This window comes from Sander vitreus, chromosome 1 (assembly GCF_031162955.1).
Source record: "Sander vitreus isolate 19-12246 chromosome 1, sanVit1, whole genome shotgun sequence".
Classification (NCBI taxonomy): domain Eukaryota; kingdom Metazoa; phylum Chordata; class Actinopteri; order Perciformes; family Percidae; genus Sander; species Sander vitreus.
This window is the reverse complement of record NC_135855.1, coordinates 16,817,469-16,961,647: the sequence shown is the minus strand read 5'-3', so window position 1 is coordinate 16,961,647 and position 144,179 is coordinate 16,817,469. Positions and strand designations below refer to the sequence as shown.

General features: G+C 39.4%; 2 protein-coding genes and 1 pseudogene across 3 annotated transcripts; 1 reads left to right on the top strand and 2 right to left on the bottom strand.

Moving 5' to 3' along the window:
• The first annotated feature begins 68,796 nt into the window (after positions 1-68,796).
• Positions 68,797-105,228, top strand: LOC144523113 (uncharacterized; annotated as a pseudogene).
• A 14,472-nt stretch (positions 105,229-119,700) lies between these two features.
• Positions 119,701-121,669, bottom strand: pou4f1 (POU class 4 homeobox 1). The gene is made up of 2 exons (XM_078257134.1): positions 121,436-121,669; positions 119,701-120,997 (listed from the first exon to the last, which is right to left on the bottom strand). The coding sequence occupies exons 1-2, from the start codon at positions 121,556-121,558 to the stop codon at positions 120,011-120,013; spliced, it is 1,110 nt and encodes a 369-aa protein (XP_078113260.1). The 5' UTR covers positions 121,559-121,669; the 3' UTR covers positions 119,701-120,010.
• A 761-nt stretch (positions 121,670-122,430) lies between these two features.
• On the bottom strand, positions 122,431-131,053 carry obi1 (ORC ubiquitin ligase 1). Of its 2 annotated transcripts, none has more exons than XM_078246378.1 (6): positions 130,850-131,053; positions 130,465-130,600; positions 129,206-129,324; positions 128,802-129,023; positions 128,454-128,542; positions 122,431-124,795 (listed from the first exon to the last, which is right to left on the bottom strand). In XM_078246378.1, the coding sequence occupies exons 1-6, from the start codon at positions 130,919-130,921 to the stop codon at positions 123,418-123,420; spliced, it is 2,016 nt and encodes a 671-aa protein (XP_078102504.1). In that variant the 5' UTR covers positions 130,922-131,053; the 3' UTR covers positions 122,431-123,417. The 2 variants fall into 2 exon arrangements, with proteins under 2 accessions (XP_078102504.1, XP_078102513.1); XM_078246387.1 differs by lacking the exon at positions 129,206-129,324 and adding an exon at positions 129,357-129,442 and having other exon boundaries at positions 122,432-124,795; positions 130,850-131,047.
• Positions 131,054-144,179: the final 13,126 nt, after the last annotated feature.

Below are 144,179 nucleotides of genomic sequence, written 5' to 3'. Positions count from 1 at the left end.
TCTTTCAAAATATGTTTTCCTGTGTTCATGTCCAAGCATTTACGTGCCATTTTTCAGACAAGGATTCTTGTCTAAAAAGAAATGATTAAAACTGGTTTGTGAGTGGATCTATAATGAAACACATACTGCTTCTACAATTTGACAAAAAGCAACTAAAAACTACCCCAGATGACTTCAGAAAAGCATTTAAAACCTTTATTAAATTGGCCATTGAATCTTGCCAGGTTATTGCAGCAGGGTGTTGGAGCATGGCAGCCTTCATCAGGATGCACTGTACCACACACACTTCTACATATTTAAGAAAAAGCTGCCTTCCTTTTTTTTTTTTTTTGACGATTTTATTTTTTGCACTTGATGCCAAATTTGGCAGCATGGTGGTGGCTCAGTTTTTTCCACCTCTAGCTGAGTCGCCTCACAACACAGGTTTAGATTTCAGCGCTCGTTTCTTACTGTGCGGCGCTTGCATCTTCTCCCCATGTTTGTGCAGGGTTCCTCCAGGTGTTCTGGTTTTCACACCGTACAAACATGCCGCCCTAGTTAAGAGGGAGAGTGAATGTGTATATCTGTGTTGACTAACACGAACATTGTTGGTAGTGACAATTCAGACTGTGTGCTCCTTAGAACTTTGTTAGTGAAATAATAAAATTTGCCTTCTCATAAATCACAAGAACTGACATTTTTGACATTGACCTTAAATTTATAGCTCAAAACCCATCCAATTTTATCCCTGATAGGAAATGAAAATATCACCTTATCTCAGAATTAGATTCACTCCCCAATCACCACCGCCATCATCCTCCTTACCCCACAACGGTGGAGTGCCTGAAGATGTTTTAATATTACATGCCATCCTTTTGGTTTTAATAATTAAAGACTGAACCATTGGTGTTGATTAGAAGCTTTCAGTTGGTTTATAAGGGAAAACAGCTGCATGAAAAAAGCACCACTTTTTCATTACTTTAAATGTGATTCCATCTAAAACACATTATTGATGCACTTTAGCACTAAGAATCCTTTTGAGTTATCGCAGTGTACTAAGGCAAGCTATTCTTGTACACTTTCACAGACGCTGAAACAAACTGAAACAAACTTGCCTTGGTCTTAGGGCTGCAGACCCACAGCTCAAAACTTATAATTAATACTCGCAATAATGTTCTTTATGATAGCCATGGTATCTGTGTCAAAAAAAAAAGAAAAAAAAGAAGTTGTCCAGTCAGAGCCGTAATTAAAGCAATTTTGATTATATTAATATCCAGGGCTAAAATTGCACTTAATGGGTTTTTACCTCTGCAGGAAACCACACAAGGCCAAGGGATGCAGCTGAACTTGAGAAGTGTTTTTGTGGTTTGTAAACTATGGGAAAGTGTTTTTATCGGGAACAGCGACTACCCAGATGGACTGTGCATTAACACAACATGAAAAAAATGTTCCCAGCTTGAACATTGTAACTTGTAAAGGATGTATAAAGGGGGCGATAATTGCAAACAAAAAATATTAGGGGAAAAGAGGATTTTCTCTGGTTAAATTAGCTGAGAATAATTTTAGGCAGTTAGAGCAGCAGGGTCTAGTAAATCTGTGTGAGCACAACGGGAAGGGAGACTGTTTTAAATTAGGAGGATGCTAAATGAAGGATAAGGTCAGAAATGGGAAACCAAAGTGTTGGGAACAGATAAAGGGGCTTGGGGAGGAGAGAGAGCAAGGAGAGGTGGGGAAGCCAAGCCTTTGCAGGTGGCCCCATCACTACCCAAACGTGCTGGTAATAGCTGCCATTCATTATCGAATGTGCGACTGCCTGGTGCAGGACCAAGTACCCCATCCATCCCTGTCAGCTAGTGGCATGTCAATGACAAAACCTTAATTACACCATTAATTAATAGAACGGTTTTTTCCAGCATGCGCTCTCTGCCTGATGTTCGGTAAGCTTCCTCGTGAGCGATTGCTCATGCCACAATACCATTTAGCTGACAGAAGTACACAGAGAAAAAGCAAGTCAATGAAATGGCATCCTGAGGAAGGAAGGCCCTGAAAAGCACCACAGAGTTCTATTGATTGGCAGGATAAGGAGAGAAAGAGGTTGATCTTGTTAGATACATCATCAATTGAAGTAATTCACATCATTTCAAATCCCCCATTGTTTATTTGACATGCAAAGAGAATGTCAAACAGTGCTGGAGGACAAAGTGTTTCTGAAAGAGGAGAAATGCGTCCATCTACAGTATCCATTCATGGACACTGATGGCTATTTAGTGCAGGAGTACCTGTGGTTTAAGTGGATAGTAGGCCTTGGTACCGAATTCAATACTTTTTAGGCACCGACCGAATTGCCTCGAAGTATCGAGTATCGAAAAATGCCTCGTCATTCAATACAGAATTTCAATACCTGAAGAGTAAATCTCCTCAGCGTCAGTGAGCCAGTAAGCACACAGCATGCTTCTTCCTAGATCGGATAATGTCTGTGATTGGCTGTCTAATGTTACACGTAGAGACACACAGGAAAAACTGTACGTTACACAGAAACAGGGCTCACGTAGTAGGGGCTGAAAAATAAATAAAAGATTTGTGCCATAATGTGTAATGTTGGAATGTAGGAATCGGTATCGAAGTCACGGTATTGGTATTGGTACCGGTATCAAATATTTTTGAACGATACCCAGCCATAGTGGATAGTTTTGAGGAAAAACACTGATGTTTTGAAGCTTTTCCTTTTTAATCTATCTTTAGCCGTTTTTCTGTCATTCTTGAATAGAAAGTGTTAATGTATGTAGAATGAGTCACATTTAAACCCATCTCAACAAATCTTTTAGTTTTTTTGTGCCGTGACGAAAACTGACTGAACAGTTAATCACACACTATTAATCACTGCGCACGTAACACACCACACAATCAAAGAGATATTATTGAGGTCACAATAACAATGATGATAAATGTGAGGCAACCCAGTGTGACTGCACGGCACTTAGTCTGTCTCACACTATCACTGCAAAAAACAATGAAAAACATTGTTGATGCTTAATCTTTTTAAAATGTTCATGAAGACATCTCACCATTAGTAAAAATAGGAAGGACCATCAAATTAGCTCTGCCACAGAAGAAGGCAAACAAAAAATGAAAAGGTCTAAATGCTTAAAATTGACAGTGAAGTGCAGAGAGGCTGGGTACAGAGCTGTGACCAATGTCAAGGTCTCATCAGTCGCAAAAGAAATGGCGAATAAAGCATCAAACCACCTGCCTGCGGCAGAGAGAAACAGAAAATGGCCATAGCTGTGGATGAGTACAGTGAAATAAAGACGAGTTTTATAAAAGCCGTTTCACCACAAGGGAACGCTGGGTCAGGAAGAAAAGAAGAAAGTACACGATGACCCAAAAGAGAGCCATTTTTAACATATTAGCCAGGATAACAATCCAAGTTTAGGCAACTCAAATGACTCTGCTATGGATAAGGAAAAATCATGGTTTGGGTTAACAGGAAAACTACATGGTTGATGTTAGGGAGAGCATGTGGTCAGGATTATGAGAAAGCACCATTGACTGTTGGTAGGAAATGGGATCTCCCACATTAAAGTCAGACATTGTGTACGCCCCCAATCTATCCAGACTTCCTGCCTAAGAGGCTTTGTGGTACAATAACGTATTATTCCACTGTGATGAACAACCGCAAGTTGTTGCTTGTCAGAAAAATGTAAGCATATGTTGTCTTAAGCATTTGAACTAACTACTGAATCTGAAATGTTCATTCAACAGCTCATGTTACAGTACTGTGGCCTACTTAAGTACAATTCTTTACAGTACTTTACTTGAGTAGTTCCATTATCTGCTACTTTATACTTCTACTCCACCACATTTCAGAGGGAATATTGTAGTTTTTTCTCATCTACATTTATCTGACTATAGTTGAAGGCTACTTTTCAGATTTTATATTTGAAAAACAAGTTTATCAAATGAAATACCAGTAAATTGTTAGATTATCAAGACAGTATTCTTGCATTGCCAGTCTGGCTGCACAAGTAAACATTCTGGGATAGGGGGATTAAAACATTCTGGCTTTTCTTTAAATCAATCACAACTGTCTTGGGCAGGGCCAAGCCCCGAATGCAGCAACCACGCCCTTGCAAAAAAAGATAAGGGAGATAGTGGAAGGGAAGGAGCGTCCGGTGAGTCAGAGGTTCCCAACGTTGTTGGCTTGTAATTTCTTATAAAAAAAACTGTGTAGTTGTTATCAGTTCCACCAAAGACTGATTTCCTCTCGAAACTTCTCAGATGCTTTCATTTAAGGCACAAAAAGGTAAAAAAAAAAAAAAAAATCCAAAAAGAAAAGATACAAATGTGTGTAGCAGAAGTTTGTTTTTGTTCTTCTTTCTAAGCCCATTAATCATCTCAGGACCCCTCCGATTTATCTTGTGACTCTTTGGAGGGGGCCCAAACCCTAGGTTGGGAACCAGGAGACTAAACTAGCAGACTGTATATATCAAGGTTAAAGGTGCAGTAGGTAAGACTTATAAAACTAACTTTCTGTCATATTTTCTGAAACTGACCCTCTGTTCCAGTAGAACTACATGAAGCAGGTCATTAAAAAAAAAAAAATCTAGCTCCTCTGGCACCACCTACAGCCTGTAGTGTGATTTGCTAAAATCCATAGCTCCCTGTTCTGATTCACCAATCAGGGCCAACTGCGTGTCAATCACTGCTCATGCACACGCATTCATTCTCCCTTGTGGGGGGAGGGGCTTAGGAGACCGTTTTGGGCTTTAGCAGAACGAGGGGAGGGACTGAGATGTTGTTGATGTTCACATTTTTTGGCTAAGTCCTGGATCTTCACAATCCTACCTACAACACCTTTAAAACTGGCTCCACCTCTAAAATAAAATAAAAACAACAATCTTTTATTAGCTACAACGATACAATATTATACTGCATGAGTAACAATGTAATGTAATATTTTGTTTCTGGAACAGGTACAACATTGATGTATTGGTAGTATTTGGTATAATTACTAAAGTAAAAGATCTTAACACATCTTCTACCACCGCTTATAATAATCCTGCAGGGATTCTACCGTAACCCTGTAGTAATCCTATAATTATTATAGAAACACCAAAGCCAAGCAGAATTAGACCCACGTTGAAACCAGAGCAGTGGGGCAAAGCCAGATCATATAACACATGGTGACCCATTCACACTAAATGTGGGCCCTGGCTATGATCTGAAGAAAGGAGAATGAATCTACCAGTAAATACATGGTGACTGGCAGATATAGAGAAAAACAGAAAGGGAAAAGAAAAATAAATAATATGTACATGCATGTGAAGAGGTGCGGTCTAAATGATCAGACATTAATTGCATTCACATGCAGCCTTTTGTACTGTATTCTGTCATGTTTATGTTAGGTGGATAGATAAGTCTCGTCATTATTATAAAGCATTGTCAAGTCTGTGCTGCACTTTCTCCAGTGGGAGCTATTTTATTGTTAGATTATCCTCTGCGCTACAGTTGATTTACTGCTTCATGGAAGTAACAAATGCTCGAAGGGATTGAAATTTACTCAAAGCTAAGAATGCCACTATAGCCGAAAAGCCAAGCCAAGCCTTCCTTGCTTAGAGGCTCTTTATTATTGTGTGATGTGCATCATTATCACAATAAGCACACAGGATAATCACACCTCATTAGTTATGTTTGATATTAATGGGGGCAATATAAATACATTCCCCCTGTGTTTCAAATGGCTAAGCGAGAAAACACATAGACCTTTATCTCGCTGCTAATGCAGTCTGGGTAAATGATGGGGCTTTGTGCTGCTAGAGCCTGGGAGAGTGAATATGCAAACATTACTTATTGATCCCCTGAGTGGTTCTGGGGCAAGCGTCTGCATACATGACCGTATGACAGAAATGATCCAAGTTCAACCCTGAAAGACCCGATGTATGTTCAGGCTTTCTCAGGAGCCGTTTCTCAAATACAACAGAAATGTTCTATTGATAAAAACAAGCTTTGATTTGTGTGTGTGTGTGTGTGTGTGTGTGTGTGTGTGTGTGTGTGTGTGTGTGTGTGTGTGTGTATTTGTCCACATATTTGGACTTTGGGTGAGGAGAATAGGGGAGGATAGCTGAAGAAAAGAAGGCCATAGCATTACATATCCATATTCAGTAATAGAATATGGCAGACTGTGTGTGATGCTGGAATCTGTCAGATCTTCCTGACCTGACTCACTCTCTGTGTGTCCTGCTTGAAATTTCTGTTTGATTCTTCGCTGGGGAGAAGAGGCAGTCATTAATACACTGCAATATCTTCCCGTGTCCTTAGGTGCTGAGGGAATCCTTTACCACATCCCTCCTCCGAAGTTATGTAAATCAAAATGTGCATCAAAAGCCATTTGCCACATTAAGCACAGCCTGCAAATATATGTGTACATGCAAGCAACCTTGACAAGCCTAAGACTCCCTGTTGTATTTTAAATTCCCTTAACTCATTTAAAAATCAACCATGCTTAAAAAATGAAGACATAATCAAGCATCTTGCTTTGAAAATCAATGGATTTGACTTGTTTACTTATGAATAAGAGAGATGTGCTATTTGCGTCCATCAGAAATTCTCTTTTTGATATTTTCCATCTGAGATATACAGGAGAAAAGAATCATACATTATTTAAACTACATTTCAAACCATGTTGCTATACTGTATTTTCTCAATATTAATCCTCTGATTGTGTCAAATAAAAGAACAAGATGCTTTTTGAATTTATACTATAATCTCCGTGTGATCTCTGGGGGTAATAATTCCCCACGACACAGACCTTCTGCAAAATCAAGAAAGTCCTCCAAATAAAATGACAAAATACGTTGTTTGTCCATGCCCTCCAGAACGACACATAGAAGCGTTTCTGATCCGACATCCCTCTCAGCAGGACAACGTCATTTGTCTGGGGCTTCCAAAACCGTAACAAATCTGTTAAAATATAAATCTGTTTTCTGATGTGACAGCACTGTGGTTAAGTTTTGTTTGGGTTTAGGCCACACAATTACTTGGTTAGGTTTGGGGAAGATGGTGCTTTAAAAACATGCTGACTCTTTGTTGGAAATGGGAAACAAACAGCGGTCTCACATAGTAAACGTGCAATATATAATTTTCTGTCGCTAGGGATCTCTCAATCGAAACAATAAACGTAAACATGAAGTTGTGAAGTTGCACGGGATCATGGGAGTTCAGTTCAGTCTTCATTGTTAACCACCATTGCTGATTAAAATGTATCTGTTCACGGACGAGTTATTGTATTAATGTTTTATTCAGGTTTTGTCCATTTAGGTTATGTCATTCTAATGAAATAACTACAGATAATTAATTAGATTCTATTTGTAGTGGTAGCTGACCAGTTAGCACGCAAGCAAGCTAACATTAGCCAGCAGCTAAAACCACAAAATCACACTCTCTCTAACATCCTCTCGGATGTTTTCAGCACCGGGGGAAAGAGGTTTGTTGAAACGTTACTTCCCGTCGCTGGGAGACTTACTTTGCTGGTGGGGATGGCGGGGCGGCATCTCCGGGGCGGACGGCCTTTGTTGTGGCTCGATTTTGGCCGTGACGTGGGTGCCAGCCTTGAACATATTTTCTGGTGTTTTCCCGTATTTTGACGGAAGTTAGAGTAACTAGATGGGTCAAAGGTTATGCGATGCCACTGACAGGCGACCACCAAATGACACGGTCCCTGTCATTGAATTAAAATGACAGATGGGTTTGAACATTGTTGGAAACATTTGGTATAATGTACGTATCTAACGTGTTTGTTTTTTTTGACATTTTAATGCAGAAATAGTACATCTTATCTTTAAAGTCTGCTGTTTTGTCGACCCATCCATCCACCCCGCAGTTGCAGCTTTTATCCAATTAAAGCTTTAAACTGTATATGTTTTTTTTTTGGAAGGTAATGACAAACAATGTGTTTTGTTTTTTTTGTTTGGAGGATGTGTTGGACAATGTACATTATATTTTTCTGTAGAGCATTTAGTGATGACAGCCTGTCTGTTCTATGTAAAGTTAAGTTATGAACAGAAACAGAAGGTAGGCCTAATCAAAAGGCATTTTCATAAAAGGACATCTGCCAGAGGCAGATATCAACCATCAACTAAAGGTCAACTAGATTCCTGTGGTGGAGCAGATTGAAGGGGAGGTGGTTTGACCACAAGAATAAATATATACAAAACAGGCTAAACAGGAGAATAGATTGCTGTCACAGTTAGTAATTTCATGGCTTGATTGATTGCTGGCATATTGTCTTGCTGAGACTGGAGGTGATTAATCCGTCTTTGCACAGTTCAAACCTCTGTGTCTCTGACTTGTTTGCCTTGCCAGCAACGTGGCTGAACGCAATTCTATGTCACTTTCCTTTTGATTCCATTCTTTTCTTAATTCCTCTTTAAATACCGTCATCTTCACTGATGTGTGCGGGGCACATCTGTGAGCGAGCAACTGAGTGAGTGAGGGAGGGAAAGGTCTGAGTGAATGTTATTAACCTTGCATTGTTTACTCAGACTTACATATATGCATGAGCTGGCAGTCCTTAATTCCACACTGATAAAAACCATTTAAAATTTCAGACAGAAAATGAAACCTGTCAAAAATGTACACAATTGAAATTTGTTAAATTAATGAGATGAAAAGAATATGAAAGGGCGGCAGCAGGTAGACCAGATGACGGGGTCAATGGGAGACACTATAAAACTCATTATGATTGATGACGACAGATCGGAACATTTGTGCACGCTGGGGGAGAATTAATTGGAAAATTAGTAACCATGGTAAAATAATGTGTAGTCAACAAACAATATGCATATCTATTTTAGAAGAACTTTAATATTTTGAGTGGAATACTGTTTAATACCAAAACAGCAGACCTCTTGTTTGAATATTTAATGCAAATGTTTTTCTCAAATTTTTGTATAAAAATGGTAATACTATCATATAAATGAAAAAACAGCCCAGTCAAATTGGAAAGCATGCATTATACACTCTGTAATTACATCCACTCATATCCTGGAAGGCATGTTTAAAGATGCAGATTGAGTGTTTAACAGATGACTTCCATGGCTGTCGATTTTATTTTCTCACAGGATGCCAAGCAATAATCTGCAGGTCAGAGCACATTTTCATAAATAACCCAGTTCAAGATATTGTAACAGCACTAGGCATGATATTGCAAATTCCTCCATAAGATTGCAGAGTTCAAAAAATAATTGGACATCCAGGCAGTCATTTAGCTTAATCGGTTTCCCATGGAGATTCTGACACACTGCATGTAGCCGTTTCTCTACACTGCTGGCACTACTGGGAACATCAACAAAAATGGAAAAATGGGTTTTTGAATTGCACCCTTGAGAAATGGTGTTTCTCTAAATAATAACAATAACGTTGATCGTAATTCATACTGTACAGATTGTTAAAATCTTAAAATGAATAGTAAAAAAATTACAGTAAACAAATTACAGTAAACAAAACTAAACTGATATAAAATATTTAGTATGAAAAAAAACAGACTAGTCTGAATAGAATTCAAGGGATTAAACTGATCATTTCAATTTATTATAAAAATGTCGTATGGACAAAGGACCTGAAGACAGGAGTCTAAAAATAGACTTGAGTGAATTAATTTCTCTCTTCAGCCATGCAGCCACAGGGTCATTAACATAGACTTGGCTTAATTTCTAGATAATTTGCTATTCCCAAATTGCAACACATGGTTTAGTGTCTTGGTGGGACTTTGATGCCCAGAGCATGTCCTCCCCGTGTCTGGCAGAATGTCATGATCAGAGCCATGGACAGCAACAGGAGACAGTATGCAAATATAAATTCAAAAGGACTTTAAAACCCCAAAAAGAAGAGGCCATCCTGAAATGAGCGAATAAATCACACAAAACATACATACACACTTGCCCAAAAGCTATAGATCAAATTGTGATCAAACATGTTATAGAAGATTTTTCAATCTGCAATTTTGTGAGTCCTCACATATAACACAGGCACATACTCTTTTTAGTTGTTAAAGCCAACATGTACATGTAACATGTTTTGACAAAGGACTGGTGTCATACACTTCGCTATAATGAAAGTCTAAACTCTGACTCAAACTTATCCTGCAAGACCTATGACCAGCCACTCACTGTGTAAGCACAGTTGTTCACTGAAGAAGACAAAAAGAAGTCAAAGAGAATGATCTCGATGTACAGGTAGCCATTGTTATAAAAGGAGCTCAGTCAGTGTGGGTTATTATGCAGAACACAAACTATGCATCATGCAGTTTACAAGCCTGAAAGGTTGTATGTAATATGAAGACGAACTACGTTTTACAGTAACCCTCTATTTGGAATGTTATCAGCAGGCACTGTGCAGCATAAATAATCATTAGGTAAATCATTGTCTAATTCAAATTAGCAACTCATTGAATTTAACCGTTTGCCAGTTTCAATCTGTGACTTCAACAGACTACAGAGTGTTACGAGAATGACAGGTAGTTGGATCTTTATTAGGGTCTGGTGTGGTTGGTCCAAAAGAAAACAATCTGGAGGTTGTCGGCTCAGCAGTTCTCAACAAAAGACAAGTAGGCAAAAAGATGCAGGCTCTCTCTCAGTCCAACAGAGCTCAACAAACCGCGTCTCACCACACTGCTATACTTAATACACCGGGGTCTCTAAGTGAATTCACAATGCCTGCCAACAGACACCCATCCAAAAGAAAGAAGGAAATTGATAAGAAGAACCTGATAATATTAGCCTACTATACAACCTAACAAGGACACATGCAGATTATATCAAACATGTTTGACACAAATCAGCTAGCCTAGTTGTCCGAGAGCCCCCGAGTGCTTCAGGCATGTCAAGTTTGAATAATACAAACCTTCCAATTAAAAAAAAACCAGAAACTGTTATCTGGGTAAGCCTCCTCTGATGGCCACAGAGGGAAAACAGCCACAATTCTCCCCAAGTGAGTGGTCAGCTTAAGCAACTGGAGCATTAGCTGGAATTAAATTTACTGCAACGTTAATACACTGCCCCAACTGATGCTTAAAACACAAGTACAAGCACATACCAGCAAGAGCTCAAATATTAATGATAATATCCACAATGTAACAGTTTTGCCTCCCTGTCTCCAAGAAATTACATTCTAACTATTTTGCATAAGATAGTTTAGAGAAACAGTATTCAGCTTTTATCGTATGATTACGATTTCTATGTATAGACAACTCAATATACTTGGTTAATGATAGGTCATATATCAGTATGGTTAAGTTAGTCAGGTAAACCATTTGGTTAAAGGAATGGTTTGACATTTTGGAAAATGTATTTATTCACGTTGTCAGTGTTTCCTCTAGAATTTCTTTTCAGCAGCAACAGCTTAACAATAAAACAAAATGCTGAGTGAACATTACTAGCTACATTTTTCATGTTGGTTTTGAGCGGTATGCACCCCCACTAACCTGGAAAACGGTTTTAAAACAGTAACGTTAATACAGCGTGTCGGCGGAATACAGCATCTCCTGCAGCGGGGAGTCAGAGGCAGAGGGACCGTCACCACAGCGTTCGCTAACGTTAGCTTCTTCTGGGGTCTGATAAACAGTAAATTCATCAAATTCAGTGTCCACAATGCTATTTTCCAATAAACTGTAGCTGTCATATTTCACGGGACGGCTTTCCTCGCTGTTTGTCACTTTGCCTAAGATTGAGTGACAAGTAGTACTTGCCCTGATGTTTATTTGGTTGCCATGACTTCGCGAGTGATGACGTCCTGTCACTGTTCCAGTTGCTCACCCTAAGGGGAGAGAGAGCGGATGACAGTTCGCTTGAGTTCAGTAGAGCACACGGCTCTGCAGAGTTGTGTAATAACGACTTTATGACTTTCATAAATAGCTGAAGGAGCAACGGTGCGTGGTGTACATAGCGGAAACCCTGTTGTGCATCTGCCCTATTTCTGATACTGTGGCGGCAGAAATTTTACCGTGGCGGGAAAACAACAACAACAACTAAAGACAGGTAGTGACCCCCACGTACAGCCAGCCAATCACAGCAGTGGCTCACGTAGCTTTTCTAATGAGCCCCAAAAACAAAATTTGTGTGGAAGCCAGTGCACTGTAATGTAAACCAATTATTGGGAATTTAAATAATTGTTTCGCAAATCATGCAATACTGCAGTTGTTAACCATCATCAGTGTGTTGTGGTGTGCTGTGATGTTTTTAGAAACGTTCCCTTCTCTCCTCTGAAGTGATGATACTGCTTTGAAGGCATTTTTCTGTAAAAATGCAGCAGTGTCAAAGTAGACATGATGTGATGCCGCAAAACTTGACCACATGCATAGGAAGAAATCTGCCACTCCTGCACTTTTCTCCTTGTTACTTACCCATGACCTGCTCTTAAAAAAAAATATAGTCAGCAGCATTGCACCGCCTCTAATGATGTGTAATCGCAGTGGTTCCTGCATAATGCCTTCAATGTTGGGAGAGACCATCAAGCACCACTGATATCCAGGGACATTTTAGGCAGATGGTGATACTCTACTTCACTTAACAGAGAAAGCGAGAGAAGACATATTTTCACACCTCAATAAATAGACCATTGAATATATTCAGATTTGGAACAGAAGGTCATGAATTGGCCTAATTTCTTTATGATTTTATGCTATACTGTATATTGAAAATCATGAATGGCTTTGATTGATGTTTCTCCTTATGGGCTGTGTGTATTCCATCATTATCCTGAGAGCAGTGAGAGAAAACCATCAAAGTTACTCATGTCAATCTTTAAGCTCTTTAGAAAAAAAAATGGTGAGCAAGGCTGTTTGAAAACTCATATCCATGTTTGCTTATGCTGATTCCTTTCTGCCTTGTACCCCATTCTATTTCAAAGCAACTGAAAGCAAAGTTGTGCCACATTTGAATTCAAATTGAGATGCAATTAAATGCCAAAAGACCAAGGGGGGATATGACTATGGGGATGTTTATGCATTAGACTTCCCCATGTCATTGCAAAAAATGTTGACTACACTCTAGAAGTGACTGTTATATCAAATGTGATCTGGAACTTGCTAAATACACAGGATCATCTTAAAATGGGGTGAAATGGCCAAATAAAATAGATCCTGATCTGATGTGGGATATTATTTACATTTCAAAGTAATATAATTTCTGTATGACAGATCGCCATACCATAACCACAGGGTTTTTATTATTAGTGCAGTGGCTCTGTCAGTTGGTTCACCACTTTAGTCCATACCCAAATAACCCAACAACTATTGAATGTAAATATTGAATTGGCATGAATGTTGGTACATAACTTGGTGTTTTTTTAGCAAAATGTATCAACATCTATTGGATGGATTACCATGAAATTTGTTTTGGATATTCATGGTCCCCACAGGATGAAAAGCAATCATTTTGGTGTTCATTTGACTTTTTACCTCCAGGTCAAAATTTAAAAGCATCACTGTGCCTTGTTACAGACTCACAGAGCCACTAGTGTGGCTGTAGACTGTTAGTCTGAATAGAAGAGCAGATATCAAAACTTTGGCCCACAAGTTGACCATTATGTTACCAAACGAACAAGATATTTACATGAAAATATAATGGTTTTTTTTATTTTTTTATTGAAGAGTCCTTAATGCATTTGTTACTTCACTATGTCTACAAACTAGATCTAATTATGTGGTTGGGTGCAGAAATGAGCAGTGTAAAGTGTGGATGCTGTTCCAGGTTAGCAGTGCATTAATATGAATTAAGCAGCCAGTGTGTGCTGGCTAGCAGCTGTTTGGGGGCCCAAGTGCAATCTAAGGAGCACCTTGGTCCCCAACAAGTGCTAGCCGCAATGAGGTGCATCACAGTGACTTTTAATTTCCCTCTTCACCGTATCATATTTGCAGCCGGCCTGGGAGGGGAGGAGAGGAAATAGATCCCCAGATTATTTCCATCTATAATTTCTTATCTGGTGGTGTGGGTTCCTTCTGCCTCTCCTCTAATGCTACCCCCCCTCCTTCCCTACAGGCACTGCCTTTGACTCCCTGGGTGTGCCACCAATCTAGAAATTGAATTTGAGGGGAGGAAATTAGAAATGAGGGCATTTTCATTTCAATTTATCTTTCCAATGAGACAATTTTGATGACAGGCCTTTCAAGGCTACAATGGATCAAGGGTATTGATACCCTTCACTTTATGACCTTTGGAACCATTTTAACCCCTACCAGCCGCTCACTGTCTGCTCTCCCATCCGATTAAAGAGCTCTACATCTTAAAAACAGACAATTTCCAAGCCAAGGTGTGCCACCTGCTTTTGGCAGCTGGAAGCCCTGGCAAATGTAGATAAATGAACAGACCCACCTGAGGGATTTTATGAATCTGCTGCTGCTTGGCAGATTTATTTGCTCCCCGCCACAGAGAGCTGCACTGGTAAGCACAGATTACAGTCTACAGCACAACTGCCCCTGCCCATTCTCCTGTTCTACCCTCTGTGTGTCCACCCATACAAGCACTGATAGGTTGTTGACCTGTAATTCATCAGTATTTTAAATTGTAAACTGCAGCCTTGTGTTTTTCTGTGTCTTCCCCCACCTCATCATTCCTGCACAGCTCTGGAACAGTTCATGTAGTGCCCTTGAGACGCTGTGAATATGTTTGTTTAGTGCCTGATCTAATCTTACATCATTATGCAGAAGGATATTTGAATATGTCTTGTAGAATTGTAATTAGATCTTTATCAAATGCACTGTTGTTCTGTACTACAGTATGTCTAGCTATACAGTATATTGCCTCAGTCAAACTCCATTCTGTATTTGATTTGAATTCACTTTGATATTAACTTAATTAAAATGTGGAATAATGTATGGTTACAGATCTTTTGTTGTGTTGTCTAATATTCCAAATATTAACCTTGTGTTTTTTCAGATGCCTTTGTGGTTAAAATCATTTTCCAGTTATATTTTGATGGAAACATAACTGCTGCCAAGATTATGTTCAGCGTAGTCTGGCTCAGTGGATGCATATTGCTGGGATAAAGCCTGATGCCCCGGATGTTCCTACCCTCTCACTATCTCCTCCATAGGTGATTAGCGCCAACTAGGACGGCTGTGATTGGTTTAAAAAAATACAAACAAGCCAGCGTGTTGAGACTATGTTCAGTGGGACTTTTTTTGTACAATACAGAAGATGTTGCAAATTAGTAGTATATGATCTAGGAGACAGGGTTGCAACCTGCATCCTCGTCGCGCCTGCTTTACAGGTTTCCAAAGGCAACATGATAATATGGCTGAAAGCTTAACTCAAACAGATATTACAAAAAAAAATAAAAAATAAAATAAAAACCCTTGAAAACCTCAAAGTCCAACTGACCAACCAACATGTGATCACTGACATGTAATGATTAATAAAGTTAAACTTATCTGTAATGAACTTGACCGCACACAGAAATGTCCTGAGAGCTGGGCCCATGTGCCTGTTAGCTATAAATGCATGGCATTATTTAGCTCAACACACACACACACACACACACACACACACACACACACACACAGTGATGTATTATATCATGATGGCAAACAATCTACAAATCAATGTACAATACCCAATAACAATAATTATATCCTTTCACAAATGACTTGTGTCATTCATGTTATTTTGTGTAATCCTCTCAATGGCTCAAATTTATTTTGCACCTGAATGTAATGCCTTTTCCCTTTTGTAGATCCTTTTTGAAATTGAAGGTCAAATTTCAGACAAAACAAATAGCCGTCTGTGACCTGTCTGATTTAAAGGGGAGTTCAATCTGATGGCTTCACTTCTGAAAAGTATTACTTTTTTTAAAGATAATTTCTTTGGGGGCTTTTCCCTTTATTATATAGTGACAGTGGATAGACAGGAAAGGGGGAGAGAGATGGGGGATGACACGCAGAAAAGGGCAGCAAGTTGGATTCAAACCCACGCCGCTGCAAAGGACTCAGCATATGTGGGGCGAATGGTCTTACTGGGTGAGCTAGAGGCCATCCCGAAAAGTATTACTTTTAAACCAAGACATATTAAGCCGTTTCACAAATATGTCATTGTGAACAGTTTATCAGTGTTAGTATTAGTATAGTTTGCAGCGTTGGTTTTTCTGTAGTCTCAATACATAAACCATATAGTCTCACTATGCTGTTTGTGCATTAAAAAAAAAAATTCAGGTAATGTTAGGCTTCACTACTAATGTCAGACATGTTGTGTGACATGTATGATGCCAATCAAAAATGAACTAAAGAAATATCTTTTGAAGTTGGGGTTAGAGCAGGGCTCAACTTTTTTTTTTACTAGGAGCACTGCAGCCCCTAACTGAAAATTTTAGGGGCACGGGCAGAAAATGTAGGGGCGCACACTTTAAAGTCAACCTGCAACACAATTTTTCACATTTTCTTCATTGTAACTCTGCATATTTTAGGTTTTAAGTTGCCATGTTTAAACTGTGCAGTGCCAGATGCCTCGGCAAACTTGGTTTTCCCCGCATGTTGTGGACCACATCTAGTGCAGTAGATACAGTTCATGGTGTTGGTGTTTTTGCTAAATCTAAGTCATGTAAACTCCCTCAGCCATCCCTGTCAGAAACAGTGTGTTCTTGTTCTTGTTCTTCTTTTTCGCCACGGCCTCTTCTGACTGTATCTCGTCGACCTCAATGGTTCCTTTCGACATGATTGCCTTTTACGGACGCTTGAAAGCGAGGCACAGAAGTGTAGATGGCGTTACCAACGCACTTGACTAAAAACTCACGGACCCTCCCCCTCTCACACACATTGGCCAACTCTGGCACACTACCTCCCTCCTTGTTTTTCAACATAAAATAAAAAAAAGTAAAATTTGCAGGTCACGCAGGTGCCAGTAGTTAAAAAAAAAAAGAATACTCACACTGTCTCAACAATTTTTTGTTTTCCATTAAGCCTTCAAGCACCTGTAATTTTCCACATCATATCATTCATAGTCATCTCAGTGCTAGGCAACACCAGTGAGTATGCAGGCAAAACAATTAAATGACGAGGCTGCTGGGAATGACAGGAAAGAAAAGAGAAAATGGAGGGGAACGAGTCTTCCTGGACTGAAGACATTTTTCCACAAAAAAAAAAAAAAAATCTGCAGCACTGTCAAAACAAATACTCAATGTAGGCGATCATGTCTGGATGCTGAGGGAAAAAGACAACACAATGGATCATCTATCTATAAATTGCAGGAACGTCTGTCTGTCTGTCTGTCTGTCTGTATGTGTGTTATGCGCATATCTCTCAAACCGTTAGTCCGATGGATTTCACACTTGACAGGTGTCTTGCTACTGGCACGAATAAGTGCAGTGTCAAGTTTGACGTTGTTTGTATTAGAAATGCAAAAGATATCGTTAAATATATAGGTAAAAGAAGCACACATTGGCGTTTGCCGCTCTAGCTGCTGGCCACTCCCCCTCTCACCCTGAGGACCAGAGACAGAGAGCAGCGGAGCTTTGGCAGCTAAAATGTGACATAAACCTCAGACCCACAAAAATGTGCAAAGTTGCACTACTTTGGACTGTCTTTGACTTTGAATAAACAAACAACAATTTTCCTGCTATTGTATTAAACTAGTGCAGTGCCCGTTGAAAATGTGCCTGTTTGGAACGGGCCGATTGCTTGGTCTGTGGTATTGCTGCTTGTGGAATTCTTCAAAACCAAATTGTATCCCAAACCACTTCATATGCAACTCCCCTGTATACCCTATTACTAACTTACTGATTTACCTGACAGAGAACGTTGCAGATTCAGAATGTAATCACAAAATATCACAATGACAATGTGGAGTTATGTGGCCGGGTTGGGTCAGTGGGTGCAGGCGCACATATAATTAGAGGTTTATGCCTAGACGCAGTGGTCCAGGGTTAGAATCCGACCTGTGACAATTTCCTGCATGTCTTTCCACTCTTTCTCCCCTTTCTCACCTAGCTGTCCTGTCGAAGAAAAGGCGGAAAAGCCCAAAAAATAATCTTTAAAAAAAGAAAATGTGGAGTAATCAGACATTAGCCTCATGGACTCATGGCAGTGCGCTACCCACCCGGCCCGTTACGAGAGCTAAACAGCACATATCTGCATTAATCAACCACCAGAACCGGACTCTGTGTGTGTGTGTGTGTGTGTGTGTGTGTGTGTGTGTGTGTGTGTGTGTGTGTGTGTGTGGGTGTTGTCTCACGTCGTTTGATTGTTAACGAATTTAACATTTCAGCAGAGGTGTTAATTTCCATACAGGTTTAGTGGCTTGACAGTTAACGGTGAAGTATTCACGAGGGTGTTTTGGTGACGGTAATGTTAGCAGTAGACTTAATTAACCCAGGATGAGTCTGATGAAAAGTGCTGTTGCCGGTTCAGCTCTGAGATTTTCTCGCATTGCACAGCACTGTGAAGAAATAATTTGAAGCGCCTTTTTTCCGCCAACCTTATTCCACACAACAGTCGCGATGAGGTGTATTTCACATTTTAGCTGCCAATGCTCCGCTGCTCTCTTCGACCCTCTCTGTCTCTGGTCCTGCGCTCTGCTCAGTCAGTGTGCAGTGCGAGAGGGGGAGTGGCCAGCGGCTAGGGCAAAAGCCAATGTGTGCCTCTTTTACCAATATATATTTAACGATATATTTTGCATTTCTAATCCAAACAACGTCAAACTTGGCACTGCATTTACTCGTGCCCGTAGCAAAACACTTGTCAAGTTTGAAATCCATCGGACTAACGGTTCGAGAGATATGTGCATAACACACACAAAGACAGACAGACAGACGTTCCTGCAATTTATATATAACTACTATCTACTAACTAGATAGATTGCTGTGAGCTGGCAGAACATAACGTCATCTCAGAGATTATTCCTTCAGAGCACTGTGGAACGCAAGAAAATCTCAGAGTTGAACCGGGCAGATACAGCAGTTTTCATCAGACTCACCCTGGGTCGGGTTAATTAAGTCGCCAAAATACCCCCTCGAATCAAATCCCCTACTTCACCGTCAAGCCACTAAACCTGTATGGAAATGAATCTCTCTCTCTCTCTCTCTCTCTCTCTCCCTGTAATTCAGTAGTAGGTTATACAGTGGAGTTGCATATTAAGTGGTTTTGGGTCCTTCTGTAAGTAATTTTGGGGTACAATTTGGTTTAGAAGAATTCTACAAGCAGCAATACCAAGCAAGGCCAAGCAATCGGCCCGTTCCAAACTGGCACATTTTCAACGGGCACTGCACTAGTTTACTATAAAGCAGTGTCCACATATGCACACTGAAGCCACCATTTCACATAGTCTTGTTGAAAATTACAATGTTATATAGTTCTTTAAAAATATATAGATTACGTTTTTAGATTAACATTGTGTAGCTTAGATTAATTACTTGTTTGTGGACCATGAGCTGTAGACATAAATAATGTAAAGATGATATGTTTCTATATATCTAGAAATATGTATCAAGTGTTTTCACTAGAGAAAATTGGTGCCGGTCATGTTACCGGTAAGGTTTCATTTTACCGGTCAAATGGGAAAAGTTGCGGTCAAATATTTTCCGTTTATTGCGTTTAAAAACAATTGATAGGCAGGATATATAAAGAATAATATCATCAAGGGATGTAGATTTATACTATTCTTTATTGAAATGTAGGCTACTTGCTACAGGCAGAGAGGCCAAAATAATAAAAAATGAAAAAACATGATTGTTCATTGTTTAATAGAACAAAAGATATGAAAATTACTGTAGCCTATTTTAACAATTCAAATTGTGCAGAGGGAATTATTTTATTCTGACCGGAGACAATTAGAATTTTCGTTCCTCATAAATCTTTTCCGTAAATGACCAGTAACTTCCGGACAACAGAAACTCAGTTATGTACAAAGTATATGTTTGAACCATTGGACTTGATGCTGTTTTAGTCATGCTTTCTGCATTTTGTCATTTTGCTATCCTGTTGTGTGGAAAATATCTTACGTGTTGTGTATAAAACACCCAAATTGCTCTTCCAGACATCAGGCTAAATTCACAAACTTTTGTGAAATGGCCTGGCTTCAAATTCATGTAGTAACCCAGTAAGAAACTCAGCAGTCTGGAGATTGATGCTTTCTCATTGCACACATTGTAAAAAGAGACACTTGGCAATCCATTGACATTTGTATGTAAGTGCGTTTGTTTTTGTATGTAATTTAGTAGAATTCATGTTTTTTGTCCACCGCCTACCCAGTTTGTTTGATAAAGGAACTGTAACATATTGTCAGTGTCACAACACAACTTTATTCTGTGCAAATGCATTAGTGCACCACAGTTATACTCACAGTATACTGTATCACTGATGTTCTTAACTCTAGGGTGTAAATGTTATGTTGGCTACACATAAACCGACATCCTTTCTCCTAAATCCAAATAAGAAAAGCAAGTTGAGCCCATTCCCATATTGACTGAGCGCACCGATGGGTGCATTTACACCCTGGGTGTGCCACCAATCTAGAAATTGAATTTGAGGGGAGAAAATTAGAAATTAGGACATTTTCATTTCAATATACCTTTCCAATGAGACAATTTTGATGACGGGCCTTTCAAGGCTACAAAGGATCAAGGGTATAGCCAAATGATAGCCGTCAGTGACCTGTCTGACTTAAAGGGGAGTTCAATCTGATTACCTGATGGCTTCACTTATGAAAAGTATTACTTTTAAACCAAGACATATTAAGCTGTTTCACAAATATGTCATTGTGAACAGTTTATCAGTGTTAGTATTAGTATAGTTTGTAGCGTTGGTTTTTCTGTAGTCTCAATACATAAACTATATACAGTGGTGTGAAAAAGTGTTTGCCCCCTTCCTCATTTCCTGTTCCTTTGCATGTTTGTCACACTTAAGTGTTTCGGAACATCAAACCAATTTAAACAATAGTCAAGGACAACACAAGTAAACACAAAATGCAATTTGTAAATGAAGGTGTTAATTATTAAAGGTGAAAAAAAATCCAAACCATCATGGCCCTGTGTGAAAAAGTGATTGCCCCCTAAACCTAATAACTGGTTGGGCCACCCTTAGCAGCAACAACTGCAACCAAGCGTTTGCGATAACGTGCAATGAGGCTTTTACAGCGTCCTGGAGGAATTTTGGCCCACTCATCTTTGCAGAATTGTCCTAATTCAGTTACATTAGAGGGTTTTCGAGCATGAACGGCCTTTTTAAGGTCATACCACAACATCTCAATAGGATTCAGGTCAGGACTTTGGCTAGGCCACTCCAAAGTCTTCATTTAGTTTTTCTTCAGCCATTCGGTGGTGGACTTGCTGGTGTGTTTAGGATCATTGTCCTGCTGCAGAACCCAAGTTCGCTTTCAGCTTGAGTACACGAACAGATGGTCGGACATTCTCCTTCAGGATCTCTTGGTAGACAGCAGAATTCATAGTTCCTTTTATCACGGCAAGTCTTCCAGGTCCTGAAGCAGCAAAACAGCCCCAGACCATCACACTACCACCACCATATTTTACAGTTGGTATAATGTTCTTTTATGAAATGCAGTGTTCCTTCTACGCCAGATATACTTGGACACACACCTTCCAAAGAGTTCCACTTTTGTCTCATCGGTCCACAGAATGTTGTCCCAAAAGTCTTGGGGATCATCAAGATGTGTTCTGGAGAAATTGAGACAAGCTTTGATGTTCTTTTTGCTCAGCAGTGGTTTTCTCCTTGGAACTCTGCCATGCAGGCCATTTTTGCCCAGTCTTTTCCCTGATGGTGGAGGCATGAACGCTGACCTTAACTGAGGCAAGTGAGGCCTGCAGTTCTTGGACGTTGTTGTGGGGTCTTTTGTGACCTCTTGATGAGTCGCCGCTGCGCTCTTGGGGTAATTTTGGGCGGCCGGCCACTCCTGGGAAGGTTCACCACTGTTCCATGTCTTCGCCATTTGTGGATAATGGCTCTCACTGTGGTTCGCTGGATTCCCAAAGCTTTGGAAATGGCTTTATAACCCTTTCCAGACTGATAGATCTCAATTACTTTCTTTCTCAATTGTTCCTGAATTTCTTTGGGTCTCGGCATGATGTGTAGCTTTTAAGGATCTTCTGGTGGACCTTACTGTGTCAAGCAGCTCCTATTTAAGTGATGCCTTGATTGTGAACAGGTGTGGCAATAATCAGGCCTGGGTGTGGCTAGAGAAATTGAACTCAGGTGTGGACAACCACAGTTATAGTATGTTTTAACAAGGGGGGCAATCACTTTTTCACACAGGGCCATGATGGTTTGGATTTTTTTTCTCCTTTAATAATAAACACCTTCATTTACAAATTGCATTTTGTGTTTACTTGTGTTGTCCTTGACTTTTGTTTAAATTGGTTTGATGTTCCGAAACACTTAAGTGTGACAAACATGCAAAGGAACAGGAAATGAGGAAGGGGGCAAACACTTTTTCACACCACTGTAGTCTCACTATACTGTTTGTGCATTAAAATAAAAAATTCAGGTCATGTTAGGCTTTGCTACTGATGTCAGAAATGTTCATATTTGCCTGTCTAATTATAATGGCAATCAAAAATGAACTAAAGAAATATCTTTTGAAGTTGGGGTTAGAGCAGGCCTCAAGACTAACTTTTTTTTTTGTCCACCACCTACCCAGTTTGTTTGATAAAGTTGAGCCCAATTCCATATTGACTGAGTGCACCGATGGATGCATTTAATACTTGTATTAATTAATTGTATGTGGGAAGCAGTTAAACTAATATTGAAGCAGACACTGGCTGATGGCATGCCAGACACGGTGTGTGCAGTAAACGTCCTATTTGCCCACTGCTATTGTTCTCAGGTTCATGCAGAGAGTGAGGATACATATTCATTATGTCATAAAACATAATCGTGCCTCTGTACCTTCAAACCGTGTTAACATTTACTGGGGATTGGCTTTTCAATATTCCATTTAGCAAAAGAGCTAAATTGAAAGCCACTCTAATGCTGCAAATGAATGAAAGGTAATTATGGTGTCGCATCTCAGTCATTAATAATTTAGCTCAGATTCGTTATAATAAATGACTGAGAGATACATGTCTTTTCACAACACTACACCCATTTCAAATTGTGTTTATTCAAAAAAAGTGATGAGAGATCTCTTGAATGCGTTGTTTGTAGTTCAGAAGAACAACTTGTTTGCTTTTGTTCCAGTAAAAACCTTTAACAATAACATTAATGTAGTTTAATTTCTCATCAGTTTCAATAAAACAAACAATACGTTACACACAAAGGATGTTTATTACATTTAGCTGCATCTACAACTAAAGTTAACTCTGTCTGAGAAGGTAATAAATAGCATTTCTGGGTACTGGCAAGGACCTCATGATTTAATATTGATACCATAGGTCGCGATACAATATCGATACAATACTTCACATCAAATCAATAATCATACATGACTGAAATACAAAGGGAATTCATAATGGTACCTTGTGATATAATATGTGCATAGTTGACCCCAAAACTTTTTACCATTTCATTATTCTTTATTTAGCAAAGAATAAACCATTCATTGTACTGTATACTGTAATACATTGAAAAAACATGTAAAGTGCATACACACTTAAATGCCCATTTGTGTCACAGCTCAACTTGCAGCATAATGTAGACAATGCAGAAATTTCTGGGGCCGGACCTGATTATTCGACTATTTGGATATCCGTTTGTTTGGTAAATATTTGATTTTCAATTTTAGGATTCAAATATTAGTTATGTTTTTTCTCAGAACAGAATCTCTAGTACCTTCCACTCCAAGTACTCATGTTATTTAACTCCATGCCTTCTCTTTTCTGTGATTTCGTATTTTGTTTTTCAACCACTAAGATGAATCTCTAGTTGTCTGGGGTGATGTAAAGGAGACATAAACAATAGTGGGGGGTGTCTTTTGGTAAATTGACTGGATAGTCTCGCTGTTTCGCTTCCTACCTCCACTTCCAACTGCCTTCTGCTAACCACAACGTCAGCGGACCCAAACAGTAACTTAGTGGACTTTTGGAAACGAATATTCTAATATTTGAATATATATATATATATATATATATATATTCAAATTGTACAAAAACAAGACATATGGAAAAATAATATTCGATTGTGAAAAAAAAGCAACACTGTCGTGGCTGTCTGCCTCGTGCGTTCTACTAATGTTCAGCTTCCTGTCTGTGTAACGTCCATTTGAGCCAAGCCACAGAATTCACAGCAAGGGAGATGGCGTGTTGATGACATTACTATCCGCCAGCTGACACTACCCAAAGTAAACAAACGAGGGTGAAGAACAACACGCAACAAAGACGCCGACGAATCTGAAGAGAAGACAAGCATCTGAATGTAAGAGCCGACGCCAAAATCGCCGGAGAAGTTCAAAGAACTTGGTGTTTTATGACCAAATTAAAACCGGATATGTGATTGTGGTGTAACCCACGTCAAGTGCAGTACATCACTCCGGCACCCTCTAGAGAGAGGGAGTTGTATTGGTTTGCCCTCTTATGTAGCCTGACAAGCCAGACCCTGATGTTCACCATTGACAGGGCTCAATCCGAGGGGCGGGATAAACGATTGTCTTTCAAATTCCCTCTGCACGCAATAGGATTACGCTACAACCAAGCAGAGCAACGAAGAAGGTAGCAGAGCCTGTTGACAGATTAAACTTTTGCCGTACCCGGTCAGCAAAACTCCGAACACATCTTCCTTTTTAAGAATGACTTAAGTGCCGTTCTTTGTTCGTTCTTCTAGAGCCAAAGCCGATTCGAAAGAGCGCTGTTCCCAGCAGCAGCAGCAGCCATGAGCCCACCCACCGACTTTATACACAATGTGATTGGCCCGGCCAGAGTTTGGTTTTTCCAGCTTGCAAGCCATGGAGAGTTGCTAGACCCCCTGGCTGCAAATTACATTTGCTGCCCCTAGGGTGCGTCTACATTTCTAGGCTACCTCTTATGGACATATTGCACAAGAAACAGATTTTGAATATATTTAAACCTATGCGTTTGAATAGAAGTTTTTAGAAGGAAAATTGCCAATTTTGACAGCCCTAGTGGACTACTGACAGAATTGTGCTCTGCACTATGCCTCCCTGCTCATCAGAATCGATGAAGTGGACAGACTGTCATAAATTGTTACAGAAGATTGGATATTCACGCTGGAGAAGTCTTCTGAACTTCACGACACTCTGTCAATGTCTTTTGCCGGTGAGCTAGTTCATCAGAATTCACCTCAACAAGATTTAAATGGACAGCTAGCTATAAATGACACAATAACTTTCCCAAGACCCACTGAAATGAAACCAGTCAAGAAATGTGCTGAGGGATATCTACCCTCAGAGATAATCTGGGGGGGGGGGGGCGCATCTAAAGAGATGATTCAAATTGTAACGTATTTCTTCCTAGATGCTTTTGTCTGTGACATAAAAGAGAAAATTAAGTGATTAACAAACATCTTAAAATGAATCAAATTATTTGGTTAACAAAGGTATCATCGGGTTTAGCAGAGTCTTAGTACTCAACACATGGCTCAGCAAAACCTGCAGTAGTCTGAAAGGGATCAACCCTATTGAAAACTTCAAACTCTTCTTCATCTTTTCAGGGCAGACGGCCTACACCCAAACAGATCCCAAGTTCAAAGTACTGACAAACTTTTATTGGTTCTGTCTGCGACATCCATTGGCCAGGCCTAAGGTGATGCACCCTGACACACAGCAGCCTTTGCGCCACAAAGGCAAAACATCACAGTCTCAATGTCAGCATGTTGACAACCAGCTCATGGATCAGTCTCCTAATTCCTCCTGCCTTCACCCCTCTCCCCTGCCTCACCCCTTTTTGGATTCGCTGATAAAATGGCAGCACTGGTTAACGCTGGCATTAAATTCACCCCCCGGTCACGGTTACCTCAACCAAGCACATTCTGCAACACCAACCTTGCTGATAACGAGGACGACAAAAGAGAGAACAGCTTCCTCCTGCCCAGGCTGACGAGACTGATAAGGCCAGCAAGGTCCCCAAAAGTTTGACTCATCAGTCCGCCTCCCCTCTTGGGGGTAACTCTAACAAACTAAGATCAGAGATTAAGGAACTGGATGTGATGTTAATTGATTCCACTAAGCCGCACTGACACATCTTGAATCATCTGCATTTAAATCAACACCAAGCAAATCTGCCTGGCATCAGTGCAGACAAGAGAGGCGATGTCTAGGACAGACAGGGTCACTGCCCCACTTCTACTAACCACAATATGCCTCTTCTTCTGCAAATATGATATCAATGTCTTGTAATATAATTTGATATCCTTGTCACCCAGTCTTTCTTCAGTCCTGTCACAAAACTTTAACTTGTCTTAAATTGTTTTACCACACTTAACTTTGCCTAATTATACACCATGTATTTGGCAGGCAAATCATTTTTAGTTAATTATTTAATTATCAAGCACTATCTTCATTTTATATGTTTAAGCTTAAACTTGGCTAGACCGAGATAACCAGAGATAACCAGACCACCTAAACCGAGACCAAGTCATCACCAAGAGTGTATCGGGACCGCGTCAAGACTGACGCACACTGCACGACACGATCAAATGTGGAAAATGCTAACCATAGGCACTCCTCAAATTGATCTGAATGAGCCACACTGCCGTAACAAAACACACACAGAAAACAAATTAGGATTCTTCTTCATTCCCATCTTTTATTGCCGTAAGTGTATCACGAGAAAGGCCTTGACAAAATAATCAAAAGGCAGTCGTGGTCTTGACCGGTCTTATAATAAAATCCAGAGTCTGAGACAGAGACAAGAAAGACAAAAATGCAGTTGATTCCGAGACGAAACCTTCAAAAAGTGGTCTCGAGACCAAGACCGATCTTGAGTACTATAACACTGTCAACCCCTCTCAACTTTAATTTTGTGAACGAAGCTTGGGTGAATAAGCAAGACGGTGGAGTTGCCAATTGGTTTAATAATTCTGCCGAGTGCAGGCAGATGTGTTATCGAAAATGTGCTTCTTTTGAATATGTTTCTCTTCAGTTGAATTCCTCATGTCAAGCCATTTTCTTAAACATCTGCTGCTAGCCACATAAATACAGTGCACACTTTTTAATTGCTGTATCACCTGCATTGACTTTGACTATGTAGTTATTGGTGGTGATTTTAACATTCATATTACTATATATACTATAAATATATACGGTTGTATTCTGGATAACTATGGACTGACTCAGCATGTGACGGAGCCCACACACAATAAAGGGCACACTCTGGCACATCTGCAAGGATCTTAACATTTCTTATGTTGTGGTGACTAATGTTGCTCTTTTCTTATCATTCCTCTGTTTCCTATGCAATGACTCTTTGCACACAAATATTCAATCAGAGTAAATCAGAAAATGGTGTATCATTGAAACACCAGTGAATTATTTATTCATACTCTCTTCTACACCCTACCTTGCGGGGGTCTCATTCAATGATGCTGTGGATAATTTCAGTTCTAAAATTATAAATGTTATTGATGTCATTGCCCCCACTACAGCAAAAATAGTCTCTGGTAAAAAAATAAAAAAATAAATAAAAAAATCGCCATGGAAAAATATTAGCTCTCTTTAAGAAATGCTCTTAATGTCCTATTTCAATGATTACTTTGAACAGTTTAACTCCACCACACACACACCTTTGCTTTTTGACTCCACTGCCAGCTTCCTGAACTTATGCATCTTTTCAAATGGCACATCTCATGGGGCTTGCCCTAGAACTGCGAGCTCCACAAAATATACAGTACACAGGCCAAAGACTGGAATTATCATAGTGTTAACTGGTACAGTCTAGTATTGTATTATTTTCAGGGAAGACATTTGGCTTCTGTTCAGCAGGAAAACATCACCACGAGTAATGGGGACAAGAGCCAATAACAACGGTAGATATTGTGTTTCTTGATCTAACTGTAGTTAGCAATATACACTCCAGCCTCAGGCCATGTCCGCACAAGGCCATTATTTTACTCACACTGTTGCTTTTCGAAAAAGGATCCCCAGAGTGGAGGAATCTGAAAATGCTGGTGTTGTCAGTTTTATTATTACATATCATTTAGCTGACGCTTTTATACAAAGCGACATACTTATTGGCACCGACTACTGAATTTTTGGTATTGTGACACCCCTAATACAGACATTACATAACAGAGTCATACTTTACATGTCTTTTCTAAATACGTCCATTTGTAACCAGTTTTGACAATTAATCTTGTACTGACCCACTTAGACAATTTTCTTTTTCTATACTGGTCCAAAAAAAGCCCCAGTTTGTGCCTCTCATGTACTGGCATTACAATTGCGCCACAGAGCTAAGGTGTGGTAAAACATGTGAGGCACAAACTGCAGCTTGTCCAAAACTAACCATGAAGAGAAACAACTTAAAGTTCAGCTTGTCTGTCAGTGTCATACACTGTATATGTCTGTGTGTCTGTGGATCTTGGTCTCTAATAGAATATGCTGATAGAGAAAATAAGTACTCCACTAACACTCTTATTCCCTCAGTCTTCCACACAATATTTTCGTCCTTATCATCAGCTGATGGATTTGTATCATAACTCCTCTCTGCTCTCAGGGGCTGCTGTGAAACATAAACTTCCTGGTTGTCCTTGAGAAAAAGTAATTTTATATAACTTACTGACCAAATGTGTAAGAGTAGCGACACCTGTTAATCCCGTAAGGGAAAGGCAGGATATAAATCTAAATCTTTGGTGTTAGGTCACACTGATGAAGGTGTGTGGTCTGATTTTTCACAGATACTTATGGGTTTCATCCATCTATTCTAACACCAAATCATTCTACAAAGTTCCCCACCAAATTACAACTGCAGTGCTGTAATTAAAAGTTGTGTGATAATAGCTTTTGACTAAGGACCTAACTCCTTATTAACAAATCTAGTCTATTTAACAAAGTTGGTAAAAAAAAAAAAAGTGTCCTTGAAATAACTTCAATGCGAAAAATGGTTTTCAAAAAGCTGTCATATTAATACATTTTTTTCTTTTGCAATTTTCATTTATTTATTTATTTTTTTGTTTACACCAACCACTATGAAATTCCGGTTGTCAGCGATTACGTAGCCAATGTGGTCTTATTATAACCCGATCATTAACTAAACCCATATTATTAGTAGAAAGACTAATAAAGCTCCAGCTTATGATTTTAACAATGTGTGTGTGTGTGTGTGTGTGTGTGTGTGTCAGTCAATCGTAGTGGTCTGCGTCTGCATAATCTGTGCAGCCAGCATTACAATGTATATTTGTAAACATTGTTGCAATGCCCCTTATCTGTGTCGTTTTAACCATAGACAGTGAAAGGGTTTTAACTGGGCACAAATGCTCCCGTTGAGCGAATCTTTTCACTCATGAACAGCGCTTTCCCATTCAAGTGAATGAGAAAGCATGTCCAAACTTTTGACTGGTATTGTACATGATTAGGCCTATATATTTAATATAGTATAAGACAATAAAACAAATGAAAGTTTCCAAAAGTTGATTAAAACGTGTTGGGAACCGAGCAGTGTGGTTAAACACTATCTTTTAAGTGCCCATTTATGAAAAAAAACACTTTTTCTGGGATTTGGGGTGTTCTTTTGTGTCTCTGGTGCTTCCACACGCATCCATCCATGCTGTTTTGAGTGAGATACAGTTTCTGAATGTGTCCGGCCCTCAGTCTCTGGGTGAGCTGGTCAAAATCGGCACGAAACGAGCTGGCTAACCGCAACCGTTAGCTCGTAGCGTTAGCATGCTAACGCTAATACTAACGCTAGCATGCTACCTCGTTCTCAATAGCAAAGCACTGCTACAACACACACAAGTTCACCATAATCTCCAAAAGAACTACTTACATGTGCGCCCTCATTTAGAAGTCTCCCAGCTAATCCTGCCTTGTAACTGACCAAAGTTGGAGAAACAGCCTTTCTTTTACTGTCTATGGAGCTAGCTAGCTGACATGATCTACATCTGAGCTACTGCACATGTGCAATCAAAGATAGTACAGAAGAAGAAGAAGAAAAGAGGTTTCACTCTGTAGCTAAAACAGAGACCAGGTGAAAAGAGGATCTGCAGCAGTGAGAGAGAGAGCTGTGCAGTACAACAAAAATATGGTGTTTTTTGAAAATTAAACCATTTAAACCTATTCTGGTACAACCTTAAAATACAATTATGAACCTGAAAGTGAGTATAATATGGGTGCTTTAAACAAAAAGAGCTCAAAGCATGTGACCTCTGAGACAAAGGATGCCACATGTCCTACATGCGGCCTGAGCGCCCTTTTCAAACAAAGAGAACGCGGCCTCCATGCAACTGTAAAAGCCTACAAAGTCACACTTCCATGAGAAAAGATGGCTGGAGGTCTAAAAAAACTACAGGAGTTGAAGTTCACAACTACATGTCACCTGAAAGAACTCTGATTCCCAATTGGCCGGGGTCCCTGAACGCAGCAGGAAAGTGTCGCAATAAGTATGCAATATTTTGTTTCTATTGTGGAGCGCTGCGTCCGGTCCGTTGGCTGTGTGGCTTAGTTGTGTTTGATTTAGAGCCCACTTGAAACGCTATAATGATCATCATTTCATTGGCCAGTTACCGTGCCACTTGCAGACGTTAGTGCTCGTCAGTGCACAGGTCCACTACGTGACAAACCCTATGTAGCGCACCACGTGTGTGCATATTTCGACAGAGTGACAGCGTAAGTGAAGAAATCGAGAGACAACAAGACGGAACGAATCAGAGAAGCGAAAGAAAAGTTTTGTCCTGTTCTCTTTATTTATATATTTTAAACTGTACAACCAGTAAAACATGTCCTGTTCTGTAGAAATGGTCCTTATATATATATATATATATATATAAAATATGACAGTCAGTTGAAATAAACCTTGTGTTGTATTTGTGTGTGTGATCTATTTTGATGCGTTTTCCCGTAACTTTTGTAATTTTACATATGTTTAAAAATATCAAAATTAATATCGATATCGCAGTATCCATAATCGATATCGCAATATCACATTTTGTCAATATCGTGCAACCCTAGTTTGTACTCTATTATATAATTAAATAGTTTCATTTTCTGGACGAGTGGACTATTTTTGGCGTTCTGAGAACACCTTGGATCCTGTGGAAACAAGCATCAGCGTTTCATCTCTGCAGAAGAGAAAACAACGTTTCCTCTAAAAGAAAATCGGACTTGGACACCGCTTTTCTTCTCAAGTCGACTGAATTGGTTCTTCACTGCCTTTGGAGAGAAACCAGATTTTTCCGTGAATCACTGATGAGTGAGATGGATCCGTTTTGTTTACTGTCGAACATCTATTGGACCAAACAAACGGGAACACACACAGTAAGGAGGCTGAAGTTTCTGGGCAGAGAAATATAGGGGTGTGTTATTAATGTCAGTAACTGCTATTGCTGCAACGTGTTACTACATTGAATGTGGTATTAATTAGTAAGTGCTACTGTTGCAAATGTCTTCTGATTAATATGATTTTTGATTGAGTCCAATGTATTGCTGTGAATGTACTGGATCACGGTACTTGTTGATTTTGTGTTTGATACTGTAGCTTATTGAAACTGTAATGCTACATTGCGATCTCCCACCGCGGGGAAGTTAGTTACTGTACCAGTGAGATAATAAACCCTCCTTTCGTCACTCGAACCATGGCACCGCGACGTAACGAGACCGTTACCTCGTGGCCCTGTGTAGACAAAAGGATCGGTTATTATTGTATAAAGTCAGCTGTTGGCCCACAAGATGCTGAGTAATAAACATTCCCCTCATTAGACAACTTCTCAGACCCCTGCCATAGTGTCAAGTTAGAGTCCTGAGTGAACGAGAAGATTGGTTATTAACTATTCCTCGAAAATCAAGATTCCAAGTGTCTTTCTTTCTCTAAAGTGTGCTTTTCTGTCCTCTCTACACACTAACCTAACACGCATACACAGATCAGCTGACGGCCACCCGTAGTCACGCGGTATTGCAACCAAGTTTCACTACCCGCCATCTTGGGGTTAAATAGCCTGTTTGTGTAGTCATTTTGTGCCTTGCGCTAAAAACTACAAAGAGCCTCAAATCTCCGCCATCTTTATCTCGTGTCACACACACACACACACACACACACACACACACACACACACACACACACACACACACACTTTTGCCTTTGTTGTAGTTGTAACAAGTAAATAGGTTTATTGATTGAAGAACTATTGATTGAAAATTAATAATTTGGAAGTTAAATAAATTTTATTATAATTTAAAGAGCAGTTGTTTGTGATTATTTGTGTATATGTTGTAATAACAGCTGGTTCAACAGGTCAGCGCTCGAATTTTCACCCTTCCCGTTCACTTTATAAATATGAGATAAATTAATTGAATTAATTAAGATCTGTATTTTCAAAAAGAACACCACCTTTGAGACTGTTTTCACAGTTCAGTTTTTGGTCCCCGATTCCAGGGTGGTGCCCCGTTTTCATTGTTTGTCAATTTGGTAAAATTATTTAAGTGCTCATATTATGCTTTTTGGCTTTTTCCTTTCCTTTATTGTGTTATATACCTTTTTTTGTGCATGTAATAGGTTTACAAAGTGAAAAGCCCAAAGTCCACCCCAAAGGGACTTACCTTCTCCAACAGAAAACACTGTTCACAAACTGCTCCAAACAGTTCTATTGTAGTCCAGCCTTTACTTCCGTAAAAAACGTGCGTCACTTTGTAACACGTTATTAGGGTTGGGTACCGAAACCCGGTTCCACTATGGATCCAGTTCCTACGCAAACGGTAGTATTCAGACCGGATTATAACGCAAATTTCAGTTCCTCATTTCGGTTCCGACTGAAATATTTTCCCTCTGTCGCTCCGGACAGCGGCAGACTCTTTTTTCTTTCTCCCTTTTCTGCCGAGTGGCGCACGTTCCCGCTCGGGGTGTGAAGCGCGTGTCCGCGTTATTCTCAGACATGAACTCTACTATCACTGCTGATAGACGGCTTTTTGTACACACTCTGAAACAGACGTAAAAATATCATATTTTCTCTGTAGTCCACTGTTATCTAGCTATCGTAAATGTAGGCTACTTTTAAAATGCCATATTTTCCCTCTGGTCTTCCCAAAACGGATGTAAAGGCATATTAACCATTCACTGCACGTGATCGCTAGTAAACATATTACACTTGCTCTGCTAGTCTATCGTTCAGGACAAGACCCTGTAGCCTGGTGGTGGGGGAGGCGAGACAGCCTCCCCAAATTGTCTGCCCTTTCAAACTCATACCTGTGTGTACAGGCCTCTTGGACACCATCTGAAAGTTTTCTCCTTTTCAGGACATGCCATAAGTCAGTTGAGGTGTAGTATCTTGCCAGAGAAGGCAAATATGGTCATTTTTCTGCAAAAGAACTGCTAAAGTTTGAAGCTGGTTGGCATACCAACTCAACAACATTTATTTTGTTGTTACTTGTTAATAGTGTAACTGTTATTTGTTAAATTATTGAAGTTATGTGTTAGGTGACTTAGGTTTACTTGTTATATATTTAAGTACTTTAAAACGTTAATATATTGTTAAATTTAAATCATTTTCAATTTAAAAAAAAGCTCCATAAAAGAGCCTTTCTTTGATGTCATTTTTCAGTTTTTCAAGAATCGGTTTAGGAATCGGTTAGGAATCGGAATAGTTTTAAAAGTACCGGTTCGGCATCAGAATCGTAAAAATTCAAACGGTACCAAACCCTACACGTTATAATGCTCGCCTAGCTGCTAGCATGGCACGCCCTCATACTCTGCTTCTGACTGGGTAGTAGTGCTTACCTACGTACTGCGCATCAAAGATGGAATAGAAGTGTGATGCCTCACTCTGTAGCTAAAACAGAGAGCTCAACACACAGGGTGAAAAGAGGAGCTGCAGCAATGTGTAGTACAACAAAAAATGTTAAAATTAAACCATGTAAACCTATTCTGATATAACCTCTAAATACAATTATGAACCTGAAAATGAACACTTCAATACATATATTCATAACTATTAATATTGATAAAACATCTCATAAATTGCTAATAATTGAGTCTGTACCTTCCTAATCCCCAACAAATGAGAGTAAGTTAATACGACGAGAAAAAGAAACAAAGGGTCAAAACTAATTTAAAGAAATCATAGTATTTCTTACAAAAGGGGGAATTTATCAGGGATAGAAAGTACTGGAATATTTTACTAATAAAAGTAAAAGCACTTTAAGAAATGTTACTCCAGTACATGTCATTTAAATATGCAATTAGATAAAAGTAAATAGTAGGTCAGTTAAAATGTACTCAGAGTAAACATTACTGGCATTAAAGAACACATTTAGAGTACAAAATTGATTAAACTATTGATGGACATTTGCAGTCTGTACATACACAACATGATCAATTACATCAATTACACAACCGCCTTCCTGAGCCTTACTACTAGATTTAACCAGAAAAGAGACAAAACTCAGATCATTAAACTAAATGACCGACCATGAATAAAAAAGACCTATGGACATAGGACAGGCTATTATTAAAGCTACAGAAATTAAACAGCCAGACATTTTACAGCACAATAAAGCATCACCAAGGCAGACCACACAGACGATGAATAAACAATAAAAAAAACTCCACCGTGGCCACACACACACACACACACACACACACACACACACACACACACACACACACACACACACAGTCCATCACAGTGAGGTTTCTGTTTCTGCAAAGTCCTCCACAATCTGTTCCATGTTCAACTTCTTTGCTCGTCAATTTCTCAAAGCGTATCCAGTCCACACTGTCTCTCTGTCCCACTATAACCAGTACCAAAACAGTCCCAGTCCCAGCCTGTGTCACTGGAACCACTGCGCTCCTCAAATTGAGTTGAAAGAGGCTCTGCAGTCCAAACTGTGACAGAAGTTTACAATCAAAAACAGCAGAAAGACCTAACACACCTTTCTGAAGGTAAAGGTTCCTCATAGAGGGTTTTCACCGACTTTCTGGGTGGTAACCTGGATGCACGGCCATATTGGAGGCACTCGGTGTAAACAACTGAATGGAGTAATGGAGTATTGTGCACTTTGGATACTTTAATACTTTATGTCTAAACAACAGAAAAGCTCATCAAAACGCGTCCAAGATGCAAAGGCATGGAAGGACTTGGACCACAAAAAAGGCACGATATTTTGAGAAATTACAGTTTACTGGCGGTGCAGATCCCTACAAGTTGGCTCCCTCTTCTTGGATCCATGGCGACCTGGTGATTCTTCTTTCAGTTGCATATCCTGATATAGTCAACTACATGGTTTTCTCGCCGAGCCCATACACAGCGGAAGACCTTAAATCCTACAAAAGTTTGGAGGCTTATAACCAGATGGTGTGTGGATGGGTGAGGGAGACGCAGTACCAAGTCATTAACAACCGTTGTGTTGTGAAGGCCAAAGTAAGTAATGCAATAACGTCTTTAATCAACCTAACCTTAACTGTATGATATCATTGTGATACTCAAGGTGTAGCCAAGTGACTCTCAATAGTTTTTTTTTTCAATTCAAAGACCGAAAGAGACAGAGTTTTCCCTCGTAGATCCTAGTTGAGCTTTGCCAACCACAAGCAGCTCCTTTCCTCTGAAAACTTCTGACATTCCTCTCCCAGGTTTTAATAACTTTTGGAAGTCGATAATATTCCAAATGTTTTTCTCGGTCTGACCTATTGGTACAACCTAAAACACGGCAATAATTAACCATTTTCCTTAACGCCGTTCGGGATCTACTTCAGTGCCTGTGCTTTGTTGTGATGCGGAGTACCTCCAACATGGCGACTTCGGGTTTGATGACGCGCCGTGAAAACCCTCTATTGAACGCTTAAATCACGTAGGACGATAAAGACATACACCATGAGTCATTTAGCATGTTAGCCACACCCAGCATGCACCTGTTGGGTGTGTTTGATTTGGGTCAGTTAGCATGTTGGCCGGGTGGTGCAATAAATCAGTGATTAATAAAAGGTATGCAAACATTTCTTTCGTTGTTCTTTATACCTAATTTACTCTATAACACATGGGACTTGAAATGTAGTAAAGTAGGACGCAATAGCATAATTAAGATTTAAAAATAAAAACTGAGGCCAATTAAAAAATCTGATTTTTTTAAATACTCAAAAAAGTACACCAAAATGATCTTCTTAGGCTACAGTAAGAAGAGTAAATGCAATTAGTTATTTCCATCCCTGGCACAGTTGCAGTGAGGGCTAAAAATATAGTACATGTTAGAAATGTAATGGTCAAATATAGGAATGTATCAGAATGGTAGGCTTATGTATGGTAGGTATAGTGTAACATTGTGTGTGATGTTTGTATAAACCATAATATATAATACCGATTTGTTTTTTCATTTTCCGTTCTATTTAATTTATTAGCACCTATATCTTCATCAAAGCAGAGGCTATTATTGCTGGGGTCCAATCATATATCACATTAAAGGTGCTCTAAGTGATGTTGGGTGACGTCACTTCTTGTTGATGTTCAATGTATTGTCAAAACGGAGGCTAGCTCGCCCCTCCCTCAATTAAATCAAAGTCCAACATAGAGCACACCATAACACTAATTCACAGCACACAAACCAATAGATAAAGCACTTCTTTTCTGGAAACTGCTCAGAAACCCCCTTATGGTCAACATACTTACTATAGTAGAATGTACTATTTAGACAGCCACACATCCCCTGAATGCCCTAGGTTTCTAATTTGTGATTGCAAAGTTTCAGGAGGCTGTGAATATATAGAGGTAATTGCAGCTCACAGGTTATACAGCGGGGTCACGTTTAAAAAATATTGAAAAATGAAATGGCTACTATAGTATGGGAACTAACCATACATAAATCACACATCACACACACAATACAACTAGGCTCATTGAATCCACAAGAGAGTCTCAGTGTTCCAGTCTTACCCAATTTATGCAATTCCAAGATGGTTTAGGGAGCCAAGTATGCAGACGAAAATAACACAGGCGAAAATAACACAACTATACTGCATGTGAAGAACTGCATGGTTTTTGCCCCAAACTCCATGGGATTTGCATACATGTCTGTAAAGGGGCGACTCGTGGGTACCCATAAAACCCATTTTCATTCAGATGTCTTGAGAATAGAGGTCTAGGGACCCCTTTAAAAAATACTTTGCCAGTTTTCCCTTACCAAAATCTTGTCCAACTTTCCGACAAGCTAGCATGACATGACCATGTACCAATGAATTTCTTAGATCGTCTAGTTTCATATTCTACATCCTCGTAAAGACAGTAATGTCGGCCGAAATCGCCAGCGGCCCCGCGGCTCTCTAAGGATTAACACTGGTCTGACACTCTGGGTCAATCAGCTGGCTAGGCCACTGAATTTCCCCGGTGCTCCCGATGGCCAGTCCAGGCCTGTGTTCCAGGGAAATGCTGGTATGACTGTGTTGTGAATGCAAGCAGTAACACTGCAGGGATAGGCACTGTTGGCAAAGATACTTACACAGGCAAATAGTTCTGTAAAACCATGGCTCTGCATAACTGTATTTTTTAATAATATTGTTTCCTGTAATATACCTCCACACTAAACTCGACTAGTAGGCCTATGGTAATCATCAATCCGAACTAAAAGTATTCGTAAGATTTCCATCAATTTAGCAACCAAACCAGCGAACAATAGGCAAGATGGGATAAGACTAAGGCAAGGGTAGACTAAAGTTTTTCTGCAGAACGTCTTTATGCTATGTAGCAATGCTTTTAACCACACAGTGTAGATGGAAGAAATTGCCAATTTTGTTATTATTTTTCCAAATTGTTTGTGTAAGCCAAAATCTATTTTAATGTCATTATGCATGAACATGTACTGTAACATTGCTTCAGTATATTATCTGACCACACTGTAACTAAGTCAGCTATAAAACTATCTAAGCTCTCAGCCATTTCAAGTCTCAGTGGACGTGTGGTCGCTGTGGACAGCCACAACTCAATGACCATACATCACTTTTGACATGCTCACACATGTTTATAGATTAAATAAAAGAAAAAGAAAAAACAGTCTTCCTGTTACCCCAATGCTGCTGTAGGTGTATTTAGGTCTTGCTTCCAAGTCATGGCCATTATTGTATTTTACTTTTATTTATACCTATTACAATACACAGTTATTCATATGGTTCATTGAAATGTGAGCAACTACAGTATATAGCCTTGAGAGCGAGAAAAGTTATCAAAAGGCAAAACATGACCCTGAAAATACAGAAGCATAAAAACTAGCTTGGTAATTAGATGCCAAATTAGTCCACATGGACCAATTAGGCAAGACAAGACATGGGAGCTCTGTAATGCTTTGTCAACAGAAATGAAACCAGTACAAGGAGACAGACGGGTTGAGGAAGAACAAGTCTGAATGAGAGACAGAAAAGGGAGGGGACATGAGAGCATGTTACCCTGATTAAAGGGGAGAAGAGGATCAAAGAGATTTTTTATGGCAAGTGTGTGAAGATTAAACAAACCTTTAGAAGAAAAAAGGGTCCCATCATTTCCTGTATTAAGTTTGAATTAAATTTTAATGCAGAAACATTGCTTGATCTCTTTTACAAATGATGATGCTTTGATTTGGATGCTTAAAATGTAAGTGGAGTCCCTTAGCCCAGTGCCGGCTCGCTATAAGTTCTTTACACTCTTTCAAAAATGTACCTGTCCTTTTTTGTCAATTAGACTGATATTTGGAAAAACTACAAATAACACAAGTGAAAATGTTGGTTCATCCAAATTACAAAAAAACAATTTATGCAGACAGTTTGGGTTTATTTTCCCAGGTTGAACCATTCATCTCTGAAATGGACGTGAATGAAATTTGTTTGTGGTGCTAACAGCATTGAAAAATTGCAGTTTAAAAAATTCATCAGCAGTGATTTTTCTCTCCAGAAACAATGTTTTTATAGTGACGACTTTGTAACAAAAAAAAATTATTCCTGTAAAAACTGTCCACAGTGAATGCATTAGAATATCGAGGGTCACAGACAAAAAAAAACGATGAATCCTTATGACTTTGATGATCCCCTGAATTCTCCTCTTCCGCTACCAGCAGGGCAGTTTCCACTTATTTTGTGAACAATTCCAATCTCTACTGAAATTATGTTGAGACATTCATGTTTTCCAGGCGATATATCCTAAAAATCTAATATCCAAAAATAAACATATAGCTGCACAATGTCATAAGTAAATAACAAGTAGGCCTACTAAAAACACTGCACATGTCACCACAATTTTCACCAATTCTATACCACTTCCGTGTCCCCTTTGTTTAAAAACATAAAAGGGTTTTATTATTTTTTATTTAGCTTGGAATATGCTAAATGTTGCTCTTTTATGAGTGTGGAGTTGATCACCTGATAGAATTACATGTTTGCTGCAGTAGGCCATAAAACTGTGACTGGCGGGATGTGCAGGCTGTTTTTTTCTGTGCTGGTGCACCTGCAAGGGGAAGATAAGGGCACTGATGATAACAACCTGTCGGCATTCTGACATTTCTCTGGACATTTAGCAATGAGCTGTTGGCCACAGCCCTGCGGAAAAAGGGGGAATCACAATTTGAATGGAAAAAAGGGCTTTGTCACCTATGTTTTTACAAAAAGGCAAAGCAGTACTAAATTGTAATGATTATTTTCTGTCTTTAGCCCCATTGTTAATTTCCCAAACAATACAATAATACACAGCATGCAAATTATACTATTTAATCATGAGATATGAATAACACATATTCTGTATGCACAATATACATACCTCACATACAAGTTGAATAACAAAACATTATGCAATGGTACATTCACTCACCTCATTTAAATTTGATTTGGTGTTAAACAAGACCCATAATGAATACAATTGCTCAATTAAATGTAAATGGAAGTTTAAAAGATATTGCCATTACATTTTAATCTATTAAAAGGTTTGCACCTTATTACACATTTGGATGCATGATGCAATTCTGCAAAGCCAGTTTAATTTGGAATGAGGGAAAGAATCCAACACTTTGTTTGTTATTATTTTATTTAACCTTTCTTTAACCAAGAAGTTCCTTGGCATTAAAAGATTGTTCGAGAGAGACCTGGCTACTGGATACAGTATTAAACCATTACAAGGTTACACAAATTATAAGATAAAGATAAAAACAGACAAGGCATAATTAAAAATAGAGCATGTTACTGTAATAACAGACAAGGGATAACAGATATATGGTACGAAATCCAGCTAATGAATAGCAATTGCACTCTTTTTTTATCAGAGCTTTGAACTCTCCCAGGGAGAAACATTTATTAAGGCTTAATGAATTTGTCTCAGAACACACTACAGCTTAATGATTAAGCTGTATTGTGTTTGAAGATTATTCCATGACCAGGGTGCAAAAATAGGAGAAAGCTGCCAAGTGACAAATGATGAAGTACTGTATGTGACAGGTGTCATGGCCGATATCCTGAATTTTGCAATAATGTTTCCTGACTGTTTAGTCAAAAAAGTCGACATGAGAGATGGCATGGCCAAACCAAAGTCACGCTATGAGACAGATTCAGGTCTGTGGTCATTTGTCTGTAACATACTGCATTAATACAATGTGCCTTTGAACTATGCCAGATAAGGCCTTCTGGGGAAATTAGCAGCCAGTATTCTGTTGGCTCTTTGGTGTGGACAGATATCACTTAGACTGATTTTTTAGTGTTCATCACTCCTGAATTGAAATACACAGTCTTAGTGACTATAAACCTGTAGCTGATCTTGTGTCTCAAGGGTGCAGAAGTGTAGCTCAAACTCATAAATCACAAATAAATACAGTTGCATTTCATTGCTACAGTCGATTTTGTGATACAGTTTTGTTATTTATTCCCACCTGTGACACCAACCTGCAGTGTGCCAGCCCTGTTGAAATATGTGAGCTGGAGGTGTTTGCATTAGTTTAAGGTTCATACTGTAGGTCTTGACATTTACGAGGTGAGAAATTCTCAGAAGAATTTTTAGTAGCATTGTGGAGCATTTGCGATCAAATACAGATTTATTATTGCCTCTTGGGGAGTTGGATATGACACCTTAGATTACAGAGAAATCTAATAAATGTACTCAGTTGTAGATTCCCATCACACACAAAAAGGAAGAAAAACAAAGAAAGAAAAAAAGAAAGAAACTTGAACTGTTTTTTCCATAGTTATGTACTTTTGTTTTTCAGTGATCTCATTGTTCAAGATTTGAAGACTATAATAAATTAATTAGATTCTACTTCATTTATTATAGAAAATGTTATACGTCTTTTTTCTCTTTTTATACTTAGTAGAAGAATAATAAAAGACGTATAACATTTTCTCTTTCTTTAAAAATGTTATTTTTTTGCTAAATGGGAGTTTAATGTGTTATGAAGTATCTTAAAGTACTTGCCTTAAAAACTAAAAGCTTAGAATCCTCAGCTCTAACATTTAGCCTATTCTACTCAATGGATCAGAGACATGGAGGACAACAAACAACACAATGACAAAAGTACAAACATTTATCAACAGCTGCCTAAGGCGGATCTTGAGCATCCACTGGCCAGATTCTATCAGCAACTATGATCCCTGGCAGAGAATGGGCCAACAACCAGTGGAAGAAGAGATCAAGAGAAGATGATGTATTGGCCACACACTCTGGAACCAAAATACAAGCACTGCCAGGCAGGCCCTTAGTTGGAACCCCTAAGGCTCAAGAAAAAGAGGCCGGCCCAAGAACACCTGGCGAAGGGACCTCAAGACAGACGTCAGGCAGAGCGGGGGACATGGAAACAGCTGGACGGAAAAAGCCCAGGACAGAAGACTCTGGTGAGCTGTGGTCAGCAGCCTTTTCTCCATGAAAATAGAGCAATAGGCGTACGTGTACATTTTTTGAAATGAACTTCCCCAATTGATCAGCACAAACTAAATTCAAGTGACCCAGAGTGACTGAGCCAGGAGTGGCTGAAATACTGATCAGTACAGTTGTTTCTTTCAAGAAGCCAAGGGAAGCCAGCCTACCTCTTTTATTCAGGCTACTGCTGTCATTTTAGTAAAACAACAACAAATTAAACCCTTTACTGTGTCATATAACATTTACTGCATTTGCACAGTGATGTTGATCCACATTTTTCATCATTCACAAATTGTTAACACCATAGACTGTATGAAAGGGTTAGTAACTTGGCCAAATTTAACAACTGGGAGAGTTAGCAAGTTTTACAGTGTTGCTAATCATATTATCAGAGACAGTTTAGATATTAGCAACGGTGCTTTCGTCAGACTTCTAAGCTAGCAGCAATGGAAGGAAGAACTCTGGTTGGCCTGAAAAATAAAACTTGATTGATTGGTGATTGTGATGAAACTGGACCTGCACCCGGTAGAAAAAGAGGTTGGAGGAACAGACAGGAGAGAGTTGTTAGACTAACTAAAATATCAACGGCCTCCTCTGTTGTGGAAGACATCAAGTCCAGTGGGAAATTATATGTCATGGTTGTTGAACACTTTGCCACCATGAAGTCTTCTTTAAACACACCCCTCTCTGCTCTGTCAGCTCCTCTGTGGCTTTCCTGATGGCTAAATGGCCTGCCGTGACTGTATAGACATTTCAACCCATCTTAATGTGGTTATTTTGCTTTAACTGGGTAAAATAATGTATATTTGTTATTGTGTGGCCCTCAGCACCATGGACAGGGCCTGCCATGCTTCCCGAATTTCACATGTATTGTAGGGCTGCTACTAATGCATTTTCATTATTATTATTTTCTTATTATTTTCTAGTTGTTTGTCTTGTTTTGTCCGCAAACTCAAAGATATTCAGTTTACTGTCATAGAAGAGAAACTAAAGTAGAAAATATTCACATTTAAGAAGCTGGAATCAGAGAAGGTTTCCTTTTTTTTCATACAAAATGACTCAAACCGATTAATCGATTACCAAAACAGTTGGTGATTAATGTAATAGTTGACAACGTCTGTGATTGTTTGTAGCCTGTACAGAGGACTGGCTGTTTGTTGGATTTCTTCTTCCTTGCTTTGTTTTTAATTTGTGAGTATGTCTAACTATTAAAAACACTGATAAAGAAAAATCATTTTATAGAATATTTTCTCAGCAAAGTTGCAAAGTGCTTTGCAAGGAAAAAGAGCATAAGGACAAAGTATTTCATTGCAATTAGTAACTTGATAATCAATACAGTGTGTAATGTATTTGATACATGCATTTAGTCAGAATGACTTCAGTGAGTGCTCATTATGCTGCTTCTAATCTGTGTGTTGTAGTGGTGGGCAGTCTAAATATCGATAATATTCAACACCAACATTGGTATTGATATTGATTAATACCAGTGTAATGAGATCAATACTTTACTTTTAGTTTCTCTATAGTATGCACTGCTGCGGTTTCATCAAAGAGGCGACCTGGCTGTCTGTGTCTGCTATCACAGGCACACTTTGCTCCTCCTCCTCCCTCCCCCCACACAAGCAGGACAGAGATGGAGTAGAAGAATGGCAGAGAAGAAGACGAGCGCTGTGTGGCTATATTTTCAGGCCAAAAATGAAACAACAGCAAGCTGTGTAATTTGTAAAAAGGCTGTAAGATACAGTGGTAACAACAAATGTATACAAGCATATGTGAATTCTGTCCTTCGTTTTAACTTATTAATTATTAAAAAGTATCGGTATCGGCGATACTGGCCCTGTATTTACTTGGTATCGGATCGATACCAAATATTGCACACACCACTAGTGTGTTGTATTCTGGTAAGCTCAAACATGTCAGTTAGGATGGTCAAAATATTAGAAACACCTATCAATATGAATAATCTCAGACTGCAATTTGCAGCCTCCTAAATGACACTGAAATCTTCATGCATCAGTGTTAGCCTACCTCTTAAACTGGCAACTTAATGTAACATTTGATCTATTTGTACAAATATGTAATGAAGACTATATTGATTTCATTTAAGTATGATTGACTGATTCATTTATAATTATCCAGTCAATGTCAGTCAGTGCAGTTTCAGAGCGGAAAGAACCAAAATACAAGCATTATCCTTTGTTCTGGATTGTAACAATGATGTAGAATAACACGTTTCAGAGACAATATTTTAGAACCAGAGGAGAATGCTGTTGATGATTTGAGTTGCAAATTTTCCTCTGAGGAGCCTTCAGATGAATAGTGTTTCACAGTCTCCTTCACATCTGATAGAAATTGCAGCAGCCATTCAAAAGAGACACAGGATGAGACACTGAAGATGCAATGGTTACCATTATCCTAGAAAGCTGTCAGCTTCCAGTGTGTGTAGTCAAAGATAGACCCTCAGCCTAGACGCTTAACTACTTTAGTTCTCAAATCTGTGACATAAAATCCGCAATTGACTTCTTCACTTTCACATTGATATACTCACCATATCTAACGAGGATAGAGGGCACAATCAAATGTGAGCAACCTGTAACAATGTCAGAGTTAAAAGAACCCTGCTGTCATACAACAAAACAGGACAGTAAAGAAAGGATTGTTTTTTGATCGGCAATGCCGATCCCTTGAATTATGTGCCCGGATTGGCCCCCCAAACCAATCCTTAGGAACTGCTTGGGACATCTCTACTGTCTTCTCTCAGATCTAGCTCTCTAGTAATTATTTTTTGAATGTTGGAAGAGTTTCCAGACTCCACCTGGGTCTTTGCTCTGGCTGGCATTTTGCATGGTACAAGGGACTGTTGCAATATTTCATTATGATTGATCAGCATATATAGAGAGCAGCTGTCCTTTTGTGTTTCTGCAACTACCTTGGGGGCTGTATGCATGTGTAAGAAATAAAAGACATTTATTGCATCATCTTAAAGCACTATTTCACAGGGGCATACCTAGTCAAACTGCAAAGCCATATAATTGCTATGGTTCTGTGGAGCTTTTTTATTTTGCAGGATTTGTGAGGGATGTGCACTTTATTCTTGCAAGTTTCAAGGCACCAAATCTCTGGGGACACTGTTTTATTCTTATTGGCAAGCAATTAAATGTGCATTTAAATGAATTTTCTTTCTGAACATCTATCTATCTATCTATCTATCTATCTATCTATCTATCTATCTATCTATCTATCTATCTATCTATCTATCTATCTATCTGTCTATCTGTCTATCTATCTATCTATCTATCTATCTATCTATCTATCTATCTATCTAGCTAGCTAGCTATCTATCTATCTAGATGAGAAAGAAATGTTGGATATGACATCCATCACTCTCTCTCCTGTGTAGTTAACACCTAAAGGCATGAAGAGTCATATGGAGAAATTTGCATACACACTGGCTATGTGAAATGTAGAGTAAAATTTTATAATCATGTACCATGATTTCAAACTAAATGCAAATAGAGTAGCATGCTGTTCCATAGCACTGGATTTTGTATGGATGAAATTAGCCCAGTAGCAGTCCATTATTTTACGCAGCATGATATACACATTTTTATTTATCTATTTTACCACCAGTCAAGGTGACCTTCCTATTTCAGTGGTGTGGCCTCCAGCCTATATGCTATCAGTGCAGTAATCTCATGGGTGCTGGGTGTCAAACTAAAATGAACATCTGGGATGATAATCAGGTGTTTTATCCCATGCAGTGTGGCATGATGACAGACAATAGATGTGGAGTCTGGGACGTCTCAAAGTCAGTGTGGCAGCGGTGGACACAGGTTTTACTGCGCCCACACAGATTTCAGTGACACTGACCAATCAGAGGACAGTCTGCTTCATAGACAGGAATATTTAATGTGTTTTTTACTTTCACATTTATACTTGAGAAGAGAAGCGTACATTTTTGACATTTGGAAACCGTAATAAACAATAAGCTACTGACTTTCAGCTTGAAATGGTTGTGAATCGGAGCAGAGGTGTAAAAGACCAGCCTGATTTAGTGGTCATCTTGTCTGTCCTTATAAACAATTGACAAACATCTATTTTTATTTGTTTATTGTTTATTTTTATGTATTTATCACATATTCATTTAATCGATTAATTCCATTATAAGTTGCATAGCTGTCAGTTTTTTCATGTCATGTTATTGTTCATTTACAGTAATGAATTCTACAGAACAACAAGCAAACAAGTCAAACCTCCAACTACATAGCCTATATACTTACCCCATGTGTTTAATCCTGTTATATTCAGAAGCAGAACACGTTCCTATTCACAAGCTTCTAGAATATCTCAATAAAATAATATTTTTTACTGATGCAGAATTGCCACTGGTGAATTCTCTAAATGTAAAAAAAGTTTAGCTTTGACCAAAGGGTGCACTTCACTCTGAGTGCATCCCCTACTGTGTGTACAATACATTTCATTAATAGATAGAAATCCATGCCAGGTCAGGGGTTCTATTAATGTTTCCACTTCCCTGAAGACTAACAACCACATATGGCTTCCTTGGAAAATGCAGTTTAGTGCCCACCCACGCTGAAAGAAAGAGGGACCTATTATATGTAATAAACAATAGCCCAGCATGATACAACTTTGCTTCCCTTCACTCTACCCTTTTTCCTCTCATTCTGGCTTCATGTGTAAACATCATCAGGGAGAGTTCAAGGTCATGCAATTAACATGTACATATGTGCTTATTACCAGCATGGTGGAATACATGGGCCTACATTGCAGTAAATCTCCACGGGAACAATTTCACCACGTCACAGGTCTGTATGTTACTATAAGTTTGAAATGCAGAGCCAGCATGAGACGTAAGCAACCTGTAATCTATATCCACAACGTTCCACTTCTGGGATTGCTCGGTTGTTGGCATTTTAAACTCCGGTGGATTTATGAGGACTATGGTTAACTGCTCCTCAGATCTCTGCAGGGTAAATCCAGACAGCTAGCTAGAATATCTGTCCAATAGGAGTTTTATGTTGCACGACTAAAACAACCTTTGAACGTACACACGTTCTACCCAAACAAGTTCCTTCCCAAGGCTATTTTGTAGCGGCACCGTGGCTCTGTCCGGCGCTTAGCGCCACTGTTACACCCCTAATAACCAAAACAAAACACAGCACGTAACAGCCCCCCATGACGATTGTGATTGGTTTAAAGAAATGCCATTAAACCAGAGCATGTTTTTCTCCAATCCCGGAATGCTGTATGGACTAGCCAGACCCTCCTTAGCAGCGCTGTGGAGGAAGGACTGGCAATGCGAGACTAACCATATATCATCAAAGGTTGTGTCAGTATTGTGTTCACTAATTTAGCTTTCTCCAAGCTGGGGACCTTACCCCAAAGACAGCACAGAACAGAGCAGATAGTGCTCTAAACCTTTACAAAAAGATTATTTCAGTTGTTGAATGTAGTTTTTTCACTGTAGAGATCTATCTTCCTAACCCCATCTGACCTGGAGCAACATACACCAATATCTTCCAGACTTGACTATTGAATGTCCTTATATTTTGAATTTGCCAGACAAATGTTTTCTGATTGCAATTTTTGCTGCTGGTAGATTATTGTCCAGCCATAAAGACAGAACATAAAAACCCCAATATTTGCCTCCTTGCATTGGCTCCCTTTAGAATATTGAATTAGATTAAAAGTGCTGTTAGTTGGTTTTAAAGACCGGCACGGTCTTGCATCTATTTACAATACATATCTGCTTGCACCCTATAGTACCATTAGGCCCCTTAGATCTTCCAGCCAAGATATGTTTACTACCCCACAGTCTCATCTAAAAAGGATAACACAGAGAAGGAAATCAGATTATTAATATTTTTATGTTTTTTAGGAGTTGTCTAAAAATATAGTTTTATTCTCTTGCATACTAGTGCAATGTTTTTAATGTACTTTTTAAATTGGACTCTCCATAACAATAACACTGTACAAAGTAGATTTAGGGCTTTTAAAATATATTGGGGTGCATTGTATGTCTTTATCAGAGAGTTGACAGTAGAGAGGACATGAGGAGAGAGAGAGAGATGGGGAAGGACCTGCAACAAGTTCCTGGTAGGACTCGAACCAGAGACTTTTGCATTTATAGTCAGAATGGTGGTTTAGGTTTTAGTAGTACTTTTTTGTGATTTGTCATGAAATGTAGCTGCAGTGATCATTTGCTCATTTAGGGTGTCACATCCTGCAAATTCAACAAAATGATATATATTTTTTCTCTGTAAGCAGAAACTTAACAGATCACAGACATTTATATATCTAATCAAGTGAATACTCATTATTGCAACGTAGTCTACCTGATTACCCCACCTACTTATGACTGTAGTATACAAGTCTTTGTTAAATAATGATAACAAAAGTCTTAATTGTCCACAAATGTGGAATTTTGCCTTAAGCTTCACAGGTGGGTTAAAAACACATTGTAATAAAACACACAATAAATAGCACAACATGCACAGCAAAGTACAGACAACAGAAACGGTTCCAGTGTGAATAGTGATTGAGAATTAAGCAAAGTTTTAGCATTTGGTATGTTTTAGTTCATAGTATTTTCTTGCAGACATTCAAAGGTTCAAAATGCATATTACAAACATTTGAAAGTTGTAATATGTGGTCTCAAATGAACGAGATAGGACAGGACATAAACTCTTTCTGTGCAACTGAAATGACCTTTATTGATATTAATAAAAGGGAACCTACAGTATATTTCCAAAGCACACAGTCCATCCTAATCGAGTAACTTACCTTGTGTTACAACATGAAGGAACAAGAAATGTAGTAAAGACACATCCTGAAGTACAAATTGAAAAAAGCAGTGGCATGGCATCTGTTCTATCTGTTCTCTATTGACAAGAATACATAAGTTAAATAGTAAAAATAAAATAAAAAATAAATAAAAACATTTCTGCCTTGAAGCTTGGGAAGCAAGCTGTCAAGCACCACTAGGCCTCTATTTCTCTCTTCAAAGCATAACAGCATGACATGGAGAGGACTAATTGAATATATTTTTGAAATTCAGAGTAACATTTGTCCCTTATTGCCACATATTTTGCTATTCAAATAAGAACAAATACACCAGCAATTATAATAAGTCTGTCTCTGATCCAGGTGGTTTACAGTTTTGACACATCTTCTTACCTGTCTAAGAATTCAAGATGTTTTACTTTATGTCTCCTTGTAAATTTTATGGTGTCATTACTGAGTCGTGATATTAAATTGTGCTTGGATTTGGATTATTTTACTTTTTGTGAGTATGTCTTTTGCTGTGCAGAGCATTTTTCTCATGTAAACTATAATTTTGTAACTGCAGTGTTTGATGTAATTACTGTATTGATGGGGGATGATTCACACTTTCCATTATTGTTGCAGAATGCAGAGTTCTTTAAGTGGGTCTATATCAAGGTTCATGGCACTACTCAATAGAGCTTTGCATTTAATAGACTCGGGTCTGCTTGGTTGAGATGTTGCCAGTGCTTCATAGATTTTATTTATTTTCTGTACACAAGAGAGAAAAGTCACAATTCAGCTTGTTGGAAGTATTTTATTGTACACCCAATAAAAATTTAAAGTAGAGGATGCTCAATGAAAGATTTGTTTGGCCTGTTTAGTAAATTGTATCTTCCTCTGAATCACACACAAAGTATGAATGTTTTGAGTGAATGAGACAAATTCAGACCTCATATAGGTAACTCAACATGGCCTTGTAAGCTACATATGCATGTCATCATGTTCCTTTCCCAAACATGAGCATATACTACAGTAGGAGCTCCGGCAAAGAGACCAGCAGCCTTCAAGAATTATGGATTAGGTCATGTTTACATTCACAATGATTTAAATGGGATCTGACATCATGGAAATGGATGTGTTGTTAAAAATGAAGTTATTTTAGAGACACGGATACAATAACACTATTTCAGCCTCTCAATTACGTCTCATGCAGCTCAGGACTTCATCACTACGACCTTAAATGCCGCCCCTAATGTATCTCTAAAGCAATTACAGTGTGCTCCGAGGACTAATGAATATAACTTGCTTTTTTTGGTTCAGTTTTTTTCTTCCTCATTAGATAAAACCAGCTATTAGTCATAATGCTTCAGATTGATCTTGCACTCTGACATGTAAGAGAGTATTAAATAGTTTTTAAAGGATGAAAATAACAATAAGAAACAAGCACCCAAGGCCATAACGTACAGTACAAGCCACTGCATTTGAAGGATATCATTTGGTTTTCATTGGGACAGTGATCACTCCATCAGACAGTTTCATGATATGACAAATACTGACACTGAGATTTGACAATCACACATTTACACCAACAGAATCCAGAATAAAAGCTGGCTTTGAGTGATTTTGCAGTACCAGAAATATGCATTTATTTCAATTAGCTTGATGTCATTCACTGCCACTGTTTAAATGCCCCAAATAACTGTGCTTTAAATGCACACTGTGTGACCCTGTGATAAATAAAATGAAATTTGATTTATCTATTTGGTTGAATTTATCAATAGTCCCACTTAGTGCCAGACTACATTCTTTCAGTTTGCCTCATATCAAACTCTCTTTTATATTGTTTATGTCAATTTATGCCATATCTTAAGCATACGACAATGCAGATACAGTATGTGCTATATTTGATGACAAATCTTTTTTTTTTAAATGAATCGAAGGAAGTTAATTTATCTCACACCATGGGAGTTAACAACAAAGCCGATTCCTGGATTCCAGTGGCGTCTCTGTCTAAAGCTCCAGCAGCTTCATCTAACAATGTTTGCTTCTGGGATATCTAGGATCCAAGATCAATCATTTTCTCTACATTATGTACACCATTACTTGACTCAAACTTGATTCAACTGCATTTCAACTAGCCCAGTAACGAGGACGCAGACTCTCAGTAGCGTGGCCAAGTTTTTTATTATCAAGTGACTTGATTGAATAATCACTCTGGTAAAGAAAAGAAAGTAAAGAAATGGGTTTATGGCTGGATTTTCACAGTCCAGTTTGGCATGCTTGAGCGCTCAGATTATAAACAAAAAATGATATTTACAAACTTTCCTATAAATACTCTGCTGTATCAGTAATCTGTTATCTTGTGGGTTTTATTTATTATTATGTATTTGAACACATCTTCACTTTAAACACTACATTCACTCAGGGAAATGTGAAACTGACAGGAATAAAGAATTGTTGATTGATTATCATGACTGCAGTTCTTGTGTCTCTTTCTGGTGTGCTTTCAGCAGAGACAATAGCAGAGATGTGGGGATAAGACAGCAAAAGGGAGGAAGGAACATTGTCAGAGAAACTTTAGAGGCAGAGAGAGAAAGACAGTCAGACAGAGACTGATGGAAAAAAGGTGAATTTACGATAAGTGCCTCTCTGAACTGAGGATGTAAGTTGTGATTCTGCAATGATACTTCCTTGGTGTTCCACTGTTTGTAAACCACAGGGCCAAACTAAACAAAGTCAAAAGAATGGACATCACTTAGGCATTGAGACAACATTTGTTTCAATAACCCATAAATCCAGAAAAGAAGACTTGCAAATGCCTGTCATGTCTTATTAACAAGAAGTGGTAACTGTAAAATTCCTCCAGATGCAAACTATCTCTCAACTTGTGTTAGGTCAGCCAGCATAATGGTCGGCAATTTGTTTTTTAAAGAGAAGAGTCCAACCATTTCATGGCACCAATTTGTGATAGTCAGTGTATTTCTCTTTATGGTGTAAACACTCTTGTAACTAGGGTCTATGAACACACTAATAACTTATAAAGACATGTCAGCATCCTAACAATTTAAACCGAGGGATTGTTTTTTTCTACAGAGTTAGGATGTTTGGTGCTAAGCAGAAGCCGCATTGATCAAAATAATTAGACTTTATCTTTTGAGACAGTGCTGCTTTCTCAGATAAATGCTTAACCCTCACATGGGACAGTATATGATACAGTATACAGTACAGGCATGCATGCATGACTCTCATTACTTTTCTAGTTTCCTACATAAAAACAATAATTTGTCTTCCTGAGCTCTTCTCAGTTTCTGTCATGCTTGCTAGCAACCCTGTTATGTTAATATTGTACAAACTTTTATTTAGTCACAAGTCAGTTCTTTTTTTCTCAGGACCATAAAGGTACAGATTTAAAATGTATGAAAAATAGTAGGGGTGTGCAAAAAAATTGATTCATATTCGTATTGCGATTCAAGCTCTACCGATTCAAAATCGATTCGAAAATCGGGACATTTTCTGAATCGTGCACCCCTAAAAAATAGTCACTGCAGGGTAAAGAGCTTCATCAAAAAAAGCACAATGAAGTCTGTACTGCAGTCTATATTTTGTGGATGCAAATTATAAAATAGTTCCCTTCTGTCTGGATTGGATAATGAAACAACAGCATGAAATGACCAAATCACCTGAAATGTTATTATTGAAGTGTATGCTTCTAAAACAACTTGGTTATAGAAGTTCACTAAACTCAAATAAACTGCTCCCACCCAAGAAATAGTCGGACACATAACGTGGTTGATTAGAATACTCCATCATTGTATAAAGCCCGCCCTGATAATCTGATTGGTCCGAACAGCTTTGGTTCGAGCATAGTTGCTACACAATGTTAGGGATGGTGGTGGCGCAGTGGATATGACACATGCCTTTGGTGTGGGAGATCTGGGTTCGGTTCCTGCTGTGATACATCAACCAATGTGTCCCTGAGCAAGACACTTTACTCCTACTTGACCAGAGGTGTGTGTGACCTCTGACACATATATATAGCAATTGTAAGTCGCTTTGGATAAAAGCATCAGCTAAATGACATGCAATGTAACTATGGATCGAGTCTGTGGGTGGGGTTCAGTTCAACTGGCCTCCAGGCTACAACTATGTACTATTTCTTCCCCAAAAATTGGCCCAATAATTTAGACAGTAAAAGCTGCCCCCAAAATTTTCTACACTGCAAATGAGATATACCATGTTAATTAGTGAGCTTTAGAGAGTATGGCAGATTATTTTACCTTTGGACAGAACCAAGCTAGTTTCCCCATTTCGAGTCGTTATGCTAAGCCAAGCTAAGCAGCTGGTGGTGGTAGCTTCATAATTGAACTTACAGACATGAGAGTGGTATCAATCTTCTCATCTAACTCTCAGCAGGAAAGCAAAATGACCCAAGTATTCCTTTACAGTAAGAAGATTGTCAGAGCTGAATGCAAATGCACACATCTACACACAGCACCCTTACTCTCTGTGTGTGAGAATAGTAGCTGTTTCTAGCCATGCCCTCAAATAATGATTTTGTGGGAATTTAATTCTCTCACTCACTTTAGTACATCAGTTACATATTTTTGCATTGTATTACCCTGCTCATTTCACAGAATTAGACAGTTCCATGTCCACTGTATCCAGTTTGCTGTAGGTAAACTGTTATATCTTCAAGCTAAAATAGAGAGAAAGATGGAGTAACTGGCATTGCTGTCTGAATTCATATTATCATTACATACAGTGGTGTGAAAAAGTGTTTGCCCCCTTCCTCATTTCCTGTTCCTTTGCATGTTTGTCACACTTAAGTGTTTCGGAACATCAAACCAATTTAAACAATAGTCAAGGACAACACAAGTAAACACAAAATGCAATTTGTAAATGAAGGTGTTAATTATTAAAGGTGAAAAAAAATCCAAACCATCATGGCCCTGTGTGAAAAAGTGATTGCCCCCTAAACCTAATAACTGGTTGGGCCACCCTTAGCAGCAACAACTGCAACCAAGCGTTTGCGATAACGTGCAATGAGGCTTTTACAGCGTCCTGGAGGAATTTTGGCCCACTCATCTTTGCAGAATTGTCCTAATTCAGTTACATTAGAGGGTTTTCGAGCATGAACGGCCTTTTTAAGGTCATACCACAACATCTCAATAGGATTCAGGTCAGGACTTTGGCTAGGCCACTCCAAAGTCTTCATTTAGTTTTTTCTTCAGCCATTCGGTGGTGGACTTGCTGGTGTGTTTAGGATCATTGTCCTGCTGCAGAACCCAAGTTCGTTTCAGCTTGAGTACACGAACAGATGGTCGGACATTCTCCTTCAGGATCTCTTGGTAGACAGCAGAATTCATAGTTCCTTTTATCACGGCAAGTCTTCCAGGTCCTGAAGCAGCAAAACAGCCCCAGACCATCACACTACCACCACCATATTTTACTGTTGGTATAATGTTCTTTTTATGAAATGCAGTGTTCCTTCTACGCCAGATATACTTGGACACACACCTTCCAAAGAGTTCCACTTTTGTCTCATCGGTCCACAGAATGTTGTCCCAAAAGTCTTGGGGATCATCAAGATGTGTTCTGGAGAAATTGAGACAAGCTTTGATGTTCTTTTTGCTCAGCAGTGGTTTTCTCCTTGGAACTCTGCCATGCAGGCCATTTTTGCCCAGTCTTTTCCTGATGGTGGAGGCATGAACGCTGACCTTAACTGAGGCAAGTGAGGCCTGCAGTTCTTTGGACGTTGTTGTGGGGTCTTTTGTGACCTCTTGATGAGTCGGCGCTGCGCTCTTGGGGGTAATTTTGGGCGGCCGGCCACTCCTGGGAAGGTTCACCACTGTTCCATGTCTTCGCCATTTGTGGATAATGGCTCTCACTGTGGTTCGCTGGATTCCCAAAGCTTTGGAAATGGCTTTATAACCCTTTCCAGACTGATAGATCTCAATTACTTTCTTTCTCAATTGTTCCTGAATTTCTTTGGGTCTCGGCATGATGTGTAGCTTTTAAGGATCTTCTGGTGGACCTTACTGTGTCAAGCAGCTCCTATTTAAGTGATGCCTTGATTGTGAACAGGTGTGGCAATAATCAGGCCTGGGTGTGGCTAGAGAAATTGAACTCAGGTGTGGACAACCACAGTTATAGTATGTTTTAACAAGGGGGGCAATCACTTTTTCACACAGGGCCATGATGGTTTGGATTTTTTTTCTCCTTTAATAATAAACACCTTCATTTACAAATTGCATTTTGTGTTTACTTGTGTTGTCCTTGACTTTTGTTTAAATTGGTTTGATGTTCCGAAACACTTAAGTGTGACAAACATGCAAAGGAACAGGAAATGAGGAAGGGGGCAAACACTTTTTCACACCACTGTATATTCATTATCTTAAACTTTTTGCCATGGCACCTGGCCATTACGCGGCGAACTGTGGCCATTTTACTTTCTTAAAATCTGATAATGGCCATAGCACACTAAATCCCCTTAGCTGTTGCAAATGGAAGGGAGAATTTCAACAAATGCTCCGTTTTATCTTTTAGTGAAAAAGTAGACCACGGGTGTTTAGTTTTTTTCCAGGGAAAACAGTTGATTAAAAGAGTTAAGTAGATCAATTTGGCTCGCTGACAAACCCAGTTATACAGGATAGTTAAGTCCATAGTGTGTGCACTGCAGGTTCAACATTGCAGCCATATGGTGAATAGACGGTTATCAGGCCTGACACCAGAGTGAAGGGATAGGAAGGTGGACAGGTGATATTGCCTGCTGTACACTAAAGTGGATGGATGGTTGTTTTATGGTTGTGTTAACTTGTCAAATCAGGTATTACTCAGCTGTTAGATTGATAGAAAGAACTAATGAGGGAGATACTTGTAGGTGGAAAAGTTACTGCTAACCACCTCCCAAGTAATATGAGGCGCATGCACCAAATGTCTTACATTGCACTTTTTCTGCAGTTTGTGGTTTTGAAGCCATTAATTCCTCTATTCTCTGCCCATATCAGACACTTTGAAATGCTAAAATTAAGAGGGCTGCAACTAACGATAATTTTTATCATTGATTAATCTGCAAATAATTTTTGATTGTGTCTGTTAGACGTTAAAAAAATTGCCTTCAAAACTTTACATGGGACATCTTCAAATGTCTTGTTTTGTTCTACCAAAAGTCCAAATACCACAAACTATTTATTTTAAAATGATATATGACAAAGAAAACCAGGAAATCCTCTTATATGAGATGCTGGAATCAGAGAATCTGCCACTGAATAAGAGGACCTCATTTCTAGGCTCTAATTTTACTCTATATACTGTGGAAAGTGGACAAAAATCTGAAATAAATGGTCTGATTTTGAATACATATTAAAACTCTTCCCTTTGGCATATGTTTCCATGATGTGACTCCGTCAAGGCAGGCTACTACACTCCCTGAGCCATAGCATTATTTGACAGAATACATTTAAAAGTAAAAGCTAAGGAAATGTACTAGTTGATGTGTACTGAGGGAGTCATTCAAGTGCGTCTGCAGGCAATATCTTGGTTCAATAGGTACCGTGTCTGTATAAGTATGCCCTGCTTTTGACAACCTGGATATGGTTATTTTATGCGTAACATCACTGTAAATGTTTTTGTATTTATTTATTTATGTAGTATTATTGTGTCTACTAAGCTCTGAGGGCCTGGTCTTGCTGTGGCTTTCCAAATGAAGAGACCAAATTCCTCTTTATAGTTGCATCTCCAGACCTCTGTTGCTTTACTGCTTTGGAAGCAGTGGCAGTTCAGACTTTCACTATAAACATGGATGTGTCTGTGAGCAACACTATGTCCCTGTTTCTGTTTCTCATATCATTTGTTAGGTGGTTTTAAATGTTATATGCTGGGATACTTAAAGTTTTCATGGGTATGCCGTCATCTGTTTCTCATACGTCATTGTACACGCATCTTCCTTGGAGAGTTGTCACAATGATTGTTAATCTCTCTTATAGCAACTACAATACCTGTTGTGAGCATGAGAAGGTTAGGTTATTAGCCTATTATAGGTGTAGTATACCATTTCTAAATGAATTCTCATTTAACATATGTGCTGTAACCGTGTACTATTTCTTCCCCAAAAATTGGCCCAATAATTTAGACAGTAAAAGCTGCCCCCAAAATATTATATACATTTTCTACACTGCAAATGAGATATACCATGTTAATTAGTGAGCTTTAGAGAGTATGGCAGATTATTTTACCTTTGGACAGAACCAAGCTAGTTTCCCCATTTCGAGTCGTTATGCTAAGCCAAGCTAAGCAGCTGGTGGTGGTAGCTTCATAATTGAACTTACAGACATTATCATATATTATTATAGGTGTAGTATACCATTTCTAAATGAATTCTCATTTAACATATGTGCTGTAACCGTGATGAAACCATAGGATACATTTAATCTGATGTGTAGCTATAAAGCCTAGGTTTTATAGTCCTTAAAGAAAAGACAAAAACTAAGGAAGTATCAGTTGTATTCTCACTATGAATTACAAGTATAATGAATGGACATATTTTTGGCACCTGCTTGTGCTCAATGTATCGTACATTTTAAATTAAAATGATCAAAAGAGTCAAAGAATTTCCAACAATGTTGAACGGATCTGGCCATCAGTCTAATCGAAAAACCCTCTGGTCTAAGGAGCACAAAAGCTTTTAACCTTGCAGAAATGGTAATATAAGATGTAAGCTGTGGAAAGCAGAGCAACCAGACAGGCAGCTCCTAAACTTAGGGCCAATATTCTTGTCCCTGAGTTGAAAGTAAACTGCCTAAAATCCTTTTCAGTACCCTTCCCAGTGATGTGCTGACTTTGAGCTGAAAAAGTGATGTCTAAACAGAAAAATATCTTCCCAGATTCAAAAGGTAGAACTACCTAGGAAGTGTAGAAAGAACATCTTCTTTGACCTTGTGTGGCATCAAAAAGCCCATAAATATTAAAAGAGTCTGTGTCGGATCCTTTGCCCTCAACAGTGCTGTGAAAAGGTCACAACCACAACCCAATCCAGTCTAAATCTGTTTTCTAACACCACAAATGACACGTGTGTAGTGTGTAAGGTCTCTGCTTAAGCAACGTTATTATCATCATCCTTCTGTGCAAAATAACTCCGTATCGCAACGACCCAGGCCGCTCAATAAATACTGAGTACTATTTATTTGAAAAGTTTTCCTATAAAATCCCATCCATGTTTGGCATTGTGCATAATGTCTTATTATGTATGGTAGGAAGATGGAGGGTTGTATGGTCATGGAAATGTTTATTGCAAGGCTGGCCCATAAATCACAAATGTATGTCATCCATTGTCATGACATGTAGGCTATACACAAATCCTCCTCTTTTATATGACATTAAAGTGTTAAACCCTATCCCTATTTTTCTGTAAAGAAATGTGTGTATTCTAATCTAACACTAGCGTGAGGCACTCTGGCAAATGCAGCGTTAGAGAGAAGAGAGAAAACAAATATTACAAACTCCAGGAGCATCTAAGTACATTGTCAAAACCAGTAAGAGCTAATCAGAATTGATCTCCATGTAGCAGCAACACTCAGGAAATCCATCCATTGATAAACACTTTCTTGAGAAAGTCACGCTGTGACTCCAGCAGTGGTTTTTAGTTTCCATTTGTGAAAATGAGCCAGCAATTTATTTCTAATCCAAAAATGGTAGCAATGGGCTAAACACAATAGCGTCTGCATTGCTCTCTCACTATGATTTATGGGACAGAATCTCTGTATATTTCTTTGCCGATAATAAGAAAATACAGCAATAAATCTGGAAATGTCAGGCAATTTTGTTATCACCTTGTTGGAATATCTGAATACATTATCTGCGGAGAGGAGAGGAGAGGAGAGGAGAGGAGAGGAGGAAACATATTAGACGTTGGGCTGTTGGTGTTCAGTGAGCAATGCAACAATTGGTTATGGCACTACTGCTGTACTGTAGCTCTACACTGGAAGAGTCTCAATGTTATACCTTTGCTAATTCTAGCCTTTCAAATGACAGTTTTGCGGCTTTAACCTGTTTTATGTCAATTTTGCATATTGAATATGTTTGGATTTTGGACTGTTGAATGGACAAAACAAGCTATTTGAAGACTTCACCTTGAGCTATGAGAAATTGTGATTTGCATTTTTCACTATTTTCTGACATTTAATGACTAATCAATTAATCAGAAAAAATCACCAGTAATGAAAATAATAGTTTCAGCCCTAATAGATAAAATACCTTTTGATGTTGATTTGCCAGATTTCAAACAGCAGAGGCACAATGTTTGTGTCACAACAACATCATATGTTCTAGTATGCAGTATACCATGATATAATTATGTATAATCATTGTGTAATTATATAATTATGGTTCTTGCTGCAGTAACACAGGATAGATGCAGTAATTCTTGAAGAAGTGCAACTACCGTATTTATGAGCTTGCCTTCGTATACGGCAGAGATCAGTAATCACTTAGGATAAATAAAGTCCACATGCACACTCCTGTTCCTGGACATGCTTGTTATCATTGCAAAGGTCATTGAAGCCCCCACCCTGCCATCCCCGCACTGCCCCTCTGTCATTTGCTCGCTCACACACACACACACACACACACACACACACACACACACACACACACACACACACACACACACACACACACACACATATAAGGAGAACAGAGTGCACAAGGAAAGAGGCTGGTATGGAGCTCACTAGCTCATTTGTCTCTTTATCAGACTGTGTCTCCCTCTCTCCAGAGGAGGTGTCTGTTTGAAGAATGTGCCACGGTTGGGAGGATGAATTTGCATGATGAACTTGGAATTTATTTATTTATTTTCCATCAGGCAGCACCCCACCATCATTCCTATTCCTAAAGCTGATTTCTATTATACGCAGAGCAGCTACATATTCTTTGTCAGTTAAAGCCAATGTCTTGGATAATGATTGTGCCCTTTAAGCTGTCACACATGGAAAAGCAAAGATTTGTTACACTTCTACAGAACATTCAAACATAAATTATCAGTGTAGCATTGTAAAGCACCATAGCTTTAGATGCAGTGCACATTAGGTTCGCTAGGTAGGCAGAAGAACATATGAAAAATATAATATGATGTAGGTGCACTAAGTGACACACAATCTGATTACAGCGATCACACATTGTTTCACGTTGTAATATGTCGAACATTGACTTCCAAGCTAAGCATCTCTTACTTGTTTTGTGAAAATGGATACTGCAGATGGAGGAGCACTACTCACAGACAATTCATTTTCACAGATGTTGCACCGTTTTAAAAATACTTAAGCCCCCTTCAAACCTAGGATGATAGCTATAGAGCTATAAGATAATCTCAAGGCATGCAAGCAAGGAATACTTTATCATCACAACCACAACTATAAATCCAGTCAGAAGGATAACTACAGCTGCATCTAGAGGCATTATCAGACTGACATTTCTAGCGGTAAATATTACAACCACTCAAACTGTGTTTAGTTGACAGCATGTCCATGCGTGTGTCCTACAGAGTGATAAAAGAGGGAGACGCAATAAGACTTTTATAAGACTGTGGCGCCCATTTGATGAGAACATTGATCTGTGCCTTGTTATCGTTACACAGATGTGCTTGAAGAAGTGACAACTGCCTGCCTCTTTTTACTGTTGTTGTTTTATGGCAGTAGAAGACATGGTGGCAGCAGGAAGAAATAAAAGGTGAATGTCACCTTTTTTTTTGCTTCTTTAATACCCGATAAATTATTACCAATTCCTGCGTGTCAAAGATGAATACTTGTGATAAATCAGAAGGCCGGCATCAACAGTTATGCGATCATACTACTTGTTGTTCCTGCAGGCTAACCTCACTTCTGTCTAGTATGCATGCAGGCTGTTAAAGAGTGACATGGTTTAAACCACTGGGGCACACTAGTTTGAGGATTATAGGCTAAAGTCATTTGGTTTCCTTGACAACAATGTGGAAGTTTAGCAAATGTGGTGACTGCTGGAAGCAGAATCTCTTCTGCTGGAACAAGTGACTGTTTTGCTTTTTCTTTTGTTTCGCTTTTGTTTGAAGTATGTGAAATTTGATGTTGTGTTCCAGAGCACTGTTTAATTCAGCTCATTGACTTGTTTACTTCTGCAAACTTTAAATCCTCAAACTAAAGATGCAATTCCATGCAAAGCATATGAGAAAATGTGACACATCGTCAAGCAGAAAGTGTCAACATTAAGGTTCATTTATTCATTTAAGCATTTATTTTTCCTGTAAGCAGCAATATGGTTAGGAGATCTATACAAACGTGAAAGAAAATACACTCTGAAATTGCATCATTAATGATTTATCATCTTACATGTGCGATTCATCTGCGTGTGATATATTTGCATGTGCATGTATGTCTTTCCTCATCTATGTTTGTGTCAGTGTTGGTGTCTCTTGAGACCTAATTTATAAAGCTTGTGTTTGCAAAAAAATAAAGAAATAAAAATAGAGATGGCTATTGCCATGCATAAATAAGATTTGATGTTGTAATGTAACGATACAAGCAAGTGAACATTAGAACATTTTATACGTATGGAAGTGTATACATGTGTGTATTACTGTAAGTCAGTGTTATTTCAGGCCTGTGATACAGTAAGAAAGGAATAACATGAAGAGGACACAGGCACAGTGGTCAAAACCATTAGAATGGGCAATAAACCTAATTGAAGTTGAAATTAATTGAGTCCATCTCTCTCGCCTTAATCGCAGGATAGTCACATGCATTTTTTATGAGATATGACTTTCAGTATCTATTTATAATATGTCTAGTCATTTGCAGCTCAAGAAATGGAGATTTTTGTTCATTGCCATTGTTTAGAGCTCCACTGGACACCAATATCATATAGGTAATTTCATTTTCTTTTTTTAAATTGATGAAAACTACAGTTTCTTACAACTCATGATAACACTGTGCTCACCAAAGTAATTGCTAAAATCTTGGAAGGCAGCAGCATTACTAAGAACAGGGGAAAACAAACCTGTGCAGTCAAACCATCATACAGGTTGTAAAATGAAATCAAAGGCAAACTGTTACATTACAACCCAGACTGTATGTTGTAAACATCCACCACAGTTTACAGCCCACTGGTTTCAATTTGACCTACCATACTTGCTGCAGTTGTGGGCACAGTTTTTCTATGCAATGAGGGATACTTAGCAACATTACATGTGCGCTCATTTTCAGTTTTACCTACACAAAGAGATGCTAATCTAGTAGGACTGTTGTGTTGTTTACAACATGTGTGATCATGTGACCACTCGTGTTTGTTGCGTTGATGGATGTATTTCTAGTAATTAAGCCACATTCTTAGATCTCAGCTACAAACTTGGTGAAGACAATGTTACAACTGATAGAATCAATGGCCAGAGCTATGATAATATGTGTTGTTGTTTTCCTTTAATATTTAAAATCTTCATTATAACATCATAAAACTTGTAAATGTTAGGCTGTTCTATTCCATGGCAGAAATACCATATATTTTGTTAGTAAGGGTGCCACGAATATGGAGTAAGGGAAAATTGGTGTCAAAATGAGTGGGCCAAGTGTTAAGAGAGTTAAAAGAGTGCACTCAGAGATTTGGATGTGACTGTTAAATGTGAAGGAACATGAGCTGAAAACAACAGTTTTTTTCTACTCTCCCTACTGTAATTCTTGTTTTATGAGTATGATGGATCTCTAAAGTAGCTCAACTGCTAAGTTTATGCAACTGTTCCTTATTGCTGTCCGTGTTTACAGCTGTGATTGTAATGACATGTAGTGCCCTGTGTTCTGTCTTCTACAGTGGACTAGAGTAAAAGATAATCTAGTTACAGCACATGTTTACAGATAACCTGATGACCCAGTTCATATATTATATTGAAACATACACTGAAAATAATATCTATACTTTATTGCTTGAATTTTCGGTACAAAGACTAATAAATGCCCATTCATAGAAATCATTGTATTGATTGTTGATGGCCCATGGCCATACACTGAAGCAGATCTATATAGAACTATTGCCTATTGTTACTGTGACTGCTTCCCTCTGTGCGACTCAGCTATCCCCTTTTTACCTTGTTACCGTGATTGTGTGAACCTGCCCCTAGCTGAAGTCAGCTAAAACATTAATTGGACACAGGGAAAGGTTCACATTCTTTCCAGCCATTCATTGCACACCTTTCCATTATTTATGTTCCCTGATGTGAGGAATTCCCTTTGATACAACCAATCAATGAACACTTTGAACATTTTCTACCCAAAGAAAGAGGGCAAAGACAGTATTGAAAGAGAAAGAGAATTGGCAATCTTGAATTCTTTTGTGGCGATGGTACCTGTGCAGGAAAATGTAGGAAAATCCCACTGTATTCAGTGGAAATCGCTACGTGTTGTTGACTTTGATCACAGCTGAGGTACCTGCAACCTGGACGTTTCAGTGTGAGGTAACTTTGCAGGACTGCACTTAATGTACAGCAGGCCTATCCTGCAATTTTTTCTCCCAGTAATACTACGAATCAGTATCAACATTGAGCTAAGGAGATGTTTTAATATATATATATATATATATATATATATATATATATATATATATATATATATATATATATATATATATATATATAATGTATATAAGTTGTGAATACAGTGGGTTATACACTTGAAATCTATGGAGAAATACAGTATAAATTCCTTAGCAGGATGTTTCCTTAGCAGAAGAGTGCACGGGTAGCTCAAACTACTACAGTTCGCACCACATAACCACAACATCCTGGTTTAAAATCTATCCGTGGTGAAATTGCATGTTCCTTCTCTGTCCTGTCTCTTCGGCAAAATGCAACAGAAATAAATCAAAAAATAATAATAAAAAATAAATAAATAAAAACAAGACAATTCTCAATCCACAGTCAGCATCATTATTTAGAAATAGTTCTCTGTTTTGATGAAATCTTGGGCCTGAAAAGCTTTATTTACTTGAAAGCAATTCTCAGCCCTCGATGTGGACTGTTGTAACTGAGGATTCAGACTCTCAGTAGCCTGTTGTGTGAGTGCAGTCATCAAAAAATCTCTTTTAATATCCTTTGCAAATAAAACATTGTGTTCGGTTAGTTTTTGAAGATCTCAAAGTCTCTGCCTCTCTCTCTCTTTCTAGTGCTCTCCAGCTGATTCAGCCTACACTTATTGATCATCTCACTAAAACATTCCCTCTCGTAGCACAGCAAGGACAAGAGCTCGTGATTTAAGAATGAGAACTTGGGTTTAGTCACGACACATGTTTCTGTTCACTGCTTTTTATTTTCCCAGTGTTCAGCAAAGTACTGCAACTGATTGAGATTCAGTGAGATTTCTGGGTGATGGCTGCCTATTAACACATCAACAGGTAACTGATCTGCAGGGCAGCTGATCTGCAGGGCAGCTGAATCATGAATAGAAGAGTAGGGAAAGGCAAAAAAAACAAAAAGCAGGTCAACTCCTGTGCCTTCGAGAAACAGTGTAGTACTCTAGAGGCACAGACGCTGAGGAACACAGAATACTGGTCTGCAGTGGTGAAATACCTGGACACTTCTCTAACACAGCAACAGATGTATAAACCTACATTTGTGTGTCCTTACTTTCACATACACAGTTGAAATGCTTACCAAGAAATAATCTGGGAAAATCTTCAAATGGACGTAAGCATTAGACTATATTTGGAGCACCTTTCATTAAGAAAATCCACCAAAATCTTAATGAAATACTAGAGCAAATTGTAATAACTTATTTAATTAGATGCAGACAGTTATTGTCTACAGTCTATTATACTGCGTTTGCATTACATCACAGAAAGATGTTTACTTTGAATGTTTGTTCACATTTTATTTCATTATATAAAGTTATAGCATTAGGAGCAGTTGTTATAGTACAAGAAAATATGGAAACAAACAGGAAACAAATGGTATCTCTCCAATAGATAAAAGTGCTGTAAATGTTGTTTTCCTCACGTCTCTCACCACCACATTCTCTGTCTCATGTTTAGAAGCCGATCCGGTAGGACTTCAGGTGGCTTTGCTGTTGTAATCCTCATATTAGTGACACTTCATTTGAGCCCTTCTCACTAATCTCAGGTAGCGGTTACACTTAATGATTCTCCGGTGCCCTCATTCTGCGTAAGTAAATGTGAAAAGGGGAACGATACAGACAAAGAGGCAGAGAGGGAAAAGAGAGAGAGAGCGAGAGAGAGAGAGAGAGAGAGAGAGAGAGAGAGAGAGAGAGAGAGAGAGAGAGAGTGTAGTGTTTCCCTTTGCAGGGAAACAGTGCCATCTGTTGATACTGGTGAGGAACGATACAATGCAGCAAAGACACAAATTTGAGAACAACTTTTATGATTGTGTAAACTTGGCACACACTTATAGTTTTTGGTACAAAATCACAACTGGAGCTCATTTATTCTCAGGCCCTCTTTTCTGAAAACAAATGTGAGAAAAATACATAGAAATCACATACGTCAGCTACAATGGGGCAAAGAAAAAGAGCCGCATATGGCAGAATGAAAATGAGTCACCAGTGAATCTTTTTTAATTGATCAGTCTCTTAGCAAAGCAAAGGCAGAGGGGGAAGGAAAACAAACACTCCAGAAATGTTGATTTGGAACAGACACTTCAGAGAACAGATTAGACTATCTAATTATCATCTTTGCCTTCGGATGACGCCTTTGATGTGAATGTGACTGCACAGTCTTTCCCTTCACTCTGTAAATAATGAGAATTCTAATTAAGGGATGGAATAATCGCGGGGGCTCATGGCCTTGGTGTTTGCTTGTTATTAGGGCCCCTTAAATCCTGGGGGATGGACGGCGGGCATTTAGAAGGGCAATGTGGAGGGATGTTTGTTGTGTTTTTTTCAAGGAATTAGGAGTGTTGGCTGATTTACTGGCAGGCTGGCTTTTATGTTGTCAGTAGCTATGTAAAGGGATGTCAATCATCATAGTTATTGAATAAAAGGGAGGTTGCTGTAGATTTCCAAGTAGATTATGGCTGTATACTATAGGAGTTGTGTTTGCACTGTGACTGGGTTCGAAACCAGAACGATGGGAGCTTTGTAGTAGAGTTTAATATTCTCCCTAACCTTACCTCTATTCCACATAATGAGTACATCACATTAAGATGTGCTTAAGGATTATGAATGCAGAGAAATGCAAAGACTGAAATGTCATAGTTAAAAACTACTTTCACGGAAAAAAAGTCATTTGTTGTACATTTAGCAGGAGATTAGTCTTTATTTAATCCAAAAAGAGTTATATGCATTGTTAGCGTTCTTCCAAACAAGCAATTTTGAAATGATGGATTGGAATACTGTCAAATTGAAGATAAACTATCCACTGGTCTGTTGTAAAATTAAATATATTTCACCACTTATCCAAGAAGCTTCACAACAGACTCTGTTGTATTGGCTGATGGGGAGTCTCATGTATTTAAACCTCTGTGGGTGATTGAGTATTTCCATTTTATGTTCCATTTTTCACTACATTTCAGAGACAAATATTGTACTTTTTGCTCCTCAACATTTCTTAGACAGCTGTAGTTACTGGTTACTTTGTTGATAGGGATTTTGCATTTAAATCACATGCTCAGTATGTAAACTATGATTATTCTATGATATGAGTATTCATTATTTTCACAGATTCAATAATCCAAAAGTATATAACATATTTACAATTAGCCTCACCTTGACTAGCTACAACATTTAATTGCTTCTTATACATTTATGCACCAATAGGGGAGGATACGAATAACATCTTTCAATTTCAAGGTACTTCATTACATCAGTGCAAATAAATAATGACGTAAATGCAGTGTTGTATTGCCATGAAGCAGTCTTACTGAATAATTTGCAGTATTGATCAATGCTTCAATGGTCTAATACAATGAATTAGTAATAATACAAAGTAATAATTCATCATCATTTCGTTTTAACTGACTTGGGTCATCATAACATTGCATCCAGCCTTAAAAAAAGGAGTAATATGTTTTGATCAAAGCTATTAGAAAACACCTCAAAAATATAATTTATATATAATAGATAAGAATTCATTATGTAAGAAAAACTCTGTCATAACATTTTTATTCAAAACAAAACTGTGTTGTGGTTGCCCTGTCATTTTGATTTCAGCATGTAAAATGAAATAAACAAATTAGGATTTCTCCGCAAGAAATAAGTAGGTTACTCTTATGAACACAGACAATTAATGGACCAGCCAAAATTCATGTCAGCTCCGCCAAATGGAAACAAAATCTGTATGCGAGTAGTAGCATACACCATGCGCTGCACTGTTTGATAGTTTGTTATAACTTCCACACACACACACACACCACTGTGTGTTATTCATGAACTTTCGTTGGTCATCGCTCATTACACAAGCGATTCATGCTCCCTGTTGGTTCTTGTACTGCTGTACTTAACAAGTTGTCTTTTTATGCTTCTCCATAGCTAACCACAATGCGTGTTGTATTAAGATACCATGTCTGAATGCAGAGGGACTCTACTCTCATGCTAGTAATGTAGAATGTTTAACATATGGATTTAATTTAACAGCATTTTGGAATCATTCCTGCCACCAATAAACAGCTGAGGGAATCAATAGAAACTATGGAAACAAATACTTCTGTCCTGATCATGACCGATCCTGCTGCTAAAATGAATATTAATGTACACATTATGTTTGTATAACAGTATTTGTAGTTTGACTTTTACACATAACAACTCCAAAAATGTTTCCATCTAAGAACACTTTCTGGATTTAATTCTTAGTCATACATAAATAAAAGGTTGGTAATTAAAAGATAGCTAAAGATATTTTAGAATGTACCATTTATCATCTAAATGGCTGCAATAGGAAAATGCACTATTAAAAATAAAGTAAATTATGTTGTTTGTGGTAACTAGCAGCATGTTAAATGTGCTGAATGACCTCACTGCTCTCATCTGCATCATTTCCAGCTCCAGTAGGCAGCTGTTTTCTTTAAAATGTCTAATAAACTCACTGTACACTATAATAAAGTTGGTGACTTTTTGTTGGTGGAGACCAAAGCAGAGCTAAAAAGAGAGAGAATATTGGATTTACGCCCTGAAGCATGACCCCACATGAATGCTAATCTTGCCATATCAATTTTATTAAATGGGTAATAATAAAATGTTTAAAGCGTATTGCACTGCCATCAAGTTGCCAAAAACTCTTGCAGGTTCAAGTTGAAAAGCAAAATGAGGTCTGCTTCAGAGGGTTACTTTCTGTTAAATCCTAAACAGAATCCTAATCTGTTTAGATTCACTCTGCTTTAACTGAATCCCGAGAGTCATTTTGCATCATCACAGTTCAACTTCACTTTTCAAACAAACCACACAATTTTAACGTTCACACCAGAGTTTGTTTTATTCCATCCAAAAGACCAAGTATGAACACACACCCAGAAGTCACCTGGCACCTGATTTAACCAAACTGCACCCAAATAGTGTGGACTAAACTGACCAACCATCTGAGAAACACCAGCACCCTTCAACAACCTTCCACTTGATGGCAAAGCTAAAACCGTCTAGCTTTAAAGGGTTCATTTTGTTTAATCTGATTTTGTCCTTGCTGCCGCCAGTGTAAAATATATATAAATGAACAATTTAGAGTTGCTTTTAATGATTTTTTTGTATATTTTATGAGATTAAATATAGAAGCAATATTATTATTAAAAACACCAATTCAGCCAAGCTTTTACCAACATCCGGGGCAGTTTTGATGCAGCTTGCTTTAAACAAATCCGTCTGGATCTCAGCCTGGAAGATGTAACACCAGTGTTCCAAAAGTTATTATTATCTAGTGTTTTGCTATGTGGTGGTGGAAAATAATTAAGGAATCCACAGCCAAGTGTGTGCTGCAAGTGTTCTTTGGGCTGAGATGGCAACTGAAACAGCCGCCACATACATAGGCTGTCACTCTTATGTTTCTCAAACAATCAAGTGACAAGTCATTCTCTCGGGCAGTTGTCACCTTTGAAGTGGCCCCTCATCAACAGAGCATGTGTCCTCATGGAATAAAGGTTGTCAGTTACAATGGCTTTACTGCTTATTACTGAGCGAGAAATCGATGACACCTGTCAAAATACTGGGTGGGTGGACATGGTGCAATTCTACATGTACCTGGGGGTGCACATCAACAACCAGCTGGACAGGACTACTAACACATATTGTACAAGAGGTGGCAGGATACTGTTCAAAACTGTCCTTTTCTTTGCAGTGGTGTGCAAGGGAGAAAACAGCAGAGTGAAGGATGCAGGCAGGATGTCCACCATCCTCGATAACATTTCCCTCCGCCTCTATGCTGATATTCAGCATCTGCTGAAACACTCCAAAGTGGCCACATCAAGGTCTCTTGATTCTCATTTGTTCCACCCACCAACAGACTCCTTCATTTCTAAATGGCCCTTAGTCTCTGCAAACTGGGAAGGTGTTGAAGCAGGCCGTCTGTACTGACCTGAGATTACCAAATATCCGGAATTGTTCTCTGCATCAACAGTCTCTGGACTCTATATTTATAATCATGCACTGCTGCATTTTTTCCTCTGGACATATTTCTGCATAAAATACTGAATAAATTATGTTATTATGCATGTTCTGATAATAATGTTACAATGAACAGTTCATTCAGATTTTGCATAATACCAGTATTTACATGTATGATACCTTTATCCTAGTGTTTTTGTGAAGGCGGCAGTTGGCATTACTCAAATCCAAACAGCACAACCTTCAAAGTATATTCTATCAGCATTTGTGGTAGTGAATAGGAGTTTAGTTTGAAGCTATTATACATGCTTTGAGACTTTTTGTTCATTTATATAATGTGGTGTTTTGCAGACTTGGTGATGTTTTGTTTCTCTAGTCAGAATACACGATGCAAGTTTATGCACTAATTATGCTGTGTTGTAGTCGCCACTGCAGGAGTGAATGCAAAGCACTATTACAGCAAAAGAGAAAGAGAGAGAGAGAGCACATTCATTGTATTCCAGTTATATGCAATTGTGAATCTCGTAAAATTTTTATGCAAAATTGAAAAACATTTAATCAAATGTAATGTAATGTACATGGTAATAATCATACTCTTCCTCATATTGTTATATTATTAAGGGACATTATTACATTTGTCTGTCTCAATTTAAACCATTCTAACTAGCAGTGGATGCCTGAAAGGTAATATATTAAAGGGATATTTCACCATTGGAAAGATGAATATATCTTTAAATTGGGTCACTTATATAGTAGAAATGTGAATTTCTTTTAGAAATTGGTGGCTTCTAGGCCGAGAAAAGCCAGAAAATGTGTTTTTGGCTCATGTGGATGAAAGACACCAAATCCCAGAATGCACTTGCTTCGCTGCTTTAGCGTCTACCCCCAAGCCACGCCTACCGTTACAGACAGACAGTGAGACAGTCAACTCAAGACTCAGAGGCTTCGATCAGCACTGCTGGTCTCCATAGCAGGCGGGCGAAGCTGTGTTGAGTATTCCGTCTGTAATAAAGTGTCCTGCATATCTCCGATCTGTACCAATGTATCCCGTTGGTACACGTTTGCGGTAGTTTGAATGCACATAATTGTTTTTCTAAAATTTCCTTCAGGATAAATAAATCTATCTATCTAAAGTTTTGATGCTGAGAAGCCACTAAAGCTACGCAAGGATTCAAGATGGCTGACACTCGTTTTGTTTCATGGAATTTCGTAGAATGCCGGAGTCCAACCCCCTATGGGCGGGTTTGAATTACGCGGAAGTTGGACTGTAGTCCATAGCCTCTGGGCAAAAAAAGCCTCCTATGACGCAAAATGACAATTTTTGCGTCATAAGAGGCTTTTCTCCAGACCCACAATACAGAGATCTCCCCTCACAGGGGGACATGAGGGAGAGAAGCACGGTCATTCAAAAGTACTACCGGGTTTCTACTGATACAAAGCTAAATGCTAAATCGGTGAAGTATCCCTTTAAGTATTTCAACACCAATTAAATATAACCACATTCATTTGGAGACAATAGTAATTTTGAAACAAACACTTTTGTGGAGGGTGGCAGCCGCGACATTTTTTGCCCCATGTCAGATCTTTTTTCTTGGAGTGGCAGATTGGGAAAAGAACTAAACAGCAGTTGAGAGAGCTCAACAACAACAACAACAACAACAACAACAACAACAACAACTGTGCTGCTCCTGTGAGGAGCATCGGCACTGTGTTTTTATTTAAAAGCTGTTGAATGTCTTTGTTAAGTCAATGTCACTACAAACGGAAAGATGGAATCCAAACCCGAGTCAAGAGTCATATGATAAATGTGTGTATTTTTCTGTTGGCTCTGAAGTTTAATTCCTGTTTCAGAGTTAGTTTAAAATATCAATGGTAAACATATGGACACTGGAGTCTGGCAGTTTCAGGAGAGCTGAATTTAACCCACACACAACTCTAAATGTGGCTCACCACCGTGAAATGAGGTTAATCACAAATTGATTTGGAGACACCAATTTACTAAAAGTGCAATATACCTGATATATGTTTCTTAGTATTTAAACTAAGAAGTAAATACATTAGCTGAAAATGTGTAACAAATGGTTATATAAAATGATTTCCAGATATTTCTCAGAAACCTTTCTGGGATGGGAGTGCCATGGTTTTTAATTTTGTTGGAATTTGTCACTTCTCTTACAGTAATTAACGATTCAACCCATTTTGTTTAATCTGAGAGATTGAGCACAGCCTTATAAACATTTTGGGAATATGTATATATGTAATATGTAAAAATATTGTTTCAGTCGTAATAGAGTATTTAATGATAATGCTACAACATAGAAAACCTAAAACTGGAGTACATTGCCAATATCCTTTATACAAATAGTAATTTCCAAAACAAGAATTGAGGTCTAAATGATAAGCATGGTGGGTCTGAAAATACTGTAATGGTGCTGCAGACTGGTATGAGATCACTAAGGGACCAGAACATTTTTAAAGACAGTAAGTAATTTTAGCTGGAATTTTAATTGCATTTTGAAGACGGTGACTACATCCTTGATAGAATTAGCCATCAAACCCTCCAAAGATTCATCCATCTTTCTGTCAGCCATCCTCCAGGACATCAGGAGCATGATTGGATAAAAGTGGAGAAAATGTTACCCGCCAAGGTGTCATTACCGATCCAACACTGGTAGATCTATTTTTACTTCAAGTAATCAGGAAGGAAGTTGGTTAATTCTGCCTTGATCCTTCTTGAAAGCCTAGTGGGGGTCTCAGTCTGTGCAAAGAGGAAGAGGGACTTCTAATGGTCTCTTTAATGTGTAGTTTAAATATATCTGTCAGTGAGACCTTTAATGAAAAACTTTACAGATGAACAGGTGTGAATATCATCCTGTCAAAGCCTCAACTCTTATACTTTTATGTGATTAGAGTGTGTGTGTGTGTGTGTGTGTGTGTGTGTGTGTGTGTGTGTGTGTGTGTGTGTGTGTGTGTGTGTGTGTGTGTGTGTGTGTGTGCTACTACTATAGTTGTAGTACCCTTAAAGACAACCACCTTCTCTATCCCCACCAGACTGTCTTCAAGGCAGGCCACTCAACAGAAACTGCCCTCCTTGCTGCCGCTGAGCAGCTTCACATCGCTAGAGCAACCTCTCTCTCTTCCGTCGTCATCCTTCTGGACCTTTCTGCTGCCTTTGACACAGTGAACCACCAGATCCTCATTTTGACACTCCAGGATCTGGGTGTCTCAGGCTCTATGCTCTCCTTGCTCACATTACCTGCTTACCTGGCAGACCGCACCTACCGGGTAACTTGGAGAGGATCTATCTCAGATCCTTGCCCACTCAAAACTGGGGTTCCTCAGGGATTAGTCCTGGGTCCCCTCCTCTTTTCTCTGTACACCAACTCTCTCGGGTCATTCACTCACACAGCAGCACGTATCTCGGCCTGTCTGACTGACATTTCTTCTTGGATGTCCACACACCATCTGAAACTCAACCTTGACAAGACTGAGCTCCTTTTCCTTCCAGGGAAGGGCTCTCCTAACCAGGACCTTACTATAACAATTGACAACTCTGTGGTAGTCCCCACCCAGACTGCTAAAAAACCTGGGTGTGACACTTGACGACCAACTCTCCTTCACTGCCAACATTGCTGCAACTACTCGATCGTATAGATACATGCTGCATAACATCAGAATGATACATCCCCTTCTTACGCAGAAGGTGGCTCAGGTTCTGGTTCAGGCTGTAGTCATCTTACATCTAGACTACTGCAATTCCCTCCTGGCTGGCCTGCCTGCATGTGCCATCCGGCCCCTGCAGCTCATTCAGAGCACAGCAGCTTGACTTGTCTTGAACCTCACCAAGTTCTCTCACACTACACCACTTCTCCACTCTCTTCACTGGCTACCAATTGCTTCCCACATCTGCTTCAAGACACTACTAGTTGCATACATGGCCACGAACGGATCAGCCCCAGCTTACATCCAGGACATGGTCAAACCCTATACTCCAACCCGCCCACTCCGCTCTGCATCAGCCAACCTGCTTGCTGCCCCCTCACAGTGAGGGACAACTAATCACTCAACGAAATCCTGACTGTTTGCTGTCCTGGCTCCTAAATGGTGGAATGAGCTCCCCATTGACATCAGGACGGCCAAAAGCCTACGCATCTTCCGCCGAAGGCTAAAAACGCAAACCCATTTTAACGGCGTACATTTTTTTATCGCGAGTTTAACGTTCTTTTTGGCCTAGCAAAAGTTTTTTTAACATGCTGTTGCAACACCTAGTAAAAAATTACAACACCACGCCGGATCTAGCTAGACCGGAAACAAAACAACAGGCATGCTGCACACACTTGTTTGGGCTTGCGAGCCGGCCAAAGAGTAGTACATACCTGCAAACTAGTCGCTTTTCAGCGAAAATCGCTGTTTTGAATGGGAAAATGTCATCCACGTGAATCGTGTAGCTCCGAAGAGTTTTTATTTGGGGGGGGTCCGAGACCCGGAGCTAATACGGCACCGGTGCCTTAACAACCGTTATCTACCGGACTGAATAGCAACGCGGATTTCGGTGCCACTAAAATGCCTGCGCTTCTCTCTGATGCCCGGAAAACGGATATTAGAGGGAACTGAAACATCGCCGCACGGGACACTAGTCAACACTACACTTAGCAGCAGGTAACGTTAGCCTACCATTAGCTAGCAGCTGGAGTAAACACGGTTAAAATGCTGACAGCTAAACGGTGTAAAAGTGTGTCTGTATTTCACTGGAGAGGCTTCTAACACCAAACTGTAGCTGTCATTGTCTGAAAAACACAGACTCATAGCATAATGCGTACATTTCTTTTAATCATATTAATCGCATTTATTAATTTATTTTCACTTCACTCGGCTTTGCGTCGTGCCTAACAGGCTACTATTTTGCCGTACTTCCTCGTAACACATCCTGCTGTTGCAGGAATAGCAACGCAGATTTCGGTGCCTCATTCTGGTGCCACTGATATGCCTGCACTTCTCTCTGATGCTCTGAAACAGACGTTACAGGCAACAGAACGATTGCTGCATGTGACGCTAGTTAACACTATACTCGACAGCAGCTAACGTTAGCCTACCGCTAGCTAGTAGCTGGATTAAACACAGTTACAATGCTGACAACTAACGCTAAAAGGTGTAAAGTGTGACTGTATTTCACTGTAGAGGATTCAACACCAGGATGTAACAATCTGCAGCTGCTGTTGTTGGAAAAACACAGACGGTGCGTTCAATGAAACTGGTAATTTATCAGTTCAGGCACCGTTAAGGCACCGGCACCGTTTTAAAAGTACCGCTTTAGCACCAGTATCCAAACCAAACAATACCCAACCCTAATATTGACTCTAGATTCAAATGTGTGACTAGATTAAATAAATAATAAACAATTCCAAATCTTAAAATCAAGTTCATAAAGTAACTTTCTTTGCATTCATTTGATTCCCAATCAAGATACACTGGTAATAATGGCTTTCCATTATTAATATGTAATTAAAAACAGTTCTGAAATGCAAAATAATAGAATTTTAATCATGTGATAAAACATGTGATTAATCGCGATTAACTATAGAAATTCAACGATTAATCGCGATTAAGAAAATGTAATCGTTTGACAGCCCTAATATATATATATATATATATATATATCTTTAATTTAAATTAAAATGAGAAAAAAATAATGGGACAAAAAGAAATCAAGGGACATTTAGAATAGATAAAAATGTGTGATTAATTGCGAGTTAACTATGACATTAATGCGATTAATCATGATTAAATATTTTAATCGTTTGACAGCACTAATTATATATATATATATATATATATATATATACATATACATACTGTAAATATTCTTAAAGCTGCACTTTCATATGGCTCTTTGTAGTTTTGCTTATTTAAAGCTAATGTACTTGCACTTACTACTTGTTGTCTTGAGTTTGCACCTTCAAGGTTGAAAGCATTTAATTGGAAGTCACTTTGGATAAAAGCGTCAGCTAAATGACATGTAATGTACTCTAGTTGTCTACTACTAGAGTCTACTGCTATGCTAGCAACTCTGAGGCTGTACTTGTACTACGATGACAATGCTAGCATGTATAGAAGGTGTTTACCATGTTCATCATCTTAGGGCAGCACTAATCCGTAGGGACTTGGCTTGGGAACCGGAGGGTCGCCGGTTGAAACCAAGTACGGAGTGTGGACTGGTAGCTGGAGAGGTGCCACTTCCAATAGTTGCCAAGATTATTTCAGTCTAGCCCAAAGTGGTGGACTGTCTAACCGACATTGGCATACCTACAGATGTGCTGCTAGTGTGGCTTGAAAAACATACGCATACATTTCCCTGTGATAACTATTCACTTGGCCCTCCACGCGCTCCGAATGACATACCTCAGTTGTTTTATGTTTTTTTATGATGTGTGGGAAAAGGGACTGAGCAGACTGAACAGAGTGAGGCAGAGATTATGCATGGTGTCTCCAGCCTGCAGGCTGGTAAAGCATATCGAAGGTTGGCTAGACTGCACCGGGCAGCTGCTATGGCGTAAAGATGTGCCACCCTGCCAGACACACAGATGTAGAGTAATGAGTCATTGTGTACTGGAATTTTGTCAAAAGCGTGCATTTCTCTTTTGCTCCCTTGTTTTCAGCCTCATTTTCTCTCACCTTCTCACCTTCTCCGTCTTTCTGTATCTCTGTCTTGCTCTTTCTCTTTGTACTGTGTCTCACTCCGTGTTTATACTTTAATTAGACTGGAGTTTCACTTAGATGAGTGTCTCCCATGCCTGTGCTCGTTTCCATTAAAAGAATGGCAGCAACATTCTGTTCAGATGAGTACTTCACTTTCACTTGTGACCACATGGTATAAAGGAAAGTTTAATAAAGTCAGATTATACAAAGCAGCAGCAAAGGGCAAAATGTGTAAAGGTCACAGGCAGGGGTAGAAAGGTCTCAGCATGCAGCTCAGTAGGGAAACAATGCTAAATAATATGACAGTGGGAAACAAGAAAACGAAGTCACTGAAAATGCTGAATTCATTTTAAATTATTTCCTTCCTTTATGCACCCAATAATTAATTGAGTCAGAAAGCCTGTCTTTGACTAAAATATGTTCAGCTTTGTTAATGCACCTTTAATCCTCATCTTCATTTAAAAGCTATTACATTTTTATGGTTATTTTATTAGTTTTTACTGGCAGCAAACAAGAGGCTTTTATTGCTTTTCATACATTACATCAAGAGCTCCACTAAGGCCAACAAGTTCACAGAGCAACTAGCTGCCATTTATACCTTCATACTGCAGGTAATTAGTTTGAACATACCATGTGGGTGTAACGTAGACCATACGATGTATAATAATTATTTACATAAAACTCTGTTGTGACAGAGGAAAGTAAGATTAAACTGACCTCTGAGAGAAATAAACACATGTAGCCACAGACAAAGGATTTGCGGCCTACACGTAATCCTGACAGCATGTGCACCAATCTCCTACAGGTTACCACGAGGAGTTTAGTTTGCAAAATGGCCGGGGAAGCAGGAATTTCTGAATTCCCATTGGTTAAGCAGAACCTAAACACCTCAGGGGGCGCATCCGTTGCTGCAAGACTATAAACTTTCTGAACACTCTCCCCTCCCCATCTTCCATTGCAACACCTGTTGCTGCAGGGAGCACCAAGCGCTTGTGCTTTAAATAGCTTCATTTTCCGGAAAAGTGGATTTATTTCGGTGTTCTGGCGAACATCTTGGATTCTGTGAAACACGCGCCCCATGTTTTCAAATCTGCAGAAGAGGAAAATACTGTTTCTCTGGAAGGAAATCGGACAACACGGACCGTTTTTTACTTCAAAGTCGACTAAACTGTTTCCCTCCCCTGCCCCGGGAAGGAACTGTTCGTTAGTCACTGACAAGTGATTAACTTGTTTCAGTTCATCGCGGAAAGAATCCGCCGGACGAACTAACGGACTGCACACTAAGTAAGAAGGCTTATTGTTCTCGGCAGATGGAGAAGATGTAGTGTGTTTTTATTAGGGCTGTCAAACGATACAAAAATTTTAATCGCGATTAATCGCTGAATTTCTATAGTTAATCGCATATTTTATCACATGATTAAAATTCTATTATTTTGCATTTCAAAACCGTTTTTAAGTACATATTAACAATCGAAAGCAATTGTTACCAGTGTATCTTGATTGGGAATTAAATGAATGCAAAGAAAGTTACTTTATTAACTTGATTTTAAGATTTGTGATTATTTATTTACTGTGTAAACAAAAGAAAAATGTGTGAATCTGTCATTATTGCACAATTCCTCCAAGTACCTAACTAAACAACTAAAAATCCCTATCCTTACCAGAGTCAATATAGTGTTTAGTAACTCCTAAATAATGTTGATGACTCACTGACGTCCAGTGATCACCGGTTAACGAGACAGCGTTTGCAGCACCTTGCAGCAGTTCCAGTGTGGCTGCTTTCTCCGTGTCGTACAGGTGAAACTACTGTCTCCCTCGACGGCAACGAGACAGGTCAGACAGCCCAGTCTCATGGCAGTTGGTGAAAAACACAGGACTTTCACCCGGGTGAGTGGGGATTGCGCCCCGCGTGTGGCGTTTTGTTTCCCGTAGTCTTCCTAATCACAACCGTCCCGTTATTGTGGCACGTCCCCCGTGGCCGTCTCCCAGCGTGTGAGGCGTCCTTTCGCTGTAGTGTTTTTCCTAAACTCAACCTCCGCCGTCCCGTTATTGTCGCGCGTCCCCCGCGGCCGTCTCCCGGCGTGTGAGGCGTCCTTTCCCCGTAGTCGCGTCCCCCGCGGCCGCCTCCCGGGATATGAGGCGTCCTTTTCGGCTGTCTCCCGTAGGTGGTAGCTCAAGCTTGACGTGCTTCGGTGATATTTTAATTCGGCTTTACACAATGTGCATATGGCTTTCGACTTGTCTACGAGCTGTCCGGGTGTTTTGGAAAATAAAAAGCGGCATTCAGGATTTCATTGCTGCTGTCTTTCACCATCATGCCTCCAGCCTGCAGCAGCAGGATGTGTTACGAGGAAGTGGCAGCTTGATGATAAGTAACGGTACTGCAAAGGGTCAAAATAGTAGCCTGTTAGGCACGACGCAAAGCCGAGTGAAGTGTAAAATAAATTAATAAATGGCGGCATGTGATTAATGCGATTAAAAAAAATTAATCGCATCGCGTCGGCCCTTAATCGCATCGCGATTAACACGTTAACGCTGACAGCCCTAGTTTTTATTATTGAGTGGAGGCTATTGTTGCTATTTGTTTTGCTATTAATCTGTGATCGGGACCGCCGTGTCCCAGTTTTGCTATGAATGTATCCTTTGATCACAATATATTGTTGAGATGTGTTGAATAATGTAGCTTAGTTAAACTGTAAATGCTACAATTGCTATCTGCCGCCGTGGAGAAGTTAGTTACTGTACTGAGCGAGAGAATAAACCTTCTGTTTGTCATTCGGACCATAGCACCGCAGGCAACGAGACCACTGCCTCGTGGTCCTGTGTCGACAAAGGGACCGGTGTTATCTCTGCGGAAAATCAGCTGTTTAGCTCACCAGAGTTTGGATAATAAACATCCCCTCGTTCAGTCAAAATTCTCAGAGCCTCCCCTAACACGTTAGTCCAGACCTGAGTGAACGAGAGGACTGGTTATTATCGATAATCAAGATCCAAAGTGTCTTTTCTTTCTCTACAATGTGCTTTCCTTTCCTCTTTTACACACAAACCTAACACACGCACACACACACACACACACACACACACACACACACACACAATGTATCACTTTTGTCTGCAACATGTAGCAACGGTATCACACCACTTACTGCGCCACTGGACCAGTTCTAGGTTCTAAGGAGTGGGGAGCAAAAAATAATTACACCAGAGACCGTTGCTTTAAATACAAAGGGCCGGCAATTTACTGAATGCAAAACACACATAAAATACAGTACGCAAAACAAAAAATCCCTGCAGGTTCTTAATATTGAGGTAAGTATAATTAATGAAAAGGTATTTCACTCTTTTTGTTCTAAGTTCTAAGTTATTTTAGTCAAACTAATCTAAGTTAAGTTAGACCAGTCTCTTTTTCCTAGGTTGCACCTATTTTAGAATTTAAATTAAAGAATGTAAACTTTCATTTACACAGCATACATTCACTTTTATAACATTCACAGTCTTCATAAACACAAAATATTAACTGGTAAACAGTTTATGACAAAGCATTTCCTTGTAAACAGCTACGTTTTTAGCGTTAGCTCTCCGCCAGAGAAAAACAAGGTACAACACGGCAAGAATGCGAGAAAACAACACAAAACCGGTGTGGCTTAGTTCTCATAAAATCCCCGTCAGTTCCCGACCAGGTAAGTTGTTTTTCAACTGCAAAATCAACTTTTCCACTCTTTTCTCTGCTTATTAACCACCGCTCATTCTCTCCGAATTCTCCTCTGCTCTCTCCCTCAGGTCTCTGCTGCAGCGTCATGAATTTTCTGTCAGCATACTTTTAATCCTAAACATTATATTATTGTTGTATTAACATTTTTAATTAACTCTGATGAATTAACTTATGTTAAATGAATCACTTTTAACTTCCAAACTTATTTATGCAGCTTTTAAACTATTTATTCTTACTTCTGTCATACTTTAACATGGGTTACAAACACGTTAGCTTGAACCAGCTAACTCAGCTAACTCATAGCCACGCGAGCAGCCATTTTTGATGTTTTTGTATTGAACTACAAAGGGTCTCACATCCAGCAGTGCTTCATCCGCCATCTTGATCACGTGGCTTAGCTACCCACTAGGTGTCGTCTCCCCCCCCATGTCAATTTGGTAAAGTTATTAATACACATATTCATAACTTTATTAATATTGATTAAACATCTTTGGTAAATTGCCAATAATTTAATCTGTACCCTTACCAATTCCCAACAACTCCATAAACACAAAACTGAAAATAGATAGAATACAAAGAGTAAATATTTACACTACCACAAAATCTAGGAATAATTCAATAAAACACAGCAATCAATCTAATTAAAAAAATCAGCCTCATCTCTGCAACTTTGTCATTGTTTAGAGAAAAAAACTTGTACTAACTATAAGATTGAGTTTGGGCTGAAAATCTGTTTAATTGAGGCTTTGATGTGCGACAACAACAACAACAACATTTACAATTATCAGGTCTCTTCAAAGTTGGAAGAGGTCAGGTTGACATTGATGTCAGAATTTATGCAGAAGACATTGATAGGGAGAAGTGATGCAGAAAGAAATATAATTCATAAAATAGCTTTAAAACAAAATAATACAAACTACATCTAAATGACAAATGTTATTCTTAGCTCCACAGTTGTTCCTTTCTCTCTAAACTCCACACACCTTCACACCCAACAGCAGCTTTAGTTGGAGTTGCAGCACAAGACTGTGGCCAAACATGTTCCAAACTCAGACAATGCAATGTGTTATCACCAGCTACAGTGCCATCCGCTGGCTGGCTGGGCTGATGTGTGGACCCAGCGTGGTTGGATGTGGAGGAGAGATAGGGTGCTGTGATAGAGCCCAGGGCTAAAAAAGAGCATTGTGTGTTGCTAAACCACAGACCCTCGGTGTTGTCTTAGTTATGCATCAGAGAACTGGATGCGTCTTCTTGAGTTGCCCAATTTCAGCTCCCCAATTCCCTCACTGTCTCTCACATCCTGCCAGTTCTCGTATTTAGTCAAACAAGCAAAGCTATGTGTAGAGGCCGAAATAGTGGAGACTGCTGGTTGCTGTCCTATATCCTAATGACTCGTCCTGCTTTCTTTCAGGTGTCCTGATGTGAAAAGGTGGACCTAATGGATTGGAGGAATGTGGAAAATCTGATTGCCGGTAAGGTTCAAGAGAAAAGTTTGAAAATGAGTAACACAAAAGATTTTCAGGGGTTGTAATAAGTCAGGGATGAAATGGGGGAAAGACGAAAATGGTTGCATTGATTGGATTACTCGGCAAACCATAGAAAGGGAGTGAGAGAGGAAATGGCTCAGAGATCTTAGTTTAATAGTATTCTTTCATACAGGCCCAAGCTAATCATCGGAAAGTGTGACTGACTTTGAGTTATCGCCCACTTTTATTGTATCAGAATTGATCACATTATCTCCCATCCATCTCCGTACATTCATCTCTGGTGAAAGTGGTTGTCCGAAGCACATAATGGACAGATTAGAAGAAAACCTCTGTTCTGGCAACACTCAATATTTCCCCATTAGTGCGGTGGCCTCTGGGATCAGACCTTTGCCACACATTAAAGATGTCAATACTGCTAATATTGTTTTTGGAGGTCCTCCACCTTCTTAGAGCTACAGCTTGTGTAACCAGATCTGTTTGATAAGATCTACTGAACAGCTCTAGACTGGCAGTAGGAGACCTATGGGCTGATCTTCTATTTGAGAAGGGAAGACTGTGGGCTAAAATGGCCACAAAGTATTTTTCTCTCTCTATCTACACAGGTCATTTGAGACCACAGAATTTTGATTCACAAAGCATGTCAGTATCTGATTTAGTACACAGTGGAATGAGATTGAATTTCACCTTTGTGGAACAGTTGTGTATGGATTATTTATGTAAAAGTATTTATGTTAACCAATGTTATCCATTTTCACAATGCACACTAGCTGTCTCCCATTTCAGTATTACAGAATACATCTAAGCAGTTTTTGAGTATTTAGTATGTAAACATGTGACAAGTGACAAAGTAAAGTATACTAAATACGGTTGATTTTCAGTGAATTAATTGAACACAATTGTCTCACAAAAGTAAATTGAGGAGCTGCTCACAGCTGGAAATGTTTTTTTGTATTTTTTAATTGTGCGGAGTGGTGAGAGAGCTCTAAAAATTATATTGGAAAACTGCAAATAAGTTGTAGGAAAAAAATGTTTTTGTCAAATTTGGCAGTAGTAGTGTATATAATTTGTATTTACTGTGGTAGATACAGATTGTCATAGAAATTACAAAAAGCTTACGATTTTGTATTACCCTATATCTGACCTACCAATTTGGCATATAGTAGCCGACTTGTCCATATACTGTAGGTTAACTCGTACGTTTAACCAACATGTTAAAATGAGGGTATAGAGTAACTCACAATATGTTCATTTCTGTATCTCCTGTATCAATATTTAAGAGTGGGGGGATGAATACAAAAAGACAGAGGAAATAATTACTTATAAAGTGGAACTAGAATAGTCTAGCTACAACAAATAAGAACTACAGTCGCTGGGGTGGGAGGTGGTCAAATAGACAGATGGGAGGGTAAAGGTAAAGAGTGGGTAAAGTTATAAGAGGTTTAAATTGAGGTTGGAAAATCACCAATGTGTTTATCTTGGGTTCTCCTCGGTGTACATTACTGTATTCACACTATTTGTTTTTGTATTTGATTCCATGTCACTATGTGAATATAGGTTAATGTACATTTGAAATATGATTACCTTGGTATGTAGATGTAGCTGTATTATGCAAGGTCGGCACAGTGTTTCAGGAGCTTGACTCATGTGTAATGTTTCCTCCATAATAAATGCAAAAGAGAAAAAAAGGTATACCAATAAAAATGTGGTCACAAAAAATACAAAAGCAGCCATGATGCATTTTCACCACAAGAGAGCCCCATTGCACTTCCTCAGAATATGAGCGCACAAATCCAGCAATTATGTACCCACATTGTACTTGTATTGTGGACAATATGATAAACAACCTAAGATACAATAAGCATAACATTACCTAAAATGGGTTTAACAATTACTGTGTGTACAAATGAATGTGTGAAATAAGGTATGAATGAATCTTAAATCGCTTATCAACAAGGAAAGAGTTGAGATGTCAAACCAAATTAAAAAAAATGCTCTTCATTTTAATATTTCAGTTGTGATTACCCTTGCAAATTACAAGTTAAGGACAGTGTTGTTGTTTTTGTGATGATTTTCCAACATTATGGCCCACTTAATGACCATTTCCTCACATTGCTGGCTCATGAATAACTGTAGACTGACACAGCTCTCAGCAAACGTATACTCCTGCATGTGTGATAACGTCCTCATGGTGCGGCAGTGCTGAGGTCATATCCATTGGGATGGCCTGGCGGTGTGTGGACAGGATGAGCAATAGAGCCCTACTTTCTGAGTTAGATAAATACCTCCATCCGCCCTACTAGAGCATTCACCGGGGACAACACAAAGACCAAAATCAGCAATACATAAGCATCAATAATTAAGCAGCCACACACAGTGAGAGGGTGAAGGGAGGGTGGGGTCCTGGACTGTGCACAAGGTTGGCTCTGAAGTGATACTAAATGCTGCTAATGTCTCTGAGGCTCAGCACAGAGGACAAAATGGAGCAGGATGCATTTTCTTTTCACTAAATGACACTTAGTTTTATTTGTTGCCTTCTGTCCCCCAATCACTCTTTCCTTCACTTGTCTCCGTGTCTCCTGTTTCGGTTTGCTGCTAGTGTTCATAGATTTCTCTGACGACTAGACGTATTGGGTCAAACCTATCCTATGAACAAGTACAGCATATGACCCAACCTGGCTCAGCCTGTGCCTTATCATTTATTTATGAGAGCCACTATCATTGCAGTGCTGAACAAAACAACAGTGATGTCATTGCTTTCATTTCTTTCGGTGTGTGGACTGAATGACACAATCCCTTTGGTCACAAGCAACAGTAGCTCGGAAAGTTGAAACTAAAATAACAACTGAAACCTTGAAGTTTTAAAACCTGTCTCAAGAATGCAATAACAAATAAATCTAGCTGCGCTTTGTGGCTCTACACACAATCAATATAATAACTAGCTACAAGGTTGAAAAGTTTATTTGTTAAGTCCTCCTTTTCAACACACGTGGTGGTGTTATTGTCCTCCATGAGGATTCAGTCTGCAGGCAGTTTTATTTTGGAAGGAAAAGGGGCTTTGGTGTTATGTTCCTTTTGGGGCTCGGGGACAAGTGGAGGTCTAGGATTTCTTCCAGTGTCACTTTGTCCTTGTGGTGTTCCTATCCCTAGCTCATTTTTTTTCTCTCTCCCCTATCTTTTGTACATCTCAGTCTCCCACCAACACGAACAGCAATTACATCTGTGGGCTGCATGGAAGACGAGTTTGTGCTGTGTTAGTGTCCTGAGTTTCCACTGTGTAATGTATGAATAGGCCACTAGGGGGAGAGGGAGAGCTGACACAAGAGATTTGAAAGAAAGTGGAGGGTGAAAAAGGGAAATGTAAGCACCTGAAAGAGAGGGGGAGACAGCTTAACTGAGAACATGTCTGAGATGGAGACCTAATATAGCAGGTAAGGAGTGAAGAAGAGAAATTTAAGAATTGTAGTGGAAAATGGAGAAAGACAAGACGGTCTCAACAAGAGACAGAGTAAGAAAAAGTCTTTCTGTTTGTGGGTTTTGTGTATGCGGGTGTGAAAGAGTAACCTGTGTTCCCTCCCAGTCGTCTTTGGCATCTCGCTCAGCAGTGTATTTCCATTCGTGGGGCATGGAGAGAGCAGTGACCTAAGGGAGACCCTGTAATTATCCTCTGTGTCTGTGACAGGCCCGGATAATCAGTCTCACTGGGAATACTGGTAGAGATCTGTGGACGAGTGATTCTGAAAGACCTAATCCTCAATGAAGCACACTCATAGCTCTCACACTGGTAACTGAGTGCTCTCACAAGATGCCTTTTATTGACACACTCACAGGTTACACTGTGTGTAATCCCTCTTATTCCTTTCTGTTTATATTGTATTTCTTATGTCTTAATTTCCCACTAACAGATGTTTGAATATATTTTGTAGTTTCAAATTCTATTTAGTATCAGAATCCTCAAATTAAAAGAATTCATTTAAATGTTATGTTAAATGTTTAACACTTCTGTTATTTATCAAAACTTTCCCAAACTAACTTTTCTTTCCAGCTGTGGCATACAGCTGTGTTTGAGGTTGCCGTCATCTAATCCAATTAGATTTTTACAGAACAAAAGCTAACTGATATCAATGTTCAGATAATGCAAATTACTTGTCATGACATGTCCCATCCTAACAACATAATACTACATCAATATTTTTTCATGTGTGACTTTATAGGAGAACGTTTGCATGTGTTAGGTCTACAAAATAGGCAGTTTGATGGGCAGCCAATATCATGAGCAAATAATAAGCTACAAGTCACATCAGTGAGTGTATGGGGCTCAGGTAGGAAGCAAGTAAAGGTTAACATGCACACTTACGCTTTGAAGTATGAAAACACACACAATGGTTCATCCATCCATCCATCCATCTTCATCCGGCTTATCCGGGGTCGGGTCGCGCGGGTAGCAGCTCCAGCAGGGACCCCAAACTTCCCTTTCCCGGGCCACATTAACAACAATGGTTCAACATCTCATAAATGTTTCAAAGAGGCTTCAGAAAGAAGTCAGGGATTTGACACAAGCCACAAATACAAACGGGCAGAAAACACAACGCATGAAAACATTTCCGTATCCATTAAGGTGTGCATGCACACATTTGTTTATGTATATTTATACTTCTCCCATATTCCACTCTCACTGTGCAACAGGAGATGAAATCCTTCCATTTCAAGCGCCAAAGTGTTTTCGGTCAAAGTTCATAGAGAAATAACGACGTGGATGTAGACACCCGTTGGCATTTCTGATGTCTGGGATACTTGTGCAAGTGTACCATGCAATATGAGGGGAGCAGCATTCCCACAGGGGGTCTGGGAATCAATTACCATTCTCCCAAGGCAGTGGATTGGCTACAAGAGAATGACAACATGCCAGACAGCCACACGGTCAGGCTGTCATCATTTGATTTACACATAATCAACTCCTAATTGTATCACATTGGGCTGCAGGTACATGTAATTTAGAACAGAATGTGAATTCGCAGGGGTTTTGGCAGGCTGCGCTATTGTGTCCCTCTGGTAATGAAGGAGAAGCAAGTGCTTTAATGTGCTTGGCCTCTGCTAGACCTGTGCAGCATGGAGGCTTGGGAACCAGACTTTTGTGTTTTGACAGTTTGATGGACAGCTGACATGACTGGCTCCGGAGTTGCCATAACTGAAAGTAGCCCCAATGCAAGTGTCTTCCGATCAAGAAAAAACTTCAAAGGATTTTGTTTCCCCCCTTCCTGTATATTTTTTTGTCTTCTCTCTCTCTGAGTGAGCAGCTCCATGATGCTACAGTATCCTCTGAACACTGTGAAGTTTGCAATGTGGAAATTTCTTTTGCAAAGTTTAAAACAAGTGAATAATGTTTCTGCTTCATTACAATGCTGCTATAGGTTATTCGGCAACTTGAATTATTGATTTAATTATGTGACACTCAGAGTGCTCTTATATCACGTGAGACGCAATAAATCATCCAAGCCTTATGAGTTAACAGAGGGTATAATACGTCGTCTTTCTTTAGCGTTGTCTAAACTTACTCCTTTACTGCATCCATGACATCAGAGAGAAGGCAGCAGACTCCCTTGAGCATCAAAATGCAGACGGACTGAAAAAAATAATCACAAGACTGCTCTATTAATCTACTGTATTATGGCTCTTGATCGATATATATTTTGCTCTTGTTCAACAATAACCATTTATCAAGTCAACCTAGCTCTGCAAAGGACAACCTTTTAAGACGTCAAGAAAAAAAGGGAATTGTGGTTAATATGCAGCTTTAAAACAGTTATTATATATCATTGAAACACACTTTAAGACATACTTATATAGTGATTCTTAGTAAGTGTTAAACAAATTGGAAGCATTATAAATGTTACGCTATTAAGGTATATTGTGTTTTTGGGTCCCGATGTAACAAAGCTGAAGGTGAATATTTATATATTTTCACTTCTACCTATTAGTTAGCGAGAAAAAGTAGATCCCAGAATTATTAATGCTGTGACAAACATGTCAGGAGCAAAACCCCTGCCTGCACCCATTCTTGACTTTGGACAAAGACTGTTTAAATGCATGAAGGTGTGTCCATTAACTGAAAGATCTGTTCTCCTGTCAGGTGCAAGTTGCATGCCATTAGACAAGGACAAAGACAAAATAAAACCCTGAGGCTTGTCTGTTGAGAGTGAAGAGGAAACACAGTTTTTCTGTTTAAGATATCTAAATGACTAATCTTCTATGTGGTCATATGAAATAAGGGTGACAGATTCCAAAAACTTGTTTTCAGATGACCAGAAAACACTGATCTTCTTAAATTTGCAATTCAGTTAGTTGAGTCCTTGTTCTTCAGAAAAGTGAGGTTATTGTTGTATTACATTTGTGTGTTCTGTGTAACACCTTCCCCACTTTCTATCTGCCATTATACATTTGATTTGTTTTTAAATTATGTACATTGTTTGAAACTTTGATGACTGAAAATGTGAATGTGGCTCAGTCTCACTCGCATATCTTGCCCATATTCGTGTTAAAATATTACCAGTACCATGAGCTTGTGTAATTCACAGAGCTCTAAATTGCCAACCATTTCATAGGAAAATAAAATCCATAAAGTAAGTCTCACATTCTAACAGACTTCCTAGCATTTAGGCTATGGCTTACAGTATATAAACTCAATGCATTCTTCAGTCTTTTACAGCCCCCTGTAGGTGCTCACAAAGTCCTTTTGTCACAAATGTGGCAGCATTTCACACATTTGCAGACTGAGCAGACTATTCGCATTTCTTTTGGAAATACAATATATGCAGTATCCAATTTTTGACAATTCAATAATTTTTCGTCATTAAAACACAGCACCACTTTTGCAAAGAGGATTTAAAGTTGTGTTAATGGAGGCATTATGAGGATTGACGATGAATGATTTCCTGTATTTGTTTGTATTTACATTAATTCCTTTTACCACTGACAGTTTCTACAAAAAAACAAACTAAACAAAACTGAACAATAACTGACTTTCATTTTGAATGATGAGGAATTTGGTGACAGCACACTGGGGCATGTCAAACATATTCTAAACATCTGAACATAGAATGCATCCTGCTAAAGGTTTCAACAGTTCTTGTTGCCTGCAGATTTCATATGACCACTTTGTGCTTTATAACTCACAATGGAGCCACAATGGAAAGCAGGACATAGGCAGGCACCTTGGCTAAAAGGATTTATGACAGTGAGTGAATGAATGAATGAATGAATAAATAAATAAATAAATAAATGTTTTTTTAAAGTATCAAATAAATTCACAAAACAGGATTGACACATTTGAGCCCGTTGAACTGCAGCCTTAGCTGCATAGCATAATTGGAAAAAAGACTCATATTAAACAGGTTTCTTTATTTATTTGTATTGTTATTAAAAAAAATAAAAGCCATTAATTACCCTTGTTTTGTCTCGCCTACATAAGTAAAAGGGTACATGTTGTCAGTAACCATAAATGACAATCCACATACCTTTTCAGTTCAAACATTAGATTCTAAGTGTGGCCTTTAAGTAAAAAAAGTATTCAGTTGAGTTAAATTTAAGCAATTCATGTGTTTGTATTTTTGAAGTAACGTAGAAATGTGATATAATGCCAAGTCCTTTAATTCTAATGAAGCAAACAAGCAACAACAACACACATGAACATACAACAGGCACACATACCAAACAGCAGCCAGTGGCAGCTCCAAAGCCAAAGGCCACAGCAGCTACAGGTGCACCTCATTCTTTACTGCCTGACTGAGATGGATCTCAGCAATTTCTGGTGCTAGCGTTGCATTAAGTTGAACCTAAATAATTCAAGACCTGTAATGATTTTCAAATTGCTTTTATTTTGAACAGAATGCAAAACAGACAATGAAAAAAAAATTTACCTTTTCCCCTTTTCTGTGAGTGCAGAAAGATTTCCTTGTCAGAGAGAAGCATGGAAAAACATTGTGTGGTAAATGATTTTATCTCTTCTCATGATGATTTCATCTCTTCTCATTCTTGTAATATACTACACACTGTTCATACATACTTTCACAGAATGCAGTGCCATATCTTTTTTTTTTCCTAAACTGCGCCTTTATTACAACTGTTGTGCTATTTTTTCTATTTCAAAGACCAGTGCAGCAACTTCGACATTAGTCAGCATTTGTACGGTCCATAGCTGAAGCTTCTGAGGAACAAATTTACAAAGCAAGCTGTTCGACACACACACACACACACACACACACACACACACACTTAACAACTCTCCCTCTGCTTTCTTTCTCCTGTGTTTTTGCAAAGTAAACAAACATCATTTCGAGTGATTCCTCACAATCCATCCCACTGCCTCTGTAGTGTGCTTGAGTCTGCCTCGCTGTGCTTGTCAGAAGAGCTCCTCTAATCGCTCAGTGCCGGCATGTGATGTTCAAGGCCCGCTCCTCCTCCCAGCCATCTCGTCTCTTTATCTGTCAATCATGAGAGCTTGAAAAAATAAAGCCCCAATGCCTTTATTTCAAGAGGTGCCTGATCAATATCATCAATCCATCCACCACCCCTGCTCGCACTCCCCACATGCACTTTCTCTTCATCTCTCCTCCTCATTCTCTTACTTTACTTCTTTCGCTCCCTCTCTCTCCCCCTCTCTCTCCCTCTCTCTCTCTCTCTCTCTCTCTCTCTCTCTCTCTCTCTCTCTCTCTCGGTTGCTGCAGCTGTATCCATTTCCTCCTGGCAAAAAGGGACTTTATGAATAAATGATACTGAATTGCTGAAGGTTCAGATACTAAATAATGAATTTCACCACCAAAAACACAACAACTTCTCCAATCATAAAATAGCTCTCCCCTTCCATATTGATTGTGCTTGTGCAACCAGATGCAGGGAGCACAGTCTGCATCCGTGCAAGGTAGAAGACCATACAAGGGAAAATGTTTAAAATCATAGGGAGCCTCCTGCTTTTTTAGCTATAGATATCTGATAAGAGAAGCTAACAGCTGGGTGCCTATGGCGGGTACATTTTCTCTGAGCTCCTCTCTCCTCTTTGCCGAAGCACTAAGAGCGGAGTTGGTCTGAGGGAGGCGGAGGAGAGAAGAAAAAAATCTGAAAACTTTCCTTCACGGGACATTTAAAGTAAGTGTGGCCATCTATTCTGTGCTACAGCAACGGGCGATGGTGTGTTGCTGTGTGTGTGTGTGTGTGTATGTGTGTGTGTGTGTGTGTGTGTGTGTGTGTGTGTTCGTGTGTGTGTGTGTGTGTGTGTGTGTGTGTGTGTGTGTGTGTGTGTGTGTGTGTGTGTGTGTGTGTGTGTGTGTCTGTGTTGGAGCTGGCTTGATGGAGAAAGAGTATTGGCTAGTGAGGCCGCAATTGTTTTTCTTCAGGTCATACAGTAGTTGGTTGAGGTACAGCTGTAATAGTGATAGTTGCGCTGCACTGCTGAAATTATATTTTGATTAGTCACCTCATTATTTTCCACAATAACAATAATAATACGATGAACAGCTCACAGGGGCAACAGCGTGTAAATGGGAATGTGTCTCGGGGGGTAATGGGGTTATTGTACCAGAGCTTTACAAATATTGTGTCCTATTCTTACCTTACCTTATAAACATACATATATTACATGCTTGTGGACAGCAATTGAGCTGTGTGTGTGTGTGTGTGTGTGTGTGTGTGTGTGTGTGTGTGTGTGTGTGTGTGATGTGTGTGTGCGCGCAATGCACAGATGTGCAAACATATCAGAAATTTACAATCTGGTTAAAGTGATCGGAAAAGTTATTTTCTTTTATTTTCTAACAGCCTCAATCTCTGTTAAATTCAATCAAAACTAATTAATTTTGGCAGGTACTTAATATTAATAAACAAAGTAAATATATTTCGATTTAATCATGATCATGGAAAAATATAATATATTTACACTATGAAATTGCTGAAAATCTTTTGAATTGTTTTGGTGATTAACATAAATATCAAATGAATTACAGTGTAGAAAAATAACAAAACCTAAATAATAAATGTAAAGCAATGCGCCTTTCTTACTTTTTTATATTTCTACATATCTCAACATTTTTACAATATCCTGGTGTTATTTGACATTATTACATATTGATTTATTCCACTTATTGCATGTATTATTCAGTACAAATGCATATACTGGTATGCTACACTGTATGGAGGCACATTTTAATGCAGCAAGTCATTATTGTGAGGGATAAATAATTGATATCTCAATGAATATGCAAATGAGAAAGAGAGAGCGAGTTGAGTCAGAGAGGTAGGAGCGTGGCATGTTGCTGGTGCACAGAGCTAAACAAAAGGCCCGTGTGAGTTCCATCATCCAATTAAGAAATATTACAGCCGCCATGTTGGGACTGCAACCGTTTAGAGTTGTTTGGGGTCCTGCATTCATGTAGCTTTGTGTTGTGCTTTTGGAGAAGCCTTTGAAGTCATTTTGTTCTGTATTTCCCCAGATAGGCTTTTTATTTTTACATGGTGAGATACAGTTTAACTCAATAGACAATAAATCAGGGCAAAATGGGAATTTATTTTAATGAAGTTGAGTCTATTAGTATGTAACATATGGATATTGTTTTAAAAAATGCACAATTCATTTAAATAGCATGTGTAGTCATCTCTGTTTTACACAAACACATCATATCTGACTGCTTTCCCTGGTTTGCATTAGCCTTACAGTATTACCTACAAACTCAGGGAGACGAGAGCTTGTGCAGCAGGAGCATAACAACCTTTCAGCGCTCTGAAGTCTGGGAGAAAAATTAAAATTTGATGTTAATCAAGCAGACTGAGAGCTGGAGATGACAGGTGCTTTCTACTCTACTTACCCCAGTCTCTTTCCATTTGCCATCACCGCTGAGCTTCAACTCAAAGTTGCCCTTTTTAGCCCCATCAAATGGAACTTGCCAATCAGTCATTTCAGGTTTTAGCAGCATTTATGGTTTTGACCAAAGTGCATGACTGTGACTGATTCTGGCCCTGTGAATAATTTAAGTGATTAATGAGAAAAGCTGTAAGAGGAAAATGCAAGCTGTGGATTTTGTGAGCTACTGACATGGAAAATGTTAAATGTGTTTCAGTCAGGTGTAGTGTATGGATAAACTGTGTGTGGCCACCAAATAGCCTCATGTTCCATGTTCGTTATTTTTGTAGATATGGCATTATACATAAATAGTAATGCATCTGTATGACAGAAAGTTGTTTCAAACCTATAAATCTTTTCTAACTCTATTCCTCTGATCCACTGGAACTTTTACCTTATCTTCAGATTATGAGGTCAATCCCCCTTGTCCTTACACACACACACACACACACACACACACACACACACACACACACAAAGCCACACACACTCATATCACCCCCAGGGACCCCCAAGGTTGAGTTGGCCATTATGGAGGTCCTTAACTAAGGCTCAATACAAACTTACGATCCCTAACATTGGCCTCCTACATTCCCCTGTGAATGATACATGGAAACAAAACGTGTGTGTGTGTGTGTGTGTGTGTGTGTGTGTGTGTGTGTGTGTGTGTGTGTGTGTGTGTGTGTGTGTGTGTGTGTGTGTAACAGAGACGGGGCCAACTACCTGCCCTGTCAAATCAAATAGGTCCAGGATTTAGTTCTTACAACTAACTACAATACAATATTACTTCAATAAAAGGAGAAGCAATTTCCCAGAAACTCCAACATTCTGTAATCTGAACATCCTTGTGCGTTTGTCAATGATTCATAATAACTGAATACTGGACCAGAAAAAGTTTTAAAAGATGGAGCTTCACTGTATTTTAGAGCCATTTTAAATCTTATTTCCCTGCTTCCTGTGCAAGATCTGAAAAAAAATATATATATTCTCCACTCTGTCGAGCCCCTGAATTATTAGGGGCATCAATATCTTTAGCATATTGCCAAGGGCTTCCAGACAGTATCTGCTTTCATTATTAGTGTCAGCTCAATTATAGCTCACACCCATGTTTCTCAACATCTAATAGCATCAATCGACAGGGATGGTTGACGAGGCAGCACTCGCACACACACACGCACAGCCAATACTTTAACCCGCACGTGCATTCACACCTCCCATCCATCCGTGCGTTCTGTAGCGTTCTGTCATCTTGCTAATGTACACGGCTGAGAGGAAGCACAGGGCTCATAATGGAGGCCATGTTCTTAGTGGCGATGAGCAGCTGATGCAGCCTGGCCCATTTTCATCAAATATTAATGCCATGGAAAAATACACCCGGACTGAGGCCTCGTCCACAGCCAAACTGGAGAGGCTGGGGGAAAGAGCAATGGGGAGAAAGTGCAGTGAGTGTGTTTAGAAGTACTGTCTGATGGCCATAATTAGGGCCGCTCCAATTAAAAATTCAAAAGCCCCAGTTTATTTGAGCGCATGAATCTTCTACTCACTGCAGCATTTATTTCCCTTTTACAAAGTATTTTATTTTACAACGTCAGTTGAACTGGGCTTTTTTCCTTCTGCACTCCTTCCTCTTGTCTCATGGTTTCGATTTCTCGCTCACTGCCTCTCAAGTCAGAGAGCCGTTAAAAGAAGAAAAAAAGGTCGCATTTTATACATGCTCAGCGCATTTATCAGGAAACTTGTCAGGTTATGCAAAGGATTGGAAGCCATTAAAAGACAAGGAGAGAAACTATATCACATGATGAAGACACAAACAATGAATTATAAATGGTCATAATGAATACTGCACTCAGTGGAGGAATGTGTTTTATTTCCCAGATATGCTGCGTTTTAATCCTGAAAATAACGAGAAAAAAAAATTAATTCACAGAGAGACTGCTTTTCATGCAGGTTAGTGTTTGACCGGCCCAAACCCAAATTATTTACAGTAACAGCCTTTTATCTTTTCGTTCCTCTCTTCATTCCTGCTCTCTTTAAGGATAAAACCGTCACTGACAGCATTCAGAACAACCTTTGGCTCGGAACAAAACAGATAAAATGTGAGATTTCTAGCCTGTGCTTTGTTTGATTATACAATCGCTTCACCTTTTGTGTCAGCATCACAAGGAGAAATGAGCAATGAAGAGCCGTGTGAAAAGAGCTAGGCTTTAGGGAAACATTGACTCCCTTGCTTTTTTCTGCTTTCTTCCCCTATTTGCTCCTTATGCCCTCTTTTTTTGCTCTCATTCACACTCTTACTATCTTTCTCTTCTCTTCTTTGTCATCTTTCACCCATTTTCCTCTCTTTCTTTTTTTATTTCTTCCACCTCTTTCTGTCTCTCAGACACGTGCACACACACACAAACATGACACACATTTGAGCAGTCTATTCCTCTTTTGAATAACACCTCTTTTATTAGTGTGGGTCTTTTCTCTCTTGCCTGCTTTAAACAGAGAGGGGAGATGGGATTCTAAAGAGCTGCCAGGGGCTCAGTTTGCACAGCACTTTGATGTCATTGAGATGCTTTGAGAGCAAACACACACACACACACACACACACACACACACTAGACACCTCTACATAACCAGACAGCATGCACTTCCCTTTCATGCACACACATATAAACATGCAGCTGCAGCACCACACATGGATGCTCACACTTTTTCTTCCTTCTCTCTGTTTCTGTCTCCTTGTTTTCCTCTTTCTGACCCATGACAACATTTCCTCCTTTATCTGTGCTTTAAAACACTTCGTCACAATTTTGGATTGTCTGGAGGAGAGTAAATTGGCATAAAGATACACACTGATTCTCATCTGTTATCCTGATAGGTTAAGGAGATTCTATTTATCTTTTCACAGAGAGGTCAAGAGCCCTGGGAAATGGAGGGAATAATCAGAAGTAGGGCCATGTCTTCATTATGTCCAAATGAGGTTGGGAGAGATTGAACAAATAAGACACGTGTGCATTCAGCACTTCATATTCATGACCCTATTAAAATGGTCTGGAGTCATTTTCAGAGCAAATTTGATCAGATCTACCCAAGGCATTGAGACTGATAAGTGTTATTTGAGCTCAGACAAAATGCGGAAGATTGCGGAAATTAACACGTGTGGTAATGTGGTTAAAGCGACAGACACAGTGATTTCATGTAAAACCTAGCCGGTATGGATGTGCTTCTTGTTACATGGCTCAGAGTGTGTGTGTGTGTGTGTGTGTGTGTGTGTGTGTGTGTGTGTGTGTGTGTGTGTGTGTGTGTGTGTGTGTGTGTGTGTGTGTGTGTGTGTGTGTCACAGAGCATCCAACCAACCTTGACTAACAAGCATATGTTAATTATGGAGGAGATCACAGGCAGGTCACCCAGCACTCTGCCACTAAAAAAGGGAGTAAGATGCATTACTGGAGGGCATATCCTGGGCTGGGGATGGATATAACACACTATCACCTCTTTCTCTCTCGCTCTCTCTCTCTGTCTCTCTCTCTCACTCTCTCTCTCTCTCTCTCTCCCAGCCTCCTTCACCCAACATCCTGCTCATCATTGTCCTTTTCATTTGTTGTTCCTTTAAAAAAGTGTTTATTTCATTAATGCTGTCCACTGTTCTCCTCTAATATAAAGTACACATCAAATGAAAGCACAGGAAGTATTGTTATACAACCCTCAGATCTCATAGACCCCACTGATTGTTGGTTTTTACGATGCTTTGGTAGTTGATTTTTTAGGTTATTATTGCGTCTTTTTATAATGGTGGCATTGCTCTCTCTCTGATATTTCCCAAAATCTGTTAAGCTTGAAGTTATGTTTGCATGACTCACTATTTTGAAGGGATGTTGCCTGCTACAAGTCTTGTTTCTTTCACATTGTTTTTTACATTTGAACATTTTGCAATTTGCAATCTTCTTTTTAGCTTGTTCACCATACCTTTTAACCTGGTGTGTACAATATGTTTATTGTCAATAGGAATGATGGACAAAACTATTAAAATAAGACCCACATTGTAATAAGAGTTATCCTTTAACAAGCCTCCAGCAATCAGTAATCCAGAGTCGCACCAAAGCCAGGATTCTCCCCTTTTGGTTTGTAAATCCCACCCCACCTTTTTCAACCCCCCCCCCTATGGCTTCTTCCTGACTCCCCTGCTGCTCCTTCCTTTCTCCTCTCTCCCCTCTCTCTCTCTCTCTCTCACACACACACATAGCCCTCTACCCTATAACCCCCTGTCTCCTACCACCAGCCCCAGGCCTTGCCCCAGAGCACATTGATTCTGCTGTATACCTAATTACTGCTCATAATCTATTCATTTTACCACCGCCAAAGAGGGCAGCAGCTGTCACACAACGCACCACCAGGGGACTGCAGGAGGGACACTGGGGCTGGAAAGGGTGATGAGGTTGAGGATTAAACCTTGAAGGAAAGACTGACAGCTTGATGGCAGCAGTGATAACAATCACTCCGTAGAGGGCCTCATGCTGAACATGTTTTGCTCAAATTCTTAAAAAAAAGAAAGAAAAAAGTCATATGTTTGTGTGTGATGGAGATGTTTTTCTGCAACTCAGGGTTGCTCTTCAAGTCTTTACTGCTCTCTCAGGCTGCCACTGAGCAGAATTATGCTGGATGGAAGTAACGTGTGTTGTTTTGGCAGGTAGAGGCAAAAGGGCAAAAACACTCAGAGTTTTCTCTTGTTGAATGTGCTTATCACAGTGAGTGTGTTGAGAATTAATAACACAGTGAAATGGAGTCAGACCCTGCGATGTGCTCTCGCTGCCATTTAACCTTTGAGTTTCAGGTCTAGCCCCTGAGCGTGTGCTACAGTCATTTGTACAGTTTAAAACTTTGTGCATGTAGCCTCCGTTATATAAGGAAGACCAAGGGAGTTCATGATGTACACTGCTGAGCTGTAAATCTAATACAGCTTTCTATCTTATTCGTCACTGTATCGGAGATTCATATTCATGGCTGGATAACAAACAACTGTTTCAGACATGCTGCTTTGGTAAATTCCCTATAATATAACAATTGACATTATGTCAACATCATAGACAGAGGTGAGGTGAATACAATTCGAAAATGATGTCTTGTTTATGATTATCTTATATCATAGTTCCTTGTTTTTGATGTGTTACGGAAATAAGATTTCATCTGAAAAGGATCATTTCTGTATTTTCCTGTGGATAACGGACTTAATGTAAATGTAAATGTAAAATGTAAAGGAGACGTTACGTGTACATATATTTCAAGGATAGCTACAATTGAGCTTGAAGGCAGATGAATGTTGTCCAGGTATGTTATATCACTGGTGGACATCATACAGGTAGAACAACTGGAGGTTGATCAGAGGCATTCTGGGAAACATAGAAAATCGAGAGAAGAAAAGAAACCTTGTTGGATGTTGGGCACCAAAAATAAATTTCAACGTTTCATCACAAAACAAAAAAATCTTTTGAACATCACAGATTAAAGTCTGAGTCAGCAGAAAGAAATTGATGTAGTGATGAACAAGGAGTGTTTTTTTTATTCCTTGCTGTCTCTATCGGTACAGCTAAGGACCTGGGTTTTAGTTTGAATACTGAGTCAATAAGAAAGCATGGATGACTGCAGACCTATTGCATTCAAATGTCTCACTCTCTCTTACCACCAAGTGTTTTGGCTTTCATATCAAACATTTACAGTATATGTGAAATAATCTCCCTTCAGGATGAACCTTAGTGGATGCAGTTATTTTGTATGAATGTTAGCTGCTTGAGTCAGGCGGTATCACGTTTCGACAGGCGTGGAGTACCTGACAGTTCACACAAAATGTTTGGTCTGAACCTTTTCCCTGTACCTAAAAAGCATACATCATACATGTCACAGTGTAAGACCTGTAATACTGAGCGTGGCACCACAGAAGTCAACATGGCGCACATACCCAGAGAAATGCACCTCTCAGCCCGCCAAGGGGTAATCAACATCTGTTTGTTTAATCTGCTTAATCTGCTGGTGAGCTCCACTGGGCGTGCCTAATTAGCAAAATTAATTTGTTAAGACATTAGCGTCTTTAGAGATGGCCAAATGAAGCTGCACTGTGTTATGCAAATGACGCTGTGGATTTGGCTGGCTGTGTTACCTCAATTAGACCCTTCTTTGATATCTGCCTCTTTTTCTCTCATTCTGTGTTCCTGCTCTTTCCTTCCCTTTTATCTTTCCTTTCTCCTCATTATCACTGTCAGATTCTGCTAATCATTAAATGTTGCTATTGTATGACAGCAAAGATAGGGCATGGAGCTGAGGGGAGTGGGGCAAGGCTCTGAAACTGCTAATCATAAAAGACAGGGCATCTGGGTTTTCAATTAAGGTGTACAGTGTGAAGCTTCCACCACCACTACCACTGTTATCATCACCACTACCGGCACTTTGTGTGTGTGTGTGTGTGTGTGTGTGTGTGTGTGTGTGTGTGTGTGTGTGTGTGTGTGTGTGTGTGTGTGTGTGTGTGTGTGTTTGTGTTTGTGTGTCGGAGCAGGAACATTTCTTCCAGTGTGTTGGTGGGGTAATTAGTCTCCCGTACATTGCACCCCTCACAAGCCTGTTTAAGGGTTAATGAGGCCCCAGCAGCTTCTCAGCATGGGTTGGGGGTTATGTATGTGGGTTGGGGTTATTACAGGCCTAGCTTCAATAAGAAACCACCCATAGGACTACCCTTTGAAGTGTCAGAGGGTCCCCCCTTGTTCCGGGTGGCTCCTGTTTCATTTGTCTGAGTGGCAGCATAAAATATAGATGAGCTGCCAGACAACACAATCTATGCACCCCTCGACCAAAAAACCCCTCGGTCACACATTACTCCACCCTCACCCCTGACATTATTCACAGATTAACCAACGCCTCCCTGTCACTCGATAATGACCTCCCTTTCTCCTGCTAATCTAGCTTCGGAGGTTGACAGTAAAATTAGACACGCTAAGAATTGTTTGTGATTTTTTTTTCTTAGCCTCACAGTAACAATAAATGAACATATTACCACCTGAGGACAAGTTCATTCAAAATATTATATGATATAATGTAAACACAGACAAGGTTTATATGTGTATTTGCTAGTTTTGCCCTGAGGTGGGGTTTTGTAATGAGTTGTAATGCAGGAGGGGTGCGAGTGATACTGCAGCCTTGGGGATTTGTAGTTGTGGACTCCATTGTGGCCCCACTGTATTTCATCTTTCCTGGTCCCAGTGGGATGTCCAGTGGTCCATTTGAAAAACCAGCTCTAGTGGAGAGTGAGTCACCGTCAGCTGCGTCCACAGAAGATAAGGGCCAAATTGCTCTGTGTGGTAAATTATAACTGTGACAACTGACAAAAGAATAGTTAAATTTACTAGCAAGTATGCCGTTAATATTGTCTGGATTCAAGCCATAATGAATGTTCCTTTTGTACTGTGTAGGATAACTCACTCAAAGCTAAAAAGCAAACCTTTTTTATCATCAGATAGAAAATAAAAATCGGTAGTATCTATTTTCTTTTTTCTTGTTTTGCTTTCATCCCTACTATATACTGTAGGTGCAGATAACATCAAGGGCTCATAGTTACCTTGACATCAACTATTCTTCATGGGGTCTATATTAAGTAAGTAAAAAAGGATCAACAGATGTTACGCACAGACAATAAAACAGTTACAATGTCATGCAAAGATGCTGATTTTGCTCATTGATTCTACTGCTATATCTTTAAATAACATCTTCCATTCCTTAAAACCTTCTTTGTTTTTTTATTTTTTGGGGCTTTTCCCTTTATTGCAGTGACAGTGGATAGATGTGAAAGGGGGAGAGAGATGGGGGATGACACGAAGCAAAGTGCCGCAGGTCGGACTCGAACCCGCGGTGCTGCAGAACTCAGCCAACATGGGGAGACCGCCCTAGTGCTTAAAACAGCAAACTACTCTACAGAGATATGGCTCTATATACAGTAACAGTTTTCTCCACTGCAAGTCTTAATGCTCTTAGTCCCTTTCACATCTTTTGGAAAACAAACAGAATGTAGCACATCAGAATTTGGTCAAATATGGTCGAAAATTAAATAACAGTTACAGGAACTGTTTCCAAGTCTCTGAATATAACTCTTGACTTTCTGAAAACCTGATGACAATTGAAAAACATGAATCCTTCAGTTATTGCCATCACAAATGTAGTTAACAAGTTGGCTGGTATACATAGTTCAAAATAATGCAATTCAATATGTGCCATATCGAATATGAAACATCAAGTTTATATATAAATCTCACAAATTTCATTTTAGCTGTTCATATCATATTTCATGTCTTCAAAATCTTAAACTGAATTGTGCAGCAGTATCCAGCTGGAGTCCCTTGATGTTAATGTTTTTGCTTGCTATTTCCAAAGCCTGCATCAATCAAGAGAAAGTTAGAGAAGAGCATTAATATGTCCTCATGATGACAAAATGCATTAGAGTCGGGAGGCACCACATTTCATTACAGGCTACAGGGACCTCTAATTTCATTCCAGTCCACTTTGTGGAAACGACAAAATGTTATTACGTTCAGCGGGTGTATCCAACATTACATAGCCACTATTTATTTTCACTTTATTTGCTTAAGTAACACAGGGGCATCTGCAGGTAATTGGTTTAAGCTTGAGATACTCTCTGTACATATAAAATCATCTTTTTCTCCTCTGATCTCCAGGGAACCTTGACACTGGCCAACTTTAAATGGTTTCTCTGGAACAACTCCACTTTTCTCTAGTCACTTTGTAAAACTTTCTCATCCCAATAATTTTTTTGCTGGAGCAGGCTATTAGAGAAGCAGGGAGATTGCTTTGACCTCTGTCTTACTTCACATGTTTGCTTCAAAAGTGGAAATAGATAACTGAGTGGCCTGCCTGTCGACAAGGTCTGTTCTAATTACTGGAAGCATTCTTCATGTGCAACGAGAAAATGTTACAATACAAGATTAAAGACAGCATATAGATATTTGGAATTTAAATAGCCATCCTTGAGAAACAGTGTTTGCTTTGTTCTATATAATTTATGACAGCCTTTTAAAGGCATCAGGTACATCTTATGTAGTCGGGGTATTGAATAATAGTATGTGATAGGGTGAAATTGAATAAGAATAATTGGAAAATTCAGTCTTTTGAGTGATGTCTTTTCAGCGGAATGAAGAATAGAAATTAGTCTTGATAAGGTTGGGTTATCTCTCTTTGCAAATGCTCAGGAAATAGAGACAGACTGTGGCTTCACAGAAGCCAATTGAGCAGCAATTACAAACAAGATAACAATTTTGCTTCCTTGCTTGAACTTTGAGGAGGGTATAAGAGCTGACAGGAGAGCTAGGGATGAGAATGATAAGGAGGCGGAGGAGGGGAGGGGGCATTTTTAATCTCGAAATTATTATATCTGGACTAGTGACTCTTCAAGGTTTATCAGATTGCTTTTCCTAATCATTGCACCCTGAGTATGTTTGATCTCCGTGATGAACAGATGATTAGTTTTTCATGAAACCATTCAAGCAAAACGCTCCAACATGAGCTTTGGCGAGACGCTGTTGATTTAGCTGTTTGAGAGGCAGCAGGCCCCTCCGTCTACTTTACGCTAGCCTGAGCAGGAGCCCATTTGGGAGTAGGGAGGGGTCAGGCAGGGTCAAGTCTATGGGTAATGATATATCACCTGCCATATATTTAAGGTTTTGCTAATTCTCCTCTCAATTATGACCATTCCTTTGACCTGTTGGCCTTGGAAGCAATGAGGCGACACAATCAATTTGAGAAGGGGTATACATTTTTGGCAGGGAGATGACACCATCCGGATGCTGCAAATCACAGGCAGGCAGCCCAGATGATCCCCCAGTGTTGACTTGCATACGTGATAATGTCATTGTCTGACAGAGGAAGGGCATAATACGAAAACTCACCAAAAAGTGACATAAACATAGTGATATATAGGCTATATATATTATTAAAATGAAACATTTGGTTGCTTTTTATTTAAATCCCTATAGTGAGGGACAAGAATAACGCCTTTAAAATGCCAGTCAATCTGATCCAACAGCCCTGGCTGCTAAATATATTGGCTCACTTTAAATGTTCAGTATTGGATAACACTACTATTTGATGTGTTTGTGTGTTCTCTCTAGATGAAACAATTAAAATGATTTATTTAATGTTTGTTTTTATTAAGTTTATAGCATCAACCTATGTCACATATTGTACCACTGCATGTATAGCCATCCCTAGATGGGCCTTTAAAATACATGAAACTCAACAATAACATACAAATAGAACACCACAAAAAAAGTTAGTAAGTCATTAAATGATGGCTTAGTTAACTTTTTGGATAATTGATTAATTGTTAAAAAGTAATTTTAAAGTGAATATATTTCTAGCATCTCAGTTGTAAGATATATGTTGCTTTTATCTGTCTAATGCAATTGTTAATTGAAAATTTGGGGGCTTTGGACTGTTGTTAGACAAAACTAACTATTTGAAGATGGCAATGTGGGCTTTAGGAAATTGCATTGAAATGTACAGGGGTTTCTATCTTTCTGGTCACTCAGTGTATAACCTGAATAAGGCACAGTCGATAAGTTCTCTCAAACTGACGCTGAATTTGCAGTGACAATAACACAATGTCCAAGTTGCAATGTTATGATACTGAATTATATCACTGCATATTAAATCATTCTTAATGTTAAGGAAAAGTAGTACACCAAAGACTTCCTCAAGCATTGGAAATTTCCATTAGACAGTTCAGAAAAAGCTCCGTGTTTTTTACATCTGTTGTGCAATAGTTGAACAACATAAAGCACAAGAACTCTCCTCAGATACACCCCTGTAACCTCTGTACGCAAAGCTCAGGCACGCAACAGCTCAGCATAATAGGATGACAGCTTGTGTGAGCAGAGCGAGGGGGATAAAAAGAAGGTGAAATGGATGATTTAACCAACAGAGAGCAAGGAACTGCAGGGGGGGGATTCAGTAACTTTGTTCTGCTTGGATAAAGTAGAGAGGAAACAGGAAGTCATGTGCTCACCTCTTTGCTCCAAACAGAGCAGTACAGGTACAGGGCACACAGCAGGCAGACCACAGATGAAGGCTGCACCCGCTTTAGTGTTCGCACTGATTATCTTGTTAGACACACAAACTGCAGAGGCAGCATATCGTTTAATCCTGGGCCAATTCACACATCCTGTAAAATGTCATAGTATGCTCCAGGCCTTGGTTAAGTGTTATTTTGTTTAGTTTTTTTTCTCTGTCATTTGAAAAGTTTCATTTTTTAAACACAATTTGAAATACATGCATCCATATGGACATTCACTAATCAATACTGATATTTCACATTCTTTAACAACTAGGATAGTTTCTTGGTAGAGGTCTTAAAATGATTCAGCAGTACCATGAGCTTTGTTTTTTATTGCAGCCAACTTACTGGCATAGGACACTTCAGAAAAGCTTTAGGGACTGTGCAGAAATTATTATGTGTGGAGAGGGTGTCAATAAAGGGGAGTATTTTCTCTTTGGGGAAAAAAAAAGAAAAAAAGGGGAGGCTAGTTTGAAATTTTGGTGGATATTTTGAAAAGTAGTGTTACGTTAACATGTTAAATGTAAAATTGTTTCATATTCTTTATGCACCTGATGTCCTATGGTTAAACAAGTTGTATCAATTCAACACTGTTCATTTTGTTTTGATAAAGCCAGTTAAGGCCTTGCTATTAAAAAAGGGAACCATACAGTTCAGCCACACTTCACACCCCAATCATTTTTGGCACAGTCCCTTATTTGAACCCATTGAACAAACCATAATCTGTTTGCGGCACAAGACATAGTGATTTCTAATGTAGCACTTCCAACTCCCGTTAACCATTGCTCTTTATGAAGCATCTGTTGATAATTAATTCCCCAATGTCGTCATTGCAGAATAAGAAGTGTCCTGTTAATTAAAGAAATGACCTCCCTGCTCCTCTCAGACAATCATTTTTACACATGGATGCAGTTTCTCATGTGTTATCAAGATGAATCGACAAGATGGTGTACTTCATGTGGTCAGTATATGTAGTTCTTGCATTTAATCATGTAGCCTTACCAACCCTAACTTTTTAACGTTCTCACTCCCAACTTGTAGCAAAGCAGTAAGCCTTGATTCTTGTGGACAGTATCAGAGCATTTCCTACCTTGTTTTTTTTAGTGCTGTAAATTTTGTATCTGATCCATATTAGGTCTAGTCATATACAGAACCTCCTGCATATTTAGATGTCCTTTCAATTTAGAGTGTGCTGGGTTCTGTGAAAGTGACCAACAATGAGAAAATGGAAATACACAATGGTGTTTGCCATAGGCCCCTATTTCACATTGTTGTACTTTCTTGCTTGTTTTCCAACCATTGGCTTTATAGTCTGAGTTCTGTTTTCATGAATTTTGACATTATTATGGCATTACACATTATTGTGTAGCTCAATCTGTCTCAGCTTTTGACTGAGAATCATTTGGTCCATCAAATATGTTTAGTCCACATTTTGAGAAAAAAAAGACATAGTTCTACATGGCCTTGAAATGATTTCAGTAGAGGCGTCTTGAAGGTCAGTATTCGAATAGCAAGTACACAAGAATCAGCCTGAAATACATATAATGACAGTGATGCATATTTATTTTCATTCTGCATCCAGTTGTCTAACAGGTAGTTTTCTTATAATGATATTAGTTTATTATCTGGGTTTATAGCTTTTCATCTGTATATAGCTGCCCCAGTGACTACAAAAATGAAACTGCTCACATAAAATGTATGCAGTGTTGTTTCTGGTGTTTTTGTTGGGATGATGGTCTCATATTTGCCTGCTTTTTTAATATATATTGTTTTTTACTTGTGATATTGCATCTTTTTGTGAGTCTAGAGGCTTTCCAGCTTGTTGTTTTCTTAGGAACTCTACCTGGAGAAAAAAACTAACAAGCACTTGTCAGTTCTCAGCCATCACTCTCTTGACAAGCCACTCTTGTGGACTTCTCCTCTTATGTTCCCCCTCTCTCACCTTGCAGCCATCTGAGAGAGCACATTTCATTGCATTTGTATGTGTGTACAAGTGTGAATGTGCACGTTTGTGTGCGCGCGTGTGTGTACACGTTTGTGTGCCTGCATGCATGTGCCTGTGTGTATAGTGTGTATGTGTGCCTACATGTGTCAGAAACTCGACATGATCTTGTCTCCGGTGAAGGCCTTGGATCACCCAGCCCTGCTCACTCCAGACCTGACAGTGCAGCTGAACTAATCAATATCTCTCTGCAGTCAAAGGTGGGTTCTGCCATGAGGCCGCAGGGGTGCACTAATTGATGGAAACTCACCGCCGGCTAGCTCCATGCCCTGCGGCGCTGGAAGACGGAAAGCTAGGGCCTTCCACCGGAATAGAAGGGGGAATAGAGGACAGAAAAGGCCGAGATCATAATCAGGAGGGGGAAAGCTGTTTAGTATTTGTCACTTTTGTCTGTTTACATGTGTGGCACAGTGTGATTTTACAGACATGGGAAATGCTGTTGTTGGGTGGCATATGCTCTTTGGCAGTTTTTGGCTGACTTTCGTGTCTTATTCTGAAGGGCAATAATGTTTAACATATCCATGGCCTTTTAGTATTCAGGTGCAAAACCTGTGGTGGAATTTTATTTAAATTGTTCTAGTATATTTTCAGTGAATCAATTCGGTAGGTCACCCTGCCTTAAAGAACTGGCAAACCCAGAAAAAGATATAATTAGCCTGGTTTTACATTTTTATATTTAGTGTCACTAATAATAATGATAATAATGGTTTAATTTAATTTGACTTTATTTTTAGAGGGGTAGTTGATTCTTTATATTCACAATCATAACCAGGAAATTAGTACAATCCTCTGTACACACCCTTATAAGAAAACACTACCTGAAGAATGTACCATATAGCAGGTATGAACCTTCTCTTCTGGTGTTATAAAAGTGCTATAAGGCAGTATTCCCTTTCTCTCTTGTTCAACTGTCTTTGCAGCCACAGACATTATCACATCACCACTATCAGAGTTTTCAGTCAAGAGGAAAAAAAACAAGAGCGTCCCATAAGAAATAAAAGATAATTTGAGAGAATGCCCACTGACTTGCTTCTTGTTAAGAATATATTGTTATGGTGCAGACTAAGCACACCATGATAATTACTATCAATAATTGATTAAGGGGAAATGGTAGAAAGAGCTGCATGCAATGCTTGCTAAATGTGCCTGAGAGATGCTGAGATGGACAGTCTGGCTAGCTAGCTAATTTGGCTCCTTTTTATGTGGCACTGAAGATTATCTTTATGATTCCACCCGCTAAGCTTTGGCTCCTGTGAAACCTGGGAAGAGAACACGTAGTATTTCCTGTCATTGCCATTCATCAATTGTTTGGTGGTACATATCGATCCCAAAGAGCATCAAAACAACATGAAGTGAAATGCTTTAAATGCGTGTCTCATCCTGTAGGAGATTCTAACTCATTTATGAATAAGAGCCCTTGACTTGCTATTCTCTAAAGGACACTAATACAAAGCTATACGTATGTTCTAATTGATATCATATCATTATAGATTTGTGACTGAAAGTTTCAGAAATGAAAAGGAAGTTATAAACAGGCCTTATCTCATGCAATGGCATAGCCATTGCAATAATTGGAATGAAATTCTTATTACAATTACTAATTTTTTTGTTTTTTATTTTAAAAAGAGCATTCACACATTCATAGTAGGCAATGTCTCTTATGGCAAACATTGTAGGATCAAGGGAAAGTTTTTATTTTTTTATTTTTGCTTCTGTGTTGTGTATATTATGCTGATGCTGCTAGAAATCTTGAGATAACCTTAATGCAGAGCTAGCTGGAGGGAAGTTGTTGGCAAGAGGTGTTGCTCGAGCCTTTGGTAGAGGGAGCTTGCTTCTAAAGTAGGCCAGAGATCTGTTGCAGTCCAGTTATGCCCATTAATATTATGATCAGCAAAAAATCTGCCTATACTGAGGGAAATCTTATCTTATAACTTACTGCATTACCGAACTGAAGCAACCTGACAAACATGTTTTGCTGCAATATGTGGAAACATTTGGAACAATCTTATTTATATATATATTTTTTTATATTTCTCACATACTGAATAAACCATCACCAATCAGGCATCTACACAACATATTTAAATACACAGATAAGGTCTCAGCCTGTGTGTAAAGGACTGGAGAGTCTTCCACAACAAAGAAAGTTCAGAGTCAGTATTGACTGAAAACGATAGGCAAACCTCCCGGGAATAAGGTGCACTTTCCAAAATGTAAATCAGTCCTTCCCTGAGACACACAGGCCTCTCCCTCCCCTGCTGCTCAGAAAGCGTTGCCATTCACCTTTAAACAGCAGAACAATAATCAATGGAGCATTATTAATGCTGAAATCATTCATGTGCACTCCTGTGTTACCCTGCTGAGTGTAAAGCCACTGAAGTCATGTAGCCTATACAAGTGGATTGCATTATATGCATTACATGGTAGAGAAGTACACCTATCATAGCTGCATATACTGACCTAGTCCTTTATTTATCCACGAATCATGACAGGAATTGTTTTTTCCGCAACTAAAATGTTGAAATGTCTTTTTTTAATCACCCAGAGACCTTATTGTCCGTACTGATCATGAACTATTAAAGTAGATCAGAACCTCCTGAGGCCTTTGATACCTTCGACTCCCCTTCAGTATCTTCTTTCTCTACATTTCTGCACCGGTATCAAGGTTTTCAGTCTTAAGACATAAAAGAATCATGTATGTATCCTTCAATCTTTAATAAGCCATGTTTCCTTTGCTGTGTTACGCACAAGCCCTTACTCCATCCCTCAAAGATCCTGGTGTAAATTTCTCACAAGCCTCTGTTTCTTGTTCCTGAGCTGTCTCAATACACAGAGGCCTAGTCCTTCCGTGGAGTACAGCCCGGCATATTTATCAGACATTAGAGGAGTGAGAGTGCAGCAGCAGTACTCTGCAATAGGAAGAGGAAAGGACTGAGCGCTCTCCTTCATTACAGTGGCCAGATATAAATCAAACTAATTATGGAGCCACTACAGTATCGAACCCATGGTGGGGAAATGAAATGATCAGAGGCAGGTCGCAGCTCAACACAGAGCGAGTTAATGAAAATATTAATTACCTGATGATATACTGGGAATCTCGACCCCCACCGCCTTCCACCTCTCTCCCTCTCAAACCCCCTACCACAGAGAGCATTTGTTTTAATTGAGTAATAATAAGACTGTTACATTTGGCTGAGTCACTTGATTTGAGTGGGTAATTGACCAATAAAGGCCCATGATAGCCAATTATAAATCCAATGTAGCGCTAATTACTTAGCAACTCTTAAGTGTCTAACACCAAGGACATTATACTTCAGTGCAGATGGTTGTTTTAAAAGTAATCAAATAAAAGCCAAGTGAGTTCACAGAGTAAGTTGACAGGTACTAAATTGGTTGCCTCTATAACTCTGTCTTTCTCTCTGTCACACACAGACAAACGCCACCTCCCTCCTAACTCCATGGTGTAAGTTGCTCTTAATATCAGATTTTGGCCCCATGATCGATTTCTTCTGTGTTTTCATTCTGAATTATTCAGTGGTACACTTTATCTCCTCACCTTCCCCTCTCCCCACCCCACCCTGCCATACCATTTGTCAAACTGGTCAATAAGTGATTGAAATTTGGATCCTGACAGTGTGGGACAGGGTGACTTGTAGGGTGTAGATGTGAGGGTGAGGGGACCCGGACAGCTGATATTGCACAACAGTCAATCATGGTAATTAGAGGAGGTATCAACAGTAGTCTGGTCTTCTGAGGTTTGAGGCAGAGGATGTGTGGAAGTTCATGCTATTCTTAGGATCCGTTTATTTATTCTCTTGAATGAATGAATAAGCTCTAGACTTGTGCTGAGGATTTTTGAGCATGTTAATTAATTTACGTCTAATTAGAAAAGAAACTCTGAAAAGGTTAATTCAATGGATTTGTACCGACTGGCCTTTTATTAATTTTTAGTTTGTTGTTTCTAGTGTCTAATTCTCAGGTTTAATGTACAAATAGACCACATTACACATAGCGATTATTTTTTTTATTTTTTTTTACTAATTTTACTAATTCTGCCAATTATTTTTCTTGATTAATCAATTAGTTATTTGGTCTATAAAATGCCAAAAAATGGCAAAAGTCACAGTTTCCGGGGCGACCTCTAGCTCACCCAATAAGAGCGTGGGCCCCATGTTGGCTGAGTCCTTTCCTTGGCCTTTTGCTGCGTGTCGTCCCCCATCTCTTTCCCACCTTTCCTGTCTATCCACTGCCACTATTAAATAAAGGGAAAAGCCCCAGAAAATAATCTTTAAAAAAAAAAAAGTTAAAGTTCTGGTTTCCCAGAGCCCAATGGTGACAGCTTCAAATGTCTCGTTTTGTCTGATCAACAGTCCAAAACCCCCAAGATATAAAACAAAGAAAAGGAGAAAATCCTGTCATAACAAGCACATTTTGAAACTTTTGCTTGAAAAATGATTTGAAAGGATTCATCTAGACCACATCCCTGTCTGAAGCCAATAATGACCGTGGTCGGCTGATTTATTGATTTGTTTCATTTGTCCGGTAAAATGATCATTCATCAACAGCTAATTTTCAAGACAGATGTTGAAAAGGCTAAACGGACCTTCCACTGTAAACTTTTGCTTTTAGCTTGAATAACCTCAAAAGAGATGTTCAGACATTATGACCCCCACAGGATGGCAGATGTTGCCAAAAAACTACATGAACATACAAGTTAGTATGTTCCACTTTCCAAGGTGGAGGTTTGGAGGACAAAGTGATGATTTACATCATTAATTATTCTTCATAATTACGACCTATTCATTAATAAACTGGCAAGTCATTACTGAAATGCCAGCAAAACCATGCTCTGAAACACTTGCACAGATGCATCAGTGTGTCCGGTGCTTATAACTCACTAATAAAGAACAATTAGTCATCTCAATGTATCTAGCTCAACGAGGTGACGCATTCAGTCCGCTACCTATCTGGCTCACAGGGAGTCAGTCAATGAATTTGACATAGTTCGTGGCTTTCCTGCATTCAGAGTGACAGGCTAATCAGTACTCTGTCAAAGTCGACTCTAGCTCCACCTGTCAAAGCTAGCAGACTTCTGTGGAGCCGATGAGGTCCCCTGAGTAATAAAACGGAGAGCTGATTTTACACTGTGTGACCTGCGAGATGTGAAGTCAGGACGCTGAGGACATGACAATCAATGTCAGAACATGTGGTATTGATGAAACGAGTCAGAAATGGCTGGAACTTACATAGGATCCTGCAGGCACTCGGTGGGTGTCTCTTGGGCGGGATCATGAATAATACACAAAGTTTTGTGTGGTGTAAAAGGGACGCAAGGCAGCAGCAGCAGCAGCAGCAACGAGCATCTACTGGCTGAAGTAGAGACTGTCCTGGTGAACTGAGAAGTCACAGGGTCTTTTACCTGCTTGCTTTTACTCTGTTAAAGTCTGCTGAAGTGAAGTAAACGTCACACGACTTCTCTGCTTTAGAAGTGGATATAGGGCTTTTCGCAGGGACATGGAAACCCCCCAAAAGTGCAGCACTTGTCATCTTTATTGTGTGTTGGCTGGTTGCTGGGTCTCAAAGTGAAAATGAAACAAATCAATAAATCAGCCAACCACTGTCATTATTAGCTTCAGACAGGGATGTGGTCTAGAGCTAAAGCTATTTTGATTATCGATGAATCCTTTCAAATCATTTTTCAAGCAAAAGTTTCAAAATGTGCTTGTTACGACAGGATTTTCTCCTTTTCTTTGTTTTATATCTTGGGGTTTTGGACCGTTGATCGGACAAAACAAGACATTTAAAGCTGTCACCTTAAGGTTAAGGTGCTGATCTAACAACCGTGTCATGAGTCGGATATTCCAGTAAGGGGATCCAGAGGATGGTGTTCCAGTCTGAGTAACAAGAGGCTAATAAGATCACATAGAGGCAATCAATGGCCAGTAAGCTGAGCTCCCTCTCTCTCAGACACTTGTTTCCTCTCGCTGTTGAATGCTGTCTGATTTTGCACAGTTCCTTTTAAAGTCCCTCCACAATTCGCTGGGCATCCCATAGACGCTTAAGGGAAAAATGCAAATGCTCCAGTTATGTCTTTCAATTCTGGTAGAAAACACTGTGTGTGAGCACATGCTTTTGCACTTTGCACTTAAGCTCAGGCCTGTGGTGAGGTTCCAGGATTTAGAGATGGAATGATTAGTCGATTAGTCGATTAGTCAATCAACAGAAAATTGATCTGCAACTATTTTTGACAATCGATTAATCGTTTGAGGGATATTTCAAGCAAATTCCCCAAAAGTTGTTGCTCCTATCATGTGAGGATTTTCTCTTTTTCTCTGTTTTATATCGTTGGAAACTGAATATCTTGGGGTTTTGGACTGTTGATCAGACAAAACAAGACATTTAAAGACGTCACATTGGGCTCTGGGAAGTTGTGACTTTTGCCATTTTCTGACATTTTATAGACCAAAAATCGTATTGATTAATCGCCAAAATAATTGGCAGACTAACTAATAATCATTAGCTTTGCATTACGTATACGTATGGTAAGAGTTTGGGTTTGCATCAGGAAAAGGCTGAAGATCAGGATTCATTTTTCATGATTTATCTTCTAAAATGGCATTACTTTATGAAATCTGAACTTAACAGAAATTATTGATTTATGAAAACCCTAACTTGGTTTGGGTTTGTACATATTCAGTATTCCTTTTGTCACATAGCATCAGCTAAGATGTCATCAAAAATGATGATTTGCACATTAGGTTGCATGTGCATCTGTATATGTTTGTGTTTAAATGAAGTAAGGAGTATGACAATTGTGACCCCCCCTCCAATCAGATTGTGATATATCATCCAATTAGACTTCTGTTGTCTTGCTAAATGAGCCATGGGACTTTGAAGTTGCACAGTGGAGTTTGCATCTTTAGAGGGAGGGGGAGATGAGAGACAGAGTGAAGAGTCTCTGGAAAATGACAAATACAGCTACCAGTACTGCTGCTATCGTACTACTATTTGCATTGTCACTGGCATTCAAGGAGATAACTATTTCGCCAATAAGGTCTGTGTGTGTGTGTGTGTGTGTGTGTGTGTGTGTGTGTGTGTGTGTGTGTGTGTGTGTGTGTGTGTGTGTGTGTGTGTGTGTGTGTGTGTGTGTGTGTGTGTGTGTGTGTGTGTGTGTGTGTGTAGGGCTGCATGAACATTTGTTCCCTCTGTATGCTTCTCAGCCCGAGTACAGCAAATGAGTTGAACCAACCTTCCTGGACACTCTTTCCTCTCCACTCCAACAACTCATGAAATATTTATCGTGCCTCACAGTAACCTCTCTCTCTCTCTCTCTCTCTCTCTCTCTCAATCTCTCTCTCAGTTTTCGTTCTGCCAATATTTCTTTCTTTCTGATGGCCACGGGACGGAAACATCCGCTTAAGCCCCGCTAGATTTGCAAGTGATACCCCTCCACCCCCACATACACACATGCACACATTTGGTGAACCTTCGCTCCACGCCTCTATATCATTTCGTGGATGATTTCAGTCCCATCGCATTGTATTCAGGCTAGGTGTGTACAGAGGTAGCTGGATACAAATTTGACACCCGGCCGATCGGCAGCTGCCGGCTGTTTAATCAACAGTGATGAATATTTGATGGCGTGGCGGCGGGCAAACGGTGGCCGACACTCTCCTCATTATCGAAGTCCATGTGTACAGAGGAAGATATTCAATATCAAAATCTACCGATGGGGAACTGGCCTCTCTCCGCAACATGAAATGCCCCCACAGTTTGTCAACGGAAATACTAGATGTGTTATACCTAAAAGTTTCATTTATGGAGAAGTGGTGAGACAAAATAATGTGTAGGCTAACAAAGAATATACTGGGATTTATGAAGTGGCGTTTCGAACATAAATATGATTTAACTTGTTTCATTTCTAAAGTGTCATTTTTTCAGAAGTAAACTGGGGTAAAGGAGTGAAACTAGAAATTAGAAAAAGTTCAGTTAACCCTTGAAAAAAGGATTAGTTCTTCAAAAGGGAAGTAGCCTACTTTAACACGTTGTAGCACTAACAGGCTGCACAGGTCATTTGTGCTACTCAAAGTAAATCTTTGAAGGACGCTATTTTCTCTGTAGATGAACGAAATATCACCTCATATTTTCCATATAAAGACTTTATTTTTAAACTTTAGAAAAAGCTCAAAGTCAATAGGACCATCGTGAGAATAAAAACAGGTTCAGGTTTGCATAATGTTTGTATAATGTTCAGCACCAAGGCCAGCGACATGGGAAACACCAGTCCTTTAGCTGTAATCCGTTTTTTTCTGAACGGTTCGCAATAAAATGTAGGCTTATATTCCAGCACAGTGGAGCATAAAATGAACTCCCTGTGCTTTATATAAAAGAAGTAGAGTCCAGCCTGCCATTGCCAACTGTGAGGCTCATTGAAGTTGCAAACGATGTATAAATGTTGTTATACATTTGAGGTATCAAAAGCACATAATGACAGCTGAGAAGAACCCAACATCACCTTTAGTGCGTCTCGTTTTTGGAGCATGAAAGAAGAACTAAAGAGCGCCATGTTTCTACTTTATAAAGGAAACTATAAGCTCATTCTTATAACTTGGATTTCTTGCGTTGTTTTATTAAATACCTTATATTTGTTGAAGAAACCACAGAAAATGTCGACCTATAACTTGAATCTTAATTCGCGTTTGCTTGAATTTAAACTCGCGTTGATGTGGAATCTCCTTTTATGGTGTTGTCTTGCCTTTTGTTTCCGGTCGCGTGCCCCGCGCGCCTTCTGTGTGCAGCACGTGTGGGGAATGACGACAGGGAAATGGGTTGAACACAAGGGTTCAAAGAGCACTTTGCCCGGGGATATGACGGCTCTTAAGAGGCAGGATTGGGATATAAATGACATTTAGCTAGTGAGGCAGATTTTGCATAAAGTGACATTTACAGTAGGTGGCAATACGTAGGAATGAGGTGAAACATCTCGCGACGAACCAGTGCAGACATTGACGAGTGTTTTGATGTTTCAGTGCAGCACTTTATCAGTATGGATGTCAAACGTTTGGGCCATGCAAGAAGAGGGTTAAAACATATCCGCTTTGTTTTGAGGATGTCCTCGGATTTCCGTCCACAGTTTCCACATCAACTGCAAAAAAAAAAGATCAAGATTAAATGAAGACGCCCTCTCCTTTAAATACTTGGATGGTCTAGGACTTAACACTGTTAAATGTAGAGGTAGGCTACATCTCTTATGCAGTAGCCTACAGACTGATGCTTGGTTCCTCTTTATGCCTACTGCATAGTGGACAAATGCATATGTTGTGTATGTAGTAAATGCCAAAAGATTAAGGCATCAAACACAAACAGCTGCCAATCACAGCACATCCTCTGAGTGATTTCAGGGCTCTGCAGTCACATTAGGAGTCATGTATGCAGTTTTTTTTGTTGCTCCAGTTAAACCTAACAGCAGCTCATTTCACTCGTTAGACATTCTCTCTGGTTGAAGCTGTGCTTAATTGGTCAAATCAACCATTGCAAGCTCTGGTTGGCACAGGGATGGTGACTGATGGCCTATAAAGCTCAGCTAGAGTGAGAAGAAGTAAGTGTTTAAGCCATGCACGGTGATCAAAATAAAGCTGCAGAGGGACAGTGCGATGGCTTTCAGATGTGTGTTAATTTGTGTTCAGAAAGTGACAGTGTAATTAATACTGAACTCTCTGAGAAACATGGAGCAGTTAACAAAAAATTGTAGTAACCTGCAAATTATTTAAAAGTTTGGCGCTACATCCTGGATTGCATACAAAATAAGTTAAAGAGAAACTGCAACAGATGGTGAACTTGGATAGTTAAAGGGTAATGAACAGCTTTATTGAGGGTTTTGATGTTACAACTTTAAGTGACTACAGTGACTACTGGATAGACTGTGCAGGGCTGTTGTCATGAAATACTGTAAAGTACCAAAATGTCAATTTGGCATTGTAGACTGTAGATGGCTGTACAACTTATTTGGATGATATTGTAGCCTACTCTAATTAAAGCTGCTATCATAGGCCTTCTCGTTTAGTTTGTTTCCAAAGGCAGTGTGTGTGGTTCTGTCCGTCCAAGCTGCTTGGCCATTGGATTTCAACTTCCCCCAACCTGTGTTAAACTGTATTTGTCAAAGGAATGACTCTAAATGGTGCGGGCATAGTCTGTTTTAATGATCTTCATTTTAAAACTACAACCACAGGATCCAAGTGAAATAATGACACAGAGGTGAATCTTCACTATCTCTAAAGAATTATGTTTTTAAAATTCAAAATAATATTGTCATAGCCACGTTTTGGACATCTGAATAGTTCCATCCTCCATTTCTCCTCTACACTACAGAAAACTTGTGGTGTCTTCCTGCTTTAGCTTTTTTGTTAACAAATGCTACGATAAGAAGGTGTATGCTGGCAGACTTTGATCTGTTTGTTGTGTGTGTGCTCCATACAAATAGGAATCTAAATTGTGCTTTTGGGTATGCAGGCTACCTGCATATCCGTGAAGCATACATACCCATTTCATCATTTATCTGCCAGTAGCTACATGGCAAGAGGTCAGCCCCTCAAGATCAAATATTTTTCTTACTAAATGACGGATTTATTAGACAAATAAGTTGTTCGTCTGACTCTGAACCCTCTGTGATTGAAATATACCCCTGTGTCAACAGCATCGCCTCTCAAACCGGGTCCCGGGCGATGGAGGGCTGCCACAGCGGATTACTGAGCAAATATAAGTGGGAAATGAGTACAGATCTGGGGGATCTACCCATCCACATCCAGCGTTTGACATTTCCGTCCAAAGGCCAACCTTCCTGCGCATTGTTAGATCAACGGAGCCACTCGATGGGGACTCTTTTTTTGTTTTAAAATATTGGCTACTGCATAAGTTGAACAATCTCAAAAACCAACGCAGTATATGCGCTCTCTGTTTCTTTTTATTTTAGCATGTAATGTTGTAATTATAATGATCTAATCCATCTTAACCTGGGCGCCTAACAGCTGCGATTATGGTAGGCCCACTCCCTTCCGCTCAGAGCTATAGTAAAAAGTTGTGCGCTCGTAAATCTAAGCGCCTGCGTAACGATAACGTGCGGTAAAATCATTATTTGGAGACGTGGTGTCAGAGACTCTCTCATCTCGTCTGTCAGGAATCCAATTTCCTTTTATTTACATCCACGGTATAGATTAATTACTCCCCCGACTAGTAGCCTGAAGGAATTAAGTTATGAGATCTGTTGGTAGCCTCAGTGATTAATCCGTCGCGGCCTATGCAAGGATACGAAGAAGGAAGTAGAAGAGGTGATTAATGCGGTCGAGATAGGATCGCAAACATTGTTACATAATAGCCTGATAGTAACTAATAATAACAATAACAATAATAATAATAATAATAATAATAATATTAATGATACTGATAACAATACAAAACAAATACATCAAAACTTTAAAAAATTGTTAGAGCCAACGTTTTTGTTTTTATGTGATCAATCTGGAATTTAGGGTCGTTTTCATTGTCATAAGGCTTAGATAGGGAGGGCACCCAAAGCGTCATGGGATAGGACGAGAGGAGGTGTGGAGGGGGAAGGGCCTAAAAGACCTAAATGATGTAGACAAGATGTAGGGAGAAGGCCCTTTCAGGCCCAGGCAATTACAAGACCTACGATCAGGCGATGCTGCGGCCCACTATTGATAGAGCTTTAAGGGTTATGATATCGGTGAAGTTACTGATGAAATATCCACCTGATTAATAGAGGACTCTGTCGTAACGGGCTGACATATGGTAGGCGAGGCAGCTGGGGACGGCACCTCAAGCATCCCCTACGGCCATTAACATATTAGAGGCTATTGTGCAGGCAGACAGTCCGACTTCATCCAGAGCCCTTGTGGAGATAGACAGCACCCCAGAGCTGTTTGATATAGGCTTTCAATAATGCATTACTCGTCAATCCGCCAACGGAGCTGTTCGTGGTGCTGAAATTATTGCCATGTGGCGCGTGTGGTGCCGCGCGTGGAGTGTGTTCAGTGCCAGCAGTGTTGTGTTACTCTCGGTAGGTTGTGTTAGATGGGTAAACTTTGAACAGATTATAGATAATAGATAGATAGATAGATAGATAGATAGATAGATAGATAGATAGATAGATAGACAGACAGATAGATAGATAGACAGACAGACAGACAGACAGACAGACAGTACATGTAGCCTACATGTAGCTGTGTATGTATGTGCATATAAGTTACACACAGGGATACAAGCTGAAAATGCTGCCTTAACTGTGTGAATGCGTCAAACACATCAAACAGTCCGAATTCATTTAGGATTTGCGATGTTAATAACCTAAATCAAGAACTCTTTTGTGGGGTTTTCACGTTAAGAAAAGTCCGTTTTTGTTAGAGCTAAATAAAAAAGCTGTTTTTTTTCACAATTTCCTTCTTATAACATTTACATTACAGTCATAAACGTTTCGCATTATTTCTTACAAACTTTAAAGACTAGAGCGAGGCAATTCATTGTGGAGTGACCACGACGTGCTGTGACCCACAATTTGCCATGCATAAAACAAATACTTTTGAGGAAGTAATAATAGGATCAAAATATGTTATCCTTGCCAAACATTGAAGATTAACAAAGAAATAAGACTAAAAAATATTTTACTCACGTCAAGGAATCGCTCACTCCTCTGTCCATGTAGCCAAAAGCTAAAGAAAAGCAATAAGGAGCAGCTTTCTGTGCTGTTAAACAGCTGCTTCCTTCATCCGCCTGCCTCCCCTGAAACCCCCGATAGCTGTCTAAAAATATTGCATTTTATATCAGCAAATCGCGATTAATATTGCATTGCCTGCATTTAAAAATTCGTTTAAATGCAGCGGAAACTGAAGCCCACCAAAAAATATTTCTGAAAGTATTGGGTGAATAGAAATATTTGGAGTAGGGTGGAGGTTACACACCTTTCTACTTTTCTTTCATTTCTTCTGCTCTCTCTCTCTCTCTCTCTCTCTCTCTCTCTCTGTCTGCTGTGAAACTTCATTAAATGTTGATTGTCATGCCTGTTTCAACACAGCAACAAGCGCTAACTTCATCTTAGTTAAGAATTCCAGACGTACAAATCAATGTTTCATTTAACAGCCTATTCTGCTGTAATTAAGGCCATTATAGGTGCAAATAGTCAAATAGATGGGAAACTAAAACAACAACATACCAATGCCCTAGTTTAATCACTGGTTATAATTATAGTTATTAGATCAATTAACTTGGTCTGTTGTGCCATTTAAAAATGTAACATTCCTTACATTTCCAAACACTTATTTACTTACACTTAAGGTATTTTATTATGATAAGCCTATTATTATTATTATTGTTGTAATTATTATTAATTTTTTTTTTAAACAAGAAGCGAAAATCAATTTCAGTTTTACAATGTGTCAATGGCCTAGATAAGATTTGCATAGGCTTCATGCTCCCAAATGGGCCGTCTTTACCCAACCATAAATCAGACAAACTTTGAAGACATCCAAGAATTTGTTCGATTGATAAACGTTTTATCTCCAATGTAAAAATGCAAGAGAAAACTGTAAAATTACGACATTTAAAATCATTACAAAACTGACATCTAAAATAAAATAACGTCATCATTTATATTAAGCTGTGGCCACAGTAATACGTTAAACCATATTCCGATTAAGACCGTAATAAGTATGTTCAGTGTGGGCCCAATCACAACCAGAAAAAAACATCGATTTCTTTCTTCAATTTATTAGAAGATTGCTGGAACACACCTCCCTGTTGAATTTGGCTTACAGGATGAATAGTACCAATGAAAGTAAAGAGAACAACAGAAGAGAGTAGAGAGAAGTTGTGAGAGAGGGAAGGAGACAGTGGGACATTTTCCATGATGCACATGTCGCCGCAGTTTTGTAAACATACTTGTGCACAAAGTAAAATATATTACTTACACAACGTTTCCGTAACAATTAACACGACAAACAACGTGGTGATCTTGATATGAAAACAGGCATTTAAACAGTGACTTACACCATCCACAAAAGAAGGTCTATCAGTAGACAGCTCTACTGTACGCAGTGATTCTTTTTTCCAATGCATAGAGTGTTTGCACTGCAAACTAAAACACATGAAAGAAAACTTGTTTTGTTTTCATGGTGATATCTCCTTGATGAAGCAGACAAGGATTTCGTGCTCTCTGGATCTGTTTGAAACTCCTCCTTGTGATGCCAATGGTATCAATATCTCACCTCTGATACGTGACAAAGTGATGTCTGTATATACAAAAACATTTCGACATCACCGATCTATAAACCTAAAGGGTCTTTTGTGCAAATTCAAAATAAATATATCTCTAGATGTGACAGCCTAAATTACCGCCCGTGAATTAGGATCCCATGCAGGCCTAAACAATGTTTTCGTTATAGCCATAAACGTTTGCAACTAAACTTGAGTTCATAGCAGCCTCCAAATAAGAATAAATGAACACATGAATAAATGAACAGATTCATGAAATATTCTATACCAACAACGACAAAAATCAAACCAAAAACACAGTTCAACAATCAATGAGGTAATTCGTAAATGGCTATACTTCAAATAATAGGCCTATCAGGAGAAAATAACTCGCTATAGTATCAAGCAAATTACCTCCTTCCACATGTTTTAAAAGGCAATGTCGACGTCGCTAAACTTTTCCCCTCGTAACAACTGAGCGAAATTTGTGTAATCTGTTATTTGCATACTTCACATTCACCGATAACGTGAAAATAAACAAGATATATGAAGCCTCATAAAATGGGTAGGCCTATCTAAAGCCCATTGTGCACCAACGTGTAAAATCGCTGGAGACAAAAGACTGAAAATGGTGTCTTAGTGTCCCTTGGTCCCCAAATTCGGTCCCACAACTTTTTTTTGTTTTTCTTTTCTTTGCCCATCAGTGAGCAGCGGAAAATTTCAACCTCTTCTGCTTCTGTCTTTGGTTACAAAACCACACTCGCACCACATTTTTTTTCAGGTCCAACTTTTCCGCTATAGCTGCGATTTTCTCGGACGACGGCCGAGGCTGTACGGCGAAGTAAGCCTCCAAAGACCTCTTTTCTGGGGCCGCTATCGAGGTCCTCTTGCGTTTCTTTTCCCCTCCATTGAAAATGTCAGGTTTGCTCATTTTCTCCCTCTGGGCCCCCTCGGCCTCCTCTAGCCAGGCCTGGAGGATAGGTTTGAGCGCAATCATGTTGTTGTGGGAGAGAGTTAACGACTCGAATCGACAAATTGTACTTTGGCTCAGTGATCCCACGCCGGGGATTTTGAGATTAGCCAGAGCGCCTCCCACGTCCGCCTGGGTCACCCCCAGCTTGATCCTCCGCTGCTTGAAGCGCTCCGCGAAAGCCTCCAGCTCCCTTGGGTCTGTGTCTGAGTCATTGATGGAGGAGAGTCCGGTGTTAGTGAGTCCTGGGCCGACTTGGCTCCCCCCGTGATGGCCCGGTAAGAGCCCGTGGTGGGTGAGAGGCGAGTTCATGCTCATAGCCTGGTGGGAGAGGTGACTCAAGCCGTGCATGTGAGAGTGCGGGTGGGCAGAGGAGGTGGAGATGAGCCCTCCGCCGCCACCTCCGCCGCCGCCGCCGCCTCCTCCACCGGACCCGTCGTGCGCACCGGACATCAGGGCGAGGGACGGCGAGGTGATGTGGTCCATGATATCCTGTGGCTCCAGGTTCTGATGGTGGTGGTGGTGATGGTGATGGTGGTGGTGGGCCAGTGGCACAGTGGATGTCGACGAGCATGGCACCGTGCTCATCGTGTGGTAGGTGGCGTCGGGCTTGAACGGGTGCGTCTTGCCCTGGGACACGGCGATGTCCACGGCCGCCAAAGCCTCAGCCCGGGCCAGCAGGGTCTCATCCAGGCTAGCAAATATGTTATTTTGTAGCTGCAAGGGCGACAATTCAAATTAAGAGGAGGGGAGAATGAAGGGGTGCGAAATGGGTAAGAAAAGGGGAAAGACACGGAGAAAAAATTAAGACGTCAGAGAAAAGAAGAAGAAAAAAAACATAAATAAATGTATCCGTCAGTCGGGACTTTTGGCGACACAAAACACAGCCGGAATATTCTTCCTAAGCGGCAAGTCATGAAAATTAATACAAAAAACTAGGCTAAAACCAGGCTTTGCGTGAGCATGCTTTCAAAAAGAAGACTATTCCGAGTGATTGCTGCGGAATACATGAAAAAAACATTAAAAACATTAAGTGCGCGTCTTGGCTGAATGTGCCTTGGAGCACCCCTTGTTATTACGCACAAACAGCGTTCAGCGCTACATGCAGCCTAGGCACGAAAAGGAAAAAGTCAAAGTTTTTTGGGTATAATTTACCTGTGGAGTTTGTAGACAGGCTCTCCTTATAGCTTCCGAGCTGGAATGCAAAGTGGTGTACTTGTGCTCGGGTAAAGAGGGATGCATTGCGAAGTGCGGCTGTTTGCTGTTCATGGACATCATCTTGGCGAGCTTCTCCAATTAAAGTGCACGGGAAGAAAGGGGGGAAAACTGCTACAAGAGCAGGAAAATAGTCATAGATACACAGTGATCCTTTGCCTATCCAGTAATGATGCAGTGTAGTTCGCCGTGTAGTGCGCCGAGTGCAGCCTTGAGCCCGGAGATCACAGAGATGCCTGCAGTCTCTCAGACGCACTTATCTGTCTACTGTTTCCCACTGCTGGGGATGAGAGAGGCTCTTACACCTGAGCGCCTCAGATCTCGTCAAGCCCGTGCTCGGCTGCTCTCGCGAGACACAAACTGCCAGAAAAAGTGAACAGGCTGACAGATTAAAAAAAAAAACTGCAGGGCAGGCTGTAACATCTGGAGACTAGACGCCTGCGTTTTTAAGGGCTCACTCCACTCCACTCCAGCCACCGAACTGTGCAGGTCCCAATGCCTTTAGGCCTTATTCTTTCCTTGGAGGTGGAAACCATTGACTTAACGCTGTTTATTTTCGCTGCCATATACTTAATACTGGGCTTTATCTATCCGATTTCAGGAAGATGTTTAAATATAGAATTATAGGTGGGGAAGATGAAAAAATATGAGTAGGCTAATCATTCAATATTGTGTCATGAGTGAAAGCAATATTATAATGTATTGTGTATTTTATTGACTAGCTTTTCACATTTAAATGTGTAGGGCTCTGTTCTTGGCCCACTCTGTCATTTTAACCCTTAAGAAGTAATGAGACCACCGCCTTATCATTAAAGCCCATCATCGCCAGATGAGCACTAAACAAATTGATTTAATACACCACCGTAACCTTGTACACAGTCTTTACCTAAATGAATTAATCCCAATGAATTAACACTTCATTTATTCAGACCACAACGGTTACCCAATTAAAATTTCATGCAGCGATTAGAGGTATGTGAAATATACATGATATCGTTAAATTTGCATAATAAATAAGGTGCTTTCTGCTACAATGGAATTACTGTGCGTGAGGTCTCTGTGTGTCGTTATAAGCTACAACATGCATTTATTAGCATGAACAAGCTATGAAGTTTTTTTTTACTTTTAATGGTAGCAGATTAATAATTACCATTTAATGTAATGCAAATTATGTGGGAAAATAGCACAAAGAGAGAAATAAGACAATGTCCACTAAATATTAATCCAGAATTCCACTAGAAATCTCAATATGGGAAATTCCCCACAAAATGCACGCCTCTATGGTAGCCCATGTAAGACTGTGATCAAAAAAATAACAGACAATGCAAAGAAACAAAAGAAAACTTTCATACATTGTTTCTCCTTGCATAACTATTTTATTTTCTTAACACTCTTGCATTGCAAAATGTATTTCAAAATATCAGTTTTTCATGATAGTTGTGTTCATCTGTCTTCAGTATTGCATGTCATAAAAAGATTACCACGAGGACCATGTTTACTGAATAACCTGAAATGACAAACATACAAGTAGGCTGAAAGTATGAAAATGTCTTGACACTAAAACTGGTGCACTACAGTATGACAAAGAACAGCACAGAAGTCTTTGTCAAATTACAACACAGACAGAATTTTAGACTGTAAAGGCTGGCTTTAAAAGCATTTAACTGCCACTGAGACCTACAAGTATACTACACACAAGAAAAAAAAACTATCTGACAAAGCTGTCATATTTTGTCTTCAATTCATACAATATAACAGACAAAATGACAATAACTTACACCGGAGGATCACACTCGCAAATTTATTCTGACGCTATATTGAGTTGTTTCCACCCATGTGTGGTTGTGAAACCTGAACAAAACGCACTACAACGCACTACAGCGCACGGTACAGTGACAACACAGGTTCCGTTTTGACAACCTTCACATGAGCTTTGAAAGTTTTGTGGGACTGCTTGTGTTAAAGGGACTGTGAGACTTCCTCTTTGTCGGCTGGCTGATGTTCAGTGTGTGTCTGTCTTTTGTTGTGTTCACAGGTTTACCAGAGCAGATGGGGGAGGAGGAAAGGCTTACATGATCATGGTCTTGGCTTGCTGGACTGAGAGAACCAGAAGGACCGGCCTTATTCTCTTCCAGTGAATCAAACAGCAAGTCAAAAGACAGTTCATCAGTCTGAGAGGGCCCTTCGTGCCCTGCACAGTCAGGGACATTGGCACCGCTCTCCCTATCTGACACCAGTGTAGCAAAACCTTCCTCTGCAGAGCCGTTTGGAGCCTCTTTCTCATTCAAGGTGCCACCCACGTTGACACGTGCTGGGTGGTTCTTCTGGTCACACTGTATAACAGGTTTGCAACCACGGCTTGACGGGCCATCACGGCAGGTTTGTGATTCTGGGACAAGGGTGTTGTCCAAGTCTGCGGGAGGGGAGGAAGCCAGGGAGAGCTGTGATCCCCGGCTACTGGTGCTCTCTCCATCCAACATCATGGAGTCCAACTCAGAGATTTTGTCCATGTAAGCTGCATCCATGGAAGCCTCGCTGGAAATCTGGAAACCACCAGGCTCGTCATCGTCTACATCGTCTATATCGTCATCTTCTTTAACTGAGATTTCTTTACTTGGACCTGGACATGACTCGTCACTAGATTTAGATCTCTGCCAACCACCCCAGAAGACAGACTTTGAGGGTTCCACGTCAGCAATTGGAGGCAAGTCGTTGGGGAATTTGTCGAGGCTGCTGAATTGGTTCTCCATGGTGCTGCTACTTTTGCCAGGACTAGGAAAGTCTTCAAAATCAAGCCTCCTCAGATAAGACGCAGGTTTAAATGCAACTTTCTTTTCACGGACGCCAGGGCTTCTCAGAGTCAGGGACCGGAAGGCAGAGGACGGAGTGGTGGGCAAAAGGTCAGAGGAGGTGCTTTCCAAGTCCTTGGTTTTCTCGTCACCTGTCAGATTCTTCTTAGACTCTTTGTGATCTGCAGACGGCATGAACATCAAACTGTGATGTCTAGAAAATGTTCGACCTTCTGCCACTGGATTGCTGCAGATTGACTCCCTCTCATTGTCACTCAAGCTTCTCATCATCATGTCGATTTTGTGTGGCCGTGTGGGAGCTTCTGCCTCGGCCTCGCTATTCCAGCATGCTTCCTGCCCATCAAGACGTCTCTTCTCGGACTTTCTGACTCGAGACTCCAGGTCTTCGATGTACTGGTCGCTGCGCTCCAGAGCCCTTTTTAAGTGGTCCACATCACGCTCGTGCTGCTGGATTTTAGATTCCAGTGCTGCCACTGTGTAACGACCAAACCTGGGGACAGATCAGTTTTTCTTTAAATTGTCCAAGGGTTATCATGACAGAAAAGCCAAATAACATTTAGCTGAGTGACACAATTGTTTTCAATTGTCATTTGCTTGACCATGCAAATGTACCTTGTGCAATTGAAAAGAAAGTAAAACCAAGATATCTAACTATAAATCGAGGACCCACTGTGTGTGTTTTTTTTTTCAAATAACTCAAGAACCGTTGATCCAATCTACTTCACATTTGGCTTCCTGGAAACCCAATGAACTTGGGGTTTGACATTTGGAGCAGTTTGGACAGCGTTGGATATTGGATATTAATAAACTGAATAAAACTAAACGATCGCACAATGAAGGTTGAGGGGGGGGAAAGCGCTTCCATAACACTGGCTCTTCCATGTCTACCCTTTCATAATAAAAGCCCAGCTTAAATTCACTCAGAGCATTTAGCCAAGAGGAAACTCACTAAAAAGCTATTTTTTGCCGACACTAGAACAAAAGCCAGAAACGTTATCGTATATTAATTGCTGTGAGCTGTAAATTCACCACTTCTAAGCGGACGGCAGAAGATAACGTTATCTCGGAGCTGACCCAGGCACAGAGAGCTCTCTTCCTTTGTCTCACTCAGACTAGGTTATGTAAGTGTGCCAACTTATAACATTACCGTCGGCAAAATACCTCCACTAATTAAATCCATACTTTAACGTTACTTTATAACAGTCAAGCCACTAAGCCGGTATGAAAATGAATACCTCTGTTGAAGTGTTAAACTCATTAACGACAATTAGGACGAGACAGCACCCCTGTTATTAAACGCTGAGTGTGGCGATATCAACATGCAATATCGTTGACAAAAAAAGACAACACTAAAATGTAGTCAAGACAAAAACTCCGGTGGTTGATTAATGCAGATTTTTGCTGATTGGCTCTCATAACGGGCGCATGGCACACCGCCATGAGGCAAATGTCTGATTACTTCACATTTTGTGATTCAAATCTGAATCTGCAATGTAGTAGTACAAGATTTTCCTCTGAAGTAGAAGTAAACCGTAAGTCGGTAGTATATATATATATATATATATATATATACTTTCATATATATATATATACACACACATACATATATATATATATATATATATATATATATATATATATATATATATATATATACACACATATACATACATATATATATATATATATATATATATATATATATATATATATATATATATATATATATATATATATATATGGGGTTATTAAGTGCTTTGGGGTCCTTCTGTAAGTAATTTCGGGGTACATTATTGTTCTGGAGGACGCTACAAGCAGCAATACCACAGGCCAAGCAATCTGGCCGTTCCAAACAGGCATGTTTTGAACAAGGTTATTATAGTTTAGCATTTTTCATTAGTTTTTATTTTTATTTCGTTTTGACTTTTTGTTTTCAAATTCAGTTTTAATTAGTTTTTAAAGCAGGTTTGCTAGTTTATTTATATATTTTTTTTTAATGCTTAGTTTTAGTTTAGTTTTTATTAGTTTTAGTCTTTTTTGTAATATTGGTTATTTGTCGGGGGATTCAAAAAGGTCAGAAAAAGTATTGTGTAATAATAATTTAACAAAAACATCATACAATTTTAGAAATATGGATTCACAATGTATTCAATAATAAGACCAGTACATACAATGTAGCCTACATATGGTCATAATAAATATGTAAACAGTCTACACAAGACGCCGCAGTAAGTGCAAAATGTGTAAGTGACGTGTGCCAGGAAAAAAAAAAAAAGGTGTTTTGAACTTTGGTTCGAGTAAAGAACCTTTTGAAGTCAATCGAGTCACACAGTTGTGTAGACATCCCAGTATCAATCCACATATTAACCCACGCTTCCTCCCACTTTTGGTGTTCCTGCGTTTGTACTAACCAGCCGCTATCGGATCGCCGGTGAAAGCCCTCCTGTAGTGTTCTCTGTCCTGCTGTTGTCTCCGTCATGCTGCCTGGCCCTGTATCCATACATCCATGCCCGTAACGTTACCGGGGTTAGCTTCTGTTTCAGGGAAAGGGGGCTTTGCGTTCTCCTTTACCTTGTTAAGGTAAGCTAGGTTAGCCTCCTAGCTTGTGTGCGCTTCTCAAATGTACTTTCAAATTCGAGGGACTGCTCCCTGTAATAAATTGACCACATATTTTACCATCTTCCACTGCAAGGCGTTTTTATCTGACACAGTCATAATCAAATAGGACTGCCGCTTTCTTCCGTCTTTCGGTACCGCTACGATGCCAGGCGAGAGGGACGGAGACACGGACATGTTGTGTTCAATTTGACGTGGAATGTCGGAATTTCTGGGTTCCCAGTCAGAAACTATACACGTCTACGGGAAATGTCATGGTCGGAGAGATATAACGTTATTTGCTCTATGAAAGACGTCGACAAAGATGAAAACTAAGGACATTTACTCGATATTTTTTTATTTTAGTTAGTTTTGCAAACAGACATTACAGTTTTAGTTTAGTTATCGTTTTTTTGTAATGCCTCGTTTTTATTTTCATTTCAGTTAACGACAATGTTTTTTCCCACCTAGTGTGATTATAACCTTGGTTTTGAATGGAAACTGTGCTAGTCAAATAAAAACGGCCGTAAAACTGTGGTAGGATTCAAAAATTCTATAATAATTTTCAAAAAATTGTAATTCTGGTCTGTGGAATAACGAGAGAGAGAGAGAGAGAGAGAGAGAGAGAGAGAGAGAGAGAGAGAATTCCTATTGGCTGTTCGGCCAACGCACACCTCCCTTCGTTTACTGTAGCCAAAGGCCCAGGGCTGCAGCTAATTCACGGCTAAACTATTAGACAAGAGACTTTATCATGATCAATTTATGTACATTAAATATAGGAATACAAATAAAAAAATGTAGTCCAGTTTATAGTCCAGTCTGCTGGGGTTAGCCTTTAGCCTAGCACATGCTCGTTTGAATGTTTATGTTTCCTCTCACACCAGCTCTGGCGTCTCCTTGTTCGGATGGCAGCATTAGCCTGCTACGAGGACCAGAGGCTGAAGCCACGGCTCCGTCTACTGCTGCCATCCAAACGAGGACACGTCGGAGGCAGCGTGATAGGAAGCTTTGTGCTGTAGACGAGCCAGTAGTTTAGCCTTCTGCTAACCCTAGCTCGTGGGCTGCGGCTAATTCAAGTTTTGTTTCAAAGGGCTTTACAAAGAAAACGGGACAGTCATTCTCATGCTGCTATATAACGGCATGCCATCAGGATGAAATGAATGGTTAGTACTCGTAAATGTTACTGTATGAAGCCTGATGGGAGAGGGAGAGCTGCAGGAGGAGGTCTCGCTCTACTTCAAATTCTAGCTTCTATTCTGCCTCCCGCAGCTTTAACTTTGTCTTTTGAAACATCAATTTAGAAAGTGGCCTACGACCGTTTTTGATTTGTCAGAGAAAAGGGCCAAGCAAATCAAACAGGAATTACTGACATTAGCAGCGAGTTACTGCCTCCAACTTGAATTGAAACAGAATTACCTCACTGCTCATAAAATGTGCAACTACAACTATCTCTCACAGTTAATGTTGTCTGTAGTGTTACCCATGACATTGACTTAGACGCATTTGTCCCTTTCTAACTAAATGCGAGTTAAAAACGAAATAAAGATACTTACTTCTGAGGAGATCTGCTCGCCACCTCTGCTTTCAATCTCATATTCTCTTGTACAAGGTCAACATTTTGAGATCGTAATGCCTTATTTGCCTAAGGATGGTAAAGTAACACATTTGCCGAATGTTACAAAGGATTCCACAAAGGTAGCAACAAAACTCAATCAAGCATAGTATTTATGTCACAGACGGAAGCATCATGTAAGCTCATCTTTAACACTGTTCCTATTGAAAGATGGTAATGTCAATGTCTGCCTCATTCCTTCATATCATATGATGAATCAGAATGGCAAACACCTGTTATCAATATAGTTGATGTCAATACAATTTATTGATTATTATAGGTTACGTACCTCCTTTAGCTTATCCATGTCCTGCTTTACTTTATCACAAACATCGGTGGCAGCGCGCAGCTTGTTGGTCCATTCTTCCAGGACAAAGGGATCAACTTTTTTGTCATCTGTTTGCAGTGTATTAATGCTGCAGGGATCCAAAGCAGTCTTCAGTTGTGACTCCAGACTTTGATTTTTTGTTTTCAGCTCCTCGTTTTCTCTGATGAGCCCTTCAAATTCCTCCTGTTAGAGAGAAGAGTGTGAAACTTAAAACAGGTTTTAACAATAAAGGCATCCCTGTGTCATCAGCGTTGGAAAGTTAGTGCTGCTACTATTACAACATTGTTTTTCCTTTTAGGCAAACCTAAAAACTGGACACTGTGTTGTAATCTGAAATAATAATGAATTGTTTTCATAGGATCTACCTGCATCAGTGGATGGTGCCTGCTGCAATTGAAACTCCCCTCATTGTCCATGCTTGCGTTTTTGTGGTGATAAACCCTTCGATAAAGTCTGCTCAAGAGCATCAACCTGCTTGTTATTGCTGTGAAAATACATAGCATGATAAACCCGTACCTCATACTCCCGCAAAAGCAGTTCTCCTCTGGTTTTTCTGAGACATTTCCTCATGGAAGGACTATCATTGTGATCATTTGTGCCTCCTATAACAGAATTACATGATTAAAGTAACAAATAAACAGACTTGACAACAAAACACGTGTTAAAAGTAATGTTACCAAGTCACTCAGCTTTGATGAAGATGCAACAATGCAATATAGAGCTGCTACCCAAAAACATAATTATGAAAGGCTGAGGTGCTGCCTTTTAAACTAAAAGTAAACGTATCTCAGACTCTCAGAGAGTTGTGGTAGTATTTATTAAATATTTAAGTCCTGTCCTTGTAGCCTTCACTTAAGTAATTGAGATATATATATATATATATATATATATATATATATATATATATATCTCAATTAATTGTATATAACATATTCTCCATTCAGCACAGTAATTGGGGCCAGAATATCTTCATCCTACCTTAGCACAAAAACTATAGCAGATAAAAACAGCTTGCCTGAGTCCAAAAGTGAAAAATGTGTCTTCCAGCAGTTCCATGTTGCATATTGTTTGCCAGCAAGATACCAATACAATAGGTAAATAGGTAGATAAGCACTTCTAGGGTGCTATGTGCAGTCACCAGACCCAGAAGATTACATTTCAACTTGTATTCACAAACTGGGATCAAAAAGGTGTTTTATACACACACACACACACACACACACACACACACACACACACACATACATACATATATATACACACACAGAGGTTTGGTGGAACAAGCAAACCAGTTTTACTGGCCTAACATTAATCTGAAGTTTACTACACTGAAATGATACAGTCTAACTTCCTATGAAGTATGTGGATATAATGGGCCAACCCGCTGTCAAATGGGTGAAAAGCAATAGCAGTTAAATTCACTCATAATCCAAAAACTGTATTTTTTTTGTTGATTGCGCTATTGATAAAACGAACATTGCAACTGCCTGAACTTGACTGCAACTTTAACAGCATGCCTTATTTAACATGATGTCACGATGACTCAACTGTGACATTCTGCAGATGCTACCTCCTCTACTTCCTTGTCTGTTTCCCCTTCGTTTGTAGGTATGAAGCTACTCACCGATGATTTCCCTGCAGGGGTTCTCTGCTGTGATGGGGACTCTGCAGGTGGGACATTGGCTAGCTTTCTTTAACCACATTTCCATGCAGGAGGAACAGAACACGTGGTGGTTGGCACAAATGACCGGCTGCCTGACCTGCACAGACAGAAATAACGAGCGGATTCTTGGTTAACTTTTGCAGTAAGTTACATTAACGTCAGACAACCAAGTTTAAGTTAGTTACGGTAGCTAATGTCCGCTTCATAAACGTCTTGTTACTGTAAACTGGTAACGTAACAACGTTAAGGTTACTAAGGCAGCAGTTTATCTCGTGTAAACACATCATCTTTGTTTAGCGGCTGACGTACTTTAACGATTTAAAAATGAAACAGCAGTTAACGTTACCTTTCCGAGACATATCTGGCATGAAATCGGCAAAGTCAGATAAAGAGTGGATGTCTGAAAGTTAAGAGCCATGCTTTTTGAAGGAATACAGCGCACAAACCGCACAAACACACACAAACTTTCCCACCAGTCCCCGCTGCGCAGCGCGCCGAGTCTCAGATCTACGGAATGCCAAAAAGGCCTAAAAGGCTGTACTTCGCAAACGTTTAAAACTGAAATGCAGCATGGGATGTGCAGCGGCAGAACCTGTGGAAAAGTGTGGGAAGGCATGAAGCATGACTGTCCAAAGCAAAAGAAATTGAAAACGGAAGTCATAAAGATCAGGTACAAGAGAAGGCTAAGCCATGAGGAAGCAGATAACTTAGGAAAGAAAAGATTCAAGAAATAAGGGTAGGAAGCATGATGAATATTGGTTGCAACACGTTGTTAGCATTTCTTTCTGGCCATGGTGATTTTCTGGTCTGACAAGAAATAACAAAACAATTGAGAAAACTATTAACTAATAACTAAATTAAGGGATGTGTATGATTCACATGATCGTAAATGTAGGCTAATTTGAAATAGTTTTAAAAAACATTCTAAAAATTAGTCGGCTTCTCACTTTTTCCCCATAACAATAGCTTATATGTATGAAATCAGCCCAATGCTCAATCCATTCTGTGACGATAAAACAAAGAATGAATAATATATTGCATGTCCATAGGTTTTAGGTGAAAAAAGTATCTGTTGTCTATTTGTCCGTAAAGTTTAGGTTTTTGTTATGTTCAGTATCGAGCAATAACATAGAAGTTTAAATTTACTATCTTCAACTGATTTTAATGTTCCAACACTTTCAAATAGCTGATATCAACAACAATTTATTCCAGACTATATATGACGTGTGGCCACTTAATGACTCACCCCAAGCAATTAAAATGTTAATTCACAATTGACAGATTGATATGTTAATGAATATTAAAGGTGGGAACTGAAATGTGTACATCATTTTATATGCATCCAGAGCAAAAGTCAACTCATGGGTTTGATGGGCAAGACAGCTGTTTTCCCCGTCTATAAAGCCACCAGCAGTCATCCAGAGGAATGCTGAAATTGGGGTGTGATTTGCATTTCATAGATTATACTGGAAAATAAATGTTAAAAATAATGAAACTCGGAAAAAGAGTTTCCAAAAGTTTAATGTGGTAAATATAACTAAATTGTATACTCGCAGATATACAGCAGCATACAGATACTTTCTATTTGGGTTAAAATTAGCTTGTAAACAAATATAGCTGTTTTTTCGAGTAAACTCTGTATTATTTACACAGTAAAGTTCTGACAAAACTTAAAGCAGACAGGGACTTACTGAGTTGGTATATCCCAATACCTAAGAATATAATGTTTTTGTTTTTTTTCTCAAAATGATAAATTACAGCAAAACGTATAGACCGTTTTTTATTTTTCATTTCAATATCAAATTACTGCAAAATGACAATTCCTTACTTAGATGCCACCAACAGCACATTCATTCATTCATTTCAAGCCTGCCCATAATGAAGATTGCAATGTAATATTTAGCAAGCCTTCATCTCAGGTAAATGATCTATTTTATAAATAATGATACAGAGTGATCTAATATTAGCATAATTTCCACTACAACTATTTTAAATTACATCACCACAGTTTAGCCCTCCAGAGCCATTACTCATATCTAAACCAACATGTCCTGTGCTTCATTGTATCTCAAACCAGGACATCTTCTCAGGATCTAATATGATTAGAATTGACTGGCTGCAAAAAAGCTTGTACACTGATGCCAGTTTGAAAACATCACCGGTACTTGTTTGGTTGTTTTCAATGGAATATTAAATGCATCACAGACCACCACTTGTTCTCACTCATTTTTCATAGCACTATTGGTTTTATGACAGCATTTGGAGTGAAGGTACATGATTAAGTTAAATAAGTTGAGCTAAATGTAGTATCAGTTTGCATAACATTATTTAATGTTACTTTTTATTACCACTGTAAAATGAGAATTTATTATACAGACTTCAAACAGCAGGTATATACAAACAAGGCAATATTCCAATATTTTTAGTAACCTTTTCTGATTGAACTAAAAAATAACGGCAGCACGAGCTCTCATTCAATCCCATATTCGTCTCAATATCACAAATGACTTCAAAGAGCACCTGCCATGCAAGATGCACTTTCTACTGTGCCATAGTAAACCTGCAAATTGTAACTGAAGTGGTTCATGAATTTGTTACTGGAAAACTCACTCTGGAATAACCAATAACAGACTGAAACACTTTTTCGACATGTCCCATTGTCCCTCTAAGATTGCATTGCTTTGCAACAGGCCAGTCATTAATTGGTGACAGTCAATTAATCACAGCTGTTACAGACGGCTGCATCTATTGATCTTGTTCGAGCACTTATTTTTCATCCCTAAATGACACCGATTGCCAGATTTGACCAGCATGTGTAATGGACAGTAAAGAACCAATGACCCGTGTGTCAGTCTTACCACTGGTCGGGATCTGGATCCCCTCCCCCACCTCTTGCAAATAGCATCTTTACCATTTAGCTTGGAAAGGTTTAGACTGCCCTAAGAGCACAGCAGCGAAACAGTGCGCTCTGGTGCTCAGATGACCTTTTCTGTTTAAGGCCTAATCTTTGACAAATGCTTGCTTTAATTAGCCTGATACCCCCTGCCTAGACTGCAACCCCACCCCACCCCGCTCCTCTCTCTCTCTCTCTCTCTCGCTCTCTCTCTCTCTCTCTCTCTCTCTCCCCCTCTCTCTCTCTCTATCTCTGTCTTCCCCAGTGTGCTTCCTAGAAATTCTCAAACACACATCAATGTGATTTAGATAGGAATTAAATAACAGTCAGGAAGCCAGAGGTGGGACAAAATGTGTGAAATCTATTTGAAGTATTGCATTTAAGGGAATGATAAGACAAATATGGTGTACACTATTTTCAATTATACCGGAAGAGAAGAACATGTAACATCACTTTTTAGTATCATGCCTAACAGGTTCTCATATTATTGGAATTGCAGTATATTATTCATAAAGGCACCAACAGTCTAGTTTAGAGAAGGTGGTGTTTAAAACACTGTGTAAAATATTTACACATAAGCACCAATTTTTTATGATAATGCGTAGATAACGAATATCCAATAGTGTATTTCAAATGTAACAAAAGAGAACAAAACACAGAGAAAGAGGTAATGCTGGGGAGCAAGTATAAGAGTAAAAAGATTAGCCAGTGCACATTAGGAGGTTTAAGATAACATGCAATGGCAACTGCAGGCCTCATCTATTGATTAGCCACTATCAGAGACAGTCGAGTGTGTTTGTGTGAGAATGGCAGAATGTATATGCTTCAAATGAGTGCATGAACTGGAAAGTACTAGTAATTTTGATTTTACCATAAAGTTTGAACGTCAGGATGTAAATTTGGCAAATGTTTCTGATTACTTTCCAACACTGCTGAAATTAAATCCTCTCAAAGCCTCACCATTATCCAGAGACTGCAGCAGAGCATGCATCGCTCTCCCACTGCAGTGGCAAACACAAGTAAAATAGATGCATGGCTACAAATCCTTGTTTTATTGGAAAGGGGCCTAATTATTAGGATGTAAGTCAGGCTGTGACTGGAGGGCCGTCTCCTTGATGCAGGCCTGGTTTATATTTATCCCCTCCTCTGCAGCTACAGCAGCAGCAGTGCCACCATCACTACCAGCAGTGTGTGGCGCTTTTATTACATCGCCCACAGGCAGGTTCAGCCCTGTCACACACATACACACACACACACACACACACACCCACACAGCCTGCAGGACCAGAAGCCAGTTGAGTCCCCTCCACAGCAGAGTTACCCCACATCCCCATGCAGCCCCACATGGGCCCTTGGGACGGTGGAGGGAGGGAGCGGGTATTATGGTAATACTATAGCCTGCTGCTCCCTTCCCCTCTCCTGCAGCACAGCTGGGAAGGACCATCATTACAAGTATTGTAGCAATCTGTTTAAGAGGGACACATTGGAGAGGTTGGGTGACAGAGAGAGGATGAGTGCTGCATACATAGATCACATAAAATATGATTAAAATGTGTGTGAGGGGACCAGGAATAAAATGCAAAACTTGTTATGAACACCTTATATCAAGTCTACTGTCAAAATGGCCAGCTGTAAATCTCTATTTTCCCCTCTTTACTTTTTTATTTTATTAAAGGTTTCTGTGTTGAGCTGGTCATATCTCAAGACACGGGGCCTGTGGCACATAAGGAATAAATAGGACATAAAGTACTTGAATCTCTAATGCCTCATATAGCTTTACCAATCTATATTATATTGTGTCACGAGCTGGAAATCCATTATAAAGTGACCAAAATCAAATAGCCTTGCAATAGTGCAACCACACTGCTCTTATGGTCAAATTACCCTGATTTCATGCAAACATTCTCCAACCAATTATTTTTAGACACAACTGAAATCCAGAAGCTATAGCTATGAATTATTTACGGTAATTGATAAAAAGCTGTGATGCTCAGTGAGAAACTCCCACATCACATGTCTCAATGCTGCTTTAAACACCTGTTTTGCAATAGATTAATGATTATATATCAAGAAAGTCTGATCAGAATAAACAGCCTTCTCCACAATTCTGGTAGCACATTAGGCCTTTGACAGGACGGTCAATCACTCACTGTCGGATTAGGCTGCTCAAAGCCATCCATTTACTTGTCTTGTTTAGGGGCAAAAGAGAAGGCTGTGATTCAGAGCCTTCCTCAGACTCTATCATCCTCACAGTATTTTTAGGAAACAGAGATATCAATTACATCCATTTTTCCCTCCCTGTGCCCTCCTTCTCATTCTATTTTCAGCTTAGTTTTGAACAGAAAGCTCGATTGATAAAGCACAGAATCTATAACAGCATACACATATGCACAGAGGTGAAGGGTTATTAAATATTCTGAAGATGGACTATTAAAAATGCATATTATCCCATTATTCCTGTTGCCAAATAACTGGAAACTATATGCCACAAGTCAGAAAAGTCTGGTCTTTTTCTTGTCTTGACCTGACAGAGGGCACGTGAAGAGGAAAGGGAGGAGAGTGGTCTTTTAAAAACTCCTTCAGTGCACTAATGTCCCTGAAACCTGAATCCTTATTGGATCTGAAGGGCATTATAAGACATGCATTTTCCAGACCCTCTGTTTAAAGGTGAGTGTATTAGTATATATCTAACAGCAGCAGTGTGTATTACATCATGTCGGTCGAAACACAATGATGTTTAATAGTTGTATTGTGGTTTTTTTTTAAAAAACAACTACTAAAAGAGGACTGGTAAAATAAGGTTTGGCAAAGACATTTGTCACCCCCCCACACCTCCTCACCCTTACCACATACACACCCACACAAACACACACAAACACACACACACACACCAGCAGGCCTTATTAATTATTTGTAGCCACTTGACTTCATATTGTTCTGCCAGTGGCTTGGTCAAAGATTATAATTACCACTTCCCTGTTTGTATCATTTTCCATCTCCTGTGCTTTTAGTGCAGTATTACTTCTCTTGTCCCTCTCTCTCCCTCTCCTCCTCCCTCTCTCCCGTATACACAAGACCAAAAGTGCAGGCACATCATTTATTGATAAGACAAAAAGAATGTAATGAAATTATCAATGTTCTTGAATTAATTATGAACATGATTAAGAAAGCTAAAATCTCAGGAGCCGGTCTCTCATTACCCATTCACTCTTAGGGATTGCTTTCATTCAGGGAAGGAGAAGCGAAAAAGCCTTCAAGCAGAGCCCACTCCGGCTCAGCCATTCTCCCTGTGTGCCTGTCCCCTTGTCTCTGCTGCCGGGCTGATTGACCAGCCCTTCCGACAGTCCGGCTGCCAGCCCGCCTGGACGCCTCCATAGCACCCATGCTTGTTACTGTGAGCACCGCTAGCTGCCTCGTGGCCTCTGACGTTTGTGTGGAAAGGAGAGGATGTGCTCAGCCTTCCTGTTCTACACCTGCGTTCGAGCTCTGGGGTCTTGACCCTCCTAAAACTACTCGAGGTAAGTGAAACTTCTATTGTTGATTAATCTTAAACTGCGTGTCTCTTGTAAAATATTTGTCAGTCGCAATTGTCTTGGGAAATTAAAATGTTTTTTCCTCTGTTACCTGCAAGAAAAATCTTTCCACGTTTAATTCACTACATAAAAAAATATAGATTTTTAGTCACAGTGTCAACTCTTTTTTTTAAATCTTTATTAATTGGAAAAAGAAAAATAATAATTTTAGGTTGCAGTAATACCAGTGTGATAAACTACACATAATGAGGTTATATTTTTAATTACATTTTTCCTACTTGTGATGACAAACTGATTCTCTAGTTAAATCATTTATGACTATTTTTGTTGTGGAATTTATGGCAGATATTGATCCCACCTTTATCACGCAAGTATTTTGTTCTTTTTGATCAGTCTGAATCATTTTGTGATCAGATGAAAACAAAAAATGAGGTGAGCCATTCACCCTAAAATGTTAATTGTTATTTGACATTATTTGACAGAATATATACTACATACCTTTAAATAATGATTAAAAAAAGATAAATAACAGGCATCTGCAGTTATCCATAATCACATCTTAAGATGTTTGTGGTTTTGTTTGATGAATCTCAGCTGAAAGTGTCACCTCTAAACAATATGTACAATGCCCATTTTGTTGCATGTAATGCCATTTTTATATGAGAGCAACAGTGCACGTTAAACTAATCTCAGTGACTATCCATTTATATTCAGTGAGAGCGAGAGAAATTCTCTGCGAGAGCCACATATCTTAGCTTCAGTCTATCTTTCTTCTGCTCAGTCACACGGGACACTATATGGGGCAATACTCCCCAAAGTATTGGGAGTTTCAAACAAAGTCTCAAACCCACTGTCTCTCTCCTAGTCCCACCATCTCTCTTTATAACTGTCTTTCTAGCTTTCTCTAAACGTGCGCACACTCAAACACAAGCTTGCGTGCACACACATGCTTAATCATACTGTAAATACAGAAATACAAACCTATGCATTGTATCACCTCCCAAAACAAACACAATGCAAACACACCTGCATATAGTCATTATAGTGTAGTATTTTCACACCAACATTTTGGTGACAATTTTTTTTACCTCGTCACGCTTCATGCTATTAAAATAAGTCGGAAGTAAACATTTAAATGGTTAACAATTCATGGTCAGATACAAGACAACACACATTCTGACCTATTACCTTTATTGAAAATGGCATTTTGTGTGAAATTGAGTAATATATAGAGCAATTTTTCCTTCTTGAAAATGACTTCATGATTTCTGCTGCAGTATCAAAGCAGGGGAAGATTCACTAGAAGACAGAGAGAACAAGAGAGAAAGAGATCTTAGGGGTTAGTGGCAATCCTCCTGTCCTAGGGATTGATCCGAGTATTGGATCGCACATAAAGCTGCAGTTACTGGATATTACCCGGCCTGCAGTGATGGCCTGGATAAGAAGTGCTTACCAAAGAGGATGCTCCTCCAGGGCAGATACAGTTTCCCAGCCCTCTGGGAACAACAACCACAAGCCTGCTGCTTGCTCAGGAACTTTCTACCTCATTGAGTAAATCCAGGGGCCTTATCAAGTTACCGACCTACCGAACTGCTCAGAAAAAATGTTTAAACCTTAAATTCACCAATCCGATTTTGAGCTGCGTAGGGCAGGGCAGCAATTAAATTGCACCTGCTTTTCAAAGATAAGAGAGTTGATTATTTGGTTTGTTTGGCTTGTGTTTTATGTCAGATGGAGAGGAGTTATCGGAGGTTCAGTTCTGACCAGAATGCAATTTCATAGATTTTTGCTGGGTTAGATTGTGAAGTTGCTGAGTTATTCTTTACACCACATTTAGTCTGGCATTGCCAGACCTTCCTCAACAGCGCTGCGGAGGAGGGTCTGGCTACTCCACACAGCATTCCGGGATGGGAAAAAAAAAATGCTCTGATTTATTGGCATGTCTTTAAACAAATCACAATCGTCTTGGTTGGCGCTACGCGCCGGACGGAGCCACAGTGTCTCTTCAAAGTAGCCTTGGGAAGGAACTTGTTTTGGTGGAACATGTGTATGTTCAAGGTTTCTTTTAGTCGTGCAACAGAAAACTCAGATTGGACAGCTAGTCTAGCTAGCTGTCTCGATTTACCCTGCAGAGATCTGAGGAGCAGTTAACCATGATCCCTAAAATTGACTGGAGTGTAAAATGCCAACACAAAGAAAGTGAAGGTAACAGACATCCGGACGAAAAAAGAGAGATATTACCCGAAGCAATCTCGGAAATAGATATAGACTACACTGCACTTGTCTTGACTAATTATTGTAATTGTTTAAATCCTTTCAAATGGGCATGCTTCAAGAAACTGTCCTCACACCAGTCCTGTCTGTATTCCCTCCTGTGGTTTTACTTCAGATTTGTATAGGGGTTAGCTGATTCCAGATCTGTGCCAAGGTGGGCAGCTCTACCCATGAGCATCTGCTGTATGTCTCTCTGTGGTATTACCCATGAAGCACCTGGCTCATGCCACACGCCAGCATCCAGAGCCCAGATGGCAGCTAAACAGGCTAATTATTTCAACACAAAACTCTGATGTCCCACACCAGCACTGGGGGGCCCACTTTGGCGTTCTCTATACTTCTCTCCAGCTCTGCCGAAGAGGATGTCTGTCATGGAGCTATAAAGATGTCAAGTGGGTAATCATGGTCATAGACAGGCCCCGGTACAGTGCTTGGCATCCAGATGTAAAGATGGTCATATGTGGTCTCCTTTAGAGGAACAGAGGCATTTGGCAGAGTAGGATGGTGCATTGTCTTTGCCCTTGGTGCTCATTGATGCAGATGCATGCTCATTATATTCCAGAGTTGACAGTAACGTAAGTTTTTCAGTGCATTGGTTTGGATCCTCTCATGAAAATAACCACCATAAAAAAAATGCTGGTTCAGAGTGTAGACAAGATTTCATAGCCATGTAAAAAACTGTAACTGTTTTTTCCAACAACATATGAACAAAATATGAAACGTACTAGCAATCACAAGTAGCATTTTGATGAATAGGAAGGCGTTCCTCCTCATGTGTGTTTTTAGACATTGACTGGCTGTTGACATTGGCATTCATTCATTCATTCATTCAACAATCAATCACGGTCAGCCTGTCCATCCCCTGGTGGCCCTACAGCGGTATTGTTATGTCTCTAGATGACACACCAAACCAGCATTATTCACCTGCCTCCTCCCTAACACTGCTTTTTAACACTGCTGATTCCTACATTATCTAGGACACGGGGGGAATTACAGCAGCACTCTCACCTCATACAGTAAATCTTGTATGTGTACGTCAGACAGGCTCAGCATTGTTGAATCAGTCTCTAAGAATGTCAGCTGACAGTTGCAAGCTCTTAACTACTACAGCCTCGGTGCACTGCAGGCTATAACCAAATTATTCCTGGTGGTCCTGTAACCAAACAGTATCAACATCTTTATCTGACATCAGAGGCTGCAGTTTCTCCGTACATCTTCTCTGGATTGATGAAGTGTTGCCATTAGGGCCCATCTCCTGCATCCACAGCTGCATCAGAGGAATAATTGGTTGTGCTTGATAAAAGCTGGTACTTAGAACAAGGTGCAGGTCCCACAGCGATAACCTACTGACTCCGGCAGTAAAGACTCCACCAATGGGGAGGACGGCCTACAGCTTGATCTATTGCTTCTTGTCAGAGAAAAGTATTGCTGGCTGTAGCCTGTGTATTTTGTGTGTTTGTAGCTCTGTGTGCAGGCATGAAGAATATACCTCCATGGATTGACGTGGAAAATGAGCAGGCGAGAGGTTAAAAAGCCAAGGAGCCTCTGGCCTCCAACAAGTCATAAGTGATTTGATGCTCTGGCCTTTACACACACCCACACAACTTGTGACATTAATTTCCCAAGATTTTCCCTGTAAATCCACTCACTATTGTCCAGTATGCTTTCTTGAACATGGTAGTTTTTAATTAATCTTGACTTTTAAGGACCGCTTCAACTCTCCAACTAAATTTTGGAATAAAATCTAAGATATACTTGTGAAAACATATCCAAGTCCATCAAAGAGTTTTACTTAAAACTAATGAGGGAGACTTTCACCTCTGGCTGTGTGAAAAGTCAAAAAAAGTCAAATGTAAGCACTAATTTAGACAGAAATACAGCCGTTTATATGCAGAGTGAACTGAAACCTATTGTTGTGTGTTTAAAGACTCAAACTCAGAAACAAATTAAGCTGAAATAAGCAATAAAGACTCTAATTTGTCCCAGTACAGTTCTACCTCATCCTTTCACCCTCCTCCTCCTTTTTCCCTCTCCCTAAAGTGTATCCCATCTGCTTTGGGGACCTCTCCCCGGCATGTAGGAGCAGGATAAGCACACCATTTCCCTGTCAATACTTTGCTATTAGCCTCTGCAGATCCATATATCACTGAGCTGTAGGCTAAGAGCTGGGTGTTCTTCTTATCTGAATGGCCAAGGCTGAGGTTCTCCTCTCTGCCCTGCACTTTGATTTATCCAACCAGTAGGTTAATGAGAGATGGAGCCTGCCCCTTTACTCTTAGCCCGAGGGGGTAAAAACGTGTGCGTGTAAAGGGGTGGAGAAGGAGGCTACAGGATGTGTCCTAAAATGATACAAAAATTTCCAGTTTTCGAAAGTTAACTGTAGATATAGATGATAAAGAAACTAATGGATATGATTATTTGTATGTGGAACTTTACGTAGTGGTATTGCAAATGCTTACAAGCTTGTTTGAGTAGTAGTTGAGGTTAATTATCTAATGGAATAGATTTACATTTTGGAAAATACACATATTCCTTTTCTTTCAAGATCAACACCACTTATATCTGTTAGATTAATTTAAAGCTAAAGCCAGGAGATGGTTGGCTTATCTTAGCAAAAGACTGGAAACGGGGAAACAGCTAGCCTGGGTCTGTCCAAAGTTAACAATTCCACCTACCAGCATGTAATATTGTTTGTTTAATACATACAAAAGTTGAAGTGTGAAAATGACAGGTTGTGGTCATTATTAAAAAAACATTATTTAACATAAATTATTTTGTTCTGGAGTTGTCTAAAATTAGCATGATAAGTTAACTTTGCTATATTAATGAACGTCCGTTACATTCAAGGCCATTGCCAAAGGAGTTGATACAAATCTAATTAAGACTATCAGCTCCACACAACTCTCTCTGTATTTCTCAGTATGGTTGTGTTCAGAAACTGGTGTTGTCCGGCGACTTTCATGCGCAGAAAATTGAGTGAAGATAATTACCTCTTTTGAAGAGCCCATGGTGTTTTTTTAATACTCTGTGTCCTCCTTGGCAACAAGCAACTGCATCATTACTTAGAATTCCTCATGGGGGAGACACTATAGCTTTAAACATGCAAAGAAACATAACAAATATAAAACATTAGGCTACTTATCACTAAGAGTTGCCAACTCTTTTTCTATGAAAGTAGCTAGCACTAGCTTCAGAAGTCGCTAAAAGTAGCTCGATGACGTCGTATTTATATGTACAAATTATTTCTTTAGTAGTGATTCCCTACTCTAGAAGTAATTTGATCATAGAAATAATGTTCATTTTCCTTATTTCCAAGAATAATGCATTTAATACATTCAGTCCATAAAAATGGAAGTTTGACTACAAACTCAATACACATATTTTCAAATGTGATGAACTGGGTGAGTAGTTTCACTTTGGAGACAGAGTCACTGATCTTGATCTCAGAATGCATGCCTTTGAGAGCTTTCTTCCTGGCCGGACCCCATCAATCTACATCCCGGGTCTCGGTCATGGTGCAACAATAATTAATAATTTAAAAGGCCTCGCCCCTCCCATACAGAAACTTAAAGTGCTCATATTATGCTCATTTTCAGGTTCATAATTGTATTTAGAGGTTGTACCAGAATAGGTTTATGTGGTTTAAATTTCAAAAAACACCATATTTTTGTTGTACTACACATTGTTGCAGCTCCTCTTTTCACCCTGTGTGTTGAGCTCTCCGTTTTAGCTACAGAGCGAGATATCGCACTTCTGTTCCATCTTTGTTGGGAGTTGCATGTGCAGTAGCTAGGTCAGCACTGCTAGCCAGTCAGTTGCAGAGTATGAGGGCGTGCCACGCTAGCAGCTAGGCGAGCATTGTAAATGTGTGTTACAAAGTGACGCACGTTTGTCACGAAAGTAAAGGCTAGACTACAATAGCGCAGTTTGGAGCAGTTTGTGAACAGTGTTTTCTGTTGGAGATGGTAAGTCCCTTTGGGGTGGACTTGGTGTGGGCTTTTTCACTTTGTAAACCTATAATGTGCACAAAAAGATATATAACACAATAAAGAAAAGGGAAAAAGCCAAAAAGCATAATATGAGCACTTTACGATCCTTATCTCTGTTTGACATGATCTGTGCACTGCATACTTAGGCTGATTATTACAAACAACTAATGTGATTTAGTAATGAATATGGTTTTTAACAAAACATGAAATAATAACTAGTGACCACTAGAAAGTTGAATTACAACTAAATCTGGATTTACAGTGCAGTGGCTGCACAGTACAGGGGAGTTGGGGCATTTCAAATTAAGGAAAAATATTCATGGACAAAATGTGACGTGTTTAGTAAATGTTGATAAAAGGCAGTCCTAAAAAGAGATGTGTAGCTTTTGAACACTTCCCTAGATTAGTGAGTTGCATTGCCTGTTACATCAGTGAGTTTATGACCTGCAGATATTTGGCCTGAATCCAAGAAGAAACTGTCTAATGAGCAAGCTGTGTCAGTGTCTATAGCATCTTCCTCTCAGCAGTCTGCCTGTACAGTTTGCAGAATGTGTGTGTGTGTGTGTGTGTGTGTGTGTGTGTGTGTGTGTGTGTGTGTGTGTGTGTGTGTGTGTGTGTGTGTGTGTGTGTGTGTGTGTTGTGTTGTGTGTGTTTGAAAGCAACAGAAATTCTCTATGTTGAAGGCATTTAGCTGTGGGATAGAGAGGGAACACAGCAACTCACAAGCACAACAGGGGAAGACAAACCACTGCCAGAAATGTCCTACTTAGCTATTACACTGTAGTACATTTCAACAAGAAATCAGACCCCTCCCCCTGCTTGCTTTTTACACACACACACACACACACACACACACACACACACACACACACACACCTTCCATGAAAATATCTAGCATATGGTTGTATGCTTCTAGTTTGTATCCCAAGGCCAGTTTCCCAGCTGGCTCCCTGGGAGAACAGAGAGAAGGGGGAGAGAAACAGATAA

Excerpts from the sequence above, each read along its gene's own strand:
- pou4f1 (XM_078257134.1), bottom strand. The coding sequence starts at position 121,558 with ATGATGTCCATGAACAGCAAACAGCCGCACTTCGCAATGCATCCCTCT. Across the intron at positions 120,998-121,435 it reads CCTGTCTACAAACTCCACAG|CTACAAAATAACATATTTGC; the intron begins GTAAATTATACC and ends TCGCCCTTGCAG.
- obi1 (XM_078246378.1), bottom strand. The coding sequence starts at position 130,921 with ATGGCTCTTAACTTTCAGACATCCACTCTTTATCTGACTTTGCCGATT. Across the intron at positions 128,543-128,801 it reads ACATGGATAAGCTAAAGGAG|GCAAATAAGGCATTACGATC; the intron begins GTACGTAACCTA and ends TACCATCCTTAG. Across the intron at positions 124,796-128,453 it reads GCGAGCAGATCTCCTCAGAA|GTTTGGTCGTTACACAGTGG; the intron begins GTAAGTATCTTT and ends ATCTGTCCCCAG.